General features: G+C 39.8%; 4 protein-coding genes, 1 long non-coding RNA gene and 2 other non-coding genes across 8 annotated transcripts in view; 4 read left to right on the top strand and 3 right to left on the bottom strand.

Annotated features, from left to right (window-relative positions):
- The window catches only part of si:zfos-323e3.4 (volume-regulated anion channel subunit LRRC8C), a 5,254-nt gene extending 3,460 nt beyond the window's left edge, over positions 1 to 1,794 (top strand). For both annotated transcript variants that reach the window (XM_044027258.1, XM_044027257.1), the window contains exon 3: positions 1 to 1,794. This exon is cut by the window's left edge and continues 854 nt beyond it. In XM_044027258.1, coding sequence (XP_043883193.1) covers positions 1 to 1,432 — 1,432 coding nt within the window. In that variant the 3' untranslated portion in view covers positions 1,433 to 1,794.
- A 2,925-nt stretch (positions 1,795 to 4,719) lies between these two features.
- On the top strand, positions 4,720 to 4,801 carry trnas-gcu. The gene has a single exon. It is a non-coding gene; the product is annotated as a tRNA-Ser (tRNA).
- An 835-nt stretch (positions 4,802 to 5,636) lies between these two features.
- trnas-gcu lies at positions 5,637 to 5,718 on the top strand. The gene has a single exon. It is a non-coding gene; the product is annotated as a tRNA-Ser (tRNA).
- Positions 5,719 to 8,793: 3,075 nt separating this feature from the next.
- Positions 8,794 to 11,904, top strand: cbln18 (cerebellin 18). The gene is made up of 5 exons (XM_044029063.1): positions 8,794 to 8,920; positions 9,113 to 9,229; positions 10,193 to 10,372; positions 10,800 to 10,931; positions 11,402 to 11,904. Exons 2-5 carry the CDS (start codon positions 9,133 to 9,135, stop codon positions 11,701 to 11,703), a joined length of 711 nt encoding a protein of 236 aa, XP_043884998.1. The 5' UTR covers positions 8,794 to 8,920; positions 9,113 to 9,132; the 3' UTR covers positions 11,704 to 11,904.
- A 532-nt stretch (positions 11,905 to 12,436) lies between these two features.
- Positions 12,437 to 13,667, bottom strand: LOC122770956 (erythroblast NAD(P)(+)--arginine ADP-ribosyltransferase-like). Its single transcript, XM_044028191.1, has 3 exons — positions 13,642 to 13,667; positions 13,405 to 13,499; positions 12,437 to 13,174 (listed from the first exon to the last, which is right to left on the bottom strand). The coding sequence occupies exons 2-3, from the start codon at positions 13,474 to 13,476 to the stop codon at positions 12,437 to 12,439; spliced, it is 810 nt and encodes a 269-aa protein (XP_043884126.1). The 5' UTR covers positions 13,477 to 13,499; positions 13,642 to 13,667.
- Positions 13,668 to 23,496: 9,829 nt separating this feature from the next.
- LOC122771647 lies at positions 23,497 to 25,345 on the bottom strand. The gene is made up of 3 exons (XR_006360634.1): positions 25,281 to 25,345; positions 24,643 to 24,732; positions 23,497 to 24,551 (listed from the first exon to the last, which is right to left on the bottom strand). It is a non-coding gene; the product is annotated as an uncharacterized LOC122771647 (long non-coding RNA).
- Positions 25,346 to 67,744: 42,399 nt separating this feature from the next.
- tusc3 (tumor suppressor candidate 3) lies at positions 67,745 to 133,481 on the bottom strand. Its single transcript, XM_044029292.1, has 10 exons — positions 133,355 to 133,481; positions 110,009 to 110,178; positions 102,983 to 103,100; positions 98,077 to 98,217; positions 97,049 to 97,189; positions 96,614 to 96,703; positions 83,867 to 83,930; positions 81,129 to 81,203; positions 69,481 to 69,571; positions 67,745 to 68,004 (listed from the first exon to the last, which is right to left on the bottom strand). Exons 1-10 carry the CDS (start codon positions 133,457 to 133,459, stop codon positions 67,989 to 67,991), a joined length of 1,011 nt encoding a protein of 336 aa, XP_043885227.1. The 5' UTR covers positions 133,460 to 133,481; the 3' UTR covers positions 67,745 to 67,988.
- Between the last annotated feature and the right edge of the window lie 10,698 nt (positions 133,482 to 144,179).

Raw genomic sequence — 144,179 nt, 5'->3', positions numbered from 1 at the left:
TGTTGGAGTGTATGGAATCCTGTGCATATATTCCCTCTACTGGCTTTTTCATCGGCCTCTGAAGATTTACTCCTTTGAGCAGGTCAGACTAGAGACGGGTATTAATGACATACCGGACGTAAAGAATGATTTTGCGTTCCTCTTGCACCTTGTGGACCAATATGATGCCCTTTACTCGAAAAGATTTGCCGTCTTTCTTTCTGAGGTCAGTGAGAGTCATCTCCATCAGCTCAACCTTAACTATGAGTGGACTGCCAAAAAGCTGCGTGCCCGGCTTGCCAAGAACACAAGTAACCTCCTGGAGCTACACCTGTTAATGTTACCAGGGCTTCCTGACACCGTCTTTGAGATCCCAGAAGTGGAATCACTCAAACTGGAGCAAGTTAAAAACGTCACTATTCCAACAAGTGTGGCCAAGCTAGAATCTCTGCGGGAGCTATCGCTGATCTTCTGCCCTACAAAGGTCCAGCTGCCCGCCCTGACCCACCTGAAGGAAAAGTTAAAGGTCCTTAATTTAACTTTTGAAAGTTTAGAGGATGTACCTGTGTGGATTTATACTCTGCATAACCTGGAGGAGTTAAATCTGAATGTTCCTCTGAATGAGGTAGCTAGGGGTGGCACCCTGGAATCCTTCCGAGAGCTTCGAGCTCTGAGAGTCCTCACTCTTTGCTCCAGCATTTCAAAGATCCCACAGAGCATAGGGGATGTGGCATTTCAGCTGCAGAGGTTGTGCATCTACAATGAAGGTATCAAGCTCCAAGCGTTCAGCAGCCTCAAGAAGTTAACCAACCTGGTCTCATTGGAGTTGGTGGGCTGTGAGTTGGAGCGCATCCCAAGTGCTGTCTTCAGCCTCAACAATCTACAGGAGTTGGACCTGAAAGACAACAAACTAACCACTGTGGAGGAGATTTTAAGCTTGCAGCACTGTCGCCGTTTAGTGACACTCCGACTGTGGCACAATAAAATCACCTACATCCCTGATCACATCAGTAAGCTGCACTCCCTGGAGGTGGTAGACGTTAGCTGGAACAAGCTAAGAAAGCTGCCCTCGCGGCTGTTTTACTGCACCAAGCTCAGGCACATCGACGTCTCCCACAACCAACTCACCTCTCTACCTCCTGAGGTGGGCATCCCACAGGGTCTCCAGTTCTTCTCTGCTGCGTTCAACTCTCTAGAGACACTGCCAGATGAGCTGTTCTCCTGCAAAAGACTAAAGACCTTGGTTCTGGGAAACAACTGCCTGTCATATCTGAGCTCCAGAGTGGCCAATCTGGCCCAGCTGGTCCGTCTGGAGATTAAAGGGAACCGTTTGGAGTCTCTACCAGTGGAAATAGCGGATTGTCCCCTGCTGAACCTCAGTGGGTTGATCGTAGAGGAGAACCTGCTGGATCTGCTGCCGTCAGATGTGCGAACCAGGCTAAATAATGGTTAATTGTCAGTGGTTGCACAAAGGAGCAAAGAGGATACCATGACCAGTCACAACTGAACACAAAAGGAAAACAAGGCTAAAAACTGAATTTTACTTTAAGTTCTCTGTGTTGATAAGTGGAAAAAAAAAAAGATCATAGCTCACATGTTTTTTGAATACATTTATTCAAAAGATACCTTTTGTAAATATTTTTACTGGATTCATTTTTATCATGTCCATTAGTGTATTTATTTTTTCATAAAATATAATGTAAATTGCATATAAATGTGAAAATTGGCAAGGCGTATTTTAATGCAAAATCAGACTACTGTTATCTAATATAAGGGCTGAAGACTTGACAATAAAAAAAATCAATGAGAAAGACATTTTTTTTTTCAAATTGTCATGACCTGGTAATTTTATTCATTTAGTTTCTTTGCTGAAGGGTTTAGAAACGGTGATGTTTCCTGTTGGACAGGTTTTTTTCAGCATGATACAACGTTTTCCCCTGTGCAGAAGCTCATGTTGCTTCCATTCAGGCCCTAAACAAGTCGAGGGATAAAAAAGTCTTTCAGGCGCAGAAGAATAGATGTCGAGTCTTCTATTTACATGTTCCATCAAATAGAGGAAAGACTGAATTCATACTGAGGATAATGAATCTGGCAAATCTCAGGTCAACATAATATCCAGCAGTATGAAAAGCAAGACACAAAAAAATAATCATTTGTGGCATTTAAGAGGACAAAATGACTGCCTTTTACCTGAACAGTGTCCTGTGATGGTTGGCAGTGTAGTGTGTATTTTTCTTTCAAAACTTCATCTGAGAATTTATGAAAACCTGTTTTATTTTGTACTTCCTCTTTAGGAGTGTTTTACTCAACATTTACAGTAAATCATGGAGGAAATAGAAAGTGGTTTCTAAACAACTTGGTTAAGGGGAATGTGATTAATATGACATGGCTGCTATGACACTGACCTAACTAGAAACTCTTTTCAACCATTTTTCAACAATTAAACCTTTTACAAAGAGTAAATAAATGTGGAACACATTTTGAACACACAAAAACTAGAACATTAAATGTTCATTTAGTCACTTTATTGTGTTATGGCCTTAGTTTAGATGTACAGTGATTGTTGAAGCTCTACATTGGATACATGTTGACTTGCAAATCTGTTTTCAGTATTTTCATTCCCTCTCTCTTCTCTCATGTTCCCTCCAGCACTAACTCTGACTCAGATTTGCAGTATACATCTTCTCATCCACTGCTTTGTCTGAGCTGCAGTGCAGTCATGTCCTGGCTTGCAAGGCCACAAGATGTGATCCCGTCTGTCAGGTTACAGAAATACCTCAGTAATATCTAAACACACACTGACCTGCCCGCGCTGCCACACACACCTCCATTTACATTTCATAGGCTGTATTTGAGCTCTGAAAGTTTGAGGGAAAAAGACAAAGAGGGAGATTGAAGTTTTCACAGTGACACGGTTGGAAACAAAACTGAAATGTTATGAGGGATGCACCTCATTGTTTGAGGCAATGTCCACAGACAATAGTTCAGAAATGAGATGCTGCAGCTGTATCTATAGTCATGTGGGAAGTTTGTGTTATTAGGACTGGTTGTCATTCACATCAAAAGGAGCCTCTTGAGGTGGTTTGGCATCTGATCACAAACTCCCGGAGATTTTATAAGCATGCCCAGATAGATAGACAGACAGACAGACAGATTAGAATATCTGGGTAGGTGCCAATTAATTTTCCCTCACTCAACATTCAGCTAATTTATGGAGAGAGTTGTTAAGTGGAGGAGGGTTCTCACTTCAAGTCCAGTTGAAGATCTTTATTGCTTTTCATCTTCAAACTCCTGCTTTCCCTTTTTTTCCTCTGTGATCTTCCGATCTAATCGCAGCAAAGAAACAAACAAAGAATAGGCTTACTGTCACCGCCATGATCCATTTATCTGTGTGTGGGTGTGTCAAGACAGTTCATACCTTTGTTGTGACTCTTGACTCACACCATTTTACTGTAACTGTATCTCTGTAATTCTCACAGTCGTTGTACTCGTGAGAGAGAGAGAGAGAGAGAGAGAAGCCTGATACTTGTTTTTCTTGTCTGCTTCCACTTTTTGTTGCTGGGTGCAAAACTTTATCTCTCAGAAGCACAGAAGCAACAGTGTTTGTACAAGGAGGTTTCACACACACATCACACCACACCCACATTCATACACACTCAAGTTAGGCAGCTTCACCTTGTGGCTCAGAGCATGTCTGACTGAGTCTGTTTATTAGTGCCAGCTGCTGCAAGGCATACGAGAATGCATTGCAGCGTAAACATCTCTTGTTATTCTATGCATTTATTCCGTTTGATTTCGTTCTTCCTCCCAAAACTTTGGACAGTAACACGGACCGCAGTTTTGAGAAAACCCCCACACTCTCTCTTGCTCTCTCTCTCTGCTTTAAAACTTGGTGTTTTGAAGGTTGATTCCACCAAAATACCACTTTGTCAAAGTACAGTCAAAAAAGTCATACTTTAGTATATGGTTAAAAATTTGACAAAAAAATCATACTTTAGTATGTCGTCCAAACTCAGTCAAAAAAGACATAATTTAGTGTGTGGTTCAAAATTTGAAAAAAAAAGTCATACTATAGTATGTCTTCCAAAATTTGACAAATAAGTCAAACTTTAGTATGTCGTCCCAAATCAGTCGAAAAAGTCATAGTATGTATGTCTTCCAAAATCAGTCAAAAAAGACATAATTTAGCGTGTGGTTCAAAATTTGACAAAAAAGTCATACTTTACTATGTCGTCCAAAATCAGTCAAAAAAATGACATACTATAGTATGACTTTTTTACTGATTTTGGACAACATAGTAAAGTATGACTTTTTTGTCAAATTTTGGATAACATACTAAAGTATGACTTTTTTGCTAAATTTTGGTCAACATACTTAACTATGATTTTTTGGTCAAATTGTGTATGATATACTATAGTATGACTTTTTTGACTGATTTTGTACGGCAAACTATACTTTGACTTTTTTGACTGATTTTGGACGATATACTATACTATTACTAAACTATGACATTTTAATGACTTTTTTGACGACATACTAAACTATGACATTTTTGTCACATTTTGGACCACATACTAAACTATGATATTTTTGTCACATTTTGGACAACATACTAAACTATGACATTTTAATAACTTTTTGGACCACATACTAAACCATGCGAAATTCACTTTACCCATGATTTTCGTTTGAAGAACTCTCTTTTACAGAATTTAAATGAAGAAAAAAGGTTAGAAAATGGACGAGGTGGCCGAGTGGTTAAGGCGATGGATTGCTAATCCATTGTGCTCTGCACGCGTGGGTTCGAATCCCATCCTTGTCGACAAACTTTGTGTTACATAATGCAAACAATATAGATTAATTACATTTGATGGAGATCTTTGTCTTGTCCTTGTTAACATTACGTTTATGTAAGACATTGAAACAGTGCAATAAGAGATGGAAGATGTCAACCCATTCATGCAACGATCCTCTGTTAATAACTTTTTTGACGACATACTAAACTATGACATTTTTGTCACATTCTGGACCACATACTAAACTATGACATTTTTGTCACAATTGGGACCACATACTAAACTATGACATTTTTGTCACATTTTAGACCACATACTAAACTATGACATTTTTGTCACATTTTGGACCACATACTAAACTATGACATTTTGGTGTCTTTTTGGACCACATACTAAACTATGACATTTTGGTGACTTTTTGGACGACATACTAAACTATGACATTTTGTCACATTTTGGACCACGTACTAAACTATGACATTTTGTCACATTTTGGACCACATACTAAACTATGACATTTTTTGTCACATTTTGGACCACATACTAAACTATGACATGTTTGTCACATTTTAGACCACATACTAAACTATGACATTTTGGTGACTTTTTGGACCACATACTAAACTATGACATTTTAATGACTTTTTTGACGACATACTAAACTGTGAAATTTTAGTCACATTCTGGACCACATACTAAACTATGACATTTTTGTCACAATTGGGACCACATACTAAACTATGACATTTTAATAACTTTTTGGACCACATACTAAACCATGCAAAATTCACTTTACCCATGATTTTCGTTTGAAGAACTCTCTTTTACAGAATTTAAATGAAGAAAAAAGGTTAGAAAAAGGACGAGGTGGCTGAGTGGTTAAGGCGATGGATTGCTAATCCATTGTGCTCTGCACGCGTGGGTTCGAATCCCATCCTCGTCGACAAACTTTGTGTTACATAATGCAAACAATACAGATTAATTACATTTGATGGAGATCTTTGTCTTGTCCTTGTTAACATTACGTTCATGTAAGACATTGAAACAGTGCAATAAGAGATGGAAGATGTCAACCCATTCATGCAACGATTCTCTGTTAATAACTTTTTTGACGACATACTAAACTATGACATTTTTGTCACATTTTGGACCACATACTAAACTATGACATTTTTGTCACAATTGGGACCACATACTAAACTATGACATTTTTGTCACATTTTAGACCACATACTAAACTATGATATTTATGTCACATTTTGGACAACATACTAAACTGTGACATTTTAGTCACATTTTGAACCACATACTAAACTATGAAATTTTAGTGACTTTTTTGACGACATACTAAACTGTGACATTTTAGTCACATTTTGGACCACATACTAAACTATGACATTTTTGTCACATTTTGGACCACATACTAAACTATGACATTTTTGTCACATTTTGAACCACATACTAAACTTATACATTTAGTGACTTTTGGATCTATTATTACTCAACTATGACATTTTAGTGACTTTTTTGACGACATACTAAACTATGACATTTTAGTGATTTTTTTGATGACATACTAAACTGACATTTCAACGACTTTTTGGACCACATACTAAACTATGACATTTTGGTGACTTTTTGGACCACATATTAAACTATGACCTTTTGGACCACAAAAAGGTGTGAAGTGACCATTGGCCCCCCTAACATCTTCACATCATCAAATTTGGCCCTTGTAAAAAAGAAATTTTGGACACCCCAAATCTACAAGCTTCATATTTTAAATTTCAATCTACCCAAAATCGGCAGCATGAAGCAGGCACACTCGAAATTTCGCAGCGGAATTTTGTAGTCTTCATCTTGTCCCTTTTTGCAGAAATGGCCAGTTTAGAGTTTTTTAACATAAAGAGGTCACGGAGAACAAAACGCATTCAGCATTTACAATTCCAGCCTTTCTCAGATCCTCCTTGTAACATGATACTAGTGGCATTTATGGCGTTTTTTTTTGGAACCATTGTTTCTTTTTGTGCACATGTCCAAAGATATCTTAAGATATCATGTTCTCTTCTATATCTTTATGGGAATACCAGGGTTTGAATTTCATTATGCAGAGCCATATTCCATATATATTATCAAGCTCAAGTAATACTTTTATAAATAAATGTTTATATAAAATTCCTATTTTCAGAGGTAACTCCTATCTGGAAATCCAGCAGATGTAGAGCTACCTATTTATTTAATCATGAGTCACATGAAATAAGTTGGTCCTGGTTTATTCTGGTAATAACTGCTGCTGCACAAGACAACTATGGTGAGAGTCAGTTAAACTGTGGGCTGTAGAACCATGTGAATTACTCAAAGGAACAATAAACTGTACACTAAAAGTCTGATCTGTAGATTGGACTCTCCTTTATAAAGTGAAAATAAAATATTGCAGAAAGTAATAATGGGCTGTTGCTGATATAAAATATTGAACATCGCTGCTCTAATCTCAGGCTATCCAGAATATGAATAGACTCCATATTCAGGGTAGGAAAAATCATTACCAAGGTCCTATATAGCTACGCAGCACACTAAAAGGTAATTAATCTGTTTTTACACTACCAGGATCCATTAACAAAGTGAACCATCGTGGAGTCTAGTTGTAGACAACCACAGTTTAATCAATTGCAGTTGTGTAACAGAGAAGGTTACAGTGAGGTGAAGCTTCCAAAATAGCTTATTCCCATTCCTTCATCATACATCTACCACTTTATCCTCCACGTGAGGGTTGTGGGGTCACTGGAGCCAATCCAAGGTGGCACAGAGCGAAAGGCATTCCAGTCCATCGCAGGGCAAACGCACAGAGACAACATTCACAGTCAATTTAGAGTGTACAATTTACCTCTGCATGTTTTTGGACAGTGGGAGGAAACCAGAGTATCTGGAGAAAACCAGCGCACACGGTAATACCTTGCAAGCTCCATAGACAAAGGTCCTTCGTCGTTTAAAGACCCACAAGAGGGCCCATAGCAGATAAAGACAGATAAATAAAATGGGTATAAGATTGGTAAAATACAATGCATATATATATACAGGCTTTCTTACCAGTGATTTCTGAGCCTGGATGACTGATTAAAACACATCCTCCTCAGGCTGGTTAGCGTCTCCATGGTACCATTTTCTGTCTCATCAAGGCAACACACACTGTAAAACTGTACATCAGATTTCTTAGTTGTGCCTCACATGAAGGGACACCGGTAGACACAAAAACATGACTGGCACTTTGCCTCCTGCTAACACACGAGTAACGGCCTCATGGCATCATTAGAAGCCACAGCGAGCTTTCTTCAGTTTCGCACCAAAAAGATGTGCAAAAACCTCAAAATAGCAACTCATCAGCGACGGAATGCCCAAGATATTTCATTTCCTTGCAGGTTCACGTGTTCATTGTAGTCAATATGGCACATGAAAGACCACGCTTTCAAACATTTATGTTTTAATTGAGTCTGTTGGAGTCTGTGGTAGACACAGATCTTTACTGTCAATCCACAGCGCTGCAACATAGTGTGACCGCGACTGACAGAACACAGACTAACACACACTGCACACACACCCATACACAAACAGGTATACTCACTCAGGAGTAAATACAAAAAAAAGCTAAACTAGGCCACTTTCTGACCTGGTACCATCATTTTTTTCAGCAGAGTGATAGGTGCAGAGAGATAATGCAGCAGGCTTATCACTAACAACAAACTGAGATCCTATCAGCTAACGTGACACTTCTGACCTTGTTAGTGAGTATTCACTCTGACACAACCCAGGGAATTTTGATATACACTCGGGAGCTCATCAGCACGGATCCCCTGGAAATATACTCCTATAGGTCACATCAAGCCTATGTAGCACAGAGCAAGAAAACAAAGGGAAATAGGAAAACATACATTTTACTGGACAGAGGGGGGTTGCTCCACCCACCTTGAAATAAAAGCATTTTGTCAAATAAAGTCATTTTTGTGGGCTCCACATGCAGCACAATTGTTTTCTCCTGCAGAAAAATACCTTTACCTTTTATCTGTGGCCAGGGATATTTGTAGCTCAACGTGGGACTGCAAGATTTCACGGTGGTACAGACTGAAGAGGAGATTCCCTGTTGGACTGCTGTAAGTTAATATAACACAAACCTATGTGGGCCAAATCTCATTCAAACTTACAGATTTGGGCTTTTTTTCCCGCCCGTATATGTTATTTGTCAAAGTTAAGCAATGATTGATGAGGAAATCATCAAACTGTTTGCATTAACTCGTTGACTGCAGAGACATAACAGTAACTTCTGCGCACTGTTGTGTTTGCAGACATTTCCCTGTGTTGTGAGATGAGAGCTATAGTTTGCACTCTGTTTCTCTCGGGCCTGCTGTGTGACAGCTGTTTGAGAGCTGAAAACACTCTTAGCAGCCTTAAAGCAGCCGCAGGTAAGTCACACCATTGATCATCTAATCATTTTAAAACTTCACATTAGAGGTTGAGGATAAGCGAGATGTGTTTGGAAAGTTCGGAAAGTCCTTGTGTACCAATGTGCCTTATTGTCAATGTCTCTTACAGTAGTTTTATGCATAAACATTGTTACTAATTATTGTTATTGCTCTGCTATTATCTCTATTTAACCCTTAGTGCTCACACAGCACATATCAATGCCACAGGTGCACCCTTGGTAAATTGCAGCGGGAATATTACTAATATTAGTACTAATAATGTGCTTTGAAAAATAAATGTTGTTGAGTGTTGTTGAGTCAAACGTGTGAGTCATTTTATATTACATTTAAAAACCCCGAAACATCAGTAATGATTATTATGCAAAATTCACAATAGACTGTTTTTTCCTTTTATTTTTGTTCATATGCATTTCAATACTAAGTATTGTAAAAACACTCTATATTGCACTATATTCTCATATCCTCTGTATATATTTTAACCCTTTAACACAGAGTGTATCATATTCAAAACCAACATGTGGTTACTACGGTAATTTCACTCATGCTGTTGCAAGAAACCGGCAAATCAGCATCTTTGACGCCAGAAAGGGAAAAAGTGGGAATGCCTGTACGTAATTAAAAAAATGTCCTGTTTTGGGCATTTAGACAAAAACTCAATATTTGTTTTATTTAAATATGATTTATACTGTTCAAATTTCAAATTTAATGCACAAAATCTGGTGCACAAAATCTGGTGCAACTACAGTGTTTCAGGTTTTTTCTTTTAACGTGAAGTAAATTGTACAGACAGTCCAGACAGACATTATGAGGCTGAGGCATTAAAGGGTTAATATAGTAATGGAAAAAAGTGTGACCTAAATGCTCTGTGTTCTAAGGCACACCACTTGATTTCCACATAAATGACATTGTCTGTTTCCTCTTTCCCTGCTTCTGCATTTATAGTTGCATGGCCAGGGGAGCTGCCATGCAGAAAGTGGGACTGCGAGTGTGCATTCAAGCGCCAGCGAGGCTGCTGCTGTGCCAACAATCAGCTGCAGGAAGTGGAGAATAAAATCTTCACGAGAATAATGGACCTGTCAGAGAAAATATCTCAGCTGGCTGACAACGTGCTGGAAGTCATAGGTACTTGAACATAATTGCAAGTAGAGATTATCTGTGGATGAGTCCATAGTCATATTATTATAGCTGCAATTTCCTGTCTGAACGACTGTATTCGCATCAGAAACGGGCCCAACTGGCTCACTTATAAATACTCACTTTTGACTTTGCATTGATATTTTTATTCATCAGTGACAGCATACGTTATTCATTTTTGATTTGATGCTCTAACCTATTTCAGGAGACACACAAAAATTTCCCACATAGACCAAAACAATATATTGGTTCAAGAGTTGTTATCTTTTTGAGCTGAAACTCTTAAGTGGTTATGTAAATCTCATCCATGTCACCTTTTCACTGACATTGTTTTTAAGACTATAGTTTGCAAAGCACACTTGAGGTTTAAATTTAAAGTCAGTTTTTCTTGCCTTTATCCTGCTGACTATCTCAGGTGACGTAAAGATTGCATTCACTGCCTCCATGAGCCCCAGAACAAACTGCTTTGGACCTTTCAACAGAAACAGTCCCATTCCTTATGATGTCATTACCCTCAACCAGGGAGACGGATATAACGCTGCTCTGGGTAAGTCCTCACAAATTAACTTAGCACCATGAAGGACTAATGATGCTTTTCCACTACAAAGTACCACCTCGGCACGGCTTAGCAGGGCTTGACTTGGTTTGGTTTAGTTTGGTTGGTTTACCATTACAATATAGTACATCAGAGTCAGTTAATCAAAATGATAAGTTCAGTACTTCCTCCATGACCGGAGCATAGACTCCACTGTCACTGGAATGAAATACAGTGGCAGGGGTTGTGATGCGGCTCGCTGCTCGCCATTTCGCCAGCTTTTGGTAGTGATGTAGCAAAATACACCAGACATAAGTGAAGTGAGTTCATCAAGTATATGGAAATGATAGCAATGAAAGCAATGAACTGACTGGTATTCAGTTGAATGTCTTCCCTCCATGATTACCTCCAGCTGACTCTTGTACCATGAATGTCCAAAGATATCTCCCCCAACTAAATACTCAAAAACATTGTCATTCCAGGGACATTCACGGCACCTCGTTCCGCACTGTACTCCTTCTCCTTTTCCGTCTACTCCAAGGTGGGCGTGGTGGGTAAGAAGTTGTACTACAAAGTGCAACTCATGCAAAATGGGAAGGCCGTGGCCTCCACCTGGGAGGACAACTGGGAGGACTCAGAGGACAGCAGCACACAGACCGTCCTGCTGTCGCTGCAGAAGGGAGGACAGGTCTATGTAGAGCTACTGAGTGGCAGGCAGCTGTGTGGGAGCGGTATAGGCCTGAACACCTTCTCTGGCGCTTTGATTTACCCCACTGAGCCTTAACAAAAACTTGCGTCAGTGTCGTCAATCAGTAGAGCTGACAAGATCACATGGAAGAGAATGATGAATGCAAACATTTTAAAATGCAAATTGCTTGAATGTACCTGCACAGTGTAAACTTTTTTTTGGGGGGGACGTTATTAAAAATGTATTCAGATGCAAATTGTATCCAAACTTTATTAAACACAGTGTGTGTTGTCTCAAGGACAGTTTCTCTTTTTGACTTGAAAGCTTTTCATTGACTAAAAGGCCGTCCTGTCCATACATGACCAGAGTTGAAGATTTAAATTTGTTTAAATTTACTGATGTGACATTATTACTAAAAAATAAATAATGATTACTAACATGGAGATATACCTCTCGATTTATGAGTATAGCAACTTCCAGTCTGTTCTCCAGTTATGTCAAAGGCGTTAGGGCATTGTTTATGAATCACTTATTAATCTTATTAATTACTTATTAATGTATTCATGCATTCACTTATTAGGAGGTTGGATCATTCCTCACGGGATCGTTTGAAATCACACAACATCTTGTGCATTGTCTTGTCATGTCATGTAACCAATATATACAAAAGCAGTAGTTTCCTTTCCATGCAGTGACAAATTTATTGATTTTACAACAACTTAACAACAAATACAAATGATGTCAATTGTGACGAGATGATTACAACATTAAATGAGGGCTAAACAACAGTGGGCCTTTCCCACTGCTTGGGGCAGAACCACAGGTCTTTTCATTGGCGCATAAGTTTGCAGTTCAGATTGCTCTTATATCCTGCACTCTTCAAGACGTACAGGACCTCACACGACTCCACACCCAGAGCTTTCATTTTATTCTTATCTACTATTATCTCTCTTATGATGAACATCTCATAGGGGGGGATGAGCACCTCTTCTTCTCCATCGACAACTGATAATTTGTTTAAAAACCCACCTGCACACGTCTCAACCTCAAAACAGGACTTTATACCAAAGTCATATAGGGTTCTATTGTAAGAGGTAGAGGCAAAGGATCCAAATCTAACTGTCTCATTTTCTTTAACATTGAATATATGATTAGTCCTTCTAAATGTGTGGTGGCAGAAGTAATGTTTATTCAGAATCTGCACAGCAGATGTCAGAAAGAAATGCAAAGAGTGGAACTGGAATGAGGAGCCATAGGACTTCTTCCCATTGCGGCAGTCATTATTGAACATTGTATAAATGTTATCATCTGTGTAAGCACAAATGGCTTGCAGGTGAGCTTTGGTTAGACCCTCATATTCTTTGAGATTTTGTTCTTCAATTTTGATGTTTGCACATTCTTCTGCCTCTTTCCAGGCCTCCTTAAATGGCCCCTTGTACATCTCCTCCGAGTATCTGCCCATGACCTCTTCGTGCATTAGATAATTGCAGCCAAAGTACATGTCATCAACCGACTCTTCAGCCATGTCCAACTTGCTGACATATTTTAGTTTGAAATCCAAATTGATCTAATGAGGGAAACAAAAAAAAAGCAAAGCACAACCATAAAAATGTTTATTAGAGCTGTAGTCACTAGAAAATGTGATTTTTCGGTAATAAATTACTTGTCAATGAACACATTTGCACAAAGTATCAAACACATACTTTTCTTCAACATGTTACTCCTCAAATAAATTAGCTGCTGCAAATCAGTTGTACTAAAATGTAAATTATATGCGACAGGATTGGCTCCACTCACCCTCATGGAGTCAACATTTGTCCAGCAAAGGAACAATGACAGTGAAACAAAGATGACTGTGTTGACCTTCATCACTGTGGTCAGCAAAATGACTTCTAAATTATAGACAAGCATAAAAAAAAAAAGAGTCATTCATCAGTGTCATGAACATTAGTATCACAGAAACTACATATTTCAAAAGTTGTTTTTTCTCAATTGTTTTGTGCTCTCAAAAGTTGATTAGAAAGATCAACTCACCTGTCAGCAGGATGATGATGTCTAAGTGAAGCTCTCTGGTCAAAGGTCTGGATCAGACACTCCATTTGTGGCATTATATACTCATGCTACAGCTTGTTTTTTGTTTTGTGGTCAAACAGGCCACATCCTGTACATTCTGCACGTACAAAGTTTGTGGGTGATAAGTGTGAATTGAACACGTACAAATGCAGATAATGGCTCATGTGGATCATCTTAGTATGTTACACATAATTCCATGGCATTTATAAAAGGCATATATGCCAAAAGGTCAAAAGTCAAACATGAAAAGTAAGAGGATGCAGGTTTGTAACAGAAAGCCATATTCAGCCTCTGTTAGTGTGCTTGAATATGATGATCATCAATCAATCAATCAATTTTTATTTGTAAAACAAACATTATCTAAGACATGTTACCTCACACGATCGCCTATATTTTCATAGAACCTCATAGCATAATAATGATGACAATAACACTACTACAACTAATAATAATATTATTGTCATTCATGATCTTCTGCCCACTGAGTTTGCAACATTTTACGCAAATTACTGTTGCTTTTTTCTATCATTTTGAACCAGTCAGGCCCTTCTCCTCTGACCTCTGGCATCAACTGCTACAATATTTTCTCTTTTTCTTACCATCCATCCATCCATCCATCCATCTTCTACTGCTTAATCCTCCACACGAGGGACGTGGGGGGAGTTGTGCCAATCTTAGCTGACATAGGGCATCACAGGGCCACATACAGAGACAAACAACCACCTCGGTCCGGCCCACAAGAGGGTCCAATCTGGCCCACAGGATGTTGTGTTGTGTTGTGTTGTAATGTAACGTGCAAATACTTTGCTACTGTTACTTAAGTACAAAATTCACGTATCTGTACTGTACTTTATTTCTAGCAACTTTTTACTTTTACTCCACTACATTTCCTCTAACTGTCTTTGTTGCCCGTTAATGCCAAATAAAATCGGGAGAAGAAGAAGAGTTGGTATTATGGTCTGTATTTATACAGAGCTTTTCTGGTCTTGATGAGCTGCTTGACGCTACAGTTTTCCCACATTCACATGCTTCAACATGACGAGCAGAGCCAGAAAGAAGAGCCAGACAACTCGCCCTACCACTGATCCACCATGGCTCAACTCAAAAAATGTCAAATACTTTAAAAGTCATTTTAGTATCCTTTTAAGGTACTTTATACAAGACTGGTAGACGGTAATATTGCTGAAATTGTAATTATTTTTCCTCAGTAAATTTGAGGTTTGTTCATCACTTGTTTTGTAAAAAGATACTTCAATGAAGTTATTATGCTATTATTTTACTGATCCGGCCCACTTGAAATCACTTGAAATCAGTTTGACACCCCTGATTTAGAGTGTCCTATTTACCTAATACCCATATTGTATGTTTTTGGACTGGATGAAGCCGGAAAACCCGGAGAAAAGCCACACACACACAGAGAACATGCAAACTCCCTGCAGAAAGGCTCTTGTTCCAACCGGGTCGCAAACCCGGGTCTTCTTGCTGCAAAGGCAAGAGTGCTAACCACTACCAACCTTGTGGCCGACCTTTTCTGAACATTCTCTGTAAAATCTAAAGATGTTGATTTTCTGAAATACTCCAACACCCTGCTACACCATGCCACATTCAGACTCACCTAATCCATTTTTCTTCCCCTTTAGAACTCTTGGATTGAAGTTAATTAGACTGTCTTGACGGTGTCCACATGTCGAAATGCTTTGTGTTGGTGCCATGTGATTAAGTGGCTATAAAACTTGAAGGCTAAAGCACCACAATAAAGGTTACAAAAAGTCCTGCCTGTATTTATTGTGACCTCTCTGGTGGTATAATTAAACACCACTTATTTTAGACTAAAGACTATTTTTGTGCATCACATTAGATTCTTGTCAAAACATGTTGTCTTACTATACAGACAGCATCCACAGTTTTCATAGGGCACAAAAAAACAACACAGTCAAATATTCAAACCTAAACAAATAAGTGTTTTTTTTAAAGATGTAGGTTTCATCTATATAAAAGGAAAGACTGCTTCACACATTCATCTTTTTCTTCTTCACACGTTGGCCAAGTGAGAAGCATCTGTCTGATCAGCTGTCTGTGGTCAAACAAGGTGTGTGGATCACATCGGTGGGCTGCCCTTCGTGTGAGAACATACTCATTCAAAGCAAAATGTGCTTTTTCTGTATAGCAGTAATGCTGTCCTTATATGACCAAGGCACAATATCAGATAAACAAGTTAAACAAGAAAAGGAGTTAAACCAGACAGTAGTAGAGTATTGTGTAATGCAACAATATACAATACTACCTACTATATTTTTATACTGTTATTCTTTGAATTAAAAACAATTCTGAAAACAATGAAACCCAAAGTGGGGTTCAATAGTGGGTGGGCACTATGAGCTTAAAATTATAACACAATATTCCACAATAAAAATATTCATGATGATATTTCACATAATTTGAAAGTAAAAGTACATGTTTGGACATGGAAAGATGCATATACTTATACATATACTATATACACAAAAATAATAATAATTATATTAATTATGCTAAATAAATCTATTGTAATCAAAACAGGGTGAAATAAATCTATTAAATTAAGTAAATAATACATCTGTGTTCAAAACACAACAATATAAATGTAATGTAAATGTAAGATGGAATGTATGGAAGTTTTTAGGAATGTAATATTCTGTCTATATTCTATCACCTCACTGGCAGCTGAGTTTAAAGAAAGTTGGAGTGCTATGTTTTCTGTGGTGGGCCGCCACACCTCTGACACCTCTGCATTAGTGTGTTCTATGGGTGTTAAAAGGAAAGAAGGACCTTTGGGCTTGCACATTTTTACTGCCTCTTAAGTCCCAGAAACGGATATTACACAAACAGTATTTGATGGAAACACGTTAAACACTTCTACATAACGTTCTAAACCAGGGGTGTCAAACATATGGTCCGTGGGCCAGATTCTTGTGTCTTGTGTGGCAGCCCACCAGTGTCACATTCGGCTCACAGGATGAATATGTGAAAGGAATCTAATTATAGTGTAAAATATTATATTTTTCAGTTCCAGATAACTGTGACTAAATGTGTTGTGTCTTTGTGGATCCACCGTGATCTGTAAGTTATAAATGCACATGTTAAACTTCAGGTTGTTCATAAAGGTTTTGTAAAAAGATACTTTGGAGTTCTTGTAGTTCATAGTTTATTATCCTATTATTTTACTGGTGTGGCCCACTTGTGGCCCCTGAACTAAAAATGAGCTTGACAGCCCTGTGTTTTTTTTGTTGATTTCTTTTGTGAGTTTGAAACATTGCAGTATTAATTGCTTATATTATTATGTTAATGGGTGGACAGAATATCAGTTAAAGAATGCTTGTGTTTTTAACAAAGCAAGTTGCTATAATGGATATAATGTCTACAATGCTGTCAGGTGTGGTTGCAGGAATCAATAAAGTCAAAGACCCCACCCCACTACACCTTGGCCTTTATCCACATGTATTAAAAGAGGAGCTATCATCTATTTGTTTGAAAAAAAACAAAACAAAAAACATGTTCCCTCCCGATCAAGATGATCCATATCTCATGTGCAACATGTGCAACAACAACAACAAACCAAAGTAATGTTAATTTCCAGTGTCTTACATCTTTAGCCCAGTAGGACCATCTGTGCTGTACATGCTGGCAAAGATCAAATGAAGATGTAGATATCGTGTCGTTACTGAGCCATTACGGAAGACGTTGACGACTAATGGCCGATTCACTTCATTAGCTGATAAACATTTCCTATGTGACCTTGGTATTTTGTAGCATGTGTACTAATATTGTGAACTTTAACACAAAAAACGAACAGAAAAACACATATATGACACACATATAACAACCATTACCAACTGTATGTCACACCAACATGATAATAATGATATTGATCATGATTTACTGTATACTGTAAGTGATATACTGTTAACAAGTATGGCGTTTCAATACTATTCCAGCAGGTGACAGCATTGTCCCACTATCTGGCCCCACTATTTGAATCGCCTGAGCTGTCTCAACACTGTGCTCCTGTCTGTAAGAGTGTGTGTGTTTATGTCTTATGTGTGTGTGTGTGTGTGTGTGTGTGTGTGTGCATGTTTGAGAGATAAATGAAGTGCAAAAAGGAGGGAATACAACTCAGAGACGAAGGTAAGGGAAGGGCAGTGGCGGGTTTTGCAGGAAGAGAGGATCAAAAAATAAACTCAGATAAAAAACAGACGATCGCTATCAGTCTCCTGTTACACTGCAGGCCCAGAAGAGAGAGATGAGAGACAGAGGAGAGAGCAGTTTTGGAGTTAGTCAGTGTAGACGATAGCACAGGGTGTAATGTGAAACTCATGAGAGGATTGGAGGGAGTGGTTGAAAATAGATATTTAGTTTAGCTGTGGCAAACCTTGGAGAGCAAGAGAAGCACACAGCACTACAGCAAAAAACAGAGAAAATACCCTGCAGTGAATGAGTGCTGTATAAACACAGAAAGGTGTGTGTTTGTGGCTGAATTACTCCAACATTGCAAAACGGAAAAGAAGGCAGATAAAAAATATTGACAGCGGTTAGTTTGGACAAGAAGTGCAGTGTGGGAGAAAGAGGTTAAAGAGAAAAACGGGAGAATCAAAGGGGAGAAAGAGAAGATTCAGATGTGAGAATGTAAATGGATGAATGTGCAATGAGAGGGAGACGAAAATGAGAGGGAGTGATAAAGCTGATGGCTAATGAGTGATGTGAGATTAAAAATGTTGGAGGGTGGAAAGACTGCAAAGGAAAGAGAATAATTGATTGGCGATACAATAAATCAACCTATAGAGCTCGTGAGAGATGACACACAACAGGGACAAAAAAGTCACACGTTCAGTGTGTGACACACAGGGAATTATGATGATTTTTGTTACACTTGAAACCCAAAACAACAGATTAGGATAAAGAAACATGTATGAAATAAAAGCCTGGCTGATTAATCCACAGATCCCAAATTCTGGATTTTACCATTCCAATCAGTTAAATCCAGGCAGGCTTGTACAACTGAATTTCCTTTTTCTTTTTTAGGATATTTTATTAAGAAGTGAAGATGGGGAAATATTTCCAAATGTAGACAGTCATAGTTCAAAGTTCAAAACCGATTTATTGATACGTCCGTCAAGGAGGTTATGATTTCATCGACATGGGTTCATCTGTAAGTCTGTCCGTCCTTCTGAAAGCAACTCACTGATGAGAAGTACAGTATGTTCCCAGCATTAAAATGATTAATTATTTACAGATGCATCCAGAGGATCAAAATCGAAGCATTTCGGGTTGCGGTATGTGAAATGCTCTTGTTTATCAGTGGAGTCACGTGAAGTGGGCAGGGGTGCTTTCTCTCTCTTGAATGAAGGACTGATTAGGGAGGAGGAATGGCGATAATGTGGATATATTCATTGTGAACACAGCAGACTTTAAAGGAGTTGTGTAGGTGGGGAAATGACAGTGAGTTATGATGCTGTTGAGAATGGCCGGGTGAGGCATTGGGATGGAAATGTTAAGTATGTATGGATTTAGCTCGACTGCTATCAGCAGGACTGAGCGGTGGGCAGGGAGAGAGAGAGAGAGAGGGAGGGAGGGAGAGACTGAAGCAATGTGATTCATCTGTTAGATATACTTTATTTTACTCTAGAGAATGTGTTTTGCTGTATATCCTGACAGGATTTTGACTTATAAATAATCAAGAGAGTTTCAGCGACTTCCCTGAAGACAACGTAAGTGATAGACCTGGAGCTGAGTAAAAGAATATATATATATATATATATATATATATATATATATATACATGTATATAGGATATAAATAAATAAAGAGTAGAGATCTCATGATTGAGATGGGGCACTGAGGCGGAGGGAAGTGTTTCATTTGTGAATCTGATCCAGATGCTTTCAGTATACAGGGGGATGAGCAGGGGGAAGGAGGGAGAGAGAGAAGTGCAGAGAGGAGGCATTAGAAGAGGAAGGAGAGGAGGTCTATCATAACAATCTGGTAACACGTTTTAGTGAGTTAGTGCAGGAGAAGGGATCCTCTTCAAGTGGGTCACAGAGGCTACAGAAACAGACATTTATCATACCTGGCAGCGTGACATTGTATATGAGTGCGTGAGTGTAAAATGTCTCTCCATTGTTTCCCCACTCACACTCCGGCATGCACACACACACACACACACCCACGCACATGCACACACACACACACACACACACACAGTGAGGTGTGTGCATGCAGTATTGACAGGGCACAGATGCTGCAGCAGGTGAGTACAGACTGTTCCCCTTCCCTTCTTTAATTCTCATCATTCCCATTATCTTTTTTTAAAACTCTTAAAACGTGACTCTTCTCATTTAGTATTCTTGACAATGAGAAGACAGTGAATTAACCCCTGAATATTAAATGCACTACTGTATTTATGACATAAAAATTCAATTTCATGGCTTTATACTCCTCTTCTCCTTTAGTGTTAAACACCAGTTGGCATCCATAATATTGGATTACTGCCTTACCTCATTATTTCATATTTCCACTGTATTCACTGACAAAAGGAATTACCCTGATGGGTAAAACCAGCTTGCATCATTACTTCTATATGTATATATATATGGTATATATATATGTATATATATATACATATATATATACCAAGAACCACATGTATGCAGTATGTGGTTCTTAAAGACAAGAAAGTATTATTTTCTTGTCTTTAAGAACCACATAATGCATATTAAATAACAACATGTACTAAAATATATGCAATGAATTCATTAAATTAGGTAGTGGATTCTCTAATTTCCAAAACAATTACAAATTGCTGTAGAAACCCATGACATACTTACTCAAAATATGAATATAGATTTCCCTTTATAAAGGATTATGGGGGCATACTGTTTTTGCCCTAACAGAAATTGATCAAATCTTATCCCTTTAACACGTAAGCCTCAAAATGTCCGGCCTTATTTTAACTAAAAAGGGCCAGAAAATGTCTTGTGAGTAAGTGCTTTTGCCCATTTTTCCTAACTTTTGACATTTACAATTTATTGCATGTTAAAATAGTACTTTAACAATTTAAAATAAAGAAAACCACTGTAGTTGTATGAATACTAGATTTTGCATGGTAAATTTTAAATATAAGTATGAAACAATTTTAAAATAACATTTGTTTGAATATTTGTCTCAATGTCCAAAATTTTTCCAACTCTCTCCTCTCTGGCGACAAAGACGCTGACTCTCTGGCTTCCTGAAACAGCACGAGTGAAATTACCGTAATAAGCACATGTTGGCTTTGACGTGCAACGTCTCAGCTTCCAGAAACCGTTTTTCCAATAGAATTGTGTTGCATAAACCTTTGTATAATTGCAGTAATGCAAAATGCGCTTTCGCAAACGTGTCGTCTGTGATATGTTCAGGGTTAAAGGGTTAATTCATTTATCATTTATTCATTTATTAACAATTGCAAGTTGAAATGTGGAAACAAACATTATCGATTCACATCTTTACTTTGTTGATTTGATAATAAAAACATGTTTATTTTAGCAATATTTTATATATTTCTTCCCATATTTGTCATGGCCCAAAATCTGGAAATGAAAACCTCGTTTTGTAGGTGTTGTATAGTTTGGTAAAGTTTGATAATGATTGCAGCCTGCGTTTGTGTGGCTTTTGTTTCTCCCAGAATCCTCTTCTGCTGTGTAGGCAGCTGTCTTTGTGTGCTCCAGGCTGTGAATGTTGGTGTGTCTGCATAAAGTTTTGTCAGTAAAACCTCAAAAGAAGTTCTGATGTCTTTCCAAATCGGTTGGAAATTTCTGAAATTGAGACGTTCAAGTTCACGCATTAGCATCTACATTATCATCTATTTGACTCACACACTCTATTTGCATTTCAATTTCTTTCGCTACTTTTTATTATAGTAATTGTTCACTTTAACACCATCCATTGATATTTTGTTTATCTGTGCTTTTTGTTGGAGCCCCCTGGTTTTTGGACTGCTATTGTGTTTTGCTATTTTGTTTCTCTAGTGTTTCCTGTTTCATCATTGTCGCAATAATGCAGCAAGACGCAGGTGACTGCACAGATTCTTTTCCTAAGAGCCGGTGTTGTGTTGTGTCATAATAAGCTCCCACGTGTGAAATACATGGTACAGTAGTGATTTGGATGCACAATCCAGAATCGCAGTTCCTTTGTGCCAAAAACGAAGTCTTATTTTCCATCCATCCATCAATCCTCTACCGCTGTATCCTCCACATGAGGGTCGCAGCGGGTGCTGTGCCAATCTCAGCTGACGTAGGGCGATAGGCAGGGTACACCCTGGACAATTGTCTTATTGTCTTCTATCAAAATATTTGAACATCTTCCATTTCTTTTAGTGCACACACCCTGCCAGGATGGATTTTCCAGGCAGTAAGAATAGTATTCAAGGCTTTAGGAAGTGAACTTGATGCAGGCGTTTCACCACTTTAAAGTTTACAAGTAGTTTAGCTGACTTTTAAACCCCACTCGCTTGAACACAGCTCCTTATCCAAGCACCTTGAACACCTCCTATTAGTCATTTCACGTCCAAGGTAATGCTTGTCTTGAGTTACGAGGATGTCCGCATTACATTAACCCCCCCACCCCCTGCTTTTTGACCTCTTTTGCTCTGTCTCATTGCCCTTCTTTTACTCGCACTACTTTACTATCAGGCAGCGTACAGTGTCAGCAGTAGCACTGGTACCCTGTGCTGTGTGCATGTGCTATCTCTCTCACTTCCTGCTGTATTTCAAATAAACTGCTGTGAATGTAATTGTGGTCGGGAGTCAGCAGTCACGCTTAAGTTTCCAGAAATTATAATGAAGCCTGTGTGTGTGTGTGTGTGAGTGCGTGTACTCGTGAACCAGTAGAACAGGGGACTTTGGCGCCGTTACGCACACACAAAGAGGGGACTCACGGTTGAACAGGGGACATTTTTCAGGTCCCCACTGTGTACGGGTGTGTGTATGTGTGCACACACTGTTAAGTCTTCCTAAACAGAGATTGGTAGTGGAATCGGAGGAATAAAGGACATAATGCCACTGTCAGCAGTCAGGTGAACGATGGGACAATCACTTTAAAATCAGATGGCTCTTGAAAAGGCATGATGGGTATTGCTATTTATATAATAAAAAAAATGTGGTTGTTGGACTAAGACATAAGCTATGGATACAGCACAAAAGATGAGATTCAGCAGACAACTGCATCTCCACCCCAGTAATGCACACACAGTAGATTCGGCCTTTTTACCAAATTTTTTTTTTTTCTGCTGGGTATATTATCTGTGGGGAAATGTTCTGAAGCAGCAGGAAGTCACACATCTAAAACATATAGTAAATCCAGATATTTGTGCATTTTCCATAAACCAGCTAGACTGATGCTGTTTAATTGATGTCTGTTTTTTTTAAATGACTAACATTTTCACATTAAAGGTCAAACAAATATTTTGGTATTCTTATTTGGTTTCATCTGGAATGTAATATATCTAGAAGATGAGAGCTGTTGCAGTGCAAGGTTTTTTGGTCTGGCTGTGGTGTTATAAAATTTAAATGTCCCCCCCATTACATAGTCAGAATATTTTTCTTGACACTGACTTCCACTGGGATTCGTAGATGAGTTTTGAACAGTTTTTTTTATTTATTAGTTTAGTTTCACAGCCTCCACTGACCTGCAACAACCCCCAACTGTCATTAAAGAAGTTGTCAACATCTTTTCTAGATACACAAACAAGCCTTCAGGTGTTTTTTAAAGAGAGCAACAGCTTAACAAATCAAAAGGAAGGTTTTATTTGTAAACAACCGAAAAGAGCACCTCTGTGGGGGAGGACAGGACTAAGGTGAGAAGCCAAAGAAAACAAAACACAAACCAAACCCTCACTATCCACTGATCAAGACAAAAGACAAAGGACAAAGTGTCCTCCAAAAAGCATACAGTGTGGCAACCACCACTTAACTAACATCTTTTGTGCTATGAGGTGTGGATGTAGAAGGTACCCCCACGTCCTTTCTCCCACCACAAACCTGAGAAGCAGCATCATGCAGAGTTCAAGCAGCCTGCATGCTGCAGGAAATCAAACTTCCTTATATAATCAACTCCTGGAGATTGAGTGGCCGCACAAACAACCAGGAACCAATCAGCTCTCCTCCCTCCACCAGCTCAGGTGGAAACCAATCATCATCAGCATCTTCAAGGAAACCTAGGTGACGAAGAGCCTGGCAGAGATAAACTGTATGTGTCCTATACCTGGTATGTATACCACCCTTAAGTTCTGGAACTCATCCCAATGTGAGTAACAAAGTGCTGACTGACAATTCTGTATAATAAAAGCTGAAGCTTTAGCTTCTGATGAAATTCCTTCCATCATTGCTCATCACTCTCATCCAGCATATCTTTAGTTTCTTCTCTGCTTCCTTTTTACGCCTGAGTCATGATTTTTCCACTCAATTTTTTCTCCTTTTTAATACACACACACTTTTTCTGTCTCTCTCCCGTTCCTCCACGCAAGTGAACGGGGTCGGAGATGATCATTCACCCACAAAAGCTGAGTGACCAATAGACTGTGAAACATTTCATGTGAGCATTAATTAGGCAATGGGAAGGAAATAGATTCAAACAAGTCATTAGTTTGATGGATGCTGATACATTTTTTTTTCAAGCAGAAGAAACAGAAAAAATAAAATAGAATTGCTGAACTGCCATTTAGTTCTCAGTTGGGTTGGCCTTTCTGTGTGGAGTAGATTCTCTCCAGAATGCTTTGTCCTCCGTCCACAGGCCAAAGACATGCAGATTCAGACGAACTGGAATCTCTGAGGGCTGGGTCATCCTGTTGTTCCGTGTGGAACCTACACAGACAAATCCACACACAGCTCCAGTTTGATTCCGAGAGAGACAACAAAGATGGTAACCATGGAAACACCGCCTGGTGATACCCACACATGTACAACATCTGAGCTTCATTAATCTTTTATTGGAGCCACAAAGTTTCCAACTATTGTAGATGGACGGCAGCTCTTTCCCAATTTGCTGAAACAGAATTAAAACAAAAATCAGTCGAATGATTTTGTCAAAGTCACTCAGCAGTGTTCAGAGCATTCAGTCCACAAAGTACCAATTATACAATTTAAACAAGAGAAGTTTGTAAAAGCAATAAACAATTAGCACCCCGAGAGCGACTGACAGCTAATAACAACAGTGTAATTATCTGAGCTAATTACAATACATACAATTAACATGATTATAATGCTTTGTGCAGAAAGTAATGAACAGGAATAATAATTCTGTTTTGAGAAGTTAATTTTTAATTTGTGCCCTGGCCTGCAACGATTAATTTCTCACATACATGGATCATCATTCTCTTAAGACGAATAGATAAAGTCTCCAGGAAATGAATGTAAGTCAATATAATGTCCTCTGAAGTCATGGAAACCAAATAGTGTGTGTGTCTACATTATTGCACTTTGCAGACACTTCTGTGGACACCTCATCTACACACATAGAGAAAAATGCACACAATGCACATACACACACACACACAAACACACACACACACAGGGGACATTACATTGACTTACATTCATTTCCTGGAGACTCAGGACACACTCACACTAGAGAAAGACCTCAGGACCTAAGGTACAGTATACGAGTTTCAATATTATGAGACCCATTTACCAGGCAGAGTCACTATGTGGGACTGTCGTATCACAGCTGTACGTTTACTGCTTACGCACAGCTAGTTTAAACTGCAGTAGCTGTGTCAGCTGCTAGCTTTGTTTACAGCTGACGATTATACAGTCGTCACATTGACTGTGTGGGAAAATAAACAGAACATGCCCATGCTGGCTTTTCTTTCTGTGTCAGCACATTATCAATGTCCTCATTCTGCAGGTTTCCCTCACTCCACTCGGCTCAGTCACTCATACTCAACTATTGTTATTATTAGCCTATTATTGATGATCAGCAGTGTCATTACTGCTATTATTACTGCAACAGGTGCTGCAATCACTCTGCTACTACTTAAAGTGATCTATAAATGTCACTATTACAACAATCAGCCTGAAAGTGCTTGAATACAGTAATGCACAACTGCTTCTCTTCTTGTCTCGTCTCTTCTCTCTCTCTTCTACCCTCCTCTCAAAATGTAATAAGTTTTAGTCAAAAAAGTATGATGATCTTGCAGATGATTTGGTTTTCTTACTGGAGATGTAAAGACAGACGTACATATAAGCACGAAAATCAAGTGAAATATGATCAGGGGAAAGATGATCGGGATGCAAAAACTTGACATGCGGCACACTTTCTATGTGTTCACCTGTTTTTGTCAATAGATTAAAAATAGAAGTAAAAACATCAGGAAATATTTGTATTTGTATTTGGTTTGTTTCCCTCTGCATATCAGCGTCAGCTTTGACCACGATTCTGTTTTTTTCTTCCATTATTACATCATTTATCCATCGAAAGTGAAACAAAATAATACAGAATGCTATTAGTGAATAGAAAATCTATTAAAAATGTAACTTATTGAGGTGTCAGTTTTCCCCAGCTGTGTTTTACATGGATGTCATTGACCCCCAATAAACTTGCACATACTGTGGGCCTTCTTTCTGCTCGCCGTCTGACTCCCATCTTTCTTTCCATCATCACTCCATCCTCTTCATTTTAACACGTCTTCTCTCCCCACTTCTTCTTCTTCTTCTTCTGTTTTGCTCTCACTCTCCTCTGTTCTCACTTTTTTACTTCAGACTATCAGTGCACATGCATCGTTGTGTGGGCAGACAGCAGCACTGTGAATTGTGCTTATGGTGATGAAGGCAGTAGGACGATGGACGAGGTGGAGAGGAGGTCAAGTAGTGAACGACGCGCACACACACACAACTGTCATGCAGCAGCAAGAACATGCACGGTCGATCTGCACAGTATGTTTTTTTATATACGCACACCCTTATTGCACCACCCTGATGACATAGAGGACAACATATATATCTATATATATATATAGATATATATGTATATATTCATGTATATATATTCAGTCAGGGATGAGTAATAACACTGCAGATACACACAAACCACATTTTCCTGTGCTCCGTTGCCTGCTTCTAATTTACGACAAAGCAACACCAACATGCTGTAGACCTCAGGCTCATAATAAGCAGTGAGTAAAAATAGAAGCACTGGGTATGCACAAAGCCCAGATGCTTGGATTCCAGAAAATGCTAATTCCATTGTAGAGCTGCACAGTAATGCACAAGTACAGCTGTTTGCCTCAAAACCAGATATAGCTTGTATGTAGCTGCTGTGGCATTATGAGCAACACATTCAGCACAAAAAGTTGTGTAATGGTAACAAGTTGAAGAGTGACTTGTCAAAACATTAGGGAATTAACTCAAATGTATTTGCACACAATGGCAACAAGCAAAAGATTCCTTTTGACAGGTTAGTCGATCTCACACAGAGGGGAAATAATGTGGAGTGCACACCTTGTCGATGAGGCCGGGAGAGCAACACATTTATCCTTGGGGTGGATTTGTTTCCTGTGCTTCCATCATTGAGAAACACAAAAACCTCCACCTCATAATCACGGATTCTGCTGTAATGAAATAAAACGTGATCACTTGATCAAACAACACGACCGATTCCTTCACATAGAGACAAACGACAATCCACTCTCACGCTCACGGTCAATTTAGAGTGTTAGAGTGTTGACCTAATCCCCATTGTATGATTTTAGACTGCGGGAGGAAACCGGAGAACCCGGAGACAACACACGCACACACAGGGAGAAAACGCAAACTCCATGCAGAGACCTTGTTCCGACCGGGTCGCAAAGCCTTTGTCTTCTTGCTGCAAAAGCAAGAGTGCTAACCACTACCACACTTTTAAATTTCCAATAACTAAATAAACAAATGAATGAAGCATCTTTTCCTTAGATCAGAGAACTGTGTTGAAGTTGGGAACACATTGTTAATGACTGCATGGTTTGTGAGCCTGATTAAAAGATGAGGATGAGCAGTGGGACTCATCATATCTGATTTTCATACTTTTACTGTATTGTTGAAGAAAAAGTTCACTTCACTGAAATCGTAAGTCTGCCATTTAGTCTTTTGGTGTATATTAGGGTTACGTACATTGTTGTACACCTACAGAAATCAAGTCTTCCCTTCTTGTGGTCTTTACTTGTCATTGCTCATCACTTTCTAATAAGCTGGCTGTTTCCTTTGCCCTAGATTCGGCTGTGTGGGAGGAAAGAACTGAAGGGAGTTTTGCCCTGGAGAGAACTTCTTACCAAGTTTGTCATGCACATAATGATGCACCTGTCCATTAAAGCTGAATGAGAACATTAAGTCATACATTACACTCGACATGGGTTTTAAAAAAACATGCTCATTAGTAAGGTTTGCTCATTTACCCAATCCCTTGTTCCCTCACCTCTTCTCAGCTCAATCCTTGTTGAGTTAATTACTTTGTGCATTCATCACACCTGGTGAAGTGAGAGAGACAGTGGTTGAGATATTTGCACACATTATAAATAAATGCAGTTCAGCATATTATGAGCTGGGCCTCCCCCCTGGAAAACAAAGGTATAATTCATTATTTCCGGATGGGTCGCTTAATAATAAAAGTTCTTGGAGTCATTTTAGATTGCAGTTACCTTTAAATACATTTAACACAATACTCTTTACAAATGGTAAGAAAGAGGTTAACTTTATTTGGAAGTTATGGAAAAGTACAAAACCAAAGTGTAATTACACAATAACAAAGCAAATGTGACTAGCAAGCACCATATAGCACGAGGTCAGGAAGATACCATGTGAGCGTGTGTGTGTGTGTGTGTGTGTGTGTGTGTGTGTGTCCATATGTGCTGTGTTTTCAGCTTAATGAGAATAACTGCTGTGTGGCTCCAACATTGGACATCTGCCCTTCCCTCTAATTTTTCTTATGGTCTGTGTTTCTCGCCCTTATTGTCACTTTTTTAACTCTTGACTTTTTTCTCTGTGGCGAACTTGGAGTGTCTCTTATCTCTGTGGGCGAGCGCGGCGTTGAACGTTGAGAAAATGTCAAACAGAGTACAGTCATTTCACGGGCTATCATTGTCGACGAAAGATCAGAGAAAAGAAAACGCTGACAACATAATTGGCTTGATTCTCTCCTGCAACCTTCATCCTCCCTGTCAGGTCCTGTTAAGTATCTTTGAATATTAATATCTTGAAAGAGGGGAAAGTTACAGAGTCGGAAGCACAACACAAGTTTAGAAGGTCACACTTCATTAAGAATTAAACTGTTATCAAAAGTACAAATAGCCAGCTGAATAGACTCTTGGTTACTGCTGCAAGCAATAAAATGCACAGCAACAACAGGAAGCAAAACCTGTGTCTCACTTATCGCATTTTGTTTGTTTACTTCCTCCAAAACAAGCGGATAAGCTCTCTTCTCAGAAGACTTTCTGATGTTTGTTTTTTTGTTCATTCCAAATCTGTCAACCCCATCCAAGAAGACAGAAATAAATGACCAGTTGTCTGTTAAAAATGTTACTCACACTTTTCCCCCGGGAGATGTGGAACTTTTTACTTCAGAACTCAACTCCCTGAGTTTTTTTTCCCTCCTGTCATAGAAAGACAACTTCAGCATGAAAACCTGGAAACCAGGGAACACGTGTATAAATTAGAAAATTAGTATGCAAAGAAGACAGAGACAGAGAAAACTTATAATAAAAAAGAAAAACGTTTCAGAAATGATCTTAAAAAGTCCACTGTGCAATACTTGAGCGCCTCTAGTCATCACAGTTGAGCAAACTCATACTATTAGGTGATGCAGTGCATGTATAACACTTTCCTATGCTCTCTGGCGTATACATGTATTAATGTGAAAAGCTCAATAATGACATACATCCACATGTAATAATATGTAATAAAGCATAAATAATCTGACAAATTAACTTCCTGCTTGTGCACATTTGACAGTGTGCAGCGGTATGAGCAGTAAATGTGACTCTGTTTTGAAAACAGTGATCTCAGGTCTCTTTTTGTTACTCACCTGTGCTGCTGTCTGAGGGGGGGATAAATCACCTCAGCTCCTGTGTCAGCAGAGGGCGCTCCATAATAGGGTATAAGTCGCTGATCTGAGCAGAGTTGAAGAAGCTATCAGTGAGAGATGAGAAAGATCAAGAGCACTTTTGACTTGTGAATCAGTAATGTATCTTAATTTTTATTCTTAAAATAAAGTGTATTCATTATTAGAGTTTTAGTTACATTTATCTCCATAAAAAGTGATTAATAGACACAATATGGGAAAAAGGAGAACAGATACTAAGCTTTTATTTATTTGTTTTAGAATAAATATAATGATTAAAATGACAAGCTGTAAAGTTATTATAAGTTAACACTAAGCTTTTGCCGTGCTGTGACAATAAGTCCACATTGCTGAGGCGTAGCTGCTGTCAATCAAGTTGTCCATGGCAACAGTCTTCACGGAGATCTAGTGGTGGCAGACCACTACACACACACACACACACACACAGACACCTGCATGTGTGCAAGTACACATCTACAGCACCAACTGACAAGGCCTATGTCTCAGCGGGGATGTACTGCTGTCCTGCCACCTGTCACATGTCACATTACAGTGTGAGACGCGCACACACACACACACACGTAGGCTCGCAAAAGTCACAAATAAACATCGACAATTGTGAAGAGATATGGAGAAAAATGAACTTCCTCACAACTCACCACTCTATAGAAGAAGCATACATATGGAAATAGAAGTCTGTGCGCGCTGGGCAGAGCAGGTTCACCTGAGATGTTCCATAGAGAACTCAGGTCCTCTCACACTCACAAGACTACACTAACAGGCTGAATAATTAAGAAGCAAAAAGAAAAGGCGCTGGTGCTAAATATGCTATTTGCTTTGTGTTGCTTTTTCAGCTGCATCTCGCTGCACATGTCAGAGCGGGCAGTGGCACAAACAGAAAAACAGTGTTTGTGTGCTGCTTGTGCTGAGTCTGGGGAAAAGCCAAGTTTGGAGTATTTGTGTGTCACTGAAACAAAATTTATCCTCCATCATCCTCAAGGTGGAAGCACGAGGTAACAACCGACAGCCCCATCTTTATCCTGAAGAAAGATAATATCAAGCTAAATCTGCTCCTTTTTTTTTGTCATTGCATTGTTGATGGTGGGTAGTCGCGTGATTTACCTTGTTGGAATTCGATTGCTCATGTCTGCCGGGTGATATGGAATGAACACACACTACATACCTGGTGCATCAGCGGATTCACTCCAGCATGCACGCAAACATTCACCCACAGCAATGCTGCATTCCCCTCGAGTGCTGTGGTGGGAGGAGAGTGTCCTATTTGAGGTTTCTTTGAATTACCTGGCTGCTTTTTGCATGTGGCGTTGTTTCGTTGGTCAGGAAGCAGGAAAAGCGATGGCAGTTTTGACCAATAAACATTACGTCTAAAGACAGCGGCGCAGTATTTAGAGTTATTATCCAATCCAATCCGATCCACTTCATTTATAGAGCACATATAAAAACAACACAGTTACCCAAAGTGCTATACAATAACAATAAAATGACATACAATATATTTCATAAAAATAAAATAAGTGAAAAACACAACATCTCACAGTCACAAGGCTATAAAAACAGAAAACAACGAAGAATAGCACTGTTATAAGGGTCAGTTATCAAAATACTAACATGTGGCTACAAAGGAGGGTGTGTACATGACTGAGAATAGCTTTTCACCAAGGTACAATCAATTGTGGCTATGATAAGATTTAACACACTTTTTCTTCCCAGTGATGCTGCGCTCCTCACGGTCAATAACTAAAAGTTACACACATCACAGTTAGTAATAAACTCCATACATCCATCCATCCATCCATTCATCCTTCCATCCATCCATCTTTTACCACTTTATCCTCTATGTTTTTGGACTGTGGGAGGAAACCGGAGAACCCGGAGAATACCCATGCACACACGGGGAGAGTAATTAAATGAATAAAATAAATTCAAAATTAAAACCAAAAAAAAACTAACACTGAAGTTATGCATGCTCAACCTGGTGCCACTGTGACCTGACTCTGAAACTGACTGGCAACAGAAATAGAAATGAATTACACAGTCCAGAAAATGGAGTGAATTGATTTTCATAGATCACTATGTTGCCTGGATTTCTCTTTGGAGCGAGAGCTGATGAAGAAGCCAGTGTAAAGAGATCATTTTCTTCAAAGCTGGAGATGGATGATAAAGAACTACAAGGCCTCTCTCAATCTGCTGCTTCATGTTGCCTTTATGGCTCACAATCCATTCCCACACACAAGTACACCAGCAGCAGCACGGTAACAGAGAGACAATAACACACAGTAACAAACATTAATGCACAGACCTGAGCGCAGGCTCGATCTCTCTAATCGTCTTTGAGATGACTCCGTCGCTCCGTGCTCAAACCTCTGGGAGGATGAATGTTGATTATAGGCCTGCGAAGCGTCGGTTTTGAAAAGCGATACTCACACATGAGTGCATTTATTCATAAACATTTCCCAGCATTCACCCACAAATGCCCTTGCACACCCACTTCCACCCACACTCAAACCTATCTCGTGAAGCTTCCGAGCCTGCTCACACAAACATGAAAGCACACTTGAGACCATAATGTGGATATATGCTATTCATATGTGACAGATTGCTGATTGATATTTGTAAAGTGATATTATAGAACACCAAATTGCTCGCTTATAGGACAGGAGTGCTTAGCAAGTGAAAAAGGAGAGCAAGGAGAGGAAGCCTTTCCCTTTACTGTACATTTGTTATTTCATTATGTCTTATTATACATGTTTGAATTGAATAAGTTGGGAGTTAATTGCAATATACAACTTTTTTTTAATATTGCATGGTGCTATAATATGATTCATCAAATTTTATATTCAATTACTGTTCACATAATATTTTCTTGAGAAATCACATAAACATAATAAAGTGGGGATTCATAAACACAGCTTAACTTTGGCCTTTATGTCAGTGAAATATATTCTATATTTCATATTTAAATATCAAAACACACTCAAACGATCTCAATGTAGTACTTTCTAACAGAAACATTTCATTTGACAGACATGTGCTGTTGTATTAGTGCGAAAACTTTCAATGAATTGCTAGAAAACTGAAAATACGAGTGAGAAAAGGGAAAGAAGATGAGCAGCTACAGTTGTTCCACAATATGAATGGTTGCATTGAATAATGCGCTGCAAAACCTATTTTGAGTGGAAAATGTGATGATAGTGTCACAGTCTCCATGAAAACAGCTGTATGTGCATAATATATTCTGATGAAGCCATGCTGTCGGGCATATTGCTCCTTCAAGACCAACACAGTGCTGTAAAAGTGGCAGCTATTTAACAGTTAGCTGAAAAAGTATATCTGTTAAGTCTGACGCCAGATGAAGTTTAGTGAAAGAGCAGAGGAAAGTGTGGGGAATGGATCAGGAGACCAGGATAGGAAATGCTTAACAGTGACTAAATGAAAGAAATGACAAATCAATGGTTGAAATCAGTGGCACACAAATAATGATGAGTCTCTTTAATGGCTACTTTTAAGTGAATGTTTGTGCAGCATGTGTAGGTGCTATAGGGAATGCATTAAGTCTATAAGTGTATTCCTAACTTTTTACCCTAACTTTAACCATCACAGATAAATGCCTAACCCTTGAGGCCCTGGTATACTTGCACATGCAGCCCAGATTTTGGAACCACACGCAAAGAGCATGTGCACACTGAATTTCTGCCCCACCAGTAGATGGACTATTAAGCACCGCTCACCAAGCAGAAAAAACAGAAGAAGAAGTCGCCAAGGACAGTCAGGCGATATGCGATGATGTAGCATGTGCGTGGAAGTATACCAGGACCTAAAACCAGGTCTTAACCCTCAAAAGCCTTTTAAGGTGTGACAGAATGTCCTCATTATGGTTTGGAAGTGTTTTGGTCCTCGCAAAGATACCTATATAAGAACACACACAAAGAAAGAGAGAGTCTGGTTTCCATGACTTCAGAAGACATTACATTACCTTAACTTTAATGTTAATATGTCTTCACGTTTAAACTGTTATATTTTACATAATGTGACCATGTAAACAGATGTCGGTCTCCACAACATAATTAACACCTGAACTCAAACACACACGCGCAGCAGTTCTCCATTTGCTGACACACTATCACTAAGCTCCCCACACACACACACACACACACACACTTTAATTTGGTCCATCGTCCTCTAATCCTGTTAAATGTAATGCATTTTCACACACTGTGAGGTTCAGAGAAGCAGATGATTCATAATGCATTTTTATCACCTTTCTCATCAGGCTAATTTGTCACTCCCAAAGAAGTGTAAGACGAGAGGTAACATTTGAGGGAGTATGAATAAATTGCAGAATATAGGACGTACCTAACAGAGAAAAACACACAGCATCTCACCAGCAGCCTTATCATAAAGGATTTTGATGAATTAAAGAAATAACTGTAACATTTCTGAAATCGTAAAATGTGTAAAAACGGCTCATGACATTTAAGTGCCATTTCGTGGACATTTTCATATAAATTATAATGTAATGTGCATATAATTTGACTTCTCATTTTTCCCATTGAGGATGAAATCAGTGATTTTTACTTTTAATGTTCTTTGGTTCAATTAATGAATCAATTCATTTCATATGCATTACATTCTTTATGTCAAGGACTCATCAAATTGATGCCAATTTCCAAAACCTCTCTACATTACGGTTCTGAAATGAAACGACACTGGCTTTGCATTTACTTTGGAAAGGTTGGAAAGTTGACCAGAAAGATCGAAATGACTGGAGAACTTTCAACACCGTTTTAGAACCAGGGTTAAACCACGTTAAGGATGAAAATGTATGTGGAAGAGTCGTCTTTACATAGTTTTACAAATGTATGGAGGCCATTTAAACTCTAAATGGAGTGGTGTTGAGATCTTTTTTTTAATTGACCTCAATTGTAAGGAAACAAAATATCTTTTGGAGGCTCCTTGATGTGGTTTAATTTTCTTTTTTATAACGTAAGAGCTAGTTGAAAACAAACAAATATCCACCCAATTTTTTATTTCTCTCATGTAATGAGGGTCTATGTGAACTCCTGCGTGGTCATTGTTGTGCAACCCATACTTTCTCATGTATTATGTTTAGTAAATCCTCGCGCTGTGAATCGTGCAGATAACACAGTTGATCCTTAATTTGACAGCTCCTTAGTTCAGTAAACTTCCTCTTGCATTTGTAATTTTCCACATGTTTCTCAAAGGAAGCTGTGAGATTAAGTTCAGCCCATGTTTATTGTGCTGTCAACGGCCGCCTTAAGCTTCCTTTTTCTTTTACTATTACTTTTATAGTGGCTGATAAATAATGATATGGTGCACTATCAACACAAGTATTGGGACGGGCGTATACATGGAGTGTCAGAGCCTCAGATGCAGTATCAACTGAACCAAGTGCCTATTAAGAAAGTTAAGATGTCGCCAGGACAGGGGAAGGTGGTGTTAACGCATGACATCTGCTATCTGAACTCCAAAAAGGATCAGCGATCAGGAGATAAAATCAATACACAAGTGAAGAATAAATATGTAACATTTTATGATGTAAGATGTGATGGGAAATAATTTGCACAAGGTGCGCAAAGGCCTCCAGGGTGGGAACCTCGGACACTGTGCTTTTATTCAACACTACAAGTGCAAAGTGAGGAGGAAGGAATTCTCTATGTGCAATGTATCAATACAATGAAGTTTTAAACACCAAACTGTATTATTGAAGTCACAGTGCAATTTCTATGTGTAGACCCTCGCTAATGGCGCTGTATTCCCATCTCATCGTAACAAAAGGCTTCAGCTCTGCACTGATCTAATCAACCCGGCTGCTCATCACACTGGTGCCTTGAGTTGTCTGTTTTAAATATACAAACTGCAAAGCAGTGAAGATAATCCAATAATCAATTTACTGAGTAAAGGCTGATTATGACAACTGCAAACTAAAGGTTTTAATTACAACGTTGACATACTGTAAAGCAGATTAGACAGATAATTACTGGTGATCATTTATTTTTGTATGTAATAAAACCATTTTCTAATCCAGTGGGAGGGAATTACAATCTGAAAAAAAAACACTGCAAAAGAGCAGTAACATAACAAATGAACAACAGAGAAAATGCTTGTTTGTCTTAAAACCATCCACTGATCTATTGCTCTGCAGTAAATCGCTGTAGAAAGTTTGTTCAATCAAATCGTTTAGTTTGTACGGGTGAAACAGGATCTAAAAATGGATCGAACTGATTAACTTTTTTTCCCCGTGATGGTTTCCGTGATGCATGATTTTTCCATTCAGGGGTGTACCCACAGAAGCTAATTTGGTGCCTCCACGGCACAGATGCTCCTCTGTGATTCTCAGTCTGTCTTCAGTCATTATAACAAGTCCAACGCGTGGGGACGACGTAACACGGAAAAGAAAAAGAAAAAAAAAAATCCAATACCAAATGATGACATGTATGACAGTCACTCACTCAAAAACCTATTCAATTTCTCACCAATTGCTCATCTTCACACTCCCTCCCTCAGTCTGCAGGTAAGGTGTGATTATTAGAAGATGAAATATTTTTGATTTATGGGGGATGTAATTTGACGGATCCCATTATTATTCTCAAAAGAAATGTACATGCACAAGCACATGTAGACAATATTATTAAACAGAATTGCGAGTATTCCACATTTTCTTCTTGGTTGGTTTGGTTTGGACAACATAGTTCATAATAATATGTTAATTAGACCAAGCTTTATTGCTGCGCTTTGTCAGAAGTGGCATTTTGCTCCATGATGACTCATTTTCTGTGCTCCCTCAGACTGTGCCAGAAGAAATACCTTTATTTCTTTAATTGTTGATTAACTTCAGCATTTTGACTCTCGAAAAATGGCTTGAATATTTGTCCTTGTTCATTTAAAAGGAAGATAATGACGACTGAGCCCATGCAAACATTTCAGAATCAATCATATGGTCAAAGTTTCTGAGGAGATTGATCATGTGCAAGTTTTAGAACTCTTACAGGAAGTTGAGACAGTTCCCAATAAAACCAAACCATATTACCACTTTTCAGACTTCATCATACATCATAAATGTAATTCATAATTTAAAGGTGCACTATCAGTATCGTTCTCTCATCCACTGTGTTATATATATGTTGTTGTGTATAAAAGGTCTGTCAAAGTGCGAGAGAATTTTGTGTTTTGAGTTCTCTCTCTCTCAAGGTCTCGCTTTAATCAACAGCAACCTGTTGGGTTGAGTGTGTGGGTTCACGGCACGTAGGATACTCTCAGCATTCAGTCATCAAAGATTGGTTTGTCCAATTAGGAAAAACACAGGATTCAGGAGCAGGATCTGAATGAATCAGTGGATTTGTTGTTTGAAACTACAATGGCAATCATTTTGTGGCTGCGAAGCTGTCGTAGCCGATGAACCCCCCCCATCTGACGTTATATTCAACCGTCCGTCCACTTGCATGAAAATTGTAAGTGTTACGACAATCTCAGCTGTAGGAGAGAAGCGTGGCATGTCCAGCTATATCAGTACTTCTGCCTTTAATACAGTCAGGAACAGTGCATCACCGTGGTCATTATAATCACTGTTTTAGCTCCTGGCTAGGCCGCCCGGCATTTTTAACTCTGGATGCATTAAGCTGTGGGAGAAAGGCAGTGTGGGTCTGACCCTGCTGGAACACTGCTCCTGGCTTCTTCCTTTCCTCCACGCTGTGGGATTTTGCACAGGGTAACCTTCACACGGGGCACCACGTTTACATGCACATGTGACCATATTGCCGGTACTAAGCAGTCACTGAACAGAAAAATAAATATACTCTGTTATTTGGAATTCTTTATGATTTATACGTGGTCATTAAAATGCTGATTATTTTAATAAAATAAATGTCTGTTTGTGAGTGTGAGCCGACAGAGAATGTCCACTAAGCCTTATCCCTTCCTTGGCCCTAATATTAGCCTCAGTCGTATACTGGTCCCTAACCCTGACCACATACTCTGACTTTTATTTTACCATCTAAATGCCCTGCCAGTGGGTTTACATTGGAATCCATTGTGGGAATGATACCATGGATTCAGGTGACGAGATGGGCTACATAGAGGGGTTGAATAATTGCAATCATTCTTGCTATTGCAATTGTTTTCAGCAGTAACGCTGTCAGACTCTGGAAAATAAAGACAGTCAGTGAGTAGCCATTGCCTGGCATGTATCTTTATCTGTTTATGGTCAATGGGTATGAGTGTTAGTAAACTTGCTGGACGCAGTGATGGAACAGTATCCAGTTTAAAACGTTTTCTGATTATTCAAACAAAAATTATTTTCAAGTTTCAAGCCCTAAATTGAAATCTAAACCTGATTTGTGCATAATATAAAAAGATCCTGTCATTCACATCAACTAATCATTCAATCCAAGCCACACAGTGAGATTCACCAGGGAGTGAGAAAAGACCCCACAGAGGTGCGAAAAACAGAGAACAACAAACGCTTGTTCCTGAAATATGAAAAGTACGCCACGCCCCAGGCAAGGAAATGCCATCAAGTGCGATTAATAACAACCCCAAACGAGAGGACGCTGCGACGGTGAAGGGAGACATCAAGATAATCAGTAACAGCAGCGTGAGGCAGCAAACAGAAACAATCAGTAACAGCAGCAGCGGTAATCGAGGATCCGAGGCGTTAAAGTACGAGCACATCAGATAACAAAGAGCATCATGACATGTTTTTAATATTATTTCAGTCTCCGTAGAGTTTGGCGGCACTGATAGTTGATTTGGCACCACCTGTGTGCTATTTATGACGGAGAGAAAATGCCTGCATGGTGCACGGGAATTTGTGTGTTCGTGCATGTGTGCACGTATGTGGATGGTATTTAGAGTGTAATTCAGTGCAGTCACTCAGTTCTACCGTTCAGTCTGGCAATTGAAAATCATACGAGATGTGTGTGGGTGTGCTTAGAGTTGACAAAATGGTATATTAATTAAAGTGTTGTGCGTTAATGATTTGTTAAGCAGCACATTCGTCCCACGCACCCAAACACACACACACACACACACACACCGTTCCGGGACCTGATGGACTACAGAGGCAAAGCACGCGGTTTTGTTGGGGTGAGGGAAGCGCACACTGGCTCATTCCCCTCTGGGAAATGTTGCATTGTGCAGTAGAAGTTACCATGCCCACGAGCCTTCCAAAGATTCATGAAAGTCCTGCAGACTCACGGTTTATGCACATCTAGGGGAAACGGCAGTTGTGGTGAGCGTGATATTCCTGAATCGATGACAGAGATGAAATGAAAATGTTTGATTCATGTTGGAAAGAAGAGAAATAGAAGGAATGAACTTTGTGTCTGATTCTGTTCTGAACACCCACCAGGTCGTAGAGGTTTTTGTGGCAGGCTTTATCTGTATGCATCATGCTTGTGTGTGTGTTTGCCAGTAAGGGGGTGGGACAGAGAGTGAGCCATATGTCAGACCATATGGGTCTGCAACGTTTTGGCTCTGTCTGCCCGGGGAAAAGTAAACATGTCTCATACGCACAATCACACGGGTAAGCACTGAGCCAAGATGCTGCTGTTGATGGCACTATTTGATAAATCCTCTTTACACTGAGCGAGGGATAGGGAGGGGAGAAATGACCAGAGGCTAACAATGAATTGTCAATTACAAGTAGTGTAAGTCTTGCTGCACTGTAGAGCCCATAAGGACAATCATCACTCTGAAGAGACACAATTATACAGCACATAAAAGCACATAATACACTTTAAATTCTAAAAGTGGATCAATAATTACACATACAGTTGCAACACTCCTTACATTAGGTACCGGCATATTGATGAATACAAATGTGGTCTTTATAGTGCTTGTTTCTCAGTATGCTTTTTAATCCTCATTTTAATCCACAAGCTGTGAAGTAAGATCAATATAACCCGTTCTCACTGCTTACCATCAAATGAATAATATTTTGAAATATTTTGAACATTGTGTTCATTGATTCTTGACAATAAGGACAGTGGAACGAGCACCGACCATAACACTTTTATATCATCACATAACCACACCCAGCAGCAACAACAGCATTAGCGTTCAACTGTGCATTCTCAGGAAGCCACTTCCAAACCAACCGTCAATGTTTTTACACAAATTGTAGGATAAGTACACTTTTTTAAATGTAAGTTAACATATAGAGTACCCTAGATACACAGCAAGGAACTGCTCCGGAGACTACAACATGTGTTCAGTGTTATCCTACTGGTAAGTGTAAGAGAAAATTCTAATCTTCAGCCAACTTTAAGTTTACTTACTCATATATTCTTAAAACCAGACCTGGTGTACAATATTAACTTAGGATAAGACACAAGCTAGGTGCCTTTCAAGGTTCCCTCACAAGATACCTAGTCTGTATTCTCATCATGCAGGTTGCGGGATCAAGATCCAGTTTCCGAGGCTACCCATATCATCACCATTATTATTGTGCCATAATTAAAAAGTCAATATCATCAACTGTATAAACTTGTAACCTGATACAGTTGTTGTGTATCTGCTCCTGGTCTCTCTCTCTCTTCTGTCTCTACCTCATCTCCCTCTTGTCCTTTCTCTCCCCCCTTTCTGTCCCCCACCTCTCCTCTGTCCCCCATTTTTCCTTTCACCCCAACCGGTCGAGGCAGATGACCGCACATCTCTGAGCCTGGTTCTGTCAGAGATTTCTTCCTGTTAAGAGATTTCTTCTCCACTGATGCCTCGTGCTTGCTCATTGTGTGAACTGTTGGGGTTCTCTGCTCTCCTTGATGTTGTCTATGTACAGTCCCTTGAGATATGATTTGGCGCTATACAAATAAAATTGAATTGAATTGAATTGAATAGGCGCCAGGCATCTGGACCAGATACACTATCTCAAGGCTTACTAACTTACTATATGTATCAGACCTGGCACGTTGTTCGCAAGAACCTGCGATGACGCCTTGTCTCAGGTCTCCTTGGATCTGAGCCGTCTTCAATAACATCTTTCAATTTCGACTCATCACTGACTCCAGAGGTTCCATCATTGGTCGTCTCACCTGATAGTAAAAATCTCCGAAACCACTGCACACACACTAGTAAATTGTATCCATCCAGACTCATCGGGGTCTGGTTTGTCTAGGATTAAAACGGCTGTGGATGCGGAAAAAAGTCTTTCTTAACTTAGAAAGGGGCACTTTATTCTTCTCTTTATCCGCCTTAACAGCGGGATCTCACCTCATCAGTCTTTCCCATATCACTGCGCCCACCGAAAAAAGTTCCTGATCCATCCCATAGAACAAAACAACCACATTAAGAAAAACAACATTATGAATTGGCCCTCAATAATAAATCATGCAAAAATAAATCTCATCTTACACCATTTTGGATTTGTTTGAACTACAGTATGTGATCATTCATTCATTTTATTTCACCCCCACAAAAGTTTTTTTGTTTAGATACATAAGGAACAGGCGTGCTGCTTTTAGTATTTTGGTGTGATCATTTAGACCATTGTTTTATAAAGGGAAAAACTGTTTTTTTGGATACTTGTTCAAATGACAACGTGATGAGGAAAAACCAACAAATCAAATCATCAAGAAAAAACACAGCACTGATGTTCACTGTGGTCTTGGATCACTCTGCATCAGCCTTTTTCTTGGCACACACCTTGCATGTATTGTTGTTATGACCTATGCACGTTGATTCTTCCCCGATTCCCCCAGGACTGGGGCCGTCATAGCAACAAACACAACATAAAGCCATGTCCAACTTTTATAAACACGGACACGCTGCATACAGACAGAAAGGTCAGCAAACTCGACTAAAAGCTCATGAGAAACATTCTTATGATCACCAGTCAATCAAACCAGCAGGTTTAGAAAACACCGAAACAGTGTAAACATTGAGAAATGTCACCGGAGAATCAGCCTGATCATGTAAACAAAGATTCACTGATTCACAGATGCAGCCGCAAGATAAGAGCAAAACAACTCACTTCCAATAAAAACAACCAGATGCTGACAGTGGTATCTTTATTTTGATACCAAGATAATTCACATAGAGCTTATAATTGCAGAGATATACTATATATGATATGAGTTATGATTTTAATTCAAGTGAATTTTTAAGGACTCCCAGGAAAAGCTGTCAAATATTTGTGGGGAAAAAAACTGATATCTATAATAGCACTGAGTCTGTTTGATGAAAACTGATGTTGTTAGTGTGGTCGGTAAACTATATATGAAAGGTCAAAGGTCAGTGAACAAAACAAGGAGCCAGACTAGGCTCCAGTGTGTCCAGCTCAAGTGTTAAATGACATCATTGCCCAATTGTCTAGTAGAGACGATCGCCCTGAAGTTATTGGATTCAGTTGTTTTATCCACAATATGGGACAAATATTTGGATTCCTGATAATGTTTCCAATAACACACACACAAACACATGCACATAAACAGTAAGTAGTGCAATAGACTCACATGGAGTGACACTGAGCGTACACATGCTAGTTGGTGCATAAGAGATGGTTCGATCTGAGCCTGAGGCTGAATTTGATTTGCATCCATGCTCCATTTCTGTTCGCCTCGTTACTTTGTAGCTTGTTGCTTTCGCGAGGCTGAACCTCCACATCTGCCCTCATTGTCCTCATCTTCTCCACAACGTTAGTCACTGCTCTTTGTTGTTGTCTAAATAAAATAGGGGAAGATTCTTTGATTCTTTTGATTCTTTGAGAACACACACATATATATATATATATATATACATACACATATACATACATAAGAATGAGCAGTATAGAGTGTCTTGTATCCTTTTTTTCAGCACAACCTATAGGCAATCTGATGAAAAGGATTTTTTTTTCATTTTTACCAACTATTTAAACTCACCTGAGCAAAAAGGTCGAATAAAGTTAGTCAAATTTGGAAATACATCAAAGTTCAAAGTTTGCTTGGCTCATTTTACACAAATAAAAGAAAAATGGTCTGTTTTGTAACTTCTGCACAATTATTGCTACTCCTGTTTGTTTTTGTATTTATTTTAAAATATGCGATATAAAATGAATCATAACTTCGACTCAACATCACGTAAGAAGACGTTTGTAAAGCCTGAAGAAAATGAATGACCTCTAAACATAATCCCCCAGGATGTCCATATAAGGAGTTGTGTGTTATTCCCACAGCAATTTACCAAGGATGCGCCTGAGGCACTGATTTGTGTGCTGCGTGAGCACAAAGGGTTAAGAGATTTCATTTGTGTGTTTTGTAAATACTCCCAACACCACAAATGAGCTGTTGTCTGTGTCACACATCGCCTTTATAGCACAAACACAAGGCGCCCAGTATCTGGACGCCATACAATCCTTCATTACCTAATGTTTTACTCTTTTGCCAAATGTGTTTCTGCTGAGTAAAGTGTCTCCTTGCTGCCTATCACGTCTCTGTCAGGGAGCGACATGCCGTGGATTCCTCCATGGGTGTTTTATAATCAATGCAGTCGTGGTCTGCAGGCTGACATCTGTTGCTCGGGACAATTTGTGCCAGTTTCTTTTTGTCTCTTTTGACACGGAGCCGTTTCTAGTCTCTGGCTTGTCAGATTCTGTTGGAGGGAGAATAAAAATTTAGGAAATCCAGCTGCACTTTTGACACTCGAACCTGTTTTACCACTTAACAGTTATAGGTGAACATCACAGCTCCCATCTGTGACAATCATCTGCAAAGCTTAATGGATGTTGGGTGATTCGGGTCTTCAGGTTGAAGGCTTATGTCTTTACACACTGAGCTGCTCAGATGATCCTGTTGTGAATAGTCACACCATTACCCACAGGCTATATCATTCACGCTCAATGGCTAATTTGTTTCCCTCTAAAATTACCAGTCAACAGTGGCAAGTGCATCTTCTAATTCAAGTTTATTTGTTTACCACCTATCCCAATCAAATCCTTATACGACTCAACGCAGCGATCCATTTTTCTGCAATTCCCGGCTCAGGGAGAAAATGACTTTGTAATAATGCAGAGACTGAGGAGCCAAGGTCATATGTCAACATCAAATGAAATAAGATTCTTAACTAATCTGATCACTCCACTCAAGACCACGTGATTGTGTCATATTGGTTTTGAAGGTGTCATGACAAAATAGGGTGATCAATCACAACAGGCATGCAGCATGGTTTCCTGTTTGCGGTGTGTGTGCATGAATGCATTTCACAATCCATCTTTATTTGATATACACCTTTAAAAAGATGCTATATCACCTCTTGCTTAGAGGCTACTGTAGCTGCCAAAGTACGCAGTATGTGTGTGTGTTTGTGTCTTTGCCTGTGTGCATGTGACCGTATGTGTGTGTGTGTGTATTTGGTGCTGATATTTATCAGACCCACGGATAGTGCAATTCCACAATAATTTATCAGTTTTACTCCAGAATGGATGGGTTATGGTCTGGTTTTGGAGACAAAAACCTTTCACGTGTGAATGTGTGAATCACACAGAGTATATGTCACCGGCAGGTACCGGGAATGCAACCATGCAACGCTTTATCTGTTACAAAACAGAATGTCTGAGGGTGTTTGCTCGTAAGACTCAACATGGTGATATATGTGATTCCATGTTCCATAGAAAAGTGTGTGTGTGTGTGTGTGTGTGTGTGCATGTCACATGTCGGTGTTCATGACAAAAGTACAGGATGAGATATTCAGATTTCATCCTATCTCCTTGTGCACAAACACACATCTACAAACCTTTGCCCAAATAGATGCCCTTTTTTGTCACTACACAAACAAACTGCACAACAAAATTGCAAGGTCAGATGGAGGGTCGATCAGTACCTACCTCCCTTTGTAAGCCTACAGCATCCCAGCACTCGTCTGTTCTCCTTAAAGCTTAATTCAATATCAAAACTCTCGTTCACATCTGCCGTGATAACAATAACACGCCGGTTTTTCCTCTGTTAGATGTGTCACCTTATTGTCACTGACATTTAAGCACAATAGTCAATATGTGGACCTCAAACTAAGAAAGACATGAGGTGAAAATCCTTGCGGACAAAGGCTCTTTAACTTTTGTCAGGTTCTGAATTCATTTGAAGTCATGCTCACTTTTCTCTTTGTCACACTGTGCTTTAGAGGCCATTTCACTGTGTTGAAGGACTTTCACTCACACAAAACATAAAACATGAAAGCACATCCACGGGGCTTTGTGTCTTTCAGTACATGTTGCATCATACTGTTTGCTTTCCAGTCAAAGTATTGCTTTGAAAAGTGGCCGTGTGACCATGCCATAGTTTGACGCTGCAGCTGCTGCAGGTGACAAACACCCCTTGGTTTATTTGAGACGGAAAAATTGATATTATAAAGACAAAATATCAGTAAATATGCCTGGACTGAGTACTTGCATCGCAGACTACCGAGATAGACTCCACACGATCCCGTTCAAATATTGTTGTGGGCGCTGTGAACGTCAACAGTTTTACAGCAGGACACGAGACGCTGTGTAAGTCCTAATGTCTCAGAAAAGATTTCTGCTCAAAATATTCCTGGTATTGCTGTGTGTGCTCTCATGGTGCCGCGTACAGCGCCGCTGCTACTGAGCTGTGAAGGACCGACATCGGAGCGAAACAGTTTAGTGTGTTTCACTTGTCAGTTCAAGTGCCTGTGATGCCGTATTGTTTACCGACGACACTCAGCATTCAATTGAAATGATTTGTAATGGTCGATATGAAGTAGTCTGAAACACTGATGTACTGCTGGTGTTTTTTAATCTTTAGCATATTGGATAAAAGCAATGTGAAACACAGCAATGGAGCAATGATGGATCAAGCACTTATAACAGTTGTATTATCAATGAGGGGCCAGTTGGAGCAAGTGGACAGTGACTGTTTGGTACTAAAAGGAATACTTCACCGATTTGCATTTAGCTTTGTATTACTAGAATAGGTAGTAGGTAGTATTTTTGAAAAATTGTGCTTCCCATCCTCAGTTTCCCCTGAGTCGAGAAAATATCTTCATTCTTTTTTTGTTACGTGTCCACCAGTGACACTTGGTCTGAGCCTTGATCCGGGGTTTGAAACTGCAATGCTTATTCTACACCTTTTAGACCCGCACGTAGAGGGACAGGACCTCATTCTTCCCAGAAAGTGTCACTGAGGTGGCGAAACATAATTTTTCAAACATACTACCCCTATTCTAGTAATACAAATGCAAATCGGTGAAATATTCCTTTAAACTTCTTTAAAATTCTTTTTTTACTATTTTTTTATTCTAAGTTTGCCGTCGTGTAGGTCACATGCCTCAAAGGCTGAGAAGTGAAAACCACTGATGTAGTGAAAGCTGCGTGCGCGACTGTTGTTAAATGTATTATAGGATTTGTTGAAAATGTGTTGAAATGTATTTCAGGACATAAGACAAGGAGTAAACACACACAAAAAAACACCCTGTTATCAACAAGCTGTCACAAAATAAACAACTTGTTTACGCTCCACTGGTAGAGCCAGAAGCCTCTCTCCAAAACACCATCATCCCAGCTCTCCTTCGTGGAAAACATGAGCTCCACCATTACCCACTTCATGGGTTGCTGCAGTCCAAGCTTGACCTCAAAAGCTCATCATTAGTGCACCTACAGAGACAGAAACCTACCCAGTCAGCATCAGAGGAGAGGACGAAGCTGAAGCTTTGAAGTACTTTGGCACCACAGGGTGATTTAACCTCAGTTTCAACCGCCATTTTATAGATATCAATTAATACATTCATAACACGTTTTTGATGTCTCATCTTTTTTTAGGGTTTGGAGAGAAAAAAAAAACTATACTGAAACACAGCACACACAAGACAAAAGCTTCAAAAGAGCCAGAATTGTATTTACAGAGAATTAGTACCACTGGGTGGCTCTAAGGGCCTTTAAAAAACAATATTTTCAAAGTTATAAAAAGCAGTGTCTCAGCTCTGAGCATTTGTCTTGGCAAGAAATGGCCTGAATGGCCCACTACAATGAAAAACATATGGTTTGCTCTGCATCACAAGCCATATTATCTTTTTCATTGTGAATAGTCCTCTTTGTCTGACCCTGAGCATGAAACAAAGAGCAAAAATCTTACATCGGGTGATTGACTGGAACATTCAGGCAGCGGCAGAGATGGAGACAGAGACGGCGCAGTCAGAGGCTTTTACAGCTCATTACAGGCTGGAGTCTTCTGTGTTTCTTATGTAACCCTCCAAACGTGTTTCTCGTGCGTTGCAGTTTCTCTTGATCTTGCTTGGAAACCAGTCAGAAACAAAAAAGAAAGTCATGAAGTTATGAATGAATCATCCAGCCACTTTAGCTTGCTTTCTTTCTTTATTCACTTGTGTTGCCTTTTCCTCACCCGACATTTCTACCTGTTTGATTTGCCCGTTTTCCCACGGAAAGTCTATTCAAAAGCGAATGGAAAAAGGTAACTTGTTTGTAGCTCACTGCCATGTCTGCACCACACAGAGAGTGGTTCAACATCAATGCAGTCTGGTTAAGTCTCTAAACGTCAAGGTTTGAAGGAAAAGGGCTCTTCTTCTCCACGGTTCTCTTAGACCAGTGGTTCTATATTATTTTCTGTCATGCCCCAGAGGACAGAAATGCCCACCCGAATTAAAATACTATTGAGAACCTGATCATTTTTATTTATTTATCTATATAAACCACTGTATGAGTTATCCTGCCCTGCCCCCCACCACCTCACCCCGCCCTTCCATTTGAGAAGTACTGTCTTAGACATACATACGTCTCTCTTAGTCCCTTTTGTTGTGTAAAAAAAAAAGGTTACTGAAAAGGTTATGCAGTCCTCGGGGTGGTGGGACTGAGTACAGTTTATGACCCATAACGCCTCAACAGTCAGAGACTGTGAGCATGCTCAGCTGGGGTCTCTCACACACAAACTCTTTTTTATGTCTGTCAACACGTACCTCTGTTATAAAAGCTACTCCCCTTCACTTAACCTTATTACTCAGAGTCTTGTCTCGCTGATAAATTAATGGGAGAAAAACAAACTGAGGAAATGAGCAAAACAAATTCTCCCTCACTTTGCATTCAAGCGAAGAGGTAAATACCATTTAACCAGCGGATTTAAACAACAACCACCTCATTTAACATGGCTTTAGAAGACAGCTATTAGGATCGCCTGAATAAACCCCCCCTGATAAATGAGAGGTTTATAAACAGTCAGTTATCATTGGCTTAGGTCATTAAGCTTAAAAGGCCATTAGTTGAACACCCCTGAGTGCACTGGCTAGACTACAATGTGATACACATCAGTTAACATTAACTTTGGCTAGTTTAATCCTTATAAACAAATTCACAAAGTTAAAAAAAAGCGCTCGATATGATGTCAGAGTCACAGTAATAATCACTAAGTTCTGTTTTGTTTTGTTTTCTCCGGCCAGAGTCGACTGACAAGTATGAAATAGACGCAGAGCACATTTTTATGACAAAGAACGTTAATGTTAGAATGGAACCATTACGGTTTGGCTCACTGGACACGAACACTTGGGCTTCTTTTAAAGCTTTGTCTGCTTTCAGCTTGTTGAAGGTTGCACATTATGTAGATATGTATATGTAATTAGCATAATGACTTCATTGGCTGTCTTCTGCACCACTGCATCAGAATAGGGAAACACTATTCAAGCAATCACTGCCTCAGTGAATTAACAAATCAGCTTTATTGAGAGAGCTTGCGTGATGGCATACAATTACTTTGTGTGAGTCACCGCGGATGGCGTCAGCCAAGAAAACAAACTAAATGCAGTTAAAGGCTTAAATTAATTTGAAGGTGCTGTAGCAACCTGGAAGTAAACACGTAATTGTATCAGGTAGGAAACTTTAAGCATATATTTGTACTTGCTTTAATATTAATTTTTCCTTCCTCTGTGGAATCTCTATTGCCCCCTGTGGATTTCTGGGTAATTACTGCAACACCGCAATTCAGATTTGACCTACTTTTTCTCCCCCCGCTCCTACACATACACACACAGTAAGACACAGAGAGGGCGTGACAGAGATTGAGCCATTTTTTCCTTTAGAGGTTCGATAAGTTTTGTGTCGTTTATCTGTCTTTTACCGTAGCGTTACTTGTCCCCACTGCATCCAGAAAAGTTGGAGGTATGAGTTGCAGATAAGGACAGATTGGCACAGGCACATAGTCAGGGAGCGCTTGATTGCTGTTGGCGCACCACACGTTTTCAATGAGGACATTCATTTTATGCGAGAGGCTAAAATCCTGATTGTGATAAAAATACAATTGTGAAGCCCTACTGAACATCCAGGTTTATTTTTAGTAGTAGAATCCACCCCTGAAACCTTTTGTTGGCTGTATGAAGCTGCCTTGCTTTAATCACGCCTGCTCAATCGTGACATAAAATGCATATAAAAGTGTTACGCTGAAGAACACAGAGAGAGCTGTGCGGAGCTGATTTAATCACCGCTGTGTTAACTTATTTGATCAGCAGCCTGAGCATAAATTCTGCAAACAGAAGGAAACACCATAATTATGTAAGACTGATATATAATAGTGTTTTTATTTACAGTGTATATGTACAAATGAAAATAACACACATCGACCCAACACACATCGTCCCTCAGAAAATCCACACAGGACTGAGGCAGAAAAGGCTCCGCTGTCGTATATGTTTCTACAACACTGTCAATCAAAAACTGGCTCTGCCTTTCAGACAGTTCCTCCAATCATCATGCAGAAGCCCAGTGTCCGCGCCCACCCACTACTCCATTGACACTGAGAGAAGCTAAGCTTCCCTGGAAGTGACTTTTTGTTTACCGCATTCGTCTAATCAGCGTCAAGCTCACCACGGTGAAAAAAAATCCGGGAATATGAAAAACACTTAAGACGATTTGTCATGCATGATAAACAGCTGATTCTGAGTGAACTAGTGACACGTTCTAATCTCGTTCAAGCGCATGTTTAGCATTGAAATGTAAATACAACCAAGAACAATGTGGCTAGAAACAATACTCAGGTGTGTGAATGAATACTTTCATATCACAATTTGATTGAACTTTTGGCACCTCTGCGACATTGTTAAAGTTTAGTCATGACAAAATGTGGCTCCTATCGTGTTTTTTATATATTCATGTAAAGGGAGCAGACAAAAGCCACTGACAAATGCTGTGGCACCAAATGGTAGACAGACACAACTAGTTTGAGTAGTGAGTAGTGGGTAACAAATAATAAATAACATTTTCATAACTGTCCAGAGTCAAGTGCACCTGTGTGTCTCTGTTTGAACGTGTGGCTAATTACCGTCACAATATCAAGGTTACATATGATTAACCTGTCACATCAAAGAGAACAATTGACATATAAATTGCACAGTATACCAAATAGTCAGGCTCACACACAAATAAAAATCCGGGCCTGAACCAGCAATTGGGTATGTTTGCTGCCTAATTCCCTGGGGAATAAACTGCAGATCAGCATGGAACATTTTATCTTAAAACATCGTAGCAGATTTCAAGAACCCACGTAAGGGAAATAACTGCATTCACCAGTGGCATAGGTCTAAAAACATTTGCGCCTCCAGCTGTGACAAATATATGAGGCTGTGATTCTATACCCTGGGGATATTTTTGCAGGCAGCATCTAACAAAGACACTGGAGAACCACAAGTGTGTTGATGAGGTGAGACCCTGCCAAAAAACACACATATTTCATTTCACTGCGACTCCATATTTGCCTGACAGCATCTGGGAAAAAAGGCATTTTAAATCATTCTCATAGGAGAAGATGAACTCTGCTGATACAGGCAAAGACACATTCAAATGCCATTTTCTGGAGTGTTATTGAGTATTGTATTGTATTCCTCCCAAACAACAACAACACATGTTTTCCATTCTGTTAAAGCTGGTACATTACTGTATCCAATAATTCCTCCCAACTCCTCATGTGATGACACATTGGGTAAACTAGATCATTTACACTTTTCAAAGCAATCTGCTATCACAGCTCCCATTACTCCTCAGTTGCAGTCCAGAAATTCGGCGGAATAGTGTGGTTTATCAGTGCAGACGGCCACTGAGATTTATTTTCTGCTTTAACACCACACACAGTATGATGATAATCACTGTTCATCATCATTTCCAGTGCTGAAAATAATCATTAGAACCCAAAACAGCACCAGGACATCAATACGCTGACTAATCTGGCAGTTTCAATAAATTACAGGTGGTCCAGACAGCGAACAAATGTGTTGATCACTTGCAATCAGGTCTGAGTGCTGTTTGCAGAACCCAAAACAGCACAGGACTCAATACGCTGATTGTAATCTGTTTAGCGAGTGGTCCAACAGCGAAGCACATATTTGATTTTTGATTTATTGACATTTTTAATGTTGTTGGAGTTTTTTAAAGTTTATTAGGACTATTCTGATTTCCAGGCACTTCCACAGACTGCTTGAGAATCACTGTGGTTAATAGGAGGTGGTGAGATTGATTATTTGTAATACGATAAAAGAAGCCATCAATTTCAGAGTGGAATTGTATCATTAAACAGATAGTCTATCACACTACTCATCATCAGTAATCCTATAATGTGCTCTTGAACGTGCTCAGGCGACTCGGACAACAACAACAAAAAAGCATACGTATATACTGCTTTAGATATACCTCCTGTCCACATTAACCTGGTGTTTTAGAGGCCTGCAAACTGAAAACTATTGGAAATTCAGCTGTCTCTGTTTTGATTTGAACACTCTGGAGCCATGTCTTAGTCCAGGAGTGTCAAACTCATTTTAGTTCAGGGGCCACATACAATGCAATTTGATCTCAAGTGGACCAGACCAGTAAAATAATAGCATAATCCAGTGGGCCGCTTCTGGCCCACGGGCCATACGTTTAACACCAACGCCTTAGTCCATTACAACTTATTTGTTCAACTGCTCTCTATGGGACGGCACAGAATTTATTTATTTATTACCATGCTGATTGGTAAAAAAAAGTCACTTCCAGGGAAGCTCAGCTTCTCTCTGAGTCAATGGAACAGTGGGCATTTTTGTTTTTTCACGTTTCACCCCATTGATCTTACTTTACACCGTTGTTGTTTCCCATTTGTAGAAATGTCTGAAACTAAGCAAACAACTGCAGAGTGAATAAGTTCCCTGGTAACACACACACACACACACACACACACACACACGCCTGTTGTAGGTGTGTTCCTATGGACACAGATTACTGCTGATACAAAGCTGAAACACTTAAATGAACACCAATTCCTATAAAAACAACACACACACACACAAAAAAAAACCCATTTAAAATAGAAACACATGAATTTAGGTCCTATTCTAATGACTGGGTGGGTCAACAACTCGTGTGTGACCTCAGTAACTCCTCAAGGTGGTTTAAACTATTCCTGGACTCCCCAGCAGTCATTTAGAAATGAGCAAGCCTTTCAGATGAGAGCTCTTTAAAAGCCTCAGGCAAGTCCACTTGCCTTCATATGGCGCTTGGAAATACCATGACCCAGATGATTGAGAATCGTCTCTGACTTGAGTCTGCAGTTTAATGGTCAGTAGTGGGAAGACAGAATGGGTGTGTGTGTGTGTGTGTGGGCGTTTAGATGAGTATTACTGTAGGCCATGAAGGCCTGGGCCATTTATTTAAACAGCCACTATAAATGTTGAAGCAGTGATAATGACTGTGGGGCCCAGGGATGACATTTTGACAAACATGGCTTATTATATAAATGGTTTTATCAGTGTGTTTATAGCACCGTCCAAGTTGCAGATTGCAGGGTGGATGTGTATGAAGGGCTTTGTGTATACATGAAAGTGTATGTGTTGCAGCTTGAGTATTGCTGTCTCTGTGTGTGTGTGTGTGTAACCCCTTGAATTGCTAGAACTTGAGGGCGAGAAAGCTACTTAACACCGAGCCAAAGTGGATTTTTTTTGTCTCATTTATTTTCTGAAGTGGGACGATGGAGATGGAGGAGATGGAGAGAATAATCTAAGCACTAAAAAGAAAAGATAAATGGAGGGTGGGGTGCAGGGATGGAGAGAGAAGGATGGCCAACTGAAGTGTAATAACATCTACACAACTTGTTTTCCTCCCTCCTGGCAACGCATACAGTTTGGTCTCAGAAACTAAGGTGCCATTGATTGCCCACACCCAGTCCTCCTAATAAAACACACACACACAGTTTCATGCACACAAAGGCACAGACAGTCATGTTCACACATACACAAACACTGCAGCAGATTTTTGCACAACTACAGTGGAAACTTAACTACCGAGCCATGGGTTCCAACTCTGTTAGCAAGTGTCATATCATTTTAATGTCCTCTGTGGCGTGTGTGTGTGTGTGTGTGTGTGGGTTTATGGGAGGTGAGGCAGCATTAGTATTATTACAGTCACATTACCGAGGCGTCACAACCAATTATCACAGCGCGCGATGCTCGGATGTTTGTATGTTTGAGTGCACACGGATGAATGAATTACGCCACCTCTGTGGAAAAGTTGATCGTTCATTTGTGTTGTGACCGTCGCAGTGTCCCCTGTCGGGCTGTCAAACGATGTCCACCGCAGTCAATCACAGGTGTTTGGGTGCCTCACACTGACAGTGTTCTGCACATAGGGCCCTTTGTGGGCCGTTAACCCACCTGCATGTCTGTCCCGGCATTCACTCTTCTGCTTTCCCTTAAAATTGATGTCCTGAGTAAACATTCATTAGCAGAGTCAATTATTGCGTCAACGGTGGCAGACAGAGCCATTTCAGAGGCACTTTAGACAAAGGGTGAGTGGGGTTTAATGAGAATCACCGAAAGGTTTTTTGCGCAGAAGGCCAAAATATCACCGGCCGAGGTCAGATAAGAACAGACAGATTTATGTGCGGGAACAGGTGGCCCACAAACATCCACATAATGACTTTTATACAACATTGATGGTGTGAAGGGCATCTCAAAATCCACAGTACACTCAGCCATGAAGGAAATGGTGGAGTGAACTCATTTAATTAACAACTAAATAATTTGGATAATTTTCTTGTCTTCAACTTGATTGTGCCCTTGTGCTCCGCCTCCACCCCCCAACCACCCCCATGCACGACGTTTTACAATGTGCAACATTTGTTCCGTGTGTATAAACTAATTACCAAGGAAAAAGAATAATGAGGAAATTTGACCACTACATCAGTTTAGCTCATCTGCCTTGTGAGACAAAACTGTTTGAGTACAAAAGAAAACTGGCAACAAACTTTTGGAGTCGAAAGGTCAACAAAGAGATAACCAAGACAAAGACACTGAACAAATAGTCCAATTAAGGACGGTATTTAGTAAACAGCACAAAATGTAAAGCTCGAACAATGCACCTAATGAAGATTTGAACATTTACAGACACCTCATTACATACTGGTCATAAAAATGTCACGCCAACGCAGAGACAAAGTTTTTCTCCTCATTACATTGAGATAGACAGAATGCCAACATTAACAATATATCACAGCAAAACAGACTATTTCTAATTTTTCAGGGATAAATTATGATGGCGTTTGAAGTTGGTCTTCAACTTATGGTGACCGTACGTAATCCATTATATTTCACTCTGTCAGAAAAAAACTGGAAGCACCACTGATAATATTGTAAAATATGATGGTAGTTGGACCAAAGACATCCTCCTTTATGGACTACCTGTCTAATAAGAACATGATGAAAATGGGATTTGAGAGGAAGACATGACGGATGAAGGGGGGCTATTCTGATTTGGATAAGATCAAATGAAACTGCAGATGTGGATACTTCCATCTTTGTTGTGCAAGACAATAGTATTGTGGCAAGGCTGAAGGATAACAGGCAACCATTCAGAAAACTAATTTCCCATCAGGCTAATATATAAACATCCTGCAGAAGGAGGAGCACACTTAATGTAATGACACTTCCAATGTTCGGGATGAAGACTGGAAGCAATCTGGACCTGGATTCTCGAGCGTGTGTCCACAGGGCTGTCACAGTTGCACCTCATACAGACTTGTTGATCCAGGGGCTGTCACCTTGTCGCAGCTCTATGAAGACACATGTGCACATTAGGAGACCTTTTAATAACCCATTGAGTGGTGCAGGAGGCTCTCTCACCCCCAATTCAACACAGTCCTTTTGTCCAAGATGCGGAGCTACCTTGGCCACATAGAGGACATGTCTGCTCTTAAAAAGGATGGAAGAATATGATTTATTTTATTTACTTTGGCAGGTGGTAAAACTCAGACGCTGTTATATCGGAAAAATCTTGTTTTTTACAGGAAATGTCGTTTAATGGGCTACTTCTTGGAGCTAAAATGGAAGCCCTCTGTAACACACTGTTGACCCCTCTGCCTTCGACCCTCACAGGTCCAAAAGATGCAGAGATGTTCCTGTCTGTGTTTGTGTGACAGAATAAGTGGCGCCATAACGACGGGCTCTCAGAAGGAACGTTTGTCTAGTGTGAAGTCGTTGTTCTCTATTCTCTGCGCGGGCCACACAAGACAGCTGGAAACAGAAATGGATAACGGTTGGGCTTTATTGTTTAATAAATTACGTCAAGTGCTCGCGACTATGCATTGCACTTACTGTAAAGAGCTCAATTTATTGCATCCAGTCGGACTGAGATTTACTGTGTTCATTCAAATTCTCAGGCCGAGAGCCTGGGAGGCTTTAAGGTGTGGTTTATGTGTGTGCACAACGTGGTCTCTTGCACTTGTGTGTTTGTGGTGTGCGCTTTTGCCGTTGTTTTATTACAGCGCTGCTTTACAACTTTATGACGGCCATTATTGGGAGCTTCAATTCAAAATGAGATCTTTTGAAAGGCCGGCTTCAGGTCAAACCTGACGGGATCCTCAGAATATCAACAAAGAGAGGCCACAGTCAGGGGACACAGGGCTGCACGATAGGTGAGGGTGACCAAAAAAGAAAACCATTAAATAATACTAACACCTGAAAATATCTGAGAATACGCAAAAAAAAAAGAAGGGGGGGGACCGCACTGACAGTTAAAAATAAGAAATCCTTTATTGCCATAGGTCAGAGGTAGAGGGGGACCTGTATGTGTACATACAGATATATCAGAATTACATTAAATGACAATTATTGTTTAAATATACTCATAAGGCTTATTTTAACCATACAAAAGGGCCAGAAAATGTCCTGTGAGTAAGTGCTTTTGCTCATTTTTCCTAAATAACGTTCAATATCTGGCAATAATTTGCAATATACTGCATGTTAAAATAGTGTATGAACAGTTTAAAATGAAGAAAAACCAAAAGTTGAACCGTATAAAACATTATTTAACATTTGCTTGAGTTTTTGTCTCAATGGAAACTATGTACAGGCGCTTTTCCAACTTGGAAGACACTGATCCGCCGGCTTCCTGCAACAGTGTGAGTGAAATGACCGTAATAACCACACGTTGGCCCTTTGGACGTGCAACTTCTCAGCTTTCAGAAACAGTTGGAACAGTTTTTCCGATAGCACAAACTGTCACATAATTACGGTGATGCAAAGTGCGCTGGCGACACGCGTCGTCTGCGACACCCACGGTGTTAAAGGTTTATTTAAAATATAAAACAGGGCAATCCTGCTTGGATCATTATCTTACATGAAGTGATCCTGGCTGACAAAAATCAGCGTTGACCTCATTCCTTGGGTGAAATAACACAAATAACCCAGTTTATTCTGTATTTATTCTTCGGGCCTTTTCTTAACTTATCGTCGACAGTAGGAATACATTCAGGTGACTGACAGGTGTAACCTCTGCTGTGCTGCTCTGTCACAGCACTTGGTATTGTCTTCCTAATCCCCAGCCCAGCTGTCAAAATACCAAAACATAGTTACAAATTAGCGGTGTTATCCAGGGTTCACTGGTGAAAATATATGCTAAACCTGATTAAACCAGAAAATCCCACCGTTTATTCTAATACCAAGCAGTCTGTTGCCTTCGGCTCCCTGAGAGCATTTCAAAGACATTTACCAACACGTCAGAGATTATTTCATTGTTCTCTCTAATGTAGCCTATTGATTGGCTCTTTTTTCTGCATCTGTCAGATCGGGGGATTAGAGAACTGGGAGGAACAGGTGAGGAATTAAGTAATTCATTGTTGAACTGTAGCATAAAACTCGCGCATGAATCTTAGTTGGAACAATTCATGGAAGTGACCGCGTCAGTCACCCTTACCTGAGAACAGGCTGTCAACAGGTGTATGATCCTTTTTTTTTTTTTTACTTTCCAACCTCAGTGCTACTTACTTGCCTTTCATCTGACATTCCCCTCCTTACTCCATCCTCCATTACCATTCTGTTCACTGAGCTGATATTTGAACTAATGAGGACGATATAGTCTGAAGAGAAAGTCAGAGATGAGGCCGTATTCAGTCTGTAATGAGTCTGCATGTCTATATGCCAACCCATTGTGTGTGAGTGTGTGTGTGTGGTTGTATTTGCTGCCTCTTTTAAAACCCTTTGTGGCATTAATATCGACCTTGTCAGCACCAGGAGTCCTCATGGAGCCCAAAACATGGTCCTAATGAGGCAGAACCTAATTTCTGAGGAACTGGTTAAGTTCGGGGCTGTGGTTAGGTTAAAGGTAGGGCTGGAGATCCTGGAAAACATTTTTGAATTCAAAAGTCTGAGCCCCTTTTCGCCTCCAGAGCACAGGAGCGAGCACGGAGTCACGAGCGCTGCGCAGCATCGGTAAATTTTCTGTGACGATGAAAAACAACAAATACTCTCAAAAGATGTCAAAGACATAAAGAAGTGAATCCACCTGTCCAGTAGAAACAGCGCCACCATGGCATGACTTTGCATTGTTGCACCGATCAGGTTGTGAAGAGGATTTTAAGGTTAGGGTTAGGCACTGACTAGTTATGAAGGTCCAAACCTGTGTGTGTGTGTGTGTCTGTGTGTACTGTATAGTATATAGAACATATAGAAGGTGCACATGGCCTTCTGTCTCTCCATTGCACAGGTGCAACTTTATTGCTTACTTCTTCACAACCCATCAAGAGAGAGACGGGAGTCAACTTCGTCAACAACATTTCAGATCTGTCACAACACCATAACTCTGTCTCCATGGCAACCAGTGCCCTCAGGCCTACAGTGTACGAAGTGCATTTACAGCAAGCGTTTCTTTACATGTAATAATCAGCGTGGATGTTAAGAGACACACGGGGAGGAAGAAGATGCTGCCCAGCCAAAAAAAAAACAAAACAAACTTTCTTTGCCAGTTTAATACATTGTCTAACACACACACACACACACACATTCACAAGCACACTGGCTCTAATTATATGTGTTAAAGTGATGTCTTTAGAATCTGTCAGGCCTCTGTTTATATCAAAACCTCAAGTAGGTACACTTACACTTAGAAACACAGTCTCTTTCACAATGGTTCTCAACTGGTGTAGGACAGTTGGGTTTCAAACTGGTGGCTCTTGACAGAGGTGATTCATTATTCTCTCGCGTGTACTCGGTGTCCAACAACATGCAACGCACAATAATTGCCACTCTTTACTCCTCCACGCTGATTTCGTATTCCCAGTATATTATCACTGTCAGTCTCTCCCTTCACTTCGCCCCTCCATCCCTCTAAGGATGCAGAAAAAGACATCAGTCACAACTCATCAAATCCCCATCAGTTCCTAATTAATGGTATAAATGTGCCTAATTAATTAATCTGTTAAAGAGCCTCGATAGAAACCAAACAGACCCAACCCTTTTGTCTCCCAGGGGCTGTCAGCGCCGAGACCTCCCTCCCCTGCCTGAACACACACACACACACACACACACACACACACACACACAAACAAACAAACAAACGCCTCCTCCCATGACTTCAAAGGAAGTGATTAGATAAGTCAGTGGTCGTCAGTGATTTTCTTTCACAAACAAACTGTGAAAAGACACTTTTAATACAACGACCGCAGGGTCTAAGATCACGATCGGCTTTGCAACTTTAAAAAGAAGTGTTTTTTTTGAGCCGTGCTGTTGGGTGTTGAGAAAAGAAAAACACACCCATCAAAGAGTATAGCCTTCAAAGGGAGTTTTAATTATGACATGAAGTTTCTCAGTCTCTGTTGTCATTTCTCCCTCTCTCTCTCTCTCTCTCTCTCTCTCTCCTTCCCTCTATCTCTCTTCTTGTCACTTTCCCCAACAACAACCTGCCAGATACAGATAAAATAAATGAAATAACACTTTCTATCTCCTTTTCAGCCACTTACTTCTCCAACACCTGCCCAGGTCCCTAACAAGGTAAAAAAAAAAAGTATAGTGACACAAGAGCAAAACTTCAACCGCTGCTACTCTACTTTTGTTCATTCGTCCGCAGCCAAAATGTAACTATGCACAGTTACAATAACAACGCAGGGTCCTGGTCAAGAAGGAATTCTTCCAGGTTTTTCACGATTAGCGTTGTCGTCGCCGTGGTTACTCAGAACGCCTGGAAAGTTTTGAAACTTTGACTTTTCTCAAAACTGCCAGACAAGTTTCTTGGTGAAACTGTGGGAGGAGATGAAGAGAAGGAAGAAGAAGAAGAAGAAGAAGAAGAAGAAGCCTGATTGATATTAAGAGTTAATGTTCTGAGCTTCGATTTCCACGGTTACGGTTAACTAATGGAGGGAAATGGCGAATGCGGACAAGGCCTCCATTTTTGTCAATATGGCACTCTGGCTCTCAGTCTAACTTTCCTTATGTATTTACAATATAAATAAACATAGTATATTTATATATAGTATAAGTTTATATAGCTGGAGCTTATTTGACAACATATACATTTGTGTCGCGTGTGAATTGTGCCCCAGCTCTCTCAGAGCAGTCTCTCTGTTACCGATGAACAATGGTGACTCAGTTGAATGTTTGGAATTTAAATGAGTAGAACTGTTGAACTGGCAAACTATATATAAGGTAGTTTCTGTGCTAAATAGCAGTTAAATAAAGTAGCTCAACCATGCCCAAGCAATTCTGAATGATAAATGAGGGGACAATGGTGAACTTAATACTGATTCTGATAATTAAATTTAAGAGGCTCCAGGCCAGAGAGTGAGGGAGTGCATGCTGAGCATCTGGAGTCACATGACAGGTACAGGTACATGTGAGGGTGGCAACTGGAAAAAAAGGGTGATACTGTCGTCTGACGGTACCTTGTGCAACCCAGTGAGCCAGCGTTGTGTAATAAGGTGAAATAAGGTGAAACACCACTATAATAATGCATACATTATTTAATGAAGACGCTAAAAGAACTATGAACGTAAATACAGATGGATTTGTTGTTAGTAAAATGAACATGTGTCTAATAATTTGCACAAAATATGATATTATTGTGGTGACAATATCAAGGATCAACATTTACTGTGATATTTTATGATGACTTTCTTACTGCGAGAGAGATGTGCAGCTTTCAACACCGAGCGTATCGCTGACGACGCGTTAGCACAAGCGCACTTTGCTTTAACGTAATCGCGCGACCGTCAAAGCCAACATGTGGTTATCACGGTCATTTCACTCGTGCTGTTTTAGGAAGCCACAGAGAGGAGAGAGTCGGAGGAACACCTGTACATAGTTTCCAATTTATTTCGCCTGTTTTTGGACATTGAGCGACAAAGACTCAAAAGATTAAATTTGTCATACTCTTCCAATGTATTCGTTGTAAATTGTTAAAACAATATTTTAACACGCACTAAACTGTAAATAACTGTTGGATATTGGAAGTTATTCTAGAAAAATGGACAAAAGCACTAAGTTACAGGACATTCTCTCGTCCTTTTATGGTTAAAATAAGCAAAAAAAAAGAGAGTTAGGTAATAATAATAATAATAATAATAAATTTAATTTAAAAGCGCCTTTCAAGTCACTCAAGGACACTTTACAAACAAGATGAATTAAAATCACACAATTTTTTTAAAAACCAAAAAACACATAAAATCAACACAATACATTTGGGGAAGTGACAGTAAAAGCAGGGGGGTTAGAGGGAGTAGGCGGTCCGGAAACAGGTGAGATTTGAGTCTTGATTTGAAGAGGTGGAGAGAGTCACAGTTACGGAGGTCAGGTGATAGTGTGTTCCAGAGCTGAGGAGCACAGTGGCTGAAGGCTCTGCCCCCCATAGTGCTGAGGCGGGCAGGGGGCACAGAGAGCTGGATGGAGGAGGAGGAGCTGAGGGAACGAGCGGGGGTGATGAAGTGCAGGAGATCAGACAGGTAGGGAGGGGCAAGGTTGTGGATGGGAGGAGTTTGTCGTTGATGCGGTGTTTAAAGGTGTTAAAGGGTTCAGCTTTTGTTTCTCCCTGCTCTCTGGACTGTTGCTGAAAAGGTGCAGAACAACAGTCCACACCAGTGTCCAGCTTATTTGCAATGATAGAGCAGATATTTGGGAAGAGACAAAATAGGACATATTGTTTACCCGCACAGGCTTGTGATGGTATAGCAACACCTTTGTTATGGTACTATCTCAAAATCTGACAACATCCCTTATACCTCTACTCTTTACTTGCTTGTTGTGCCTATTAAGTATTTATTTCCTGAAATAACATTTTAATGCTTTTGAATGATATCCTGCATATATATATTCCCTTTACAAAATAATGTAACATAACAATGTCTCCATCCTCCCCTTCCAGTGTCTTCCGCAGCCCTCCTCCTCCTCCTGAGCTGATCCAGTATCGTTAAAGAACATCATCTGAACTCACGTGGACCGTGCTCTCCCTCTCTCCTGCCTCCTTCCTTCTGTTTCCTTGGAGATGCTCCCTTCACAACCCCCAGAGGTGCGGAGAGCAGAGACAGCTGTTGTTAGAGAGACTGGCTGTGACAGTTGCCATGTACCTACAGACACACACACAAGATTTCTACAGCTATTCTTCTCGGGACACTGCACTGACTTCCATTATTTGGATTTAGTTATCCCTTACTTTAACCATAACCAGTTAATATCTCACTCTAACCTCAACCTAACCACAATTTACACCCTAAACTTCCTCAGTGGGATCATGGTTTGCTCTCCATGAGGTCTGGTCCTAACAAGGTGTCAGCAGAGGTTCTAAAAAGATAACAAGTATAAGCTCACACATGCTGGTTTTGCATTTTCTGTGTAGACATAATGCGTCCCTTACTCGAACCTAAACCCGATTCCAACTCTAACCCTAAAACCAGGTCTTAATCTTAAAAAAGCCTGTTAAAGTTGTGTGGACCAGCCAAAATGTCCTCACAAGGTCAGAACTGTCCACATAGCCTAGAGAGAGGGAGAGGTATCAGTGTCTATAATGTGTCCATCCATCTTCTACCACTCTATCCTCCACATGTGCAAATCTGCATGTTTTTGGACATGTGGGAGGAAACCACACACTTGTGGTTAGACAAGAGTGCTAACCACTACACTCACCGTGTGGCCCACATACTGTCTCATCAACAAATACAGGAATGGCCATGGTTTCATCTAAACTAAGAAGAACACAAGAGAAAAGCTCAACAGCGACAACATCTTCAAAGAGATCGTTGTCCCCTGGGTTGCCATGGTTGCAGCCAATACCGGGTAAAACGCGGGGACCTCATCAACATATTTGTAATTTGCAAAACCCAACAACTGTAGGATGCTGTCAGCATGGCCTTTCAGCTGCTCGTGTGTGTGTGTGTGTGTGTGCTATGTGAAACACTATCTGCAGCACAGAGTGTATGTGAATGTCAACTCTTATAACAGGGACAAAAGAGAAGCGAGAAGATTTGAAGTCAAACTAAATCCACTGTGAACCGGAGGAACTGACTTGATACTTTCAGAGTGGCTCACCATTGTTGGCGTGACTTCATGAGAGGGAAACGTGTGATTACCGGGTTTGATTTGGGAGGACCAGACACCCACAGGCGAGGTGGTGAGGGAAAGTGGGAAAGTGTGTGGTCCACAAAAGCTCAAGAGGGCCGAAATGACAGATGAATGACGGCGGAAAGACAGAGCACTTAACGTCTGACAGCTAACAATTGATTGGCTAAAGGCAAACGTGTCAGGCTGTGGTTGGACCAAGACAAAAAATGCACAGGTGGAACCGAGTGATAATAAGAGAAAACTTCCAACTGACTTTTCACTGAGCAATTCAGTCGCATTAAAAATACGTCGAATATTTTTGGCTGCAGCCCAAACAATGATGTGCCCTTTATAGCGACGTCACCACAGACTGTAAAAACCAACATGACAACACATCAAATCACAGAGCAACACTGTGACAACAGCTCGGTCTCACTTCAACATGAGCCGACGTGTAAATTCAATTCATAAAACTGCTGTTGAAAAGTTAAAGTGATTAAAAACACACTGTAAACAGAACATACAAAAGAATGCCACCAAACACACACGTTAGGGCTGAACGATGAATTGAATGTTATTATTCATTATTAATGTTATTTTGACAGAAAATGTGATATGATTATTATACTATAATACATAATATCATTTTCACAACATTATTCTCATTTTCATTAAAAAAACACTTTTAAAAGCATTAATGAGTGATATGTGTGCAGCTCTGTCAGTCTTCAGTCAAGAGGTGTACTAATAATTCATCTAAAATGACATTTTGACACATTCTGGCTTGAACAAATGTTGCGTCTCCTGCGATCTGTAAATTGCAGAAAGCTGTGTTTTGCGATCGTCGATAACATTTCCATTCATTGTTCAGCCCTGACACACGTGCAGCTGTTCGTCTTGTTAAAACACTGCGATGAAGTCCAGTCATTTGGACAGCACTAATTCCACCATCTTAAAACTAACCACAATTCAAATCTTAGCCCTGACTCTAACCACTTCCTCATTAAGACCATGTTTTGGTCTCTCACACACACACACACACACACACAGTTGCTGTTTGTGATCTATTTTTCATCAGGTCATAGATCCGAGGTAAAATATCTCCTCCAAATGTGCCTCATCCAGTATTATGTGTAAACTTCATTCAACCTTTCATTTATTCATGCATTTTCTCCCTAAAAAAATAATAATAATGCTTTTGTGATTGCTCCAAATCTCTTCAGGTTTCGGTGTGTCTGGTAGAAATGGTGATTAGGGCATCAGTTTGGAATCAAAGCAATATTTTTGCCAAAGAATGTTTCTCTGCCGTGAGACTCGCGAGCTGAGACTTTCTCATCCGTAGCATGATTATTGTATGAAGTAAGAGATTGAGGGGAAGTTAGAGGTGTTTGCAGGCCCTTGAAGTTGTTTATTCACACGCGTTGGGTATCGATGCGCCGCTGCACGTCTTCCCCTCTCGGCCCCTCTCATGTTACAAGAGATTCAAATAGTAAAAGGCTTAAAACGTCCAAAAAACATACATACACATAAAAGGCACAAATCACAGCAAGATATATAGTTTCTTAGCGTTCGTTCAACGCCAGTATGGCTTTCCGACCGATTGATCGCGTGAGCAAAATAACTGGATTTTTAATTCATGAAGAACAGCATGGGACGGCAACTGCGAGATGTGAGGACACTGAGGAGGATTTCCTGATCTTGATGTTGTGGCTTTGTTAGACCTTCACACGTTTAAAAAGCAGAGGCAGGAGCCAGGGCATAAAACAAATAATGCATTATTTATCGTGAGAAAGATATTCCTTCAGCTGTTTCTTATATATTATCCCATTGATGCAGACTGTCTAATCCCTGATTTCTCAAAACTTTACTTGGAAATATTTGTTCCAGAGAAGAGACACAGAGATGTTTTCTTTTCCTCAGTCAAGTATGAGTATTTTTTTTCAGAAACAACCAAGACAAATGCAAACACTTTGATGTACAAACATAGTACACACACTCCAAGAAAGGGACGGAGACACAAGCGTGCACACACACACACACACACACACACACACACACACACACACACACACACACAGAGACTGATAGACACTGATGCAAGAAAACAGCAATAAGTGAAGCACAGCTCTGATGATAATTGCAGTGGTGTGGCGTGGACGCCTGGAGAAAGTGTTTGTGGGCTTGGATGAGAGGAGAGGCTGGTCCACAGTAAGGTGGCATCATTCTCCAAACAGACACAAAGCATGAGGGGTTTTCTTTTAAGTTTGTCGAGGCGCAGCAGACAGAGGTCAGACAAGAGGGAAGAGAGCGAAGAAGCAAGGGGCAGTGGATTCATTCAGAATCCGTCTTGTTTTGAAAATATCAGTTAAAAAAAATCTAAAGAAATAAATAGAGGGAGGGGTTGGGGGAAGTAAAGCAATAAATGGGAAGTAAAGCAACCTCATTGTGTCGCAGGTCATCATGACAGCACTCAGTGCACACACTCGTCAACACGTGTTAAAAAAATAGAAGCACAAAAAGAGCACTCTGAAAGTGAAAAGCAGCGTCTGCGGGAGTAATCGTTCTCAGGTTCAGGGGTAATTCCATTCCGTTCATTTCAAATCAGCGGCCTTTGCATTATCTGGATTTACCCTTAAACAGAAGCAAAACACATTAACATCGGTTTCCATTAAAGAGCAGCATCTATAATAGTAATCATAACCACTTTATTATGCCGCGCATCTGTTGTTGAAAAACAACACAGGGCAGTGAACAGGTAAATGCCTTTGAATTGTGCGACATATTTTCATTAGCTCTAATAGCGATGGCTATAAAAGCAAATTGCTACAGTTCAAGATGCTTATAACCTTTTTTTTTTTTTTTTTTCTTACTGTAAAATAGCTGGAGGGAAAACAATGTTATTAAATTCACATCTGTTTTGCTCATTGAATCTTGCTTTACATCAGTGTAGCAAACAATGAAGTGGTATCAGCATCCAGTTTGGATAGTACAGTATAGAAATGACAAGACACATTTCCATTACAGCACGACCATGTGGATTATATCACTGACATTACTCAGTTTCTGTTCAAGGGCAACAGTTTGAACATGTTTTCATGCAGGACATGATTAGCATTATTGGCAGCCCTCTAATTCAAAAGCTATTATACCAAGTAACTGAAAAAAAGATTTTACGGCTAATTTTAGCATGCCGCGCCGTAACTTTTTCAAAGTAATGGGAGAAATTGGGCTGTAATTATATCGTTTGTTCTACAACCGTCTAAAACCCACATTGATTTCGCACCATTTGCCAATACTTACGCCCCCCATGAAGGTGACATTTTGCTCCACTGATTTCCTCCACAAGCGTAAAAGGCCAACAGTCGAGAGGAGACGGAAGGAAGAAATCTTCTCTCGGCGGCAAACGGTGGCTATCTTGTACCCACCGTTTCATTTTCATTTGTTTCAACACAGGCTGAAGATGGAAAAAAAAATAAAAATCTCTAGGGGAAAAACCCCTGGTAAATAAGCAGAGTTCTCCATGGCTGAAGATGGTTATTATTGTGCTAAGTCCACTCATTTTAAACAAGGATGTTATGTACTGCACTTTTTTTTTCTTTAACTGCACAGTGAACGAAAGGGAACAATCTGAAAGTGAGACGCAGCTTCTGCACGACACACACACACACACACACTAGTTCACTCTTCCAATGATTTACAACAAAAATAGAGAATGGGAAGTCTGAGAGGGAATATTTTTATTACGTCTATGTGCAGCAACATTCTTCTATCTGCCCACCCACACACAGCAGGTTATATAAATGGTTCCAGGCTCCAGCCCACTCAGGGTTTTCAGTGGGCAGCCCACAAGTGAAAAATTAGAAATGTATGTATTCTCTAAATGACCTCTGCTTCTCACAATCAGCGAGAAAAGTTACACCACTTGCAGGCAGTCTGCTGTGAAACAGATTCATAGGCCGCTGCTTTGCACCAGTGAGTTAAGTGCCGAGCCGCTGACAAATGAGGTTTACATCCCGTCCAAAGGTTTTGGCAGTGATCAATTTACATCGATTCATACATAAAAAATAAATGCTTTGTGAGGTTGCAGGGACGGAGCCGGGGGGGACTATGTGTGGCCGTGCTACGGGACCATGAGTCGAGTGTCCATCGAAATATAAACTTTGGTTTCCGAGTAAAAATCTGCCTCAGCACAAACTTCGGACGCAAAGATTTTAAATCAAAACCCTTTAACCTCACTTATAAATGACCGCGCTGATGAAAAATCTATGCACACTTTTCGATTTAAGCCGTTCAGTATGTATATATATATATATATAAATATAGATATAAAATCCAACAATTTACTATAACTCTGAGGCCTGATTTATTTATCATCGATAGAGAAAACAGGTGGAATGTAATGTAAGAGTTAAATGTACAGATTTTGCAACTGTTTAGTGAGAATTTTTACTAACCCTTTAACACCTAAGCCTCAAAACTTTCAATATCTTAAAATAGCATATTAACAATTTAAAATGAAGAAATAAATACCATATTTTTAAATTTAATATAAATGTACATGTGTAAATGGTAGACTTAGACATAATATTGTTGAAATTCCACATTCCAAAGATACTTCATTACATTTAAAACAAAGGGAAACAGTTGGACTTCTTGTTGTTAATAGTTAATCATACAATTATTTTAAGGGTCTGGCCCACTTGAGATCAAATTGGACAGTATGTGAACTAAAATGAGTTTGACACCACTGGTATAAATCATATTTCAAAGAACATTTGTTTGAGTCTTTGTCTCAGTGTCCAAAAACAGGCCAAGAAATGGAAACTATGTACAAGTTTTTTTTTCCCAACTCTCTCCTCTCTGGTGACAAAGACGCTGATTCGCTGGCTTCCTGCAACAGTGCGACTGTAATTACCGTAATAACCGCCTTTGATTTGACTTGCAACTTCTTTTTCCAATATCACAAACCATCACGTAATTACAGTAATTCAAAGTGCGCTTGTGCAAATGTGTGGTCGGCGATACGCTCGGTGTTAAAGGGTTAAGTCTCCCCTCTTACCATGTACCAACCAGCACAGTAGTGTTTCACTTTTCATGTACTGAGAGGATGACAAACAAAACAAACCCAGGTCAGTGTGTCTACCCACACACAATATTCAACTCCTGAAATCAACCATAGAGAACCATAAAATACATGCCCAAATCCTTTATTTTCCAGTGTAAATGGTAATAATTTATTGAATAAGTCAGTTTGCAAAGTCAAAGATAGCAGTTGATTTAAAAGAAAAAAAAAGAAGAAACAACTAAAAAAAAAAAGACATGCACTCTAAAATCAATGGTAATGCTGCGTCTTCTTCTTCAAGTATCCTCATAACTCGTCTTCTCCTCACCTACTCCCGCTTCACCCTCCTTTAACCTCCTCCACTGTCTTTTCTTCACTTAATAAGGAAGCTGAGACAATTAAAAGAGAAAAAGAGAGAGGGAATTAGAGGACGATTTCGACATAAAGAAGGTGTTTTTCTTTGGGCTTGTGCAGAACAATAGCAACACATCTTCAGTAGAATTTGAAAAAAAAACAAAAAAAACACCAAAAAACAAAACTATGGCTGTTGATCAAAACAGAGATTCTTAAATAGTTTCTACAGCAGAAGCAACTCATCAGGCACAATTGCTCATACGCCTCCTGAAGAGGCATCTTTGTTCATCATCCTCATCATCATCATCATCATCATCATCATCAACAACAACGCTGCTCCTCAGTTTTCATCAAGGAGAGGCAACACAGGAGCAGCAGACTCGCCTCTTAAAATGTCTTTATTAAATTTACAACACTTGCTCAAGGAAATTAGGCAGCAAGTTCAAGGGCTGAACGCTTCCTGCTACCACTACCAGCATTTAAGTTTATTACTTATTATAAAGCAGTTTGAAACAGTTCTGGAAAGGGTTGTTTTTAATCGTCATTAATATTAGTAGCAGTTTAATATGAAACATGGACCGACCACCGTGCTATAACTCAGTGAAACCGTAATAACTCATTTGTAGAACAAGACAAAGAAACTTTACACAAATCAAATTTCAATTAAATGTTGCCGTTATCTTCCTCTACATAGATGAGCTGATTATTAGAGAGGAGTAGAGTAGGTTCTAACAAAGAATCTCCACCCTCACTTTTGAATTCATTAGACTTAATCCACCTTTCAAATACTTCACAGTGGATGGCTTATGTGAACAAAAGAGCAAAAAGAGTGACGCCAATGCAAAGGAATATAATTCAAAATGTACAATGGATAAAAAGGTACAAGTGATTCTTCCCTCTTGGCAAATATTCGGCAGTTACAAACCTCTTTGAAAAAGCCATTTTTTTTTGTATTTCAGAGCTTAAGGTCACAACCGGGTACAATAAATGATCCGTCCTATTCAAGTGCTCTTCCTTCCCTGCACCACTTGTGAGTTTCTGCAACCGTTTCCCACTGTCCCGTGATATTGTGCATGTGCTTTTAAGCTTTTAAGAGCTGGACCCCGACTTATAAAGTGTTTTCTGTCACATATTAAATCTTTATATTGTGGTGACCTTTGGCTCAAAGTGGGACCAAAATGCCACTGCCACAGGGTTTTGATGTCCACGCGAAAACACATTTAATGACACATCCATGATTTGAAATATGTTGGGACTGGGGATTTATATTAATTTAATAAACCTACTTCAAATCCTTGTGGACATCTTTACAGTAAGATTGGTGTACAGAGAAGGGAAGTTTCCAATAAAGCAGCCGTCGTAAAATTAGAGGAATAATGGGAACGGATAGACCTGGTTCTGGTTTGGATTTCTGGATTTCAACTCGGTCATTCAAAGAATGTATATTGTGTTTGAATAAGTGTCAAATGAGCTGGATGAAAAAGAAAAAAAAAAACCATAGCCATAGTTACCTGTAAGGGTATCCATGGTACTTGGACCTGAAAATGGAGAGCAGGAAGCTGAAGAAAAACACCACCAAGCCAAGGCCAACCAGGCAGATGACTGTAAAGGCACACACACACACACACACACACACACACACACAAATGAGACAACAACAAAGATAACCATAACGTTTCTTTATCTCTCATTTCATTTCAATTCTGTTCGACTGCATCATTGAAAAAAACAACAAACAAAAAAACAAACACCATTAGACCATTAATCATCAGTCTTCATGATGGACATTTTTGTCTGTTTGGGGAATTTCTCCCTCTTGATCAGGTCATCATTTTGGCTGTGTTAGTGCATATTCACATTTTTGTGTAAGAAAGACTCTCTCTTGACAATGGAGTCTGGATTTCAAATAATAGATCAATAGAACACAGTGGAGAAAAGACCATACTCGAAAGTCATTAGAGGACAAAAATGTCTACTTCCAAAAACATTTCAGGTAAATATGAATTATTCTGCATAAATCTCTGAAACAACTTCAGCCCTGCTCAAAACTGCCACACATTCTATCATTCTCCTTCATATGCCAGTTTGATTTCTGATAAAAATCAGTCTTTTGAAGCCAAACAATTGACTTTATTTGTGTAGCCTTAGTTTAAAATATACTACCCTCTTAAGTCATAAGGTACAAATAAATGTCCACTTCCAAAAACTGCTATAAGAATAGCACAGATGAATATTTCTTTCCTACTCAAAATGTTTGAATGTTTGGTAGTTTTGAGCAGCGCTTTGAGATTTATGCAAAAAAAAAACATTAATCTGTAAGGTTTTTGGAAGTGGACATTTTTGTCCTCTAATGACTTAAGGGGGTAGTAAATGAAACACCAGAGGGTTAACTCATTTCTTGTGATGTTAATGTGACGTACACATTATTGCATTTCCTTTATCAGACGTTCTGATGAACGGTATGTATAATACTCATCAGACAAAGGCCTGTGAGAATGTTTGAATCTGACTGAAGACGTCCATTTAGATAATTCCACCCATATTATAACCACCGATGCGACTAGTGATGGAAACAAAAGTTCTTTTCGTTGTACTGAATCTTTAGAATCAGTTCACTAAAACGATTTGTTCACCGAATCGTTGAGTTCTTCCTTGCATGACCGGAGCGCAGACCCCGCCTGACTCACTGAACTGAAACAGAATGGTTTGTGACTCAGTTCAGCGCTTCTGGCTCTCGTCAGTGCTGTCGCTAAATACACCAAACACCCGCTGTTAAAATAGAGATTTTAGAAATGTCCTTGCTAAATGTTGGAGTTCAACACACATTTTCTGCAAGTTTAGGTTTTTTGAAAAGTTCGGCATTGTTCTGGGATTTGCCGAGACAGTTTAAGCCGCTGAATCACTGAACTGGTACGTGGATTAATGCACAGTACACTCAGTGAACCAATCATTTGCTGTATCAGTACATGCACCGTTGACTCCCTCACAGTAGTTTTTGTCATATTGTAGGTTTCAACAGCGGAAACTATAAAAGGTGGCGAGATCAGGATGCAACCCTTTTACACATAATTTGATCTTGTTGCACTGTCCTCCTCCTCTCTCTCATCACAGAGGCAGCTGAGCTGCAGCATTGCTGAGTCTCCACACTGCACGTTCATTACGCACCAGCCTAACACTTGAGTGTGTGCTTACTGGGAAAGTTAATAAACGGGGATCTTATCTGTGTGTCTTTATGTTGTCGTTTCTTTAAGTGTAAAGATAAGAGTGAGTGAGTGACTGATTTGTTATGTGTCTGCAGTGAGTGAATGAATCAATTTTGCCCCGCCCACTGCCGCTGTCTCACTCAAGACACAGCACAGCTCAGCTGAACTCAGACGAACGAATCGTTTCCGTAAGTGATTCAGTTCAGTTCGTTCACCCGGCGCAAACAAACCAACACTAGATGCAACTTTCTGTTCAACTTGCGGGCACAAAATATACAGTAAAACGGTTCTTACCACACATGTAAGCACCTATGTAGGCATACTTAGCAACCTGCTATTGGTCAAAAAACAAAAAAAAAAACTTAAAACATTCAATGTTTTGCTAAAAAAAAGAAGTTGTGAGAACATCCACAACAATACACAGCACTGCTCATTGTCCTCCATCCCTCTGATAATAAAGTTCATTTAGAGAATCATTTTGCATGCTATGTAAGGCACCGTCCTTTTTTCATTATCAAACTTGCGATGTTGCAGAAAATTCTTGTTTGCAGCAGTTATCACATTATTTCCTCTGTGGCTATTCTTACGTCAAACGCACACAAGCTCGAGCATCAACTTAAGTCCGCAGAGGAATGGTGTGTGTTAGCATGTGTGTGTATGCAGCATTTGTGTTTGTACACACCCTTACGTGGCAGCTTATCCTCAAGATTCACTGTGTTCAATTAAACTGTCACCACCGACTGATAATGTTGATCAGGGATTAGGATGAGGACCTCTCCTGGAGACTAAACAGTGAGATCTCTGCACGTTCTCCGTGTGACTGCTTGAGAGGGAGCGACAGAGACAGATGATACAATGTCAGAGCTAAATATTTGGTTGGAAAAGGTTAAAACAGATTCTCAGACGGAGTCATTTTGTGTGCGTCTACTGTCATTCATCTTCAGGGCTCCACTGGTTTGTGTCTGTGTGTGTAATGCGATCTGTAATGCACGCACTGTATGTATAAGACTGTTAGCTCCCATCTCTCAGTGTCAGCACCATAGCTGTTCCCCATCCATTTGTTTTCACTTTCCATTCATTCCACTTACAATTCAACACAACCATTCCAGTATATATAAAGTATATCAAGTATATATAAAAGTAGTACTCCAGAATATATATATATATATATATTCTGGAGTACTACTTTTTGATACTGATTAATGGCCATAAAGCTGACCTTGTAAGGGCTACTAGTCCTCATGGGGACCAAAAACTTTGATCCAAACCTTGTCCTAATGAGACAGAACCTCATTCCTGAAGTGCCAGTTTAAGTTAGGGTTCAGAGATGAAGTTGGAGGATTATTATGGTTATTTGGATCCTTCCACTAAAAAAGAATGCCACCTCAAGCTAATAAAGCAGAAAGGGCAATGAATCTGTAGGTACGCTGCATGACTGGACCCATCCAAACAGAGGAGAGGGTTGTTGTATGTCATATGTCAAAAAAAGGAATCCCCGAAAGACAAGACTACAGCATAGGGTAGATGGTTGCTGGGGCCTCACAAATAGGGTTTATAGATGATAAATATTCAGTCGCCAGTCGTCTAACTTTACAAAAATGCAGTCTGTGTAGGACCTTGAACTGTATTAAAGCGTGTCCTGAACAAATACGAGGATGAATAGAGGAGACTGAATTAGTATAACTGACGCAGTTAGGTCAGTGTATTTTAATTAGTTGAATGAACTCACGGCCAAATCCAAACCTATTTAATGTATGGAAAAGATAGTCCCACTCCAACCTATCAAATGCCCTCTTGGCATCAAGGGATATAATGGCTTCTGGGGATAGGTTATTGAGTTAAGTGTAAATAATATTAAACAAGCATCTCAAATAAATATATGACCTGGAAAAACCCAGTCTATAAATTAAATAAGGAAGGATCTACTCAAGGTGAAGGGCGATGACTTTAGAAAATACTTCACCATGGCAGTTTGTTGAACTGATAGGTGTGTAGGATGAGCAGTCGAGTGGATCTTTGTTTTTCCTTTAGCAACAGTGTGATGGATAACTGACGGCGTGTGGGCAGGAGATTAAGATATTTTTTTTTTTAGTGCTTCATTATAGACTGATGACTTTATAGTCCTCATGGGGACCGAAAACCTTGACCAAAACCTTGTCCTAACGAGATTGAGCCTCATTCCTGAGGCGCCAGTTTAAGTTAGAGTTAAGAGATGAAGTGTTATTAGAAAGAAGAACTGAAGAAGCGTCTTGGATGGGAAGTCCAGTCGCCTACAGCCAACTACTGAAGAAGACTATGACCTGGATGACTGAGAACATTCATCAAAACGAAGTGTAATTAGTTGAAGAGTAGGTTTAAACATTCATTTTGGTTTGGAGGTTAGGAATAAGGTTTTGGATCATCCTGGGGCTAGTTTCCACATTCCTTGTCTGCAGAGCTGATTCCACGTGTGGGTACACGGCCATGGTTCCATTCATACTGAAATGAGGGTCAGTGTTAGTTAAGTAATCTGTGCAAACTACAGCGAGAGTCCTTATGCCTATGTATAAGCCAGTGAGTGTGAGAGTGGCAGGGTGAATGTCTGGGTATCTTCATTAAGCATAGTGGGATGCATTACCCATAAGTCATCAATTATGAGTGGGAGACACACACACTGAGCATGCTAATATGCTAAGAGATTTATGACCTTGGTGAAATGAAAAGTTGTTTAAGCTGAATGAATTCCCTCAATGACAAAGGTGGTAATTCCTCCTTTGACTGCATGACTTGGCTCAATTTTAATCATGATATATTGGCATGGTAAAAAATACATTTTACATTTCCCAAACAGGAGGAAGCCAAAAAATATATGGACTTAACCCATTTTACCAAATTCAGGGGAGGGGCAAGTGTGGATGTATATATTGTGATGCTCCTAAAAGTTTGACAATGTCCAATTAACAGATGAGCCATGTTTGTGGATGAATTCCAAATGACTGGTTTCCAACATGGTGGAGCAGTGGCCTGCAATGTTGCCTTACATCAAAAAGAGCCAGGTTTGCAACCAGGTGGGGCCACTGTCTTTTCTGTATGCGTGTGTGTTTGTGTTCTCCGGGTAATCCAGTCTCATCCCACAGTCAAAAAGCAAGCAGAGGTTAATTGGACACTTTAAACTGACAGTAGGTGTGAATGTGAGCGTGAATGGCCGTTTGTTGGTCCTGCGATGGACTGGTGACCTGTCCAGGGTGTGCAGCTCCTCATGTGGAGGATTAAGTGGAAGACAATAAATGAATGAAGGAATTAAAAACAACAACACTGGTGGTGCTTTAAGATCTTTGCACAATACTGAATATACAGTACATATATATATATGTTATATTTTTGTCTGCAAGAATCTGCAGCATAACCTTAAAAACCTCCACAGGTTTTTGTATTTCAATAAGTTTTCTATTGTCTTGAAATTAGGTAGTTTTGTATGACATGCTGGTATTACAGGAGAAAGAGGTGGCAGATGATGGATTGTGACCTTATTTTAAAAAAGTCTCTTATGTACTTCTTTCACAGTGCAATCTCACTTTCCCTGCCTCTTTAATTACTCTCTCTCATCCTCGTTTCATCCTCCTTCACTTTCACATCCCCGCCGACTATCTCATCCCACCCGAACATACAGTTCATCCACTGATAGTGCACATCTGGTGATTTTTTAACTCCATCACACGTTCAGTCACTGCTGAGAAACAGCGTACACTCTGTTTTCTGGTGCAGATGCCCATGAAAGCAGCAGATAACTTCCTGTATCTGCACTCAGCAGTATGGAAGTTATATGCCAGGGATTTAACGCCCACATCCAGTGATTACACTCCAATCCGCGCTTAATCCTCTCTGTTACTGACAGACGTCCATTCTCTATGCTACTTTACCTTTTCTTAATACGTTATTTATGGTTTTTATAATTTAAAAGGTAATGCAATTACACAGCATGATGTTATTTTGTCTTAAGTCTTATTGCAAAAAAAAAAAACTGGCATCATAAAAGGACAGACCAAAAAAAGCAGTTGCATCGCTGTATAATTGGACATTAGTAGGATAGATGGACAACAATACAGACAAGGGATATGCTCACAGATCCGGTTCAGGTCTACTCCAGCTTTACATTTAGCATCATGTCACTAATCCACTGGTTTTTTGTTGGAAGATTTGAATCCTTCCACTTAAAAAGAATGCCACGTCATGCTAATAAAGAGGCAATGACCATCTGTAGATATGCTGAGTGACTGCACCCATCTCAATATGATGTAATGTCAAAAACAGCAATTGCAAGAGAGGATTGGGTCACAAAAAAAAAAGGAATCCCAGAAAGTGGGTTAGTTCTGGACAAGACTAAAGCATAAGGTAGATGGTTGCTGGAGTCTGTTTGCACCTGTCACAAATAGGGTTTATAGCTGGAAATATTCTTGCCAGTCTCACGTTAGAAAAATGCAGTCTGTGTAGGACCTTGAACTGTATTAAAGCGTGTCCTGAACAAAATAGAGGATGAATGGAGGAGATTGAATTGGTTAAAAAAAACTGAGGCAGTTGGGTCAGTGCAATTTAACTTAATTAACCCTTAGAACACAGAGCATTTTGGCTGTTTTTTTCCATTACTGCTTAAATGTACAGTATAAACAGAGGATATAAGAATATGCAAAATAGAGTGTCTTATAACCTTTCTTTTCAGCACAACCTATAGGCAATCTGATGAAAAAAAAAGAATTTTCACCAACTATATAAACACACCTGAGCAAAACGTACACACAACACACAACAGTGTAATGGATAACTGATGGAGTGTAGGTGCAAGAGTTAGATTTGTTCAGTGCTTTAGTCTTTATAAACTGAAAAAAGAAGGGGGGCCAGTTGGTCTTTAATTTGTTTTTATAAAATTCAGGAGGGAATCTGTCGAGGCCAGGGGCTTTACCACTTTGTAGAGACATTATTGCAGAGACAATTTGTTCCTGTGTGATACGCTGTTCCAATTTCTGCTTTCAATTGTAGGAATTTTAAAACTAGAGGAAAAAGCAGTACATTTGTGTTGATCTAGTTCTAAGGCTGATGAATATAGTTTGAGGTAGTACTTATATTATATATATAAGTATATATATGTACAATATAAGTATTGTTCTGTTCCATGCAAATTCCATGCAACTTCAACCCAATCTGGGATAATTCAGACCTCCTGTAAAATTAACTAATGCTAAACCTCCCATCATGGTATGAAAATAGAATAAGGCACATGGAACAAATAATCCAAGAAAGCATTTTGATTCCATTTCGGAACCTGGCATCAACAGTACTACATTCTTTGACAACTTTTTCATCACACACTTTTTGAGCTTTCTTGGCGCTCATCTTCCTAGTGCACTAATGCTTATCTTGGTAAACTAGGTACAAATATTTGTTGTACAACAATGGCTGGAAACACACATTAATCAGGATTTTCGATTACCACATTTCTGAAACTTCACTTGAATACTGTGTTCAATTTTCATGGGAACCTAGCTACTGAGTGTTTATGTAAGTTTTCAGAAAGCATTAGGATGCTTGTACAGCAGTAACAAGTAATCAGTGAGATGAGTTTTCTTCAATTTATTTTAATTAGTAGGTGGTAATTATATAAATCCGGAGGTTGAGTTGAAGGAGAAAGACAGTATTTTTCCAAACGTAGGAAGAAGAAAGGAAATGAGGAGTAAGAGAGTGAGAAAGAGTGAACATGAACAAAGAAAGTTACAGTTACTGAGAAACACATTTGCAGCTTATTATAAAACCATCATCATGTATTTGCCAAGCTCTCATAGGTAAAGTCAAATAAAAAGTTTATCATTTCAATTAAAGATTTCCTTTTTTCATCCTTTTTTTTTTTTTTACCAAACTAACTCTGATGAAATCCACTTTGTGATATTCCCATTGTGTGTTTGAGGTCATTACCTGCACAGGATAAAATATCCCTTTCTCACATAATCTAGAGCTCATGTAAAAGCTCTGCTTGGATGCTGAAGAAGAGCAATCATGCAATTACTGTGGTCGCTTGAGGGGCTTCAAACTTGGCAGGTGACTTACTCAGGGAAGCAGAGTGTTGACATTGTTTGGATAAGAAATGAAAGGGGACGGAGGTACGGGTACTGCACGAGTATCCTTAACACCTGCAGAGAAGACTCGTCAGGTGGTGTCAAGCGGTCCTTCAGTCCTGAGAGCTGCCATTTCGGTACATTGTGTGCCTTGTTGGAACAGGACAACAAATAAACGTGGCAGGCATGAACAACGCCATCGCTCCTGCCACAGTTTTGAACCTATTGTAGTGCGGTTTTATCGACAGTCCACATGCCAGCTTGAAGAGCAATTACTCTCCTCTCTAAAATCTGCTTAGCGAGCTGTACTTTCTAAAGTCAACGGCAAGAGCCATAAGTTCCAGCATCCAGCATCATGCTAACTAAATTAACTTACTGGAATAACGAAGTAAATTATTTAATTAATTATTTCATTATTAAGTAAATTATTGGAATATTTCAATTTATTCCTTTTTTCTTTAGGCTTACCAAAAAAGAGTCATAAAATGTCCTTCGGCTAAGTGCTTTTGCCCATTTTTCCAGAATAACTTTCAATATCTGGCAGTTATTTATAATTTGCTGCATGTTAAAACAGTGTTTTAACAATTTAAATGAAACAAAATTTTTATTTAGAAAAAACAAAACACTGTAGTTTTGCATATTTTGCATATTCAATTTGAAATTTGAACAGAATAGAAAATAGTTAAAATAACATTTGTTTGAGTTTTTGTCTCAATGGGCAAAACCAGGCAAAAAAATGGAAAATATGTACAGGAGTTTTTCCAACTCAAAGATGCGGATTTGCCAGCATTCTACAACAGCGGGAGTGAAATTACTGTAATAACCACATGTCGGCTTTGACGTGCAACTTCTCGGTTCTCAGAAACTGTTGGAATTCTTATTATAGCACAAACTGTTGCGTAATTACGGTATGCACTTGCGGTGTGATATGCTTGGTGTTAAAGAGTTAATTTGGAGTACCAGTAAGTAACACTTTATAATACAAATTACAAAAAAAATACATAAAGTAGCAGCAGAAATGTTAAATGTTAAAATCTATGTGCAAAAAAACACGGAATTTCTGTTAATAAAGCAAAGTGTAGCTGAAGCATTAAGCCAGCATTTCGAGAGCTCTGCGTCCTCATTACACTTGATTAATTTAAAACGAATTTCTCATCCACCCGTTTTGCTTGAGACACATTGTCTTATCCGATTACACTGAAGGTAAACTCCAGTGTAATCAGTAAAGTGCTCTCGTCTTTGACTTACTGTCGCTACGCTTGATTGTGTGTATTACTGTGAATGACTAAGGTTTCACAATTGAGTCCACAGATAATCCACAGCCTCTCAGGAGTGAGCGCACAGTTGCAGATCTATATATTAGTTTGTGAGAGAACGTCTGAGAATGAACCTATATGTTCTATATTGCAGGTCTCCATAAAACCAACATACAGCGAGTAAAAAAAAGTGTAGAAAAGTATTCTAAAAAAGTATTTTAAAATATATTAATAGAGTTGCTGGTGCTGAATTGGGAGTTTTCTTGTTTGATATGATATTTACAAGTATGTATTTAGCTGTAATGTTAATGTGGGAGCACCATAGTGTTGGGGTGCAGTGCCAGATGGTCTTGTACTTCTCATTTCCAGTTGCCGGTTCAAATCCCAGGACGGGTCAAGGGCTGAGGTGCCTCTGATTGCTCCCCGGATAATAATAAGGATGGGTTAAACGCAGAGGTCAGATTCACATGCACTTATTGGTATGTGTCCAAAAATAACAAATTATAATTAGTTATATTAATAAATGATAACATTTCCTGCAGCACTGATTTGTACATGAAATCTAATGAAGCTCATCTTTCCTTAAATGTTTCCTCAATGTAAAACAAAATTTAAGGTAAGTACTTCATTTTCTTTGTGACCATCTGGATGATTGTGTAATGCACTGCTCCTGACGCACATGAAATGGCAAGGCTGAGCAGACTTATAATGACAACCTAAGTTGTCCTTATTTCGTGCCTTTGGTGTAGCAAATTTCTTGAACATAAACAGACCCAGCAGGATACTGAGAGCGATTTCTGCGTACATGGCTCCTTCATTAACGGAAAGATAAAAGTACTAGATCATTCAGAAAAAGACCCAAGAGGCATTTTTCAGTGTCAAGCTGACTGCCCATGCTGTAAATTTGCAAACTTGAAGAGTTTGCGATGAATAACTTATTAGGTCACGTCAGGTTGAATCTGTAAAAGAGACACAAGAGTGTACGTGTTTCTGCGTGTACATGTCACACAAATGAGAAAAGGTGAGGTGTTGCGATAACTGCACAGTATGTGTCTTAACAATTTAATCATTTAAGGCCAATGAGCTATTCTGTGGGCTTTTTATTGTGCCGAACCAAAACTACTCCTATAAACAGTACATTAATTATGTTGCAAGCTGGTATGCCTTGATGTTTTTTGGATAAACTGACCCAATAGAACGCAAGAAATTAGCTGAATTTAAATTGACAGCTAATGATACTAATGTATTGGTGTTAACCATTTCTATAACACTTCCACTGTTTTTAAAATCTGTCACTATGTTTTTCATTGTGCTGCACACGTGTATTCAGACCAGGGGTTTTCATTTGTATGTGCAAATATAAATCATTTCTGGTATCAGTGAACACCTGCTGCACTGCGTTAGTGAACTGTGAGACACAGCTTTTGTGCAACAATCAATATTTTTCTCTCATTTTTTTCCTGAATGTTTCCCTCACCAGGCAGATGTCATTCATTTGTCAAATAGGGTCAGAAATAGTGACATTCAGGATCGTATTAGTGTGTGGCTCATCCACAACTGAAAAGACTTGAAGGTAACACTCACAAAAGCACCTGCGGAAGTGTTTTCAGAAGAGCTTGTTGAACAACAGGCAGCAACTGTTTCTCAGCAGTCTCAGGTGGTCGAACGCATGAATCCTACCTCTGCTACCATTTAATGTGAGATTGCTTTAAGCGAAAAAGGGCTCCCAGAGTCCCTGATATGGATAATTACAGCCCCCCTGCCAGTTCTCCAAATGCCACTCAGCAACGACCAATCAGGTTGGACTTGTAACGCACATTATTGAAAGAATGGGGCTGTTATGCTTCGAGTGTGTGAGGGTCCTGTTGCATTTGAAGGGAAAATGTATATATATATATCTATATATATATATATATATAGATATACATATAAATATATATATAAAGGCCTCATGCTGGTGTGGTTTGATTCAGCATGGCAAGTTCTATAAAGTTCAATATGCTCATGCTGGAAGTTCTGTTCAAGTGAAATTATTGAAATGTTTACATGGGAAATGTGGGTTGTCATGGCAGCGCAAGAAGGTCTCCTCCACCAAGCCATCTCCTTGGGTAAAGTACGTTAAAGAGGCTTATTCTAAGGGTATGTAAACCAAGTGATGACACACTATTACAAACATAATAATGGGTAGTGGATTTAATTTCCTTCAGTAAACCCTCCTAAATATTACACACTGGACCATTATCTGCTTAGATGGCTTCAAGTGCTGGTAAGGAACTTTCGACAGATAAACAGAAACAAAAGTATATAAGCAAAAGTAAAACATTGCTATTAATTAATAATATGACTTTATATACTCAACTTATACGACACGGTTCTATTACTGTGAGCAGAGCGTAACTCAAAAACTGAAAGATGTGTTAAGATGACATTTTCTGGGGATGTTTGATGTAGGTGCTTTCTCACGTTTGTATTTTCTTTTTTACATACATATACTGTATGTACTGAACTTGTAATATTGCTTTCTCATTCAGTGTGATTGTAGAACTTAAAAATGAAAAGAGAAATGACAAAGAGAAAAGAAAAATAAAGCTACAATCAATCAATCCTTTCTACTCACTTCTCCTTTTGCCAACGTCTCCTTTGGAGGTGGCCGCCTCGTTCAACAGCACCATTCCCATTGTGATGGCAGCATCTGGGACAAGGTTGTCAAGGAAACAACACACTTGCATAAAGTGGAGCGGAATGTAAACACTGCTCTCAGTCATCTGCATACATGTGCATGTCCAAGCACATAAGCAAGCACAAGGGACACATACCCATATACAAGTGTATGTACATGGAGTACACTTGTATGTACACTTACACAATATACACAATATAATACCATTTATTTCAACAATACTAGAACATAAGCAGACTCAGTAAGAGGACATCAACATGTTTGTTTAGACTGAGTCAAAGAGGTGTGACAATAGAAAAGGAAATTTTAGGATCCCAGGTAGTGGTCCTTTTAAAGTATTCAACTAAATACGCCGTAATGCAACACAGATACACAGTAATCCTCCTAACACACAAGTCACTGCTGTCACACAACCTCGCTTTGAGACACAAACCTTACTCTTGAGTGATGGTGTGATTGAGTGGATTAACTGAAAACAAACTGTCCTGTAGTCTTTAGTTAAAGCTATTAATTTCCCCTCTGCGGTATATGTCGTATGTCCTCTTTTAAATAATAAACACCCGATTAAGTGCTGAACATACTATATTGAGAACAGCCTTGCATGGCTAAATACCTAATTACAGATCCCTCTCAGTGTGCACCGCATACAAATCCACTGGTGTGGAGCACAAACAAAGACTGCCAGGGAAACTGAAGCATTCTCTTGATTGTATGGCGAATGGCATGATATGCTGGCAAAACACAGACAATACCTCCATGTGCAGCATTCTGAATAACTGAATAATGGAGGGCGCCAGTTTGGGCGGGTCACAGGAAGTGTAACTATAAAGCCATGATAATAAATAGAGACGTATCATTATAGGGAGCCAAGCTATGCGACTATGTGTTTGTTTCTAATTATAACAACAGATTTTTCCTTGGGTTTGCAGACATCCTACACCCACACCATGTGGCATAACATTAGAAATGTGTGAGGCAAATTAGATAAAAAAATGAATAGCCATGCACTGCCATTGCTACTATCCTATCGGTCATTTGCATTTAGTGTAGCCCAATCATCCAGCAAAAGATTTGCACCATAGTTGCATGTGTTTCGTGTCATTAGCAAAGAAAATGATGTTCGCTACTTATCTAGTTCAATATTCATGCAGAACTGGAATAACAAAGGACAGAGCACACTATCAAAGCTGTAATCCTACTTTTCCCTCACACAAACATTTCTGCCACTCCAATGTTTAGAGAAGACACCGGAATACCAAGGCTTTTCCAACATGTTGACTTGTCACTGATTATTAAACACAGATGGGACGGGCTGCAATTCACAGACAGAAATGTACGAGACAAAAAAAAAGGAGGTTCGATGGACTCAGATGTTAGATGGAAACAAAAATCCATCTCGATCAAAATGATGGAAAGAGGCATGTTTGGAGGAAAAAGAGCAGCTTATGACCCAAAGTAACCACCTGATCTATCAAACATGGCGGTGGCTCAGTCATGCTTTGGGAATATATGGCTGTAAATGGAACTGGCTCCCTGACATTTGTTGATGATTCTATTGCTACCAGAAACAGCAGAAGGGATTCTGTGGGTGAGCTTTTACGTGGCTGGATCTTGAGCTCCATTCCGGAGAAGAGCAGCTGCACATGAGCATCACCACAAAGATACACATGTCTAGTGATGTTTGTCTGTAAGGATTTATCTTTCACATATCCCTTCTATATTTATATTAATCAAAGGTGTAACTAAGTATTACTGGTTATTTAAATAATAAAAACAAATCACCCAAATATGATATATCTGTGTTACTGTACACTTGTACGGTATGGAGGTGCGTACCTGCATGCATGCAGATTAAAACAACATTACGTCCTCGGGGAAAGTGCTATGATGGTCACATATTGTGTTTACACCATCTGCACGATCAACACAGAAGGTGCGTTAGCGTTTCCGCAGGTGTTTTTCATTTCAATGTAATCAGATGAACAGACAATAAAAATAAAAACACACACACACACACACACACAACAACAACAACAGCAACAAAAAAAAACACAGGGAATGTAGACAGACAAATATTACTCTGAAGCAGGTGCAACCTCGGACATGCTATTTCCCTAGAGGACAAACACAACAGCTAGGGATGAACAGTATCATTACCCACACACGTAGGAAAGCACTGGTGCGAGCACACATGGGTACACATACAAGCAGACAGAGAAGGAGACAAACACAAACAACAATTCTGGCAAACCAGTGCACAAGCAAACACACACACACACACGGACAGAGAGACACAGCCTATCATCAGGAGATGAGTTTGAAACAAATCAGGCAAGGAGTTGAAGTTAAAAAGAGGACAATCACTTGTCTTTGTATCATTTGTTTGTTCAGTTCTGCAGGCAGCCTCCCTATGGAGCATGCACACAGATGACAATGGTTTCATGTTGGGAAAGTGTAGCAGACAGCGAAATTAGAATGTCGTTCCAGATATAAAAACTGGCATCCTGGGTGCAAATGGGGGGGAGATGAGGGGGAGATGAGGGGGAGATGAGCTGATAAACATTTCACATGAGAGCAAATGTCCCAGCATGACTTACATGCTGCAGCAACATGTTTCAATCTGTGCCAACACGTGAAACATACAGTGCACTCACAAACGCTTTGTGTAAGGATACTCAGAAGAAGGATGATGTGAGACTCGGCCACAAACTGGGCCTGACTGCTGCCATGGATATAGCTCTGTGGGAGAGAGAAAGAAAGACATTACAACATTACACAACTGTTGCTACGTTCACCTGGAAAAGGTCATTCTGTGTAACAGCCTAAATGAGTCTTCTGAACCAATCTGACAAACAATCCGTAAGTAAATGGAAAATTCAAGATTGAAGAATAACATGCAGCGAAATGTAGCCATGAGTCACTCCTTAGACTATGCATGTGTGTTACTAATAAACAGAGCTAAGAACAGTGACAAACAAGACCTTTTGCTTTTAAAAACAATACACTAATATGCATTGTCACGATGAACATGAAAGGCACACGGGGACTTAGACGTAGTAGTTCTGTAGAGTCACATTTACAACCCAACCAACTCCAGCTGCTGACTATTCAAAGTGCATCTAACCTGTGCAGCAGAATGTCACATAGTGCAAAGAACCCCAATCCATCAAATGTCAAAATTCTTCCAGATAACAAGACAATGCAGCAGATGATTTTTCTACTGTATTTTGATTCTTTTCTGTTTGTGGACATGTTTATAGAACATGCTCGTAAACATTAATTCATTTTCCAGAAATCATAATGCAATTTTTCATTTTCTGAGAAAATGAAACAGTCTACTACCGAGGCTGAGGGTATGTATGTCATTTAACATTTGTGAGATTCAAAAAGCTCTCAGAGACAAGTGCAGATGAGATAAAAGTGAACTGCCACAAACACACAAAATGGTCACCTTGCGGTCTTCATTCACAAAAAAAGTAACAAAAACAAAGACAGTGCCACTTGCTTCCTTTGTGAGTTGTGCTATATTTGTGAACACATCACAGATTTCATGCCGTTTGTTGGGCCCCTAAATTGACTTTATACGCAAAGTATGACCCCCTGTAGTATGTCTATCAGTGATGATTTGGCTCACTTTCTTCACCCTCACCATGACCTGACGGGAAGGCAACCACACTGAATGACAATTTAGTCTCTGGAACTACTTATGTTGCATTTGTAATTTGGATTTTTTTCGTCTATAGTGGCTGAAATGTATTAAAAAGTACTGTATGTGATATAAATAGTCAGGTTAGTCCATTTTGCCACTCCCCCATTCTACACGATCACTCCATCCATGCCATGCTGTAGTCACTTTACACTCCATGTTTGATTAGAGAAAAGAGAAATGGAGAGGACAGCAGGTCTCGTAGACCCTGGAGAGGGTGGAGAGGCGTGCAATCAATCCAGCGCATTTGGGACACTTCGGCATCCGGGTTGTCCTCGCGGTTAAGAGTCACAACCGGAGCTATAAAGCCTCTTCAGTGAAATGGCAGTGTCTTCAAATCCCCAGCAAATTTCTCTGATAAGATGGAGGAGGCCTAATTCTTCTGGTCTGTGTGTGTGTGAGTAATGAGAAGATGAAAGCAACTGAATGAAGGAGACAAAGAGGAAGTCTTCAGGAAATGAGACAAATAGGAGGACAGAAAGAGAGGAGGGGAGTCTTTTTGTGTCTTCCACACTGTTGAAACATTGCCGTTATTGGCATCTAGGTTTTAAGCTCATCGAGGGCATCATTTTCCACTCGACTGCCCCAGTGTTCATTTCTTTCCCTATCAAACATAAATAAGGATGGGAAGATGAATAGACGATGACAAAGGAGGAGGAGTAAAGGGAGGACAGATTTTTCTTGCTTCGGTGGAGAGAAATGAAGAATTTTTTTTCACTTGAAAGCATACATAAAGATGACAAAGACTCAAGTCTAAAACAGATCCCTTTGTCTTCAAAAACAATTGCAGATTGTTGAGTTGCTATCAGGATGCTTTTCATATTGACTGACAAACCACAGTTCTTATTAAAAAGTTTGCTGTGGATGTGCCGCTCTTTATTTGGAAGTTTGTGAAGGTTTGCGACATTCCTACTCACAACATTCACAAAATACATTGTCATCATGACAAATTCCTGTTATTTTAAGATTAAACTCACACGCATACATGTGTCAGGTACTGTGGACCGACATAGTGCGAAGGGAAAAAGATTGTGGTGTTCCAGCACAACTTTTGTTATTTTCTAATTTGTCTTCTGGACGAGCGCACATGAATTTGAAAGCTAGCAGCCCGAGTTGTCGTTGAGCATTATGATTTTTCAGTTTAGAATTTTTCAACCGTGCCACTTTGAGCACAGCACACGTTAATGCATCACGGTTATAAGGGCACCAACAAGGTGAAGCAAACCCTTTTTGAAGGCTTTCAAACACCTGGCCCTGAATCTGCAGCCACTTTCGAGGACAATGTGTCAGCAGAGAAAAAGCCACGCAGCAACAACAAGATGTTAGCCTGATGCTGACATTACACCCACTGCTAAATAAAGGTTTCAGACAAGTCAGCAGATATCACTGTAAAGGAATGTACAAGAGTCACTGGTTCTTGCTCTTGAGGTGGCAAGAACAAGAACAGAGTTAGTTCTGGCCAGGACAGAACTCTTGGTACTGTCATTCACCTGGACGTTCTTAGTAATCATGATTGATTTCAAAATGGCAGCATCTACTGAAGACACGTCTCTGCTGCAGTTGTTGGTCGTTTTGTTGTGGTGATGTATCACCGTGTTTACATTCTGCTCTGCATGGTGATTGGGCCGCCAGCTTGTTTTCCTCACGTCATGCAACAAGTAACCACTATTAGCACTAGCTACACGATTGTTGGTCTGGTGCAACTGAAATGAGTAAACTACCAGGTGCAAACTTGCTTATACTTCCTAGTGGTTTAGTAATTACCAAATCCTGAATTTAGTGGAGACTTATGCCAAATTGGTACAACCCCAACCAGAAAACCAGTCCAACCCAGGTATTCTGCCAGTTCACTTTCACATATTCAGACTCCAGGAGTAGCCTCATGTATTTGCACATGAGTTTGCACAATCCACAAATCCCTCATTTGTCAGCGGCTTAAATGTCATGGATGTTGATTTATAGGTAGAAAGCCTCACAGTTTTTAAGAGTGACAACTAAATTGTTTTTCTAGGCTGTATTTCTTTTCCTTCATTACTAAAACAAATGTTTCTTTTTACATAGGACTGGCAGCATTAAGTCAATCGTGATCTATTAAGAGCAGACGTTCATGCATCGATTGCACGTAGCGTCTTGTGCGCCATTTTCTCACACAGAGTGTGTTGGAACTACTCACTCGGAGAGATGAGCGCGGGGGCAGGAACGCCTGCAAAGTGCAAATGATGTTGCATTAGCATTTCTTCTGTAGACATACATTGTGTTACCTTAGCGTTATAGCACTTTGTTTGATTTGATAATCAATTAAATCTAAAAGTCAATTTGATGAAGTAACTTTATTTGCATTCATTTGATTTCCCCAATCAAGACCGGTAAGGGGTGATCTACATTGTTAATATGGGCTGAATTTTGCGTCATACAATTTTAAACGTGATAATAACTCAATTAATCACGGTTAACTATTTAAGTTCTGAGATCAATTGAGAAAGAGAAATATTGAGCGCCTGACAGGCCTACTCTTTACTAAGACACTGCTCTCTACACGATACCAACTGAACATTAACAGAAACTGCAGATACAAGCAATGAAAAAGAGCAGTGGTTGGGGGATGAAAAATTCCTCAATCCATGGCCAGGCACTTCCAATTAATCTGATGGATTAGAAAGCACTCGTTCCATTCATTAGTGAGCAGGGCAGGAGAGTGTACCTATGCATGTGTATACTACAATCTACTTACTCAATGTGTGTTTATAGACCGAACTGTTAATGGAACATATTTCTATGTGATAGAACGGGTGTGTGTTGGTGTGTGTTCATTAGAAATGCGTGCATCCAGGTGGTCTGGAACCAAACATATCCACAGCTCATTGATCTCCCATGGAGATAAATGGGAAAGGTAAATTAACATTTAAACTCCGCAACGCATCCCCTAATTTATTCACACATACAGGTTACCCACATAGAGCAACTCGCACACTTGCCGTCACTAAGATGGGGTGTTCTGCTGGATACGGTTCAGACACTGACGGGATCCATTTGTGGACATGCACTGTGCATCCAGTGCTTTGAGTTTTCACCATTTTGCTGAAAATGCAACTCAAGTGAATTTTACCCAATTATCTTCCTCTTATCGGTAAATGCAGTGAATCAAACCTATAAAGGCTTAAATCCAAGCAGCTCTCATCTGAAAGTGGCCTCCTTTAAAAACTTTGCCATGACATTTGTGGCAATCAGGGCAAATATTGTTTGAAGATCTTTACAGTAATCTCATGTAGAGTCAGGCTTTACAGGATTCACAAAGCTGACTTCAATTACAGGAATATGTATCTTAAAAGCATGTCTACAAGGATATTGACTGGCCTGTGGTTTAAGAATGGACTCAGATGACCAACAGAAGACTAACATTGACAATACATCCAAAATAATGCAGTTACGAAAGCCATGGCAAAATTCCTGCTTTGAACTACGTGGCTGAAGATCACTGTTTACAAAAGACAAAATCAGACACATACAGAACTATGTCAAACAAACAACTTGATGTGGACACAGAAGGGACAAAAACCTAAACCAGGGACCCATAAATCAAATTATCGTCAAAGGAGAAGTTTGGGATTATGTAACATTTTCGTTCAATTCAACAAGCAGTGTGTTTGCAACTCTGTTTGTTCAGACGAGAATTTCACGAAACAGCTCGGCAGGCATTCACGTTTCATTTGATGCTGAATATATGGAAGCAGGTCACCGAGCCCGACAATATACTGTAGATCACTGTAACTTGAGGATTTGTTTAATGAAAGAGAATATACTGCAGACTTCCAATTAGTGGTCAGGGTTATAGAAAAAGAGGCAAGACTCGGTTCACACTTAAGTTGATGTACTTTCATCATACAACATAGTGACTCGTACTTAATATCCTCGGTGTGGCTCACCTTCACAATTTTAGACATGTCCATGAGGTGGAGCTTTCCAGTAAAACCTCAGACTCGTGCTGTTCTAATTAATCTGATGGATTAGCCTTTTAAGATCCCAGTTTCTGTGAATGAAACATCAAGTCTGTTTGTCTACAAAGTATAAAAATGATAGACGGTATGCATGAAACAATCAGACTAGCTGGCAAATGAGAGAAAATTGACTACGGGAATGTATGCAAATTAAAGCTAATTAAAACCAGTTTGCCCAACAATAATAACTATGCTTTTAATTTATGAACATCGATCGCTGCGCAGGAAAATACATTTCATTTCTAAAAGCTGTAATGCTGCGAGTGAGCTGTCTGAAGCAATTGTAAAAATAATCAGTTCTATTCACCTTTTATGCACCGCATTCCTCAGTATAATAAACTACACTGGATAACTTGATTCAAGGTGTGAAAGTCTTGGCAAATATAATTCCAGTGATGAGATTATTCCCCCAACGGGTCTGGGGAAAACATAATAAAGGTTAGCTCAAGAAGCCAAAATATCAACGTCATAACTCTGAAATATGTCAAGACTTTTATAAAACACCTTTCCTGTGAGTAATTTGCTGACGTGAAAGGCCTGGGTGTGTGTATGTGTTCATGTACTCATTTTAATACACTGACATTAACATATTTTTCTATTTTGAACTGCACAACACCGCCCTTTTGTTAGACTTTGGAGCAAAAGAGATAATATGCATTTACACACACACCTTGGAAAGGCGGCTATCAAACGTGTTTCTTAATGTGTCACATCCTAGTTTATGAGCAATAAACACTTTTTTTTTTTATTTGACAATTCTCTTCTAAAAACCAAGCCGTTGCACTTTTAGCTGCTAATTCCCCAGGGCTAGATAACCTTCAAAATACAGATGTATGCATCCCTCCTCCATCCCATATCATGTGTGTAAAGAGTGCATTTGTGTGTTTTGCCAAGTAAAAGGTCAGAAAGCACTCAGACAGCAAGAAGAATAAATGAAAAGTCAACAAAACAGGAGGGAGAGTAAGTAACGTGAAAGTAGAGTGAAAGTACATGCTTCATTTATTAAAAAAAAAAAAAAACTCTGACTGCATGCGTTGTTGTGAATTTAAATAACGGTCATGATGCGGGAAGTGAACTTTGCAAGGACTCTAGGGTTCGAATTTTCGCCAGGATTTTACCTACTATGAGAAACATAGATTCAGGTGGTGCACTCAAGTGTTACGGGCCCAAAGCTTAAGCGAGTGCAGACATGAATCATTCAGAATGAGAGTACAAATGTGTTGACAAAACAAAAAAGAAAAGGTAAAACTGGCTATAAGAATCCCATTTGTGTCTGTTCATTAACGACGCTGTGCTAGATGCGACTGTTATTGCCAAACTAATCAAACAGCTAATAAAAGGCTTCTGCATATCTTCATTTATCAACTTGGGATGATAGTTACAACCACAGACTCTGACCTGTGAGGTAAATAGGGAATATCTTTGTAGATGTCAAAGGTGGGGTAAACTATTTTGAGGAACATCTGTTGGTATTTGGACTCAACGATGAAACAAATACAGCTCTACTCATCGTGCGCCTTCAGAGGCTCCACCTCCAACATTCATTCATTTGGTGTCCGTTACATGAGGCTACTTTTCCTGGTCATCCTCTCATTAATCTCGCATAGCAATGATTCCATTATTGCGTTTTAGAGCTGCAACAAGCGATTATTTTCATAATCAAGTATTTGTTTGTTTGAACAAGGGCCTTTATGCATGGAGTTTGCATGTTCTCCGTGTGTGTGTGTGTGTGGGGGTTTCTCCGGGTTCTCTGGCTTCCTCCCACAGTCCAAAAACATGCAGTATGGGGATTAGGTAAATTGGACACTCTAAACTGACCATCCATAGGTGTAAATGTGGGAGTGAATGATTGCTTGTCTCTATGTGTGGCCCTGCGATGGACTGGCGATCTGTCCAGAGTGTACTCCGCCTATCGCCCTTTGTCAGCTGAGATTGGCACAGCACCCCCCGTGACCCTCCTGTGGAGGATAAAATTGGTAGAAAATGGACAGATGGAAGAATTTTTTTTTTTGGTCCGTAAAATGTTTGAAGACATTTTGGAAAAATGTTGTTTCCCAAACCTTGAAATGATGATGCTCTCAGATGTTCACAAACCAAATAAATTCAATTTGAATGATTTCTTTGTCAAATGGCACAATGAAACCAGAACATATTCACATTTGAGAGGGTGAAAAAAACAGAAAGCTTATTTTAATTATTTTAAAAAGAAAACCCCTACAACTAAATCAGCGATTAGCCCTATCTTGTTTAAGATGAAGCAGGTCAATCTTTATTTATAAATAGCTCCAAGAAAGAGAGATGGCATATCCATTGCATTCACTATATAGAATGAGAATGCATGAACAATTTCAAACCCCCAAAAAACTAATACCCCACAGAAACTAAGCATTTTATGTAAAACCCAACTAACCTGTGTAAAATTCAGCTAAATGCCTCCACAACAACATGAGAGAAGATGGCGGAAGAGGGAGAGATGCTTACAGGGTGATAACTAGACAGGATCAGACCTGTTACCTTAAGGGACCACACCACCTGTTCTGAAGCACAATAAAGCACTGTAATGAGTCAGAGAGACCGTTGAAAAGTTAGCTGAGAATAATTCAAACTGGGAATAAAAGCAATTAATTGTTGGCTTAGGGCTACAATAATGGGATTTAAATCTCTCACGTAAAGGAGAAATATGGTGCAACATATCACTGCAGAAATTTAGCCGTTGTAAAATCTCATTTACTCCCACATTATGTGGTTCAGTGTTTACACAAATTAACAGTTTAATTACCCAAGAGTCAGTTACAGCCATTTAAAACCTGTTTTCTTTTCCTTTTTTTTTGGAAGCATGTCAAAGGAGCTGACTTTCATTTCCCTTCATTCATTGATACATGAAGCCATTGATACACTGACATTAACCCAATCAATTCACGTCTTCATCCTGACTTTAACCAGAGCCTCATCAATTAGGTTCTGCCTCATTAGGGCCAGGTTTTGTTCCCGTGACAACTGAAAATACACTATTTAATTGAATAATTCAGTGAGTAAATCCATGCAAACCTAAAAATTTGAGCCAATGATCAATAACAGGATTTTTTTGACGTTGACCTTTGAGAGAATGGACAGCCAGAGGCCAAAACAGAAGAAGCTATTGTATCTATGTAATTGACTGTGCAGATCCCCTCAATCTTAATTCAACTGGAATGGTTGGCAGACAGAAATGAGACCATTGCAGTGTCCTTTGCAGCAATATGTCTCAATTTTAAGTGTAGGCCAAGAAATGAAAGACCCACAAGTAAACAGTCTTGGCATCACAAAACCTCTACAGCCTAATATATCACTTCAGTGGGTTTTTCCATTTTGACCAAATTTTAAATGCAAATTCATTGAGCTCAACATAAACCTGAGTGACAGGTACACAGAGATGTTAAGATGTGCCTGACAGCAGAAAACTGCTCGCCTCCCACTTGAACACACACCTACAGGATGAAACCATGTTGAGGTTCGTCTGCATTTAGTTGGAGACCAGCAACACATTTTATTGATATTGTGAAGACCAACCAATGTGGTGGGATTTACTCATGTAAATAGAAAGGAATGGCGACAAATAAGTGTGGAGGGGGAGCGAGTAAGAGGGAGGCAAAGACCAGTGCACACTGCTCTTCAACGAAAACATGGTGCAAGACACCAAGCTGCAGACTTTGTGTTAAAGGGACAAAAATAATGGACCAATATGAAACTAGCAGGACAAATGAGACGACGGTGGGTGGCCAGAGTCAAGGTAATTATGGGAAACTACTTTTTTTCTTTGCACTAATCTACTCTCTGCTCTTTATGGCTCAGCTCCAGGATTAAGTGTTTAAAATATGGATCTTAAATTTCGGCAAAAAAAACCAACAACATTCCAGTCACATTATGTATGAGAGTGTGCACAGATGTGAGTGTGGCTGAGTACGGAGACCAAGAGGGATGGTCATTGTCTACTGGTCTGAGTAAATATCCAGCCTAAAGGACAATTCATTTCACTGCTTCACTGCACAGTTCAATTCTCTCTATATCGGCTCAAAACACACAGATAAACACACAAGCACACTCTCAATCAATCAAACACACACACACAGACAAATGTAAAGTGGCACTCACCCTCGCTAAGACAAATAACACACTATTGCCCTCTAAGTCAAAAGCCAACTATTATGAAGAGAACCAATAAAAGTGTCAGAAGTGTTCTTGAAAATGTGAAAGGTTCGCAGTTATGTAGAAAGGGCTGAAGGCAACTGCTGCCAAAAACCATCGAGCAATCATGTGAAATCAGCTGGAAATATGGAAATGCCATCAGCCAGTAGGGTGGAAAAGTGAAAACAAAGAGAGAAACACAGGCCAGCTGAAACTCCAAAATGCTGGCGTTCATATTTAGAGCGTCTTGCTCTTTCTATACATGACTTTATAATACGCCTGCAACGAAACGCATATCGAAACAAAAATCGCAACTAACCCACGCTCCTTCCGACTCCCAGAGTTTGCATTTCCAGCCCTAGGAAAGCCCTCAGTGCTACCAAACTTTTTTTAAATGATGCCTCCTCCGTCTGCGTGTCATGTGACGACGTTTCCAATCAATATGACGAGTGAGCAAAAGTTCAGCTACCGCTAATTCAACAACGTGAGGAGCGGGGGAGGCTGGTAGAGATGCAATCTCATTGTCGACAAGACCCACAGCATTTTACCGGTAAGTGTTTTAAAAAAAAAAAACAATTTTCCAGAGTGACATTGAGCGTGACGATGCACGTTCAACGACACCATCCAGAGATTGAGTTAAGTGGGGCACGGAAGAAACGTCTACTGTCGCCGTTGTCTGTTATTATTTATATATATATTATTATTTCACATAAAGTCGGGTTTTTCATGGCACTGCATATGCACCCGTTTGCGGAGGTCGAGAATGAGGGGTTCAAGCATTGGACATGATGGTGTTTTCATCATCACTGAATCAATTCTGCAATGCAAAACATTTGGTTCTCTTAAGGAAAGGTAGGCATACAGGCCTACTTTGTAGTGTAGTGTAGCTGTGGATGTGACACTCAATACAATTTCATCTGCTGGTGAGAGAAAGTAACGTGACGAAATGAGACGAGGGGAACAGGAAAGATCACACAGTGATCTTTTCAATATCATCTGCCCATTTGAAGCCTTTCACTGTCAGAAGGACAGAGAGTGGAAAAGTGGAATTTAAAGAGAGCGCTGGCGGACGATGAAGATGGAAAGCTGGGAAGGGAGGGGGGAAATAAGAAGGAGATGAAGGCCATTTACACAGAACCTAATGCAGCTGTTCCTTATGTTGGTTGAGTGGCTGCAATATAGCATTATGGGCTGGAAGCTCGAGAGAATGAGGTTGGGTGACAGCATATGTGTCTGAGGTTAGGAATGAGACTACTGCTGTTAAAGAGAAATGATTAAGGTTATGTAATGAGCCTTAGCAGGTATGGTCCTGTGCAAGTTATAACAAGAATTATGGCAAAATAGTAACAGCCCGCAATACCTTCTTATCATTTCAAGGATCACATATATACTCAATGGTCCCTTTATTAGACAGGCCTTTGCGATGTAATGCAGTCCCAAAAACAACTGCCGTGCTGCGACATCAACAGTATCTTCATGAATTTTCAAAAATGTTTTGATGACACGTTGCTATTCCACTTGTCTCATTTAATTTGTCCCAGACCCTTGGTTTCTCAACTTCATGGGTCAAACAGTCGTTTTCCAACTTCCCAACGGTGCACACAGTGGGCCCGCCGCCAGCTCTTCAACTGGCATTTCAGTTTGTTTTCGCCACACTCAGTAATAAATTGTTTATGACCTGCTCACCTCCGCATTTGAAACACTTGCCTTTGGCTATTGATCCCACCAATTTTGGAATTAATGTCTCTTTCTTTTTTCTTAAATGTCGTTTCCACATTCGAGTTTGTCAAAGGGTTAATGCCGCTCTCATTGCTGTGTCCGGGTCCAAAAGAAAAAGGCAAGAAGAAGTGAAAAAGAGAGGAGGGTCGCAAGAGGGGATGTTTCAAACTAGCTGACTGTACTTTTTAATTATAAAAACTATTGGCCCTTTTCCACTATGGTCCCTGTTCACGTCGACTCGCCACGGCACAGTTTAGGTTGGTCTTCCACTACAAAAATGGTACCTACTCAACGTGGGCGGAGTCATGAATGCACGGCTGCGTGAAACTGCCGTGACTTCCTTTTACACGCGACACACAGGTGAGTGACTTGTAAAGCAGTTGTTTTCGGTGTAACTGAATCATTAGAATCAGTTAATTAAAACTTTTTATTCAGTACTTCCTCCATGACCGGAGCACAGACTGTCTGACAGTCACTGGGCTGAAATACAACGGCAGGGTTTGTGATGCCGCTCGTGATCAGCAGTGCTGTGGCTAAATACACTGTTAAATAGTGAGATTTTAGACATTTCCCTGGTAATTGTTGGAGATGAACCCAGGTTTTTTAAGTCTTTTTAACTGCTTTACTGTTCGGCTTGATTCTTGTGTCGGACGTCTCTTCCTGTGACAGCATTCTGACCAATCAGTGGCCGGCAGTCTGCCGGCGTCGCGCATGGTATCGCCTCAGCTCGCTTGGAACCTCGCCACACCAGGTACTAAAAAAAGGACCCAGTACCAGGTACTATGGGAGTGGAAACGCAACTTAACTGTGCCGTGGCGAGGCGAGCCGGTTGACATTACATGGTATAGGAACAGAATGATGAGAATTAATGATGGAGAAGAAAAGGAAACATGATGATGAAAATAGAAGTGCATCATTGTGCGTGCAGGATGGAATACAAGAGAGAAAAAAAAAGACAAAAGTGGGCAAGATTTCAAATAAAAGGACCACAATTTGACCAAAGTTACTATCATACATTGTTTAACAACGCCCAAGAAGGGATTGAAAATACACATTCTCTTGGAGGACTGACTTTATCACATATTAATACTTTCATTCCCTGTATGTTTATGTCCATGACCCCATGTATTAATCATTTTAGCCTTTTATGGGCCTCATATGCATGTGTGCACATAAAAGACACCGCCATACTGTTAACACGTCATTATCATGCGTCTTAAACTTCCTCTCTCTTATGTCCCTATACATGTCCAATTTTCCATCTGGCTTATTTCACAGGGTTTCTCAGGATATCTTCATTTTTATTTCACCCTTGAGTGAACAAACTTAAATTATGACCAGCAAGACTCTATCTGGAAATGCTGCATGTGTGAGTTTGCAAGAAAGAAAGAAAGAAAGAAAGAAAGAAAGAAAGAAAGAAAGAAAGAAAGAAAGAAGGAAAGAAAGTAGGACTCACTTAAGACCGTTTCTGGGGGGATTGTTCCTGCTCTTGAGTAACACACACACACACACACACACATTCATAAGCACACTCTGTCCTAGCACTGACCAGGTAATGGTACAAACTTTACTTTACTCTGGGCCAGCAGCATTACAGATGTCTCTACCACTGATCTAATACAGCTGCTCTCTCCATGCTGTAAAAATAGATTAAGTTTAACCTTTAGATATTATTTTCTAAAAACCACCTCTTCCTTTTGTGAGGGAAATAATGATACAAGGAAGGAGTGGAGGAAGGGGGACAGGGAATGAAAGGTACAGGACGTAAGCAACAATGTGGAACATTGGTTGAAAGAGCAAAAGGAATAAAAAAAGAAGAAGAAAGAAGTGTTTAATACCACTTGTCCGTTCTGGGGGTTTTTGTGGGCGTAGGGAGGACCTCTGATGTGATTCCACATCTGACCAGATGTCATTGCAAAAACCACACACTATCACAAACACAAAGAAAGGGAGAAAAAACAGGAAAGCATATGAATTTAACATCGTTAGCATATCAATATTAGTATAATTATCACAAGGTTCAATGTGTGAATGGGGGTTTGCTGGCTATTGAATATACTATCCAAAAAGTGTTTGTATAAGGGTGTAATCACTTTATGGTTTAGTAGCATTAGAATAATCATAATAATCAAATCTCAAAGCAGAAACTTGGTAGAAAAACTAATTACGCCGTGGTCGGCAAAGGCCACAGTTTTCTGACATGCTTGGAAAAAGGAGAGACAAACTCTTAAAGCTTGTTTGAGTGTGTGCGTGTGTGCGTGTGTGTGACATACCAATGCAGCCATGGCCCAGCCTGTCTTGTTGTATATAAACTCCAAGTTGTTCCTCCTCAGGTACAGCAGACCTCCAACCAGAGAAACTAGCAAAGCCAAAGCAATAGTTCCTGAATAATTGGGAGGGCGGAAGACACGGATCTGAGGAGGGAGGGGGGGGAGGGAGAGAGGGGGAGAGCGAGAGATAGTCAATTTATGATCGTAATGTGGTTACAACTGTGAATTGGTGGATCACGTATCTGATTAGGAGAACCTCAAAAACATTACAACAAATGCAGTCTTATGGTACAACAAGTTGATCTAATTGCATGTGGTATTATGTGGGTATTAGATAACAGTAAAAAAGATTAGAAATATCATTATCTCACACTATAGCACTATGACTCCATAATTCAGTTTCATTTGAGTTTCTCATAACACAATTTGATTCATCTCGGGTATACATTTGCCTTTGATTTTTTTCTTTTCTGTTTATGTGGTTAGGTCACATTGAAAAGCCAGAGCTGAGCACTGATAGACAGCCTTTTGAATCCATCAACAAAAGTCAGCAGGATGCTTGCACTATTTCTGCCAATACTTAGCTGACAGGTTGTTCAGCGAAGAGAAAAGTGGAGTCCCATGGTGTAAAGTTTGATTCTTGAGCAGTCAACAACTAGAGTCCCTCTAAGCAGAGGCCATTTAACACGATTGTGCATGTGCAACACCGTGATCCTTTAAGCTTGAAGGGATATGACCCAACACATCTGCTGTTACCATATTTACCAGTATGCATCAGTTTTGGTCAGTTTTTGTGACTTGCACTTGTCAAAAAAAAAGTTTGAGCGAGAGAAGAGACACCAATCTGTGACAAAATCTGTTTTTTTTAACATGATCATCATCACAGCATTTCATGCTATGATTGTCAAGAACAGTGTTAACTAGTGGAAAAATAGCTATTTATATAAAACAGAACATCCATCTGCTATTTCCTTAAATATATTTGAAGAGTGTGAATCATAGGTGGGTGTGTGAGAGTGACAGAATTGTACCTGAACATCAGTGCGGTCTGCAATCCACTTGGCCAACTGTTCTGAAGCAAAGCCGATCCTTTGCAGGTCAAACGTGTCGGCCCTCTTTGGCTTTCCCTTCGCCGGGAAATGCATGAAGGTTGGAGCGCTGTTCATATTCAACTACAGGAAAAATGATGAACACGAGAGAGTCGTTGAGACAATTTAATCTGTGACTTGTGAAACATATTGTTAAAAAAAAAAATCACCCATTGTTAAAGTTGCAGTGTGGAACCACTACCGCCCCCTGTTGATTTCTGAATAATTATGGAAACAGTCTGCAGTCTCTAAGACACTGCGGTGTATGACCTTGTTTTCTCTCCCCACTCTCTCTCACACTCACAAACACAGACAGACACACACATCCAGAGTGAGAGATGGAGGAGAGCTGCCTTTAGACAGCACAACAACTTCTCTTCTCTGTATTACACCGGATTTTCCGTAAGTTATTTAACATAGCATTACTTGTAATTAATTGTGGCTCCAAGGTACAGGAGACAGCGGCTATTTTCGATTGAACATGCAGGCACAAAGTCAAACAGCTGTCCAGGGAGTGGCGGAGCACACATAGGCGGAATTCCGAAGTGCAGCGCGCCATCACCCGAACACTTTATGGGGAGCACGTAAAGGCACGATTCAGTTTGTCAAAAATATGTAAATTGTGATTCAAGATGTTACTTCTTTACAAGTTTACACATTTCATTTAGTTTCATAAATGATAACGGAAATGACTTCAACTCTTGTTTCTCGTAACAAATGCAGATGCATCAAAATTGTTTTTATAATCAAATCGTGCCCCATGTCTACAGGTGTGTTTATGAAAGAATTCAATTTGTAGTAGTTTCTTTAATTTCATTCCAAAATAAGGATTTGTGTCTGCTCTGGGACATGACATGTCTTCCTATGGTGTGCCACAAAGAACCCATTTTCAAAAAACATATCTCTGTAATAGAGTGAGCTCCAAAACAACTAAATTAGGCAAACTGCAGTATCAAAATGATTTTTACTGACAGTGAGCACCAGGGAGCAAAGCTGCACGGTAAACACTTGCTCTGCTTTGACTGCAGTTTGACTGTGAATAAATGCACTGCTTTTATTCAGAATTGAAATTGCTTCATTTTATAGTTGACATTAACCCATTCACACACAATGACAGAGCACTTCTACAGCACTTTGCCTGTCACTCTGAATCACTTAAAAAGGTGCGTTCTAAATGGTTTCTAAAACACATTTTGCCTTGTTCATTTAAAAACTTTTTCACAATCGAATGGTAATCTACAAATAAAGTTGTCTCGACCTCGCAATGATGCAATAAGCACAACAAATCTTCTTTTCGCACCCACACTTTTGGTTGGTTAGATCGTCTCAAATCTGCATGGACTGGCTTGTGTCTTCATCAGGCTTGCTTGCCCGCAAGTGCACGGTGCAGGCATGACCTGCCTCGGATTTATTTATCGTCCACACCAATTACTTAGTGTTTTACTTATGTACAGTAGCTTTCCATATGTGCGGGTGTTGTGTTTGTTCTGTGTGCGCGAAGGTATCGCCCCAGTCTGTGTCCGAGCTGTAGTCAGGTGCCATTCATTCATTTGTGGGGGCCGAAGGGAGGGGGCAGGAGTCGACAGTTGACAGCCTGCTCTTGCTAGCTTTTCCTGAATTGTGGATGGAACCTTTAGGGACACTTAAACCACAGCCTTCTGTTTTGTGGACAACCGACTGCACTTCCTCAGCCAGGCTTGCCTGTGCAATACTAAAAAACAGCAATAAAGAATTCCTCTGTGGACAAAATCAGACATGGACTCTGTATTTGTCAAACACAGACGAGCTACAGAACAAGGACAAGATAACCTCTTTTTGTACATGCACATGTGATCTAATCACATGGCCAGCACAGCTAATAAATAGACACATCAAATGTCTCAAATAATGGAATCTTTGCATTAATATAATATACAGTTGCAATCAAAAGTATCCAACCCCCCACTGTTTACTGGCAAACTGTTCAAACTAGCAGCTGTTTGCAACAAACAATTCAAACAAGAACAATTTAAGCAGCTCGACAACTCAACAATGCCACTTTTAATGACTACTGCAGTCTCAAAATTATTCAAACCCCTTCATGACAAGCGTCTTTAGTACTTTAGTGGGGCAGCCTTCTGCGGTTATGACCCGCTGAAAACAGTTATGTTTCATCGCTCCACAGAATAGAATCTCAGAACATCTTTGGCTTATTTATCTAGTTTTAAGCAAAGTGGAGCCAACCGTTCATGTGCTTTTGGGTCAGTAGTGGTTCAGTGTTTAGTATGCGCCTTACTGTGGAAACTGAAACCCAAGTTCCTGCTGCATGTCTTTTGCAGTCGGTCGAGGGTTTTTTATATATATTTTTTTTATAATTTTGAGACTACCGTAGTCATTGAAAGAAGGATTTAGAGTTGAATTTGGATATCCTTATAATATTTGTCTGATTTAACTATTTAAACAGTTGTTTTGTAATTTATTTTATTGCAAACACTGGAATTTTTTTATTTAAAAATAAACCTAAAATGCAATGGGGTTGAATAACTTTAATTGCAACTGTATGAAACATAAAACTTTCAAATTAGGCTGATTACCTATAACTCTGCACCTAACTTTAATCTCTCCCTTCTTTCTCCCGCCCTCAATATTCTATACCTACTTAACTCTAAATCCCACAACTCCCAACAGACAATAAACTAAATTGGTTTACTCTCTATTTCTTCCCCCGAAGAAATCAGGATAAAAAAAAATTGACAAAAGGGGATAAAGAAGGAAAGTAGCAAGAAAACGGATGACAGGAGGAAAATAAATAGACAGGAGAGTTGCTTTGTGGCTTATTTCTGCAGCCATCCATTTTTAAGTGAAGATGTGAATAATGGATTAGAGGCATGTGTATAAGCATACCACAAAAGAAGAGCTTGTCATACCAGTGTATAATGTGATTATGCATAAAAAGAGGAAAAGACTTACTTGAGTATAAAATGACCCCCTTTTTTTTTATAAGCAAGAGCAATTGTGAAATGTGAGTCAACAAAATCGAACAGCCTTGAGGAAAAGTAACAAAGAGGTCACTGAACAGTCAAGAAGCAACAGTTGTAAACTAAATGAAGAAACATAAACCAAACTAAACAGAAAATGGAAAAAAACAACAACATTAAATTTCATACAACTGTTGAGTCAGCACAGCTTTTTAAACATGTATAAGTATTATGTTTATAGAATTAAAAAAAGAACAAAAGGGGATTTTTATAAATATTATGTTTATAGAATAAAAAAAGAACAAAAGGGGATTTACCTCTGTATTTTGTTTATTTTTCTACATTTAAAGGTGTGTGCAGAGAGTAAACTGTTTCTGCCGATGTGCCGAAGCGTTTTTTAATCTACTCAGCACTCTTCAGCCCCACCAGAGAAAAACACAGAGGAACAAGATTTTGTAGTGAGGAAAAACTCATCTGATGCAAATACACTTACACTAGCACTTTTAGTTTTTCAAACTCCCATTAAAAACATATAAGCAGTATGAGCGCAAATCCATTGACCTGGAATTTGTACTCGCCATGTCTGAGGCCTGTCAATGGATCTACAATTCAATGAATTGTTTGATGGCATTTAACACTGCTATACTGTAATTATTGTATGTTTTAGAACTGCTGTCCATTCATAGTGAAAAAAAAACAGGGAGTTTTAATAATTACTTTCTTGCAGCGTTTATTAATTTAGCAGAGCAAATTACCTTCAGCAATTTGGTGGGTTCCATGATAAGGTTCATCCCATAGGAACCAAACGGAAATTAGAATTTGGTGTCCAATAGTTTTCATCTATAAATCATCTATATCAGGGGACGGCAGGTAAGTTTGGCCGAAGGTCAATTGTTTTCCTAAGCCATTGAACATCAACATCGTATCTTCATCAGGCAAAACCTTCTTTCAAACTATCCAGTTATCCTAAAGACTAATTTAGTCCATTTATTGTGTAAAAAAAGTAACTAAAATTAGCCAACGACATAGCTGCATTAAGCTAACAATAGTCACTGGGTGATAATGCAGACATTGTCTTGTATTACCACCTTCTTTGAGCCTAATAGTTATTTTTACCGACATTTACTCTCCTAACTTGGCTATCCATTACAACAGCAGTGTTTGACTTTGATTTTTCAAACCAAACATTTGTCAGTTAATCGTCTACAAATCTACATAGCAACACAATCTCTTCATATTTTTTCGATACTGACACTGGTGGGCCAGTTTTGCCGAACCCTGATCTACATATTACCAAAAAAAGGTAAGAAGGAAAGTAAATGGAAAGCAAACAATTTGCTGCAGCAATCGCTGTCAACAAGTGACCTCTGTAACTCCCAATGAGACTTCTGTATGGGTCTCCTCTTCCTGAGCGAACTGCTCTAGATATCTCAGGTTTGAAGGGTGCCTTATCCACACTATTTCCATACATGTTCAGTTTAGTGCAATTTTTCTCACTGAATCACTCAGTCTGTATCCATTTGGATGCTTTGCACAAGGTAACACCCAAATACACAGACCATATAAAACAGAGAAGGCAACAAAATGGAACTCACATTTTTGAAGTAGACATTGTGTTACCTCAGACATATTAAAAATATTAAGTCCATAAGGTAACTTTCCTTATTATCCGTTTGATTCCCAGTCACGATTGGTAAAAGTTCATTTACATCGTTAATGTGGACATTAAAACTGGTGAATTGCGATTAATACAATTTTACCCACACGACAAAAATGTAATTTAGCACAATTAACTGACGACCTCCTGTGATTAATCGTGACGAAGAAAACAATTTAATAAAACGGAACAAATTATACGTATCCTATCGTCAATAAAATGTCATAGTAGATACCTGTTGGAAAACATCAGCGCCCTCGTCGTAGTCCACCACGGTGAAGAAGAGCTTGTTGGAAAATGCGGACGAGTAACGCCACGAGTTTGCCAGGACTTGGTACTCCTCGTTTGCCTGCCTGTAAGACGACAGCGACACAGAAATAGGGGAAAAATGAGAAAAAAATATCAAGAATAATTGTCACAAGTAAATATTGTCAGAACTAAATATTTCACAAATATCACACACTGGAAAATACACTGCCTTTATCTCTTTATCGCACAAACTTTCAATAATTAAAATTCTATGACGCTCATTCCTCCACATGAACACATTTGAGATGTTGAAATCAGGACAGAAGTAACACTTTCTCAGGCTTTTGAAGTACTCTATTTGAAAACAGATTGAAAATAATTGTAGCATTGGCTACGAAAACAGTGAATATGCCCCGTCAACAAATTTGAATTTGGAGTAAATACATAAAAATAAATTAAAGAATGGAAGCAACACACACACAACAGACGCCAAAATGGAAGAATGTGTAAATAAGATGTCTTGTTTACGCTAATGCCAGGTGTGTTTTTACAAGCATTTAGCTGTAGTTTGTATTTGCATTATGTATGTTTTTCATTAACTCGGCTGCTTTTTGCTTTTTTTGCGCTACACAACACGTTATTTTAAATCTGACAAGCAGGTCGTGCAAGAAGGATGAAAGGATGCATTTATTCATGAAGAGGCAAATATGAGTTTGAAAAAAAAAAGCAGCAGTATCATTAAAAGATGCACGTTATTGAAGACGCAAAAACACACAGTGATATTACGGGGATGGGGTAAAAAGAAAGGACATACAGTGAGCATGGCGACAATCTAAAATGAAATCAGATGAAATAAGAATAAAAGATTATTCTTGGTGAATTCTCTCTCTTCACCCCTTGTGGTCTTTATGAAATGAGAACTAATAACATTTTCATCCCTCTCTTCCTCTCCTCTCTTTCAAAGCCTAATTTGTCATCTTCAAACCAGATCTAATGAGGCTGTTATTTTAACTGGCCATGGTAAGAATATTACTTAATCATCTTGCATGGCAAAATAAACAGTAAATGTCAGGAAGCGGTGTCACTCTCTTGTGCTCCCTCTTCTTTTGTTTCTGACTCTATTTTAGCTTCATATTGTGTTTGGTGTCAACTGCTTCTTGTGTTGGCTTTAATTAGTGCGAAATCATGCGTCAGGATCTGTTTTGTTCTGATGCTACATTGTGATCTTGAAAGTTTATGTTACGATGTGTCCCTCTTAAATGTCTTAAGTAAAGAAATACAAAATAAAAAATAAAAAAAATGACGATGATGAATCCCAGAAGATTGTCGAGAACTAGAATATTGTACTAATGTGGTTCAATGGGATTTTTATTTAATAAGGAAATTCACAACATGAGTAAATGACCCTTTAAAGATGGGATACACCCTGGCCAGTCCAGTGCAAGGCCATCATACAAAACAACCATTCACTCTCACACTCAGACCTACGGTCAAATTTATTATCCAATTATAACCATGGCATGTTTGTTAGGAGGAAGCCGGAGAAGTCTGAAAGGACCCACATGCACACGAGGACAACATGCAAACTCCACACAGAACCGGTGACCTTGCTGTAAGGAAACAGTACTAGTGTCATTTAAATTCTAATTTTGTGGAATGCTTTATCTGTTGAAACACATTCAATACATTTATACTCATTTTTGAATGGATGATTCCTAAATCCAACTGGTCTCAACTAAATTACATGGACCTAGGTTTGTGCAGTCTAGAAACAAATGCTTGTGTCCAAAGGTTTTACTTTATTCACAAGCAAATCTTATCTTTGTGAGCATGGAAGACAATTATTTAGGCCTAAGCAACCAATTATTTAAGTTCAATGGCAACCACTTTCTTAAGCCCAACCAACCAATTCCTGAGGACTAATGAATCATTTAGTTAAGTCTCTATACCTGCCTCAGCAAGGAGACACAAAAGCTGGGCATACAAATTATTTAGAAATTACAAAGGGTTTTGTACAGACACATTCTTCAACATCTAGTATAGCGGCAATAGGAAGGCTGTGTTTTACCCTGAGGAAAACCAGTGTGTGTGCACAGTACTTTTAATGTCATTAATATAAATGCACTGTGCTCTGATCTTTATTTTGCATTGCAAATCCATCCATATGTTAGTATCCATTCATTTTTTATTACATCCAGCCAGTCAAACTCTACTCTTCTTGTTATAAAGCGTTATAAAGCGTTATAAAGGGACTATAACACACACATGGATGAAAAACCACACATAAATGTGTGAAATGTAAAATGGGTGAGGAAATGTAGGCCGTAGTAATTATTCCAGCCGAGGAAAAGGAAAAGACAGTTTCCTGAGCTTCACTCAGCTAAAAACTATATTTCCGTTAATGTTTTAGGGGCTCAGCTGCAGCTGCAGCTGGAGCTGGAGCTGGAGCTGAACTGCGGCATCGCTCTGTGCCACTTTTTTTTTTTACTGGATACTTGAGACATTGTGTCAAAATACCTTCCAAACGCAATGAATCCTAAGCTTGAAATTTAATATACTGTAAAGAATGTCGTCTACTATGATTAATACCATTTCTAGTGTGAAACCATGACTCAGCACATTGAGTGGACATTGGACAAAAAAAAGTGATGTGAGTTAGGACCTTAGTGATTAGACATTCTTTTTACTGACTGGTCCTCTTAAGGCAGACTCTCTCGTCGCCATCTTACAATACTCTCCCCTCTCTCCCTTTCTCTCTCTCTCTCTCTCTCTCTCTCACTCTCACACTTACTCACTCACTCTCACACACTAATGATGCGACACTGTTGCTAGTGTTAAGAAGATAAAGTGGCTGGTGAGAATGAAGGAGGAAAAGAAATAAAAGAATGAAAGGAATAAAAAGACAGACATAAGGGTGATTGCGACCTGGTCCACGGTAATGAATGGATATCATGATTAAATGGAAATAAGTAGGTTCCCTGATATAAGACGGATAGAAATAGCTTTTGAGATAAACAGATAAATCTTTGATTGTGTGTGCGTGTGTGTGTGTGTGTGTGTGTGTTAGAGGGGGTGTCTATGTGTCAGGGGTCAGCCCACAGTAAATAGAGACATGATTGTGTATGTGAGCAGAATTGACAACTGTGTACTTCATTAGGACTATGCCAATAAAACACACAAAAACAGATTGTGTCTGACAGACAAATACTGTAAATGTTGATTATGTCCGTCTTCATTCAATAACATAAAAAAAGAAGGAAAATGGAAAGCGACAAAACGCACAGGTAGCTGACAGACGCTGACATGAGTAATGCATAAGTTGTGTAATCAAGTGAAGTAGAAGAGTGGCTGATTAGAGTAGCAGGTCATGTCAGGATGGAGAAGCTCGGTACTGAGCTCATTAACAAGCTGAATTTCGCCTGAAACAACGGGAACACCTGGTTTATGCTTAAGTACACTTTTTTGTGCACTATGTACAGCGTTGCCAACTGTCCAGTATTACAAGGGACACCCCGTATTGGCCATGTGACTGTGTGTGTGACTGTGTGCTGTACACATGGGGCAGTTACTGGGTCAGGTGAGGGTGTTGTTGCAGAAGAGGTCAAGGATCTACTTGTAGATTTGTCCGGCTTTGGTGCAAGCAGGTGCACACTGCACAGCGAAGGTGGCCGGAGTTTAGCGAACAGATTAGTGCGGTGGAAAACATGAGCGAGAGCGATGAGGAGCCTGGGATGTTGGCTGCTGGCCCGGCTCCAAAAAAGAAAAGACTGTATTCCTACATTAAAGAGTGAGAGGAAAAAATGTTTGATGAAACTTTTTTGAAAAAAAATATATAAAAAAAGATGAGTGAAAAACATAACATCTCACATTCAAAAGGCTTAAAAAAAACAACAAAAAAAAAACGGCGAAAACGGCGAAAACAACAGTTCTGCACAACAACAGCTCACACTGTGTCAAAGGCCAAGGAGAAGAAGTGCGTCTTAAGCCGAGCTAAAAACAGGAAGTGAAGGGGCCTGTCTAATATTAGCAGACAACTAATTCAAGAAGTGATGTGCATATTTCCATTTACTGTAGCTATTCTGCATATACGTGTGTGTCTTTGGTAGTGCAGTGCAGGTTGGCTATAAAATGTGGAAGGAAGGACTGACAGCTGTCCACTTGTATTAGGATTTCTCAGAATGGTTGTTAATACTAGGCTGGAACAGCCTCATAGAGAGAGCAAGCACGTGGTGCTGTAAGTCTAATATTCTGGAAGCTGACTATCCTTAAAAGAGTTGGGCCTAAGAGTGATGTTGTCATTTATAGGATGTTTAGTGGCAGTTCAAACACTTAACAATGGGAATCTGGCGCTACTTCTTTTTGAATGACGTTTTGAACAGAGCAAAGTGAACATTTTCATAGTAGATTATTTTGCCTGGTAACATGTGCATGTGTGAGAGAGACAATTGATTTATGATATGAATTACATGGGAATACATAGTTTTGTTTCAATAGTGTCCCTTATTCTGAGACCTAAATGTTGGCAAAACCTAAATATGTATTCCTGGTGGTGAAAGTTACATGAAAAAAAATCCAATGATTGAAAGGTGATTCAAAAGCCTGGAAACCGGTGCTGAGTGCCTGTACCAAACACATGTCAAATATTGTAATTCAACTGCAATTTGTCAAACTCAAATGTCTAGAGAAGAAAAATGGTTAAAAAAACAACTGTTCAGTAACGGGCCGGGCAACATGAGCTTAAAATAATAACACAATATTCCATCGTGATATCACAGTTAAGGTCTTTAAGATGATATCTCACAGATTTTCAAAGCAAGCGTGCATGTTCTAATGTGTAACGATGTTTCAAAAACAGAGAAATACATTAATAACTAAATCTAAAATTAAGTAAATAATAACGTGGGCAACTGTAATTAAAACTCCAAACAAGCACATATATCACTTGATGTTGAATAAATTTAATGATGAGATAATTATAATCTAATGTTTTATTATTGTTATTATAAAAGTATTGCTAGCAAATATATTTAGCATTATTATTGTTTTTATTTCATCAACTCACTGGTAGCTGTGCTTTGGCGACACACGCTGTGTTTAAAGGACAAGGAGGTAGCGTGCCCTGTTTTCATTATAACATGATCAATCGATTGGAACATGTGACCCATAGAGCATGGATACCTGACAGGTTCGGCGACGTTGATTGACATGGTAATTTCAACTTCTTTTAGTTAAACACAGAATAAATATGATAAATAAATATGGTAAATTCAAAAGGTGTTTTTTTTTTCTTTTAATCACTTCATTGAAAATTACAGTGTAACCATTGAATAAATAAATGTAAAAGGAGGAAAAATTAGTGATAATAATAAGTAGAAACTTACTACTTACTTACTAAACTTCCTGTTTAACACTGGATTTTACCATTTATGACAGGTCAGTGAACACAACTATTGAGTATTGAAGCCATCAATGGTATATGTTATCATTTACCTCCAAAACAACTCAAATGCAACCACCATAGTGGAATAGGTCAATAATTATCAGTGATTACAACAGTTTAACAAAAGTTAATTATGTCTGAAATCTGAAATCTTCCTGGACACACACACATACACATACACCAATACAATACAGTTGGTTGGGTTTGGGCAGAAAAATGCCACGTGAGCCACATTCTAACAAAGCTGCATATGTATGCAAAAGAGATGGCAGCAAAACAATCAACACAAGCATAAGAAATAGAAATCCAATCTGCTTCAATCAGATAAAACATGGGCACTTACTGCAATTCACATGACCCTGACGAAAGCATGAGAAAAATAATAAGGGACCCTCTGAGTAATGTACATGCTGTATCTAATCCAAGTAGTAGGTTGTGCCCTTTTTTAACACTTGATTCCCGCATCAAATAATGTGCATATTGTCCTTAACATGTTAAACAAACATGTCTATAATATAAATTGGATGCAGCTGAATAACGTTGTATTTAACGTATCACAAGGTAATTCTGCTTTAAAGACTAATCCAAATTTGCTTTCAGCACCACGGACAGCTCCAGAGTAATTTCCAGGGACCGGTTGTTTTATAGGCGCCTCTGTTCATGGTGCTGAAAACACTGGGATCGACAGTGACCTAAATCAGTCTGATTCAAATGGGAATTCATTCGGATTCTGAAGTAAAGACAGTGCTGACAAGGTGGTGCTTCACCTTGCCAGCTTGCATTTGATGCTGCTGCTGCAAACATGATGTAAGACTTTTTGTTTCCTTTTTTTCCCCTCATAAAAAAAAGATCTAGTTAAATATTTGTGTGTGCATGAGAGTATGTGTGTGGACTTGTATTTGTTACCTATTTTTTAGGACCTTTTTTCTGGCATAAAGTCCGACCTTGTCAGGACCGGTAGTCCTAACGGAGACCAAAACCTGGTCCTAATATAGTCGAACGTCATTTTTGTGGAACAGGTTGAATGGTTAACATCTTAATTGTGGTTGGTTTAAGGCATTTAGTCATTAACCGGTTGTTATTGAGGTTAGGGACAAGGCCTTGGGTAGGATTTCCAAATGAATGAAAGACAATGCAAGTCTTAAAGTTAACCCTAACCCATGGCAATACAAGAATATGTGTGTGTGTGTGTGTATACATGTCTTAAATAGGCTGTGTGGACCAATTGTCAAGCAAACCTATCTTTGTGACCTTGTTAGGACATTTTGGCTGGTCCACACCACCTTCACAGGCCATTTTGAGGATTAAGACCTGGTTTTAGGGTAAGGATGAGGGTTAGGCATTTAGTTGTGATGGTTACGGTTAGGTTAAGGGGCTAGGGAATGCATGAGTGTATGTGTCATGTATATAAGGGAATATATATCAATATAAGGGAATTTCCGTGCACTGGAAAACAATAGTGTCAATAGAGAGGCTATGGTGAAAGGGTTGGTAGAAGGACTAATATGGTAGACACTATGTCTGTTGTGGCCTAACAGAAGGTACTTTAACTTTGTGTGTCTGTTTGTGTACCTGCAGACAGAGCACTGTCTTTGAGGTTGCAGGGCAGTGAACATGACGATGACAGAGTAGTTCCTGGGTGGAGCCTTGACAAAGCGACGGAACTTGTCACCGTTCATCCTGACGACCGAACGCCGAGAGGACCACTCCATCATCTGGTCAACCTTCTCTGACAGCAGGTTCTGAACATGCAGAAAAGGAAAAGGTTCTTCGGTTAGGTTTTTCTAGAATCAAACATAAGAGTGAGTCTGATAATGCGACGGAACAGCAGATTAAAAGTAGAACCACTTCACTTCTTTAAAATGAATTCTGAAAAGTGTGTACTGTCAGGGGACAGTTTAGAGAAATTACAGAGACACTGGTAAAACTAACAATTTGTACAGTCCCCAGATATCATCTCGACTCCCCAAAGAGAATCTTTGAATTTGCTTGCCTGAAAAAAGGCTAACTCTATTCCATCACCAGCAAGAGCCTTGTTGTTGAACACACTGTATACCAACTGTTTTTTAAGTCCAATGTTGATACAGAAGGAAGGTGTTGCTGAATACAAGTTACTCTAAATTTTAATAGCTTTGACTCCTGACCTGTATTTACTAATTGGATACAAAGAATCCAAACTACAACACACATAACCATTACTTACAGAACAAGAGCCCCGACTTGGCAGTCTAGGTGTGTGTGTGTATGTGCGAAAAAAGGCACAATTGATTAAGGTTGTGTGGATTATAGTCTGCTGTTGATTAAATCCTGTCCAGTTTAGCTAAAAGGTCACACCAGAGTCAGTGCCAGAGCACAATGCAAGAGGTAAACAACACGGAGCCGATATGTGTACACAAATAAGATGGCTAGTGGCTCAGCTAGGTTTTTAAAGCTGAAATGCTAATTATGGCAAAGTCATGCAGAGAGGTAGAGTAATGATTGAGTGTGGCTGACTGCGTATGCGTGTGCATAAGTGTCCGTTGCATGTGTGTGACTGTGAAGTTCTCAGCAGGACGCCGCTTATTTCCGACCTCTTCTGATCAAAATGTACAGTGCATGTGCGAGAAGCAGCGATTTTTGTTTGCTATCCCTGCATCCTTAATACATTCTCGGGACATTAATGTACAATAAACATCAAGAATTTAACCGACTAAGAATGCACCGCACCAACATAATTTGTTTGTTTTTGTATTGTGTTATTTCTCTGGAACTCACATACAGTGTAGTTACAACGTATGTCAGCCTAAAGACAGAAGCATTAACTAATTAGCAGAAGAAAAAGAAGAAGAAGAAGAAGTCACAGTGCCAGGAAGTCAAGCTTGTTGAAGCAGCCTCTGAGCTGCACCTTCACTGAGCACTGCGGCTCAGGCAGAGGAGAGTGCAGCTATACAGCCATGATGATGTTGTTTTGGTAGGCTTACATAACGTATGTGCTGCTAACGTTTGTATTCTTGTCACATGCTGAAAATGAATTCAATTCAATTTACACCCATTATAAGGAGTAATATATGATGGTGTGAGCATTTTGATATCCACCTCTCCCCCATCCCTCTTTTTCTTTCTCTCTAGTGTAGGTTCAAGTAGACATTAGTTAAATAATTTAGCACTGCACCTCAATCGAGCATAGAATGTATTTCTCTGCACACAACTCTCCAAAGTTGTGAGGACACTCTTGGACATAAAGCAAGCCCTAGCTTTATGTACCCTTAAATATCAACTTTTGACCCTCAAAAAGGCACTTCAAGTACCCACTAAAATGATCTCACAACATCAAAATGTCCTAAATGTGTCCTTACAACCTAACAAGGATTGCCTTGCCTGCAGACATGCAGTAGAGCTGAAGAATGAATCCTGAAAAAAGTGACAAAGGGGAAAAGACGGCACGTGGTAATCCTCTGTTGATTGTTCACTCCTGAACAAAAAAAACACTTCCACATGAATGGGCCAAACGCAAAGTTTGAGAAAGACCGGTTCAGCAGGAAGCTCTGCTCAAAAAGTACAACACATCAGAACAATCACACACAATTGGGAGTGCAAGTCCAAAAGAGGTACACTGTGCACCTTTGCTTTCTATCTTTAATTTATCTACTGGCTTTTTGCTCGTGTCCATTCAGCCACAAAGGGAGAGCTGTCAGTCCCGACTGCCAATCATGCTGGCAGTAATGATGTGCTGCCTTACTCACACACTACACACACAGACACAGAGGGAACGAGAGAGGGAGAGAGAGAGAGAGAGAGAGAGAGAGAGAGAGAGCGAGAGCTGTAAATATACCAAAAATACTTGCAAGGGAAATGCGAGTCATGAGAAAGTTGCTGGAAAACAATGGAGGGAAGGGCAGAAAGAGCATGGATAATATACTGTAGGGATTGAGACATGTGCTGTTTCTTGGGACGTCTTAAAATATACTGCCTCACTAATACAGTTTAACAAGTCTAATGAGCTGCAAACTCTTTAGAGACAACACTAGGACTCGGTTATCATCCATCCTTGAATGGTGATAGATGACCAGTGATGTCACAGTAACCACTAGGTGGTGCTTCCTTCTCTCACAAACTATGTTTGACAAGCACCAACAGCAGAGAGCACACAAACCCATGTTTGAAATAGGCAAATTTATTTGTATAGCGGATCTGATGAAGCAACATTTTACATTTTAAATGGTGATGATCCAGCAAAAGCTAAGTTTGTTGTGGTGATAATATAGTGGAACATGTGCATGTTTTACGGGTTTCCCCATCCACTTTAAGATTCAGGCACCACAATAGTGGTTACAATAAATAAATAAATAAATAAATAAACTATGCTCAGAGTTCTCTACCACTCTGGAGAGAATACCATATTGGCCCAACTATTGCACTCCAGATGTCACATGACTCGGTTTGCTCACAGTGCCTTGTTGGCTGGCAAACAATTGCACACTCCCACAGAGATCAACAATACAGTATATCACAGAACCTGAAAGACTGAATGTATCTGACCCTTACAACACCAGGTGCTTTTCACAAGTATGGAAATAGTTGGAGTGGACATTATTCCAGACCTGTAGCATTAGATCTTCAACTTTCTGATTAACTTTCCATCATTTCTACTCCACAGAAGGCTTACACGTTACAATAAAAGCATGTTAAACTCCCAATGACAGAAACTTTGTCATAATGTGTCTGGAAATACAGTAAGGCTTTGCATGCACACACTTCAACATCAATGACGATCACCGTAATTTACGTTTCCCTTGAACTGTCAACCGGGTAGGGCTGTAGACTCCCAATCATCCATGTTCTTTAACGTCCGGTGGTTTTGTTTCATTTTGAGCTGTTCATTTTAGGCTGTAGTCAGTCCTTCTCTAACATCCATGTCAAAGACAGCAGCAGTGTGGCAGCATTTTTCAAAAATAGATGGCAGGAAAAAAGTCAAATCCAAAGTTTCGCAGCTCGACTACAAACATGGTTACTGCCACAGAACTAAGTGTGTTGTTAGTCCAGTTAGACATGCAGAAGTACCAAAGGGCTGATGTCACAGTGGAAGTAAATGATTGAAAATGAGCCTTCAGCCTGTCTTGACGTCATTAGTGCAGGAATGAACCGCGGGGAAGTGTGAGCCAACAGGCAATAATTACCTTAGTCACAGATGATGAGCTCAAAAACACAGGGATCTGCAATATGTTAACTGCCAGAGAAAATAATTGTAGAAGAAGAGTGAGGGAGAAACAGAATCAGTACGGAATACTCAGTCATCAGACTACCAGCCTCTGGGAATATGAGCTGTCAACATGACATCCAACTGAAAAAATATTTTGGTAAGCCGCCAAATGCCGGTCCATTGTTAGATGGCTATGGGAGGATGAAAAACGTTAAGAGTCCAAAGCTATTCGCTATACAGTAAGTCTTTTTAAGCCCTCCAGGAAGCCAGGGAAAACACTTTCACTATGCTGAGTTTACCATTAAAACATAGTAAACAAGAGGAAAGTGCTGAGGTGGTAGAAGAAGGAGACAAGAAAAAAGGGTGACTTTGTACTAAAATATGACCTTATAAAAATAGGTAATTATAAATAAAATACCTGCCATCAGCAAAAAAAGACCTGGTTCACCAAGATACGTATGACCCTATTGGAGTATGTATCACCACAATCTGAGGGGTTACATTACCTGCATTATGACAAAATGATGCCCGTAATCTACAGAGTTGTTAAAAACCCTATGAGACATTCCTGCACAGAGCTATACGAGTATTTTGCGTTAGACCTTTAAGTGATTCCCACAAATCAGCGTTATGACTCCCTACTTTATCTGATCCACATACACAAACATGTGCAATACATAAGCTCTCCAAAGAGCTTAGGACCATTAAAGCATTTATTTTCTACCCCACTGAGCACAGAGGGCACTAAAATGAATCACATCTAGAGTGTGTACTTCTGTGTGTGTGTGTGAGGGAGTTAGTAAGATGCACAATGGCTCTGAATCCTGCTTATCTATCTGGTTTTCTGTTACTCACACTATGAATGTCATGACCCATCTCACACACACACAGAGGTCACGGAGGTCACAGAGTAGGCAGTAGACTGCATTAGTAGCAATGAATTGTAATGGAAATTTCTCTCTGGCTCCCCATTTGCACTTTTCATCATTTGACTTATTTTTGGATTCAATTTCCGCAGTTTACTTTCTTTGCATTTCCTGCCATACAAGGTTATCAGTGGTGCAGTGGCTAGCGTTGTTTGCCGCTGGGTTCAGATTCCTGTTCAACTGAATGGTCACTGAATGGTTGTTCATCTCTGTATGTTGGCCCTGTAATGGACTGGTGACCTGTCCAGGCCTCTCGCCCTAATGGCCCTTTTCCACTATGGTCCCGGCTCACCTCGCCTCACGGCACAAAAAAGTAAAGTAAGGCAAAAAAGTGCTTACTCAACATGGGTGGAGTCATCACTGCACAGCTGTATGAAACTGATGTGACTTAGTTTTACATGCGACACATACACACACATACACACACAAACGAGACTAGCGACTTGTAAAGCAGTTGTTTTCAGTGAACTGAAAACAACTGCTTTACTGAATCACTAGAATTGGTTTATTAAAAATATTTGTTCACATTTCCCTGGTAATTGCTGGAGATTAACCCATGTTTTTAGGATTGTTAAGTATTTTTAACTGATCTACAGTTTGGCATTGTTCGGCTTGATTTTTGGCAACACTCTGACTAATCAGTGGCCGGCAGTCTGGCGAGGTCACGCATAGCACCTAATCAGCACGCTTGGAACCAAAGCAGGCACTAAAAAAAAGTAGCTGGTACCAGGTACTTTTTTTAGTATCTGATACCAGGTACTATGCTAGTGGAAATGTAAGTTAACCGTGCCGAGGTGAGGCGAGTAGAGCTGATGGAAACACGCCATAACTCAGTTGGGATTAGTTTCACTCACCTGCAAACTTATGTGGAGGTTAAAGTGGTAGAAAATGAATGAATACATTAAACACAATCAAAATGACGTTAACAGAAAAGCATTGTAAAGGACATAAAGCGGATAAAGCACTCTGAGGCGAGCAAGAGAAAACTAAGAAAGTGTTCAGAAGAGAAAAGGCAGACGGAGAATGAGTGTAAAGTTAAAAGTTATGAGAGAGGATGGTAAGTTACTGCAGTTATTCAGGCATACGTCAGTCTGCAAGATGGCCACACAACCAAAGGTCAGCTCCTACAACTTGGTAACCAGTCAGCCAGTTAATTATGGTATTTTGTGAGCCAATCAGGAAATAGGTGAGTTGATGTTAGTCACTCAGAGATTCAGAAGGTAAAGGAGTCACTCTGGTGGCTGGTTGAGTATCTTGACTGACGAGCACTGTATATGCCAGTAGACAGTTTATTTTATGTATTTTTATTACTGACATATCTGTCCCAAAAAACATGTAAACTCAAACCATAAAACCATTGAACCATGTCGGCCCAGAAAAGAAAAGCAACAGTAACCTGACCCTTACATGTCTTGCATGAGTTTATTATGAGGAAGGAGAACAAGATGAAAATATGTGACGGCAGCGACGCAAAGATGATGGGATTTATTCTATGGCAGCGGAGCCACACACACTTCTCTCAAAAGTAGAGCTGTTGTGAGTAGGAGTGCTTGACCTCCCAGTTTGAACCGTGAGCTCCACACTGCAGAGATGTTATTAATCTATGTTATGGCATAATTTTGATTTTGTAAATGAGTTCCATAATTATCTAGAGACATTATCTAAATATCATGAACGAAAAACAAGTGTACTGCTGAGCAAACTAACCCCTGTTTTCCTCTTTAAGTACCATCAGAGAAATGCTTTTCAGGGCTAAATTGTACATATTTACCAATATGTTTTTGTGCACTGGTAGTGAGGACACAACATAAACCATAACCCGTACACAACAAAGGCTACTTTTAAGTGCCTACCGGGAACAAGCTGCATCTCCCCAGTCAGCCAAGGGTTTGATCTCATCATGAAGAGCTTGTATTTGTTCAGCTACAATCCTTTGCTCTGAGTGGTATACACAGAGGTCTATTGTAAGTGAATGGGTCTTCACTTTGGCCATCAGGCTCCTATAGACGTTCTTCAATTCACCCATTGAAAGAGGGATTAGTTGAAATTGGCTGCGTACAACAGAGAACAAAGACTCAACCACTATCAACTCCCACTCTCTCTCACTCACACACACACACACACAAGCACACTGCCCTTTGTAAGAGCTAACACAAACTTGCTAGTCTATTTCTAGTAATCATAGCATCCTTATGATGATTTAGGGGCTTTCTGTGTTGAGTTGAACAGAAAATAATTAAAACGCACACAGGCAGGAAGTTCAGGGAAGCAGAACAAATGAGATGGGTAGAGAGAAAGCAAAAATACTCCGAATTTGGGCGGTTCTTTTTTTTTTATTTTACTTTAATATTTTTTGAAAGGAACAGAAGGGGAGAATTAAATAACAAATGCCAGGGAAGAAGGTGCCGAGAGGAGGACCTGAGGATTTAATTAAGCAGAAAGCAAATAGAGGTGAAGACAGGAAGTACATGCCTGCAACAAAAAAAAAGGGACCAAAGAAGAAGGGGATATGAGGAACTCAGGGCAGTGATGAAGATTGACAAGTGAGCAATAGGAACACAAAACACAAAGAGCAATTACAACCATGAGTGCAAGGATGTGCAGCGCGCACACACACACACCTTTGTAGCCAGTAAGTGAAATCCTGTGACTACAGGGAGAAAGAGAACACTTAAAACAAAGATACAAACATACTATCACAAATTGTGTGTCTGTGACTCAGTTTGTCAGTCAGTGTTACTCTTTCCATCGCTCACCTTATTTTTGTCAGTTCCACATTTGTCAGCCTATAATCTGCAAAACCCAGAAATACTATGACGTGTGATTTGAAGGGAGAAGCGGGATTTGTCAGCTTATCTGCCTAATAACAATTACAGTATTTGTGCTTTTCTTCCCCTGCCTTTGTCCATGCGTCTTTCAGTCTGTCACACCTCAGGAGATAGTATTTTTATTTGCCCCCGATTAGTGACAGTTATGGTGTCGCTCCATGATGCTCAAACAGCATCTAAAGATTTGTCTGATTTTAAGTTATTTATTTATTTTTGCCTACAGATTACAGCGTCTGCCTAAACTTCCCGAGCACAGGTTGTGACATTTTGAATCTTCTGTCATTTCTTTTCCCCTGGGGAGCCCATCTAAGTCTTAAGTGTATTTTGGTTCAGGGTGTCTGTGAGTTTCAACAAGTAAACTTTCCTGACAATATAAATATCAGTTAAAGGAGAAGATACGGGAATAAAATGTGAATTTGATAAAGTGGTGGAACGTACTGGGTGTAGATGCCTGAGTTTAATTCTGTGTGTGGGTGTATGTGGCGGGCGGGGGGGAGGGGTACATTAACAAAGAAAAATACAAAAAAAAAGTTGCTCTCTGTTTCATTGTCATTGAAACGGATAGACAGCAATATTCCATATTTGTATCTATTTTCAGTCTCTGTTTCTTGTTTTCTCAAAAGATCAAATTTCTAATTCACCTTTTTATTTATTTCTATTTTTTCAGCTTCAGCGAGATATTTATTACGGAGGAAATGAATGCAGAATCGTTCCTTCACCTCCCCAGTCCGGGTGTGTTATGCAAGAATATTTGAACAATGCATTGTAAGGTGTGGCTAAACTACAGCCACAGCAGTTGGCACAGTCATTTGAAGTGAGTGTGATTTATTTTACTTCCAGTTTATTTGTCACAAAAAAAAGGAGCACACTGCTGAAGCTAATTGTTTAGTCACTCTACTTGACCTCCACCCGCCCCCCCTTCTTCCCCCTTTATTTTTCTTTTCCTTGTGTTTGCAGATATCATTTTCTCTGGGGAAAGCACAGAGCTCCAAATGGGTTTATGGGGCATCAGTAGAGTATGATTTTGTTATAAAGGCATCCCAATAAAAACTGGAGACAGACACACAAGGGCAAGAGGCCAGTCCTACAGTAAAAACGGAGGCGGCACAAGTATTCAGGAAGCATGGTCACTATTCTGTTCCCTGCAATAATGCAAAAGGGGGGAGAGGAAAATCAAATTAAAAGAAAAATGAGGGATGAGGAAAGGGGGAAAATAAAACTAAGCAAGAAAAAGAAATAGAAAGTAAAAAAGAAACAAATATAAATATAAATACATAAAAATACATACTTTTTTAGGCCAGCCAACATTGAATCATATTGATTATTATTATTTATTATTATTATTATTTAAGCTGATAAAGCACAATTTAACAAATATTTTGAGCAGAAAAGTGGCCATACAAATCATATAAGTATTGAGTCATTACTTACTAGAGTTTGAAAGAAGTTACTAGGGAAAATATATATTATTTGATACAACCAAATCATTACTTACAATTACGTAACACTACGACATTACCAAGGCAAAACCAGAAACTCGGCAAGCCATGGAAAGTCTCCTTGTGGTTTGTACAATACATTTAAAAAAAAAATAATTTATATTAAAAACAAGCTAAATAAAGATTAAGCGCCCACTCAGATTAAAATTGAACACGAGTCCAGAATTTCAAGAGATGCCACGACTCAGGCACTCTGTCCTCACTGATTTTACATCAAATTCAACAGGGATGACTCAGACTCAGTTAATGGGGACTTGACTCTGACGCTCCCTCAAAGAGTTTGGACACAGGGGACATCAGACTGGACATGGACTCAAGGTTAAGTGACTCAACTATCCACCGGGTGACAGTAAATCTCTGTTTAATTTTCTAATTCAAGCAATAACAAACAGTCAAGGACAACATTTCTGCCCTTTACTGTGAGGGAGGTACTGCACAAATAAAGAAATATAGAAAACTTCAAACTAGTCTGAATGCTGAGTCACCCAAAAACAGAAGACATAAATTGAGATACAGAGATGTGTCAGTTGCAGTAAATAACCATTCTTTTGAATTTGATAGGAACAAAAAGTGAATGTGAGGGCTCCTCCATCTCCCTGACACATGGCTGCTTCGTCGCAATGTGGGGCAACATTTTGTCATCATGTCTTTCAATTCCTTGTACCTTCACCATAGCTCACTCTTCCTCTCACTCTGAAGTGTACTTACGTTAAAGTGGGGGAAAAAAAGGCAACCGAATTATTCAAAATTGCTTGAGTAATCATATGAATTCCAGATAACACGTCTGGGGTTGCGCTCTCACCATAGCTGCAAGTGTGCAAAGTGTTTATCTCCCTGCAGTAAGTGCTATGCTTCAAATATTCATGTGCGTGTGTTATGTGATCAAATGATTCAGGCTGAAAGAGTCTAAATTTTGCATTCCGCTTGCTTAGTAATTTTAGTAACACAGGTCAGCAGTGGATGCACTTACAGTTTAATTAAACGTCAGAGAGAAAGAAAAGGAGGCAAACCTTGTTGTACAGAAGAATCCCTCTAAACCCTTTTTATATAAACGTAAATTACCAAGCCCTAATATTCACCAACAATAAGACAGCATTTCTCAGGTCAGGTTTTGCTCTTAGCCAAGTTAGAATCAGTTAATACCAATATTCACCTTCAGTTAATGATTAATAAAGCACTGCCTCAGCTAGTTCAAGTTTAAGATTTTATTGGGAAAGGTGTGATATCTTTTAGCAACCTTAGAAAATAGTATGTGGTGGCAGCAACAACTGAAACGCTGCTTATTGTAATGCTTTGCTCACACTTCATGTGGAAGAATTTGATCAATGTTCAACCTCCCAAATGGAATGCAGCACAGGCACCGGCAAATCAAGGATCATTACGGAACAGGCACTAGCCAGTCAAATCAAACACTACACGATCCAACCAAAGCACTTGGGACAAGGCTGTTCTCTGTGTTGTGGGTGTTTTGTCAGAAAGACTGCAACCAGCGAAGGCAGACACAGCAGACACTACGCCAAATGTTAAAGCAACATTAATTCTGCTTTTACTGTAGGTCTATTATATGGAACATGTGTATTCTGTGCCTTTGTAACAGTAACAAAAACAACTATAGTAAACTGCAAACATCAGACCACCTCATTCCTTTTAAAGACTCATCACAAACACAAACTGATTCCATTTACTAATGTTCAACTATGACACCAATATAAACATTAATGTAAAAGAATGTGTTTGATGGCCATTCTTTCGAGGTACAAGGGAAAGACTGCACTGAATCCAATCACGCTGCCTGCAGTGAAGTGGCAACAGGTATCGGTATTAGGAAAAGATAAAGCAAGAGACAAAGGAAATGTGGAAGAGTCGACATAAAGGGTTTAGACTTACTAAAGGTCAAGAAGTTGCGAGTCTGTCTGACTATCAGATCAGTTGAACCTCGTCCCAGAAGTACCATCTATTTCTCTCTGTGTAACCTTTAGCTGTAAACCCTGCATTTACTCCTCTCTCTCTGTCTTTTAACTTTATGCACTTGCCAGAATGCAAACTGTGTCAATCTGCCTACGGTGATCAATTTTAATGGTCAAGGTCAGGGCCAAGCATGTGATGCGCACACGCAGGCAATGCATAACTGGCCAATACGCTACTGCTAATAATTCTTTTGAAGCTAATACTAGAATTAATGCCCAATAACTAAGCTAAATGTGCTCCTAATTAGCCCTATAAGCCATTCATATTTGGTATTTGCTTCTGCTTAGGAGAGCATTTAGTCTCCCTAGACTTACTACACAAGAAATAAACTCTGCTTTAGCCGAGAGGAATCTCCAAAAATAAGTATAAATTACTTAACTGTTCAAAACTACCACTACATGCCCACAAGGATTACCTCAAAATAGACATTTTACTGAAGGAAATACTGCCAACTGCTGGTAACCGAGTGCAGTTTGTAGGATTAGCTATATCTACAACACAATATAACATTACGGTATAAAGGTGCAGCATGAGGACACTAAGCCATTTATAGTTTGTCTGTGTCTTTATTTTAGATACTGTCTGGTTTGCCGTTCCCTTTTTTTTCTTCATTTTTAAAAATACCTTACCCACTTGTGTTTTTTTATTTAAAAACTGCTGGTGGCAAAGCTTTAGGCCTCTGTGACTGAGTGCGATGGCTGAGTGACTCACGAAGTAAGTATTCAGTATGGAAATACATATTATTCATACTTTTTCTTAAAATAGAATTATACCTGGGGTAAACAGGCTGCCAAAAACAGTGAGTGCCCATCTGCTATTTTCTTTTTCATGATCAATAAATTGCAAAATTGAAAATAAAGGGTAACATGAAGACTGCTGCTACTGGATATGAATGCTGTCTCTACAGATTCCGTGTTGCATTTGTTCAGATCTTTGTTCATACTCACTGTATAAACTGACAGCCAAGAGGAGGCACTGTACAACATGACATCTTCTGACAACATACATAGACACTTGCACCGAAATTTTATCAAACCTTCGTTTGATGAAGCAGTTAGACATGAAAAAGCCGGTGCAGAGCCAGCAATTAGACCGTTCTTGCGTTAATGCCTGGGGAAAGTGTGTGCATTAAAGCTTGACTCCCCGTCTAAACACACCGAGTGCAGCCTCACAGTGACTTCTTCTAGTCCAGCAGGCTACAGCTGTCTATTACAGCCAACTGCAAAGTGGTGTCTCACAAGGGAGAAGCTGAACTAGCTGCACTAATCATGCCGCGCTCTGAGCTCGGCTGTTGAGACTAATTGTCTGGTCAATAATCTGAACAGCTGGAAAGGGGAGAGACCACCAGTTGCTCAGTTGAAAAATGGGGTGCAACAATCATCACAAATCAAGCTCCTCATTAAAGACATGATCTGTCAGGCGTAGTTCAAAACAGTCATCCTTTAAAGTTCTCTCCTTGTTCATTTCAGTGAAGATAACAGTTAGCCGGGATAAGCTTTCACTGCATTCCAGCAGTAACACTTTTAACTGTGTCAACATCTACACAAAAACACGGATTCCCACTGAAGGAAGAGACAGCTATTGTTCATTGTTGTATTCTTCAACAGTCCACAAAACCAACCTGTTTGCAATCATTCTATTGACGTCCAAGAGAGAAAAACAAAGGTAATGAAAAAGAGCAGGACTGAAAGTGGAAAAAAAAAAATAAACTAAGGAGAGAGAAAGACACCAGGACTGACAAATAGTATATAGCATTTATCCTGACTACAGCTTTATGCTAAACTGCTTCAGTTCATCACATTATACTGCAGTATTGCCGTGTATGTCCATGTGCATTACGTGTGTGCATATTTTGGAGCCATAACTGTCAGACAGGCAAACTTGACAGAATTGTAATTACTACCAAATCTCAATGCAACCAGATGAAAGAGGGAGGGCACTTTCCTAACTTTGTCACTCACGACTTTTACTTCCAGATAAAAATTTTGTAAGTCAATACCCACCAAAGCCAAGAGACTGGAGATGCCCTCCCCAACCACACCCCGCCCGCCCTCCCACCACCTCTCAAAACCCTTCTCCTATTGCATCAATAATACTGCACCAAAGTCTCTCCAGTGTGCCTCTTAGACTGAGCAAGATAAGGGCTAGAAAGGTCACAGTGACAAACAGAAATCATCAGACGGCTGTGATGATAGACCATATTACAGTATTTCGCATGTCCCTCTCATAGGACAACATGTTTGAAAATCGATGCTGATGCTGCACAGTGGATGAGGAGGACTGCACAGTAAGACATTAAAGAAAAGTTTTCGACAAACTTTCTGGGCAACACGTTCGGAGAAAGTATAGCAAATATATAAAGCAACCAAAGCAACTTTCCAAGACTGTTTCACTTAGGTCAGGACACTAATCTATAAGACAAATGGTCCCGAAACATAGAGCACTAATCACAAATCTATAAGAGCAGTCCATAAAAAATACATTGAAGCAGCAGATAGCTGAAAATATTGATGAAGCTACTGACGCTATTGACTGGTCTGAGTCTGGATAGTCAACTGTATCATGATTGTGTGATGATAATAAAAAAAAAAGATGCGGGTTGAGTTTGTGGTAAAATTGCTAGGGCTGCAGAGATAAGTCGATATACTCAACTACGTGGATGAGATAAAACTACAGGAAGTGCTGGAGGCAGTATCACTTTAATTGTCTGCTATGACTGCATTCACTAATGAAGAAAAATCTATGAACGACGGTGTAACAAGAGAGAGAATAGGAGACAAAATAAAACCTAAGAAACTTTCGAAAATATGGGACCATGAATGCTCACATTCATACTAGCGTTAATCCGAATAAACCTCATGCTACCTCCCCAGCCTCTGGCTCAAAAACCATAGTAAGTGGTGCGATCCCCTTAAAAGGAGATCTCCTCTCCATCTAATGTTAGCTAAACAGTCTGTGGGTTGGAACACAGAGATATTTCAGTTGTAAGATATTAAATTAGTTAAATGGCTTGCGATAAACCCTTTAATTGTCTGCTATGACTGCATTCACTAATGAAGAAAAATCTATGAATGATGGTGCAATGGAGAGAGAGAGAATAAGAGACAAAATAAAACAGAAGAAAGAGACCTTTGAAAATATGGGAGCATGAATGCTCATGTTCAAACTCGCGTTTATCGACTTGGCCTGCGACACTTCTCCATCTAATGTTAGCTAGATAGTCTGTGGGTTGGAACACAGAGATTTCAGTTGTAAGATATTAAATTAGTTAAATGGCTTGTGATAACCCCTGACACACAGACTTAAACTTGTGAGTGCAAGCTTTCTACGTTGTTTCTATAATAGTATTACGATAATAGAAATGTTTCAGGCCACGTTTGTCATTGTCAAACCGACAAATTAGTCATTAGTTGCAGCCCAAGTTATATTAATTGAGTAATATAATTGCTAATCAATAGATTAGTTGTTAAATTGATCAAAAAACAGTTTGAAAAATAATTTTGGACGGCCTAAAAATCACACACCCTTTGATTAATCTAACAAGGACTACTTCTGGCAGTCTCTGGACATCCTTCTAATCTGTACTGGGCCTCTGTTTTAAGTGATGCAGTCTAATGACAACTCACACACAAACATATGCATCGTCTTTGGCGCTGTGTAGAGTGTTTATGTGCTTTCTGCCAGTGAAGCAGAAAGACTGAGTTTAATAAGAGGCACTAATCAGATATCTGTGACATGAACAAACACACAATAACAACAGTCAGGAAGATCGTGTCTATGTGAGCGCATACGTATTCATGTGTATGTGTATGTACAACGTGTGTGTGAGGTCTGTGAACCGTCATGTTGACACAGGTCTGTCTCAGAGGATAAGAATGTGACATCTTATCAGCCACAAGCCAGATTCACACACACACACACACACATACACAAATAATATGGCACTTCATATCAGCCATACAGCAAGGTCTGGCACTGTGGGAAGTGGATGGGTGTGAGGGAATCACAGGAGGGAGGAAAATGGAACGGAATGGAGGAATGGAGAAGAGCAATGGAAAAGGATGGGAGAAAGTTGAGGCACGTGGAAGGAAGATGAAAATGGGACAAGAAGAGAAGTGACAGAGAAAAGAAAGCTAAGGAGAGAGGGGAGAAAGGAGAGTACTCTTACGGCAACATTTCCCTCTGGAGATAAGGAGTGATGAAGACAGACAGGGATGAATGATCAGAAGAGCAGCGCTGTGTTCTGCAGTCAAAATAATGTACAATGACAAAATAACACTATCCATCAAATGTGGTTGTAATAAAGTTAAATGGCTGGCTTTGGCTTGTGTGGGGCATTCATATTTGTTTTTGAGCACTTCTTTTTACCTGGTCAGAATTACACAGAAAAACATGCAAGTAGTTCAATAACTACCACAAGTGCTGGAGCCAATCTCGGGACAGGTCACCAGCCAATCACAGGACCAGAATTCAGACAACCGCTCACACTCGCAATTAAATTCACTTGTCTATTTCAAGTCTCCAAATAACTAATATCCCCAATGTGCATGTCTTTGGACTGTGAAAGAATATTTTAGTACTGAAAGTAAACTCAGGCACCCATGACTGGAACATGCAAACTCCAAACAGAAAGGCTCCATTCAAATTCAAACTGAAACTTCTTGCCATGAAGCAACAGCACCATTGACCCACCTGCAAAGAAGTTGGTCCCTCTGAAATCTTGATTTAGAGGTGAATGTTACAAGTCAAAAACTATGGAAACACTGGCATGAGAATGTAACAAAGAGTCCTAACTAATCCAGTTTATATATAAAAAAAAAAAAACCCTGGATGAAAAAAGGCTGATCGGATATTTGTTTGACTTACTACTGTTGTAAAGAACAGCCAACACTTTTTTGTCAGTCAGTGTCTGATGTGACTGAATGGCAAAAACAGATTGTGCTTTAAATGAATGAGTGACTGGCAGTTTGAATACCTGTCTTATTGAATGACGGAGTGAAATCTTGCATGACTGACTGAATCGGCAAATAGAGAGATCCATTACAGAAGGAGAGTATCGCTATACTTCTGATGAATGGCAGATAAATGACTGGTAACAACAACACAGACACGGACCCTGCACTCCTCTCATATTTAACAGGGCTAGCCCAGAAATTAGCTTCAGAAATGTCACGAAAAAGGCAACAGAGTTAGCATGAAGAGACTGATGGAATAGGCAATGGGGAAAAGAGAACGAGAGAAATTAGACACCACATTAAAACAGAAATGTTTAAGGGGAGAGAAGAGTGATCAAAGGGAAAAATACTGAATGGGTGACACAGGAAGGGAAATGGGAGCATAAGGAGACTGAGAGTGGGAGATATAAATCCTTTAGCCCCCCCAGAAAATTAGTTATAGAGGTGTAGGAAAGGGGAGGAAAAGGGGAGGGGGAGAGGGAGAAATAACAGAGGAGGAAAATGACTTGAGAACATGAGCCATCAGTCACCAGGAAAGCAGGCCTGACACTACTGCATCAATAATTCAGATGACTACAGCTAATGAGCGAGATCCAAACAAATCGCCACTGAATTCACTCGGAGAACATTGAAACATTTCACTGAGCAAAATATGGCACCATTATGGCTGCTTTTTAGCTGCAGTTTGGGCTATACTGGCAACACACTGGGGGAAAAAAGTTGGATATAATATTCATCTCTCTTGAACCCTTGAAACATTCTCATTTATTTTCGAGGGAAAAGGGAGCGACAGAGACGGAGCTTTGGCTCACTCTGGCATGCAGGCACGAAAGAGGGAAACCAAAGGAAACCATCGATTTGAGAAAAAAGACATAAATACAAGCAGAAATTAAAAAAGACATTGATGAAGTAGATACGAAGGAGAAAAAAAAAAGGTAAAGAGCGATGACAGGAGAATATGTCATCTCAATGGGAGTGCTGACAGTGGAAAAACAGTTTGAGTGCAGCGGCAGACAGACAGAAATGTAAAGTTAAAAACCTAGATATCTGTATTTGGCAGCTCTCAGCCTAATTCAGACTAGAGCATGGATACCCGACCAGAGCCTGTTGGAACCAAACCTGACCGATTGCTATAGATAAAAGCTACAACCACCTGTGTGACAGTTCGGACTACGCTTCAGCTTCATCTAACTTCAACAAAAACTACAGAATGCATATTAGGTTAGGTTCAGGCTTGGACTAAAAACACACGTCGCCTGAATATTGTCAATATTGTCTCGGGCTCAGTCGGGTTCTAACAGAAAAATGTGGGCCGAGCCACACTAATTTAGACCTGAGTTGTATCTGGTATTGGGAAGATGCCATGAACTTAAACATAAATGCAGGTGCACACACAGTATACAATTTTATGTCAACCCCAGTCTACACAGCAGTGGATGAAAATGCGATGAAAAAACTCTACTTCCGTTTCCTTTCCGAAAAAGCTACGGCACAGTGCGAGATCATGAGTGAGTACAGCTGCTAAACCTTGTAAAGTGTTGACAGTTTTACAAGAGTGCTACAAAGACATCTTTAGGGGTTAGGAGAGGAAACACTGTTGGAAAAGATGACACAGTTCTTATAGAGAGGGATGCTTGTAGCCCCATCAGGGAAAAACAAATGAGAGCAGGCTACAATAGCCTTGTGTATGGCGATGATGTTTCTTGGAGGAACTAATTGGCTGAGAAAGCAGACGAGTGTGGACACAGAAGTCAGTCATTTGGGAGTCCTTTTGCAGTCATATATGACAATTGTCTATATGACAATTGTGCATGTCATACAGACCATCTGATTGAGGACCAGATGTATCATCACATCTGTAAGGGTTTGCTTCAAGTGGGGTTCATAAGAAGAACATTGCTGTTGGCAAGGCCAGAGCTAACCATGGCTGGTATCTCGCTGGATCTCGTCCTGTTTTTTCCACATGTTGTATAGTGCAAAGGATACAGAGGCTTACATTGCTGATGTTGAATAGAACGTTTGAAGCTAAATTCCTGAAATCCACTGGCCAATAAAAGTGATCATGCAGTTGCCAAAACAAAGGCCTATTTTAGATTACTTTTTGGCATTCTTCTTGAGAAAGATTCCACTACAAGTCAACAGCTCCAAGTACACAAGTTCACATTATATGAAAGCACGATATTATCAGCATTGGCCGATATCGGCTTCAAAATGTATTATCTGATATCGGCAAACACGCCAAGATGACTGAAGCAATAGGCTGAAAAGGCTGCAATAAACTTCTATGTTTGTGCCCTCTAAATCTATTATCATTTATTCTGCACAAAGAAGAAAATGTACATCTATATTAGCTAGTATGCAAAAATATTATGTTCATTTCACTACAGAAGAAGTATATGTATCATTTCGGTGATCAGTCCAAGCACTCCTGATATACTGGCAAAAAGTCCAATATCGTATATATCCAATAACCACATGTCATCAGATCTCATCTTGCATCTCTCTATATAACATAAAAACATACAAAATATTCATTTTTACCAGGTCTAACTGTAGATGGGTCCATTTTTGATATTTGTGTGTCAGTGTGGGGAGAGTGGAGAGAGTTTTTTTTAAAGGACAATACTGTGGCAGTGGCCACAAATAAATCAAGTGGAAAAAAAAGAAAACACCAACTCTACTCAGTCTTAAGAGAGACAAACTGTATTTGCAGGACTTCAGAAAATGTGTAAATTTATTTTTATCGTATAATCACATTTCAGTTATTAAGGGGAGTGAGTGGTCTTTCAACTTGAAGGTTGTGGGTTCAATTCCCAGCTCCGCTAGTCTACTATTTGTCCTTGCGCAAGACACTTAACCCCACACTACTCCAGATGGCTTTGCAGGCAGTGTGTGAATGGGTATGAAAGATGTGTGATAGAAAATGTGCATAGATGCTCTGTATGAATGGGTGTGAATGGATGAATGGCAAAACTTTAATGTAAGGCAGCGCTGAGTGGCCATCAAGACAAGAAAAGCACTATATAAATACAGACCATTTACTAGTACACTATGTGAACGTGTATATTGTGAGATGCTAAGTGATCATCTTTGTATCTGTTTTCGTTGATGTCTTGTAATGGGCTTGGCACTATTGAGAGCATACTTAAATAAACAAACCAATCAAACAATCAGTAACAAGTAACAGATGTCTACACAAAAAAGACACCTTATGCATTTATGAAGCACACTAATGGAGAAACACTTTGTTTTCTTGGATAGTGCTTGTCTGTATGTTTTGGGTTTATTTTCTGATGAACAGGCCAGATAGAAAAGAGTCAGAGTCAGTAGTTCTTACATAGTGTTTAGCTTCCTGAGCTCCAGCCTAAACTCAGCAAGTAGCTTGGGTTATTCCCTGAAGGCCCAACCCAGTACTTTATTGTAGCTCTATGTGCAGAGGTAGCAGGCTGTTATTATTCTGATCCTCTTATTAGACTGGTCCCTGGGTGTGGTGGCAAGCCCACTACTTTGCAATCTCTATCTCTCTGTAGATATATAACTCTCTAGACATATAATTCTCCTTGACTCGGACTCACTGCCTAGGACTTTCTTCTCTCTTTACTTCCCCAGACTCTATATGCCTAGGTATAGGAAGTGCTTACATTGGTTCTTTCTTTGTGCTGTAGTCAGCCTTAAGACAGAGGCACAACACAAGCTAGATATAATATCTAGCAGAGCTGGGGTGATGAACGAGGCAGTATTGAAGGGACATATTATTTTTCTCTCTATGACTATTTCTTCCATTCCCTGAGGGGCATATAGTAGGATTTAAAAAGACTGGGGCCCAGCACTGCTGCCCTAAATTATTTTTTTGTTTCTTTTAATTTCATCCTCTCTTTTTTTCTTACCTTTTGTCACACATTCAATACTAAACTTCGCAGTACAGAAAGTACAGAAAATGAGGGAAAAATTAAATCTGTAGCTGTCTTACACATTAAGCTTCCCAAGGAATAAATAATACCAATAGTGGCAAAAATATGTCACTAACTGTTCTCTGGGGTCCTGCTATGACAGTAATACAATTTCCCATCAGCATGATACAGCACACTTTAGATGCAAAGTGTTGTATTGCAATATGCTGATCTAAAATCCCACTGCAAACTCAAGTTCAACATTACCGAGCCAACAACTTTGCCCTGGTGGAGCCAGTGTGTGACCGTGCCCACCCTTGATTGATCAGTGTCTGCTAACTGATTTTCTGAAGATACGATTTCCATTGCTCTCTCATCTAAAAGTTTTACAGCCTTCTTATATCAAACCAAAAAAATAAAAGGTAATGGTTTTGGTCCTATCATATTCTGGAGACTAAAAAAGAAATTGTGAATCAACATTATGGTTTTATAATAATACAAAAAAAAAATTAAATTACTAGAGGGCTTGTATTTTGAAAATGGCCATAAATTAGCCACCAAGGGCAAAATCCTTGCTTGACAGAAGGTGGTCTTAAATTCTGCCCCATAAAAGTGTGGCAAACGGGAGGCGGTATAAACAGTTAGGTTTCTATCAGTTAGATGAGCCGTAAAACTATAAAAGAAGCAAACAGACATAATTCAAACTACAGCAATTCCTATGTCCAAACTAAGTCTGGCACGGATATGTTAAACAGTCACCTTTTCTTCCATTTGTTATTCTTTATCATTAAAGCAGTTACATAATTATTATAATGATTTACTAAATTGTAATCTATTGGGGAGCATTTAGGACACTAAAAACACACAAATACTTGTCAGACTTAAATAATGATAATGTTTAAGGACTCCAGGATGGCCTTCATTATAACATTTAGTCAAAGTTACCCAGCTCTACAGTTTAAAACATTAGGTGGCCTGCGCAAGATGAAGAGCCATGAGGGAGAGCCAACACTGGTGAGATGAATACAAAGTGTTGCTTCACCATTTTGTCCATTTTCAACTAAATAAGATCTTCCCCTGTCTCCTCCACTTCCTCCGCCATGGCCCCAGGCAGGCAACTGGATAAGTACATTTCTCACATTATAACTCCTCAATATCTCTCCTGTGGCTCATTGAAAGTATGCCTGTGTGAGTCTCTTTCTCTCTCTCTCTTTCTGTGTATGTGTGTGTACAGTGGACCTGGTACAGAGTCACACACAGAATATTGCAGACAAGAAAATTCCATCCATAATAAAGGGCCAGAGTGTAGGACTTAGTGGCATCCAGAGGTAACAAATACAGTCTCGGGTAATTATACACTCGTGAAAAAACAATTAGGACTTTTACATTCCTGTTCTAGCCTCCGCTAAATTCTGGTTGGGTACAGAAGTCATTTTAACAACAATTAACCAACACTCAGCAACTGGCTGCACCTAAAATAACTCACCAAAATGCTTTTCATTAGCCTAAAACAGTATTTGAGATTGTTTTTATTATGTCTAAAACCAATTTATGGAAAAACTTAGCAAAAGAGCAGGGTACTGCAGGGTATCAGTAACATATTCTAGTTACCAGTGCCGGTAGCGATCCTGTTTTGGTTTTAATGTAAATAGCATTGTTACCCACCCAGTGCACACACTGTTTATTTAGTTCCATTTAAGGTTTTGGGTCCTTCCAATGTTAGACAAGCAAAATAATAGCAAGGACATGCTCATTCTGTTAGGTGACATCCTGGTGTCCTGGAGCCCGTCAGTACTAAACATCACTTTGATTATGATGGCTGGCTTCATTATGCATGTATGGCAAGGAATATACCATGCAAAAGACATAAGCACACTGATACTGATGAAAAGAATAAAAAAATAGGAAATTCATTCTTGTAATTTAGAGACACAACATGTTTTTAAATCATGCAGAGAGACGTTTTTCCTCACAAAGAATTGATTAAAAGACTTGGCAAACGTAGACGTAAACGTAGTAATTCCAAAGCCACCGAAGTCGTTCCTATGGGCTTGACTGGAAAGTACTGTTTCGATTCCTCAATCACCACGGCAAGAGTCATGTAAAGGGTTTGCACATGTATTTCCACTTGCCGTACATCCAGGTTACATTTCCATCCACATATATCCAAGCCTCTCAACCACAAAAAAAACACACCTTTTTACACCAAACCTAGCACAGATTCTAAAGGACACATCCACCGACACAAATTGCTAGATATTTTCCATACTTATCCCTTTATCTATCATAGCTGTAAATCAAGGAGCCGCGTTCCTTTCCTTGTAAGAATATTTTCTCAAAGGCTTAAGGCCACACGTAACTTTTTCATAAATAAAATAATTTACCTATAATATCTCCTTTGCCTGCAGGCAATGTTATTGGCACACAAAGTGATATTGTGACACATCACATTACACATAGGCCAGTTTATGAGTGATATCTATAAAAATCTGTTTTTAGATCAAACTGCAGGGCTGGAGTGTCTTTATTTTCATTATTATTCCTATTATACTAATCCACTCAGTCATCTCTTCTTCTTTTGACAATTATCTTATCACTTGTTCATTCGAATATTTATTCACCTGGAAGTAGAAATTAGAAGAGAGGAAAAGGAGAACAGAGCAATGATGCCTCTTTCTCCACACAGCCATTTCCACAACTTTGGTGGTAAATGCAGACACAGGGATCATCACCAACCTGTATGGTTCAAAGATGATGCTTCATGTCACATATAAACATACAATATGATAATACAACCTAATGGTAAAAAAACATGTGCCTTTAAGTGTTAAAAAATACAGCAATACAAGAATAATCAAAGCAATAATATCATGAGTAAAGTCATTAATTCTACATTCACTTCCTCTGGCAGATTAACATATCTCATTTATTATTGTGAATTTGTTATTGTAAAACTTCTGAAACAAACCCACCTATCACCTATACATGATACCATGAGACCACACTACTACTGTATGAAATTGCATTTCCAATCGCTTCAGTCGTTTCAATGCAAAGCAGGTGCATACATATTTCATGTGACCAACAACGTCAGACCGGGCTAGCTTCCTCATTGCTTTCTGTTCGGTTTAAACAGACCGACGGTCACCTCGGTGTTTTGACCACATAACATCGTATTTCTCTAAAAAAAAAACAGCAGTAGTGAAATACGGCTGTTCCGAGATGTGAACGCACATGAAACAACTGGCATTTATTGTGATTTTGTGTGTGTGTGCTTCTCGCTAGCATCGTCTGATGCTACTGTCAAGCTTCCGAGAAATAAAACACAATACATCCTGTACTTTTCAAAATAAGTGTTATTCGCGGTTACGTATAAATTCGTCATGCAAGTAGTCGAAGAGAAATTAGTCAGAAATCAGTCAGAAAATACACAACGCATCACAAATACCAGTTGTGAGAAAATGTTCTTTCATGTACATTATATTAGAGGCAGTTATTGTTCTCCAAACCTCAAACCGAGTGTAATCCCAGTTTATCCCCGGCCAACTTCCGGTGAATTCTGTCTAGCGCTCACTAGTTTGACACACACCGGCAGATCCAACCTGTACACATCTTTCACAATAAAACAACACAACAAAACTCGCTGCAAATTATTTCATAGATAAAGCGTTACCTCCTTCTTTTTCTGTCCTCCCCCGGGTGGCAAACATAGCAGCAGCAGGAAGAAAACAATGGGAACCGGCAGGTTAGCGAAGGCTTTAGCCCATACAGTCGCCATGACGGAAGGATGCTGAGTGGCAGACGTGTCTCTGCCAGCGGATTGGAGTCTGAGTCGACCAATCAGAGTGAAGGACGCCGAGGAATGCTGGGACTTGTAGTTTAACAGCAAATTTCAACAGTTGAGAGTTTTCCCCACGTTTTATATACACAAAGTGGAACAATGCGCTCAGTTCTGAAAACATGAAGCTCCTTTCAAACCAGTATTGACCCAAAACCTTTGGTCCTTTGGTCTCACAGAAATGTCACAACACCCTGATTACCAATTAATGTCACTCATGTTGCTCTTGTGCAGATTGTTGTACTTGAAATGGGCCCTTTGCACAGCAGTTAGTTTTGACAGGCCACAATAGGAAAATGTGTACATTTAAAACAGCCATTTTACAGCCAACGTTATAAAGAGAGATACTTTGGAACACTGTGTTTCTTTTGCAAAACATTTGTGGAAATTTGATAAAGCAGTTAACACATTTCAGTTTGTGTTTCAGACTCTTTTTTTATTTAGAAACTAAGCCACAATTTGTTTAAAGGTTTGGGATAAACTGTAGGACAGCAATGTTTTTTGTACAAATGATTAACTGTTGGTAGCTGCTAATGCCATAGTAATTGCAGCGTGTTGTTAACAATCTGTCACAGTCATAATACTTTGTTAACAGTGCATTGGGAGCAGGACAAAATACTTGCTTACTTAACTGATCCCAATTGTATAAATAAATAATAAAAACATAACTTATAGGAACAGAAACCATTGCATTAAGTGGATTTATCCTGCCTCTTAATCTGAATGACATCAGCTATCTATTAATATTTGTGTCACTTGTTGCTGTTGCCAACATGTTGCCATATTTAGTTGAATTAATTTTCTTATCTTTCAGTTGTTACGGTGCTTCAGTCTCAGAACAAGAGACAGAGTGAACCTGTCTCCCTAATTAAGTTACTGTGGTCTGAAGCTGGGCTTTGCAATTTATCAAAAGTGTAAATGAATGTGACATCTGAACTACGGACTGCAGAGTGTGTGTCTCTGGTTCTCTGCTCATGAATCGTGGAAAGGCTGAGTTTGGCACACACACACTTGATAGAGTTAATCGAGGGGGACAAATGATTTATGTCAAACCAGTCGGGTGACTTGTCTCCCTGGCTCTCCATGAAATTACACCTAAGCAATTTGCGACTAATGTAATGCACTACATTAGCCTTGCAATAAATATTACCTGTACAGAACTTTTCACACTCAAGGCAGTGTGTCTGCTGTTGTTCAGAACTTCTCCTCCATCTATTCAGGACATTGCCCACAGATGCTGGGTTTTCAGCATCAGGACCAGGACAGCCAGGTTCTATAACAGTTGAATTCCCCAAGTCATCAGGCTCTTGAACTCTCAGGAACTCACAGCAACCCCCCCGCCAACCCCCGTATAGAGACATTGCACATTTTATTCACCCCTCTCCACATTATGCACACTGCACATCTGGCACTGTTCAGTATGTGCACAATTTGCACATATATAATCTGCTGCAATATTTATCGTTTAAGTCTGGTGGCAAGAAATGCAACAGAATTTCATTCCTCGTGTATTCGTGACCCAATGTATATTGTGAGTGACAATAAATAGCTATTCTATTCTAAGTGTAAAGGCAAGTCACACTAATTACTTAACCTGAAGAAGCTGTTTTTTTATATACATGTTTCCTGAATGTGTTTGAGAAATGATTATACTACATGGTCATTATAGCATTGCTAAAACAACACAGACCTTTGCAAAGAACACAACATGCGCACGTGAAATTGTATTAGAACTAGTGCAGAGGCTTTTCAGCCACGTCGGTACAGTGTGTGCTTACGGACTGTGTGACCTCGGGAGCAGGTATTACAGAGGCAGGTTACAAAATCTATATAACTGGACACTAATTTAGATGTTATGGCAGAGTGGACTTTGTGTGCAGATATGTTACAGCAAATCAGGGAGTGAGAATGGATCCCTCCAGCAAAGGGGAGAATGTTAATGACCCAGTAATAGATGTGTAAACGGCTTGTGCATGAAGGTCTAATGACCTGCTGCAAGAAATGTAAACAAACCTGCTATTCTGGACCAATGCTTCAGAACCCTCTGTCAATGAATTAGTGAGAGCAATACTTTTGAACTCCAATTAAATATTAATCAGACACTAAATGATTACAAAACTAATGAATGGCAAGGGACGAATAAAGTGATTACATACGAAATAACCCACCCGGTTTCATACTCTTTTCACCACAATGACACGCGCGTGCACTGCAGAAATGAAACACATGTCGGAATATTAAACCCAATGCACTGTGAAACAATCAGTATGTGTTACAGTCTTGTTAAAAGCACAGTTCAGGCTCACTGTACAGTAGCAGCTCAATCCAGGAAACCTACCCAGAATTGCTTAGCTTTGGCTTAAGAACAGTTTTGTCTCATTGGGGATGATCCAGTCAACAAATAATAACTATTTTCATTCTTGAATAATTAGCAATACTTGATTAATGGGTCATATAATTAGGAATATGGTCTATGTGAGAAAATATTTGGATTTCCAATATCAACACTGACGTAATCTGACTGACTGTTACGCACAAAAAGATTCTGTTTCATCTCTAGGAAAATCAAAACATATTCACAAATGACTATTATGAGGAGATACGCTTCAGAAAACATGGATATTGCTTTATATTACAATATCTGAATCATTTGTATGTCAGGAATTGAATACTTGTTGATTTATTTCTCTTTAACTTTTACTTAGGAGCGGTCTTAGAAACCCGCTCTGCCGTTCCTCTTCCACTGCAAGCAAAGCAACTGCTAACTTTCTCATCTCCATTCTTATGTGTTCCCGACATGCTGTCTCAGATGCTAACATGCTAATGCAAAAAGGTTGCTGTCAAACTTTGTGCTGCGTGACAACAAGAATAGAGCATCCTTCCATGGGTTTTTGCTCTCTTTCTCTCTCTCTCTCTCTCTCTCTCTCTCTCTGCAGCAAAGCTAACAGCTGCACTTTGCATTTGGGCAGAAGAATAAAGCTCTTATCTGTTCACAGCCGAGGGGAGCATTGTGAGAGCAAGAGCAGAGGGATGGTAAGAGAGACAGAGAAGCCTGTTAAAGGCAATTACCACCAATGCACAGCTGCATCATGGTTCTTGAGCACAGTTTGGCAGGTAACGGAAACTTTGGGACACAGAAAAAGAAATGCAATTATTTAAAAAAAAAAAAAAAAGGAAAGAAAAAAGAAAATCCCAAGGGAAATGGTGTTCTGTGTGTGATAAATTCCTGTGCCCTTTTTTTTGCAGCTAATCACATTCAGTACAGTGCTCTGCTGTCTTTGCCTTTTCAATAAAGTCACCGGAATTGGTGAGGGGGGATTCTGTTTATGCATTTGCATAACTAGGCACACAGCAGAGATATAATGCCAAGTAGATTAGGACAGTATGGATGCAGTGAAAAAGTCTTTATGGTTTTATAAAAATGTGGGGGGGGGAAGGCATAGGAGGGATTGGAGACAGAGGGGGAGAGAAGAAGGGGTGAGATGGGTGATGTCATTTCTCGCTGGCACAGGACTGAGTGCCCACACCTGAGGTTAGCCGCACATTTATGACAAATAACCAGACCTCGGAAGAAAAAACAATGATTAATTGCCTGACAGCACAACGTTTACAGAAAAGGGGAGAAAAAAATGCAGTTGGTGGGGGTCTTGAGAGACCTGAGAAAGAAAAGAGAGTCTGACAAATGGAGAGGATAGAGGAGAGAGAGAGAGAGAGTGAATATGGCATTCATTAATATGATGTTTGTTATCTCTGAATGATTCCCTCACCAGATGTCCCTCTGTGTTCTCTTCAGTTCAATAGCCCTGTAGCTGTGCATGTGTGTGTGTGTGTGTGTGTGTGTTTACCTGTCATTTTACAAGCAACTGATTAAGCCTATGAGAGTTTGCAATAATGTTAGGTAGGCGGACAAATGCAGTTCATAAAGGTCCAGGTTGTAAACACTTAGGGGGGATGTATTGGCAGGAATTGAATACTACACAAAGTCCATTTGCGTAGATGTATGACTGATTTAAAATAAAAAGTGTGTGGTTCTTGTAATGTTAGAAAGCCAGTGCCAGTACATGTTTACAGCAGCCCTGAGAAAACAAACGAGGCAGAATGTGTGCGTTCGCATTGTGAAGCAGGAGTTCACGCTGCAAATATCTGGTATACAAAGGACAGCGTAGATCCCCGATGTTCCCGGGAAAGGGAGCGAATGAGCAGATGTGTCCTCCATTCGTTACACTCTGCAGTCTCACCATTAGATGTCACTAATTCTTAAGTTTCCATCATGGTACAGTAGGGTATGGTTTGGAGCGGTAAAGCCCTCGGTCAGGCTTGCATTTCGACCGAGGACAGTCGAAATGCGACCTTTACTGTGCCCACGTCAGAGAGATATGTAGCGTCTGTACTATACTTTGTTATTTATATTTCTGAAAACTTTTACTTCACTACATTTCCTAAATAAAATGTCTACTTTTACTCCTATAAATTTCCCTTAACCATCCTGGTTACTACAAAATATAAGTTGAGTTGGTGACGTAATACCTGCTTGTTGTCGCTAGTTGTTTTTAGCAGCACTGTTAGCCACTCAGCTGTTAGCCGGCTCCAGATGAGGAGATTTAGGCTCCAAGTGGACTTAAACCAGCGGCTCGTGGTTTACCGTGTCTGACACCGAGGCTCTGGTCTCCGGGTTTCTGGTCTCCTGTCTCCGGGTTTCTGTCGTACACTCCGGACGCCGGGTTTCAGCCATCAGCTGTTTCAGCTGAGTGGCCAACAGGTGAGCTAGCGGGCAGATAAACCGCAGATTCCGTTTGTCTAGAAGCTCCACAGACTCCAAAAGTTTCAAACATACAAGCAGACACAGGGAGGTTGAGATAGAGAGCTTATCACCATTCATGACAGAATGTTGTTTGAAGTTCACCTCTACCTATTATGCTTTTATTGTTTAGAAGCCACAATAAATGTCATATTCAAAATTGTAATGGCTCACTTTGTTTAAATACTTCTAATACTTAAGTACATTTTATATCAGATTACTTTTAGAATACAGTAAATGTCTGGTACTTTAAGACTTTTACTCAAGTCATTTTCTAAAAGGTGACTTTAACTTCTACCAAAGTCACTCAAGTATTGCTTTCATGTACAAATACAAGACTGGTCGTGGGTCTAGCTCCACCCATACAGTACCATTACTCTGGTACCCCAAGGGAAGGGTACCGAAAAATGGAACGTTTGGTTGTTTTGGTTCTATTCCTAATGGAAGCGCAAAGAAAAACATACTGTACGGAACCACACCAAACCGCTCCTCTCTGTTGCAGCAAAAGCATTAGAAGAAACCTTGGAAGAGTCGTGATGTTTGTTATCTCTGTCCCGTGCACTATACAGTTTCTCGGTTTTATAATGCAGTGTTTTTTTGTTTTAGTTTTTTAAAAACTAAAACATCTCGCGATGAAGTTTGGCCTTTGCCGACTTGCAGAAAAACAAAAAGAGTAAACGATAACGATTCACGTGTGATTCAAATCCTCACTGGAATATGATTGGATGAAGTGATAATCGTATCCCTCCTTGTTACAGCATGGCATGGTATTATCCGCTTGGCTGGCAGTGGAGGTCTGAGTCTATGAGAGAACGTAATTCAGCATATCCTACCTGTCTCCTCTTGCCTGAGAGGTCAGGAGGACAGCGGTAAAAAGTTTTTTTCCCTGTAGCATAGGTCTGCAGATCTGTGCACCACCGTTAGTATTCATCAAGAAAAAGGTAATTAAATCCCATATCTCTCTGCCCTGCGTGGTATTAGATGACTTCATCAAAATAAAAAACACTCCTTTCAAGTTTTATATTGTTGCCGGGGCACAGATATTTAGGTTGCATGTCTCCCAAACCTTGAAGAAAACGATTTTTTACCCCAAACAGAGATACCTGTCACTTACAGAGAACACAGTAGATATGAAGTTCACTCCTCTCCTCTAACCAAGTCTCCTTTCCTCTCTTTGTCCTCATCTCTCTTCCTCCTCCTCCTTTTATTACCTGATCTGCTTTTGTCGTCACACTCCGCATCCTTCGCTCCTCTCCACAAACTCTCCTGGATTGTCTCCTCTCTTCCCAGCCTATGCCTCTCCCATCACGACACCATCCTCGCTCTTTTCTTCTCTCATCAACCACCTCTCTTGTCTCACCCATCTGTTGCTCCCCTTTTCATCTTTTTGTCACCTCATCTCCCGCTTTTCTCCACCCTTTGTCACCACGCGTCCCCTCATCCTTACCTTTCCCCTGAGCTCTTTGCTCTCCCTTCATTTGTCTTTTTGTTTTTACTCTTTATCACCCCTCTTCTCTTGTTTCCTACCTCCAATTATTTCTCCCTCTCTCCCCTTCTCCTCTCCCACTTATGGAAACGGGTATGTGGCAGATAATGAAAAGAAAAGCCCTGGTGGTCGGCAGGCGGCGACACCTTTTGTGATGGCAGGAGAAGGAAGATGACCATTTGGTTTATGGGAAAGAAAGAAAGAAAAAAGAAAGATAGAAAGACTTTTTGTTGGCCTACTTCATGTATATGTTTGTTATAATCCTGTAGTGCAATTATATCAGCTCTAATCTGTATCACTTCACACACACACACACACACACAAGGCAACATCCTCAGACTTTCTGCAACAGCCCTTGCATTTAAATCGTTCCTGTCCTCAGTGGCAAAGCAGCATTTTCGATTCATCTACTTGATTAGTCGCCCCCACCCCTCCACCATCCACCACCATCACCATTTCCTCCCACCCTCTCTGTCTCTGTCACAAACACACACACACACACACACACTGCTGCGTCAGTCACTGGAACAATACACAGCATAAACCGTCCTTCCTTCTCTCCTCTCATCTCAACTCTGAGAGCTCTCCTTATATCATCTCCTCCCTCTCTCTCTCGCTCTCTCTCTCTCCCCCCATCTCTCTCTCTCTCTCTCTCTCTCTGATATCTCTGGCGATTTGCCGCATGGAAGTCGCCAAGGCACGGCACAAGAATACCGGCTGTCTGATCCGGACTTCTCTCCAGTTGCCGACCGCTGCTCGAGCAAACCAAACACACTCACACTTACTGGAATTCAGCTGGATGTAACGGCATTTTTCCTGCCCGCACCGACTGAAACGGAGACTATAGTGCGCAAGAGCCACAGCTTGTAAACATTTGGCTGCGCAGAGCGTATTCCGCTCTGTCTCTGTGCGTTTTCCTTAGTCCCCGCGTCCGTCCGTCCCCCCTCCACCTCTCCTGAACGGACAAAACCGGGGACCGCGGAGGTGATTTCCACGGCATGGAGTCCTGATGCGTTTCTTTTGACCGAGCGAAACGCCGCGGGAGCGATGAAAGTGAGAAGAAAACCAGTCGCCGGGGGTGAATATTAATGAACCCAGTCCCGACAGTGTCATCCGTGTGATGTTGCACCAGAGTTTGAGACTCTAAAGTGCATCACAACTTTTCCTGCTCCCCGATTTTAAGCTCTCATTCTCTCTCTCTCTCGTCGTTTTCGGACTTCTATTGTCGTGACTGATTCGCAGCACTTCACTCTGTCATGGACCGCTCGACATCTTTGGATATAGAAGCGCTCAAGGTAAGGTGCTCGCAGCCTACAGTGGCGCGCACTTGTTCCCGGGGAGAGGAGTTGCGATCCCCGGCAGGATGTTTGGATGGATGGATGGATGGATGATGGGGATATCCAAAATGACTTTATGACCTGTTGGTTTCGCAGGGATGAGTGGTGGTTGGTGGGATGGCTGTGATCACATGCTGCTTGGTATAATCCGCAGCAGTGTGACTGATGCGTAAAGATGGCTTGCCTCCAATTTGGACTATGTTAGGTGACCCAGGCAGGGGCTGGAGGATGCTGGGGGAGAACGGCAGAGACGCATTAAACAGTCAGGGTGCTCAGATCACATCTATTCCGCCCTCTCCCACATGTAGCCTTGGCATAAATCCCACTCTTTCTGTGTGTTCTGTGTTGGTTCCCTGTAAAAAAAAAAGAGGTGAGAGTCTGTGTGTCAGTATTCTGCGCGTGGGGTGAATTTCAATATGCTTTGCTTTGCACGGTTGTTGCAGAGAGCTGTTGTGGGCGTCGGTGGGACAACTACTGTGCAGAGGGTATGTGTGCAATTTAAGAGGAGAGCAGTGAAGGAATGGAGAATCTCTCTGTCCACACTGTGTCACACATTCCACGAAATGCAAATGTATCACATCAGTGTAATAAAGTGCAGTAATAAAGTACAATTGAGGCTACTATATTTAAAAGTGAGGAATTTGTGTTAGCAATCAGTCACAATAGCCGTGCGTTATTGATATGATCAGGTCACGATCACTGTTGGCATCTCATGGCACATGCACACCAGAAGTATAGAGCCAGGCTGAGTTGAAGACATTGAATGTATTTGTAGACAGGACGATAGGGGTGGAAATGTCCCTTTATATGACTGGTAAAAGCAGTGATTTAATAAATCAACAGATCAGTGAGTTTCCTCGGGGGTCTGACATTTCAAGTTACATTTTATGTGATCAACATACAGCCCCGATGCAGGGCTCCAAACAGACTTTGACTCGGCTGAGCGGTTGTGGAGTCCCATAGATGGAAATTGGCATTTTGATATAAAAACGACTTTAAGTGTTTGCCAGTGAGCTTGCTCTGCACAACTGTGCGAGTATTGATGTTGTTTGTCACTTGTTGTGCGGGCTTTTCTCCCCTCTGAAGTCAGTCGTCCATGTTAACTGCAATACAGTTTATCTAAGAGGACTATAATGTGCGCTCAGAATGAGTCTCTCCCCCGTTTTTGTGATATCTTATCAAAGCTGCATCCATTTGTCATCTTGTACAGTTATTTATACAAGTGCGGTTGAATTCAAAGATCTGACAAGTGGAACACGACAAGATTTATATATATATGAGAGTATTGGGTCGACAGAATGTGTCGTATCAGCTAAGATGTTATGCCTGATGTTTGGAGTAGCAGCACATTCTGTTGTTCTTATAAAGTGACAATGGAGGCAATTTATTCTATTTCAACATCATTTTATGCTGTAATCACAAAGTTTTATGTTGATGCTGGTGATTTTTTTGTCGTATCGTGTGTGAAAACGGCACCTTCTGCTTAAGACGACGTCGCTCCTTCTGTGTGGATTGGAAAGTTTGGTTCAGCTGAACCTCCCCGGTCTGTCGCTGACTGTAACGTAACAGTCAGGACACAGCGCTCACAGAGCTGCTGGAAGCAATGTTGATAATTGCAGAGAATGTAGCATATGAATAAGATTTATTCCTCTGCAGTGGCATGAAAAGCCCTGGCCCACAGATAAGTGTGTACTACGTTTGACGCTCAGCACGGAATGAACCAACCATTGTCCCTCCCAAGACAATCATGTAGACTGGAGAGCCTCTTATAGCAGTTAGTCGCTAAGCTACTGTCCATGCGCCCTTCATGTCACACCTGAAATAGTCTTTGTCACCACCCTGTTCTGTTTTTACAAAAAAATAAATATGCTGAAGAAAACGCACAATTTGATGTGGTAATTACACGCTTATGTTATTAAAAATGTTGGTGTTTTTCAAACTGGTTTCCTGGTGTCGTGGTTAGTGCCTTTGCAGCAAGAAGACCCGGGTTCATGAAGCGGTCAGGGATTAGGCAAATTGGACACTCTAAATTGACCGTATCTGTGAGTGTGAGAGTGAATGTTTGTTTCTCTCTATGTGGCCCTGTGATGGACTGGTGACCGCTCCAGGTTGTACCACCCTTTCACATATGTCAGCTAGGATTGGCACCAGCGACCCCCCCGCAACCCTCATGTGGAGGATAAAGCATTAGAAGATGAATGAATTATTGGTTTCCTGATCCACCAAGTGGCACAGTGCAGTTCACCTCGCTGCGGTACAGTTTGGAATGTAGCACCTTGATCTGACTTGTGTTTCCACTGCAGGACACGCAGCTATTTACATGACATGCATCATCTTCGGGAAAAGCGCGTCACAGTGTAGCTCATTGATACATTTCACAAAGAAGAAGAAGAAGAAGAAGAACACGGCACTGTAAACAAAGAGCAACAATGGAGGACGGCCAGCTATGTTCTTTCTCCTTGGTATGTGGCTGTTTATCAAACGTAGAGACAAATGTGCAGAGGAGACTGCACAGTCATTTGTCCTGACCACTGCATGGAAGTGATGAGTCTATGTTGACTGCAGTGTTTTCAGCTCCACCCATTACAGTGGAAGGGTGCTGAAAACCTGGACAGTTTGGACTGGTTAGTTTGGGCACCCAGTCACCCTGACCAGTCAATGCTGACTGTCCACTTGTCCACCTCCATTCGAAGGACTTGGGGACATCAACAATGTGATGTCCGGAGTAAGCAGCACCAGCATATTAAAGTTTTTCAAATTAATTTCAGTTTTTTAATATCGAATTTCCAAAATGTGTCTCTCTATACACAACCAAAACGGAACACAAATGAGCCCCCTGGGTTAGCCGCTGTGGCTAACTGCAAAAGCAGCCATTTTAATTCTGCTGAGTGTTGGCAACAGAGGTGACGAGCGCACACTTCATGATGCCCCAAAGTCAGAACAGCCACAATTATGAGAACAATACACAAGCATGGAAAAAAAAAATGATACAATCCTTTTTACTATGCAATAAAAGCCCTCACTTTGATAAGTGGTTGC

This window comes from Solea senegalensis, linkage group LG6, assembly GCF_019176455.1.
Source record: "Solea senegalensis isolate Sse05_10M linkage group LG6, IFAPA_SoseM_1, whole genome shotgun sequence".
NCBI lineage: Eukaryota > Metazoa > Chordata > Actinopteri > Pleuronectiformes > Soleidae > Solea > Solea senegalensis.
The sequence above is the reverse complement of the archived record's forward strand: the minus strand, read 5'-3'. Positions and strand labels throughout refer to the sequence as shown.

Bases quoted from the DNA above. Each gene is read 5' to 3' on its own strand.
- tusc3 (XM_044029292.1), bottom strand. From the start codon at position 133,459: ATGGCGACTGTATGGGCTAAAGCCTTCGCTAACCTGCCGGTTCCCATT. The intron at 103,101-110,008 runs GTACACAAACAG...GTCGTCTTACAG, and splicing joins AGACAGTGCTCTGTCTGCAG to GCAGGCAAACGAGGAGTACC. The intron at 81,204-83,866 runs GTATCCTTACAC...ACCTTGTCCCAG, and splicing joins TCACATCATCCTTCTTCTGA to ATGCTGCCATCACAATGGGA.
- LOC122770956 (XM_044028191.1), bottom strand. From the start codon at position 13,476: ATGAAGGTCAACACAGTCATCTTTGTTTCACTGTCATTGTTCCTTTGC. The intron at 13,175-13,404 runs GTGAGTGGAGCC...TTCCCTCATTAG, and splicing joins CAAATGTTGACTCCATGAGG to ATCAATTTGGATTTCAAACT.
- cbln18 (XM_044029063.1), top strand. From the start codon at position 9,133: ATGAGAGCTATAGTTTGCACTCTGTTTCTCTCGGGCCTGCTGTGTGAC. The intron at 10,373-10,799 runs GTACTTGAACAT...TGACTATCTCAG, and splicing joins CAACGTGCTGGAAGTCATAG to GTGACGTAAAGATTGCATTC. The intron at 10,932-11,401 runs GTAAGTCCTCAC...TTGTCATTCCAG, and splicing joins CGGATATAACGCTGCTCTGG to GGACATTCACGGCACCTCGT.